Source organism: Chelonia mydas, chromosome 4 (genome assembly GCF_015237465.2).
Source record: "Chelonia mydas isolate rCheMyd1 chromosome 4, rCheMyd1.pri.v2, whole genome shotgun sequence".
NCBI classification, from domain to species: Eukaryota; Metazoa; Chordata; order Testudines; family Cheloniidae; genus Chelonia; species Chelonia mydas.
In genome coordinates, this window is record NC_057852.1 from 15,755,498 (window position 1) to 15,897,325 (window position 141,828).

At 42.6% G+C, this 141,828-nt stretch overlaps 3 protein-coding genes and 1 long non-coding RNA gene across 6 annotated transcripts; 2 read left to right on the forward strand and 2 right to left on the reverse strand.

Moving 5' to 3' along the window:
* The first annotated feature begins 4,776 nt into the window (after positions 1-4,776).
* CXCL13 (C-X-C motif chemokine ligand 13) lies at positions 4,777-11,171 on the forward strand. Its single transcript, XM_007066496.4, has 4 exons — positions 4,777-4,941; positions 5,756-5,888; positions 7,181-7,264; positions 8,916-11,171. Exons 1-4 carry the CDS (start codon positions 4,878-4,880, stop codon positions 8,947-8,949), a joined length of 315 nt encoding a protein of 104 aa, XP_007066558.2. The 5' UTR covers positions 4,777-4,877; the 3' UTR covers positions 8,950-11,171.
* Positions 11,172-20,606: 9,435 nt separating this feature from the next.
* Positions 20,607-37,847, reverse strand: LOC122465408. The gene is made up of 3 exons (XR_006290234.1): positions 37,634-37,847; positions 31,801-31,804; positions 20,607-20,632 (listed from the first exon to the last, which is right to left on the reverse strand). It is a non-coding gene; the product is annotated as an uncharacterized LOC122465408 (long non-coding RNA).
* LOC114021036 (C-X-C motif chemokine 13-like) lies at positions 31,434-42,964 on the forward strand. The gene is made up of 4 exons (XM_027828802.3): positions 31,434-31,697; positions 35,447-35,582; positions 39,133-39,216; positions 39,907-42,964. Exons 1-4 carry the CDS (start codon positions 31,634-31,636, stop codon positions 39,938-39,940), a joined length of 318 nt encoding a protein of 105 aa, XP_027684603.3. The 5' UTR covers positions 31,434-31,633; the 3' UTR covers positions 39,941-42,964.
* A 9,246-nt stretch (positions 42,965-52,210) lies between these two features.
* Positions 52,211-121,337, reverse strand: CNOT6L (CCR4-NOT transcription complex subunit 6 like). 3 transcript variants are annotated; one of them, XM_037896732.2, is made up of 12 exons: positions 121,162-121,337; positions 76,592-76,713; positions 75,069-75,255; positions 74,277-74,362; positions 72,071-72,160; positions 69,626-69,694; positions 67,721-67,878; positions 66,477-66,631; positions 65,150-65,301; positions 63,359-63,586; positions 62,320-62,522; positions 52,211-60,438 (listed from the first exon to the last, which is right to left on the reverse strand). In XM_037896732.2, the coding sequence occupies exons 2-12, from the start codon at positions 76,701-76,703 to the stop codon at positions 60,226-60,228; spliced, it is 1,653 nt and encodes a 550-aa protein (XP_037752660.1). In that variant the 5' UTR covers positions 76,704-76,713; positions 121,162-121,337; the 3' UTR covers positions 52,211-60,225. The 3 variants fall into 3 exon arrangements, with proteins under 3 accessions (XP_037752660.1, XP_037752662.1, XP_037752661.1); XM_037896734.2 differs by lacking the exon at positions 121,162-121,337 and adding an exon at positions 83,620-83,639; XM_037896733.2 differs by lacking the exon at positions 121,162-121,337 and adding an exon at positions 76,810-77,503.
* Between the last annotated feature and the right edge of the window lie 20,491 nt (positions 121,338-141,828).

The window sequence follows — 141,828 nt, forward strand, 5'->3', positions numbered from 1 at the left end:
TGATTTTAGTACAGTGATGTGATAACTTGCAGGAATCGGAGGCCTCCTCACGTGGTCCAACCACACCAGCCATTAACAGTCATCAAACATTTTAATAAGACTATTAGTCTGAAAATTCTCTGAGCAAGTGTTTGTGTTTTGTTCTGATTTTTGTCTCCATTTGAGTCCATCAATAGCTGGCCATTTAGCTGGGGCTGCCTTGAGTCTGCGTTCATCTTCTCAGACTTATGTCTGTGTAGATCTCAGTTAAATGGTGGACACTTAAATAATTCCCTGATGCTGAGTAAAAGTGGTGAGCAGTGACACACAGTTGTGAAAGGACAACTTTCTCTAGTGAAATGTACGGTGGGTTTGAATTTAAGTCCTCTGAGCTAAGATCACATTTTTAAAAGACCTATCAAAATGCTAACAAATACTATATTTCAATATTTAATTAAATATTTTTGGGAAACCCATTTTCCTATTTATTTTAGACAATAACATAAATTCTTCATTATCTAAAGTTTGGGTTCATTTTAAGGCTACTAATACAGCATAGTCATAATCTGATCAATGCTGACCTAGTCTTTTCATGAATCAGACTAATCTCCTCCATCTTGTGAATATTTCTTTGGTTATTCACTTTCATCACAACCAAGAAACCAAACACTTACTTATGCATTTGGGAATCTATACATCTACTGTGCACCATGTAGTGTTGTGTCACTTTCAGACCTGCATCCTCTTCTTTACTCCAAAACACATGAGCCACTGATTCCAGTGTGGGTGTTCCCAGTCTGATGAGGGAGATGATGACAATTCAGAACACTGTTTTGGGGTTACCCAGCTGTGAAATATGCTAACTGTAATCCAATCCTGTAGTTCTTGTGTAGACAGACCTCCAAATGGTAGGAGAGGGAAGTCCATCTGTGTAAGGATGACAAAAATCTGTTAGTTTTCAAACTTGGCCAACTGAGAGCTCTGTGATAGTTGATCAACGGTGTTGTAAGGATTTGTTAAAATCTAGTTTTGCTTTCTATTGTTTTATATCACTCGCACAGCTCTGCTTTGCTGTTCATTGAGACCGCTTTGCCATTAGCTCCCGATAGGCATGTAGCATGAAACAATGTAGTAGTGGCAGCATGATACACAGGTTGAAATCAGTATTAAAGCTTCCCCCCCTTTACCCCAAATTGTAGGGAATGAAAGACAGCTCTCAACATTTGCACAGTTAAAGCTGATTTTCTGGGATATTAGACAAGCAAGAAGGACGTAAAATAAAACAGACTATTTCAGGTTCTTCCAATAGTGGGTTAAGGGTCTACATCTGACTGCTATTAAAGATGGGCAAACACGAGAAACCCACCCACGTGGCAGAGACGAGAAGTTAATTATGTGTGCTCCTGCAGTAGAGAGATCATCCCTTATTTAGTCATGTTGCAAATTTTAAAGGTTCAAGGGAAACACTGAGGGATTCAGCAGGACCCATTCAAAACTGGACACGGCTGGCTAGGCATTTGTGCTTTTTCAACGCACCATTTTTAAGGCTTCAGTTGGCCAGCAAGGGATGCAGTGACAGTGGTAAGGAGTATTATAATCAGTGTCCTCAGAAACCTGCAGAGTTGGGCTCCTTTCCTGGAAACCTTGATATTTTTCTAGTTGATGGTCATGATGTATTAGCAGGTCCCTCCTCACGAAGTAGGGTGTGAAATGAACACTGTGCCACCACCAACACATACAATGACGCATCCCTGGAATTAGGAGGGTTACAAGCCATGTAGTTCCATATATAATATTTCCGTGTGTGTAAAATCGCATACTTTGTAATATATTTCCCAATGAGTGTTTTCCTTTCTCATCATTTTACCATAAATCCACAGGCTTCTGTTCAAAAACCAGCCTATTTCATTGGCATCCACAAGTCATTAGCATCTGGGTCTGCCTCCTGTAAGAAGTTCCTGGGAAGTTAGGTTCCTGGAGTATTTAAGCCCTAGCAGGTTCTGAAGTGAGTTGATAGCTTGTGATGTGCACACCTCTACACAAGGAACTAGACTGAGCCCACCATCAGTTGGCATAAATTGGCCGCTATGATGAGTTCGAGCGTTTGACCCCATCCTGCCAAGTCCGCCACTTTTCCTGGCACCCTGCTGGCTTAAGGTTCTTTGCTCAAGCTGTTGCTATGCTTCCTGCACATTGAAATAGCACGAGTTGCCCCCCACCATCCCAACCAGATCATGAACCTGGCTTAAAATTAACATTCTGCAATGTATCTCTGGGGTTTTTTTATTGGCCTCCTGGTTTGAGAGTTGAGGGGTCACTTTTCAAACTTTTCTCCAAGAAATCATGAGGGGCTAGAAACTTTTTAAAGAAAAGTAAGCTGACAAAAGATGGCCCAGTGGTTAGAGGAGGAGCCTACTACCAGTGAGATGGGGGTTCAAATCCCTGCTGTGCCTGAGTGATATTGGACATGCCACTCGGTCTCTCTCCGTCTCCATTCTGTATCACTGCAATGGGGACAATAGGATGTCCCTCCATCATGGGGGTATTGTGAGGGCAAAACCATTAAGGACAGAGGCACTCAGATACTACAGCAAGGGACTCACACAAGTAACTTTCTGAATCTAATCTAAGGCCAGAAGGAACCATCAGCTCATTTAGTCTGACCTCCTATGTCACAGGTCACTAAATACCGCCAAACGCAACCACCAGAATTAGACCGAAGTATTACAGCTCTCAGGGGACTGTGTTACAGGCAGAGAACAGGAAGGACTAACATGCATCAATGCCCCAGGCAGGAAACCGATTTAGTGGGATACCCAAACAAGTGACCCATGCCCCACACGGCAATGGAAGGCAAAAAAATCCCCAGGCTTCTGCGAATCTGACCTGGGGAAAGATTCCTTCCTGATCCCAAATGCGATGATCAGTTAGACCCTGAGCAAGTGAGAAAGACCTACCAAGCCGGCAGACTGAATTCTCAGTTACCACCTGACAGCACTAGCCCAGCCTATACATAGTCCCACCTCCAGCTGTAGCTATCTTTTGATGCATCAGAGGACAAACCCACGAACACATTGGAGTGGGGGCAGTGGAGAAGAAGTTTTCCTTCCTGACCCTTATAGATGACTGTCTGAAGCCCTGAAGGATGAAATTTTAGGAACATAAGGTGAACTAGGAGGGACACCTTGGCTGCCGAGTCCTGCCCTTCACCACGTGACTCCAGGAGGTGGGGCTTTGAGAAGGATCCCAAATAGGAGACGCATACAACTGAATATTAATGTTAGTCACATTCCAGAGGTTACTGAATAGATTTTAGGGCTAAAAGAGACCATTAGATCAAGTCTGACCTCCTGAACCCCTCAGCCATTAAGTTTCACCCAATTATCCCTATACAGACTCAATAACTTATGTGCCCTTCCTTCCAGGAGGGCACCCAGTCTGAACCTGAAGACATCAGGAGGTGGAGAAACCACCACTTCCCTTGGCAGTGTGTTCCAATGCTTCATCATCCTCACGGTTACTTTTTTTGCCTTATTGCTCATTTGAATGTGTCTAGCTTCAGCTCCCAGCCTTTGGTGGTGGTTACATTTCTCTGCGAGATTCTCGAGCCCTTCAGTACCCAGTATTCTCACCTCACGAAGGGACCTACCAAGCCACCTCTTAGTTCTTACAGTGTACCAGGTAAACAGCTGGAGCTCTTTAAATCTCTTTGCAGGGTGTTTTCTCCCATCCTCCGTTTATTTTTGTGGCTCGTTTCTGCACCCTCTATTTTTTTCAACCTCTTTCTAAACCATGGCACCCAAAGTGGTTGCGTCATTCCAACGTCTGCCGCCAGCATTGTGTACGGAGGTGAAATCGCCTTCCCGCTCACCGGTCCCCTGATTCGACATCCATGGCTTACATCAGCTTCCTGCCACAGCATTACACGGGGAGCTCCCATTCAGCTGCTTGGCCACTTTGACCCCTAACACCTTTTTGGAGTCACCACGTTCCAACGTACAGTCTCCCGGTCAGTAGGTCTGGCCTGCCCTGATTGTTCCTAGGTGCATAACTTTTACATTTGGCTATATTTATACGCACTTTGTGTGACCCCAAGTCACTAAGCAAGCCAGATCACTCTGACTACCCTCATTGTTATACACCATGCCACCAGTCTGTCATCCGCAAATTTTATCAGCAGTGGCTTTATATTGACTTCCAGATCATAGATAATGGTGAATAGCAGCAGGACGAACCCTGCAGAATTCTGCTAGAAACACCACCATTTAGGGATGATTCCCCATTAACTGTGAGATAGGCCAGTTAGCCATTTTTTAATCCATTGAATGTGTGCTTCACCAGTTCTACATAGTGCGAATTGTAATGTCTGAGTCTGACTAGAAGGACTTCAGGACAGGAGATGTCTGTCAGCATTTTGCTTGGTACTGTAAAATACAGAGAAGTAGACAAGATATTTATTGTAGAGTTATAAAATACTTAAGCATGTGGAGACACTATTACATAAAACCGATAAAGATTATTAGGTGTAAACACTGGGGTGAAATATTACCAAGAATATCTCATGTAAGGAAAGTCATTTGGGTTTTCTTCCATTATGCAATGTTTTCCTCTACTGTTTAGCTGATTCTAAAATCAGCAAAATGTGTATTCTTTCCTTCTGCTGATTTGTATCAACAATATTGCAAATTCAGCAATTAGTCTCAGGGGAATGCCTGGGTAGCAGCCCGTGAAAAACGATGATGCCATTTCTCGGCTTTGATTTCTAAAAATAGAATCCTGCTGATCTTGCCACACTGTGAACCTCCCAAATAAATAGGAACCTTTTCTCCACCAAAAGCCTCAGACAAACTTTGAGATTGAACTTGCTGCTGAGAGGTCAACTGACAACTCTAGCCAGAATGAGATCCCGCACTGCTCTTCTGCTGGTCTCTCTGCTGGTGATCTGTCACTCGGTTTATGCAGGTAAGTACTTTCATTTCTTGACGGGGCAGGAGGAGTTACAGTCACTCCTCTTGAAAGAGTAAGGTAATCATTAAAAATGGTTTTCTCTCATCAGATTTGCAGTGTGTGGTCCAGCAGACCAGGCACTGCTCTAGGAGTCTGGAGACCTGGGTTCTGTTCCCAGCTCTGACACCTATTGTGTGACCTTGGGCAAGTCACTTCACCTCCCTGTGCTTCTCTGCCTCAAAAACTTACAAGCCACATAAACAACAAGAGAAGGGGAAGAGACTGTCTGTTATGCGTATGTACAGCACCTAGCGCAATGGGAACCTGCTCTCGGTTGAGACCTCTAGGCACTAGTGTAACACTAATTAAAAGATGCACCTAAAGATGCAGAAAGGCACCTAGTGGATTTTTCAAAAGCACCAAATTCCCATTGAAATTAATATTATCATTAAATACTTTTAAAAATCTGGCCTTACTCATGTTGCATAGTACCTTACTCCTCCAATTACCTCATTTGCTTTAATAAGGCTACAACAGATGCTAACCCTCTGTGCCTCAATTTCCCATGTGCAAAATAGGGATAATACCACCTACCTTACGGGAGTACTGCAAGGACTAATGCATTAGTCAGTACAGTGCATTGAGATCCTCCGATGGAAGGGGCTTTAGAAATACAAGGGATAATAATTATTTCCATTAGTTGTGGCTAAAACTCCATTAATAACGTACTAGACAGCAAGGATTTCTCTGTCTCACTAGCTAAGTGTAAGATACCTACTCTATTGCTATCCCTGAATTATACCTAATTCGATGAATTTTTGCTTCACAGCTATCCTAGAAACCAACGGTTCCTATAAGAGCTGCAGATGCACAAAGCAGACTTCAGACTTTATAGCGCCAAGAAGATATGAAAGTATTGAGATCATTCCTTTTGGGGGTGCCTGCCGAACCACAGAAATTATGTAAGTGGCATAAATTGCTTTTAACTTTTAACTAGCCTCGATGCACCAAGACTCTACTTTAGTTATGAAGAGGGCAGCAATTACGCTTACAATTAGATACACTGATGCAGCATAGACCTTTACATTTCAGCTTCCATCTAACAACCTAGCTATATGCTGGGTCGCTTTTTGTATTTATACAACAATATACAAAGAGTAGGTTTTAATGCCCAAAGTCACAGGATTGACTTACCACTCAGGGGAAAATCAAGTATAAAGTCGTCTTGGCTTAACTACATCCTTGAACTTTTTTTTTTTTTTCCCAGCTGGGCGAACGGGTTCCAGCGTAGTAAGGATAGATTCAAATCAAACACGTGTTAAATGCTGAAATGTTTTAATTTTGTTGTTTTTAACTTCATGTGCTTCTGCACTTCCTGTTCTTTGGCCCAGACTGGAAGTGGAAGAACCAAAATACCACAAGGAATTACACTTGTGCTATTCTCAGCCTATATGGATCAAGGAAGTACTGGAAATTTCCCCAAACAGCTTGAGGTCACTTGATTTCTAGCCCACTTCTGAGACCATAGAACTATGGGTACACTTTAGAGTGGAGATGAGAATGAGTGACTAGGATTTGGTTTGGAAAGAGCTTCTTGATCAGGTGTTGGTTTTGTCAGACTAATAACAGGGAGCCAGGTCCCATTTTCTCTGAGACAAAGTTTGAGACTGAGGACTAGAGAAAGTATTTGTTTGGTCCCTTCTGTTTTCTAGAGAAACACCTACAGCTTTGTGTGCTGCTCCTGTGTGACCAAAGCATCCAACACTTTTAAAATGTGCTCCTAGCTAGTTATTTCAAAGGAGTGGGATTTATTTTATTTGTAGAAATACATGTGCTAGAACTTGCATCAGTCCAGTGATCTCCCTCCTTCAATCACACAAATGATCTTGATTGCCCAGTTATGTGTTATGTTTAAAAATCCCTACTTTGGGCCCTGATAAGGCATGTGTGAATTTATACATGTGTAACTGCAAGTTGTCTCATTGACTTTGCAGAGTCGGGGCTTTAAAAGAGGTGTCTACTGATCACATGTGCTACGAGTTAAATCTGAAATTTTGTTTTGCTTTGAACAATTGAAAACTTGTACTCGTCCTCCTGTGATGCAGAATTACTTCTATTTGCCCATTCCTCCACATTCTCAGTATTTTGAAGTCTGCTCCATAAGTTGGCTGTTTGAGGGATGGCTATTGCTGCTAATAATGATTTGAAGAAAGCACAGTATTTAATGAAAGCTTAAACTCCGCTTGTTTTTCAGACTCAAACTAAAAACAGGGCAGAAACTGTGTGTGCATCCCAAGGCCCCCTGGATGCAGAAATTTCTGACTAAGTTACATAACCAGTAAGTCTCATTTATATTATTTGCCTGTAATAGGACCCATTCCTACAACCGTTACTCATGCGTAGTCTGACATCAATGGTACTATGTGCATGAGTAAGAACTACTCATGCAGTTAAAGTTTGCCGAACTGCCCCCTGAGTTGTAGCAGATCAGACTAAAGAGACCTGATCTTGAAGCCTGACTGTATGAAGCTGCCTCATTTAAGTTAATGCTTTGTTATACAACAGTTTGAGTGCACAAGCTCTAGTTATGGTTATATTTGAATTTTTATTCTAACCCTCTGTCTTACCATGCTCATACTTCTCTGAAAAATGCCCCTTCCTGCCTGCAGTCCACTGCTTGGTCTCAGCCAGTAAAGAAATTATCCTGGAAAGTTTGAGGAAGATTCATCTGGTCATTTTTAATTAATAGAACAGCAAAAATAATATCCCCACTTAAACTTCAAGAAACTTATTTGCCCAACTCTACAAATCAAGCTTTCTGGTTGGCTATTCTCTCTGGATATTTCCATGTCCCTATCAGTGTGATATCTGAGTGCTCAGGAACATCAGATTAATTTAACTTTACTACATCCTGTAAAGTAAGGAAGTACTAGTTTCGCAGCTGTAACCAGGTTAGAACATTGACTCATGAAAGCCCTTTATCTCATTGTGTGTGACCTTTGTTAAATTGCATAAGCAACTATATAGTAGAACCAGGATTTGGAGTCCCAGGTGAGTGCTCTAACCACAAAACCATCTGTCTACACTGAGGACTACACTCATTCTTTTATTATTAGAAAAATAAATTAAAATGGTAACTTTGGGGAAGTCAGAACAACCGCTTGTAAACTGCATATTAATACTTAATTGGCTTTGCAACCAGTTAGGTTTTTAAGCTCAAAGCTAAGAGCTGTGAATTTTTCCTTTAAAAAAAATTGACTTATGAACTTTTTTCCAGTGGGAGCAGATTTAAGCCAATGCTGAAGGCTTTTGAAAACCCAGCCCTTAATGATCTAACATTTAACAGGGATATTTCCCTTCCTGATTTTTGTGCATTTACTTTTGGATCTTTAAAATGTTATGGCTTTTGTTCAGTATAAAATCTAGAAGATGTACAACATGGTTAAGATAAAGGATACTGTGAGTATAATTCTCAGTTCCTGACTCTTGAGTATTAAAATACAAAGCATTACACCAGTAACGTAAACTCTCACATTTAATGACGAAAATTGTCAGGCAGAGTCTGCTGAAACAATGTTATCTAATCGATTGGGCCATTTTAGGACAAAGTTGATCGTTAGTGATAAAGCTGAACAAAGTCCAGTCAGGAAAGGGACTGTCTATTTTCAAATGAGAGATGTTACTCTTTTTTCCCTTAGCCCTTGTACAATTATCTAGCTCTAACTGCAGGCTTGTCCCATTTCTTGTTTATATCCAATCAATGGATAGCCATGGATGAAAAGCTCTGTGTGCATGATAATTATCACAATTACTTGGTTTGTGTTTTCACATAATTAAGACAGGTCCTAAATAAAGTTTGAGACCATCTTTATTCCCCCATCTGGAAAACAAGGCACAGAGATTAAGCGATTTTTCACGAGGTCAAGCAGTATAGTTGTAACAGCCCACGCATTTTCTCTGCATTTACTTTTCTTGTTTTCCCCTTACAGAAAGGAACAAACAGCTTCCTCACTCAAAGAATAGAAGATTAAACAACTTTAGGAGGAAAAAGGATGGAGGGCACAGACCTGATTGTTTCCTAATTTTGCTTTTGCTTCCTCTTACCTTTGTCTTGCTCAGCCCACAGAATTATTCTTTCTAAACAAGCAGCAACTGTTGCTAGCGACTGCTTCCCTCTCGAGCTGGTTTTCCATTAGTCAGATTTCTTGTTCAGTGTTTCAATGTGCTGCCTCATGCATCATGAGTCATGGAAGAGTAATATCAAATCAAACCAACTACAAGAATACCACTTCGGTTTCTTGAAATAAATGGACTAACGTTTACCAAGTATTATGGCATCTGCCATAAGAATGTGTAGTGAGCCATTTTGTAATGATCATGCCTTTGATTCCTCAGTGTCCTTTTTCCGTGATACATCTTCAAAACTTCCCAAACATTAATCCCTGCCTTGTTCTTTGCTTGCTAGTAAATTTTAAATATCTTAAAGGGCCCTTTCCACCATTGTTGGAATAAATGTGAAGCACTTTCAGTGCAAAGTATTTTTTGAACAGATTGTAATCTTTTAACTTTTTATCATGTACTCTTCGTGTGTGTGCTATGAAGCAAGTGCAATTCAATTAAAGCTCATGGTTTACAATAATTGCATCATCCTTTTAATCTAGTTCTGATGAGTCGCTGGAGTTTTGGCAAAGTCCTCTGCAATTCGTACAGCGCCTTGCACAATGAGGTCCTGGTCCATGGCTGAGGGTGCTAGGTGCTATTCCAGTACAAATAATAAATAACCACAGGGTGGTGAAAATGTGACTTTTAAAGTGAACTGTAAACCTAAAGCAGCACATAGTGAAATTCCAGGGTCGATCAGGCCAGTAGCAAGAGTCCTGCCTCTCCAAAATAAATTGGTACCATATACATCATGTGTGGCTGACAGCGAGGATGCATGGATTCTTAATTGCACAGCTTGCTTGTTCTAAGCCAGGGGTAGGCAAACTACAGCCCTTGGGCACAGACTTCCCCACTGCTTGGTGGGTGCTCGACCCCCCCACCCCGCCGCTGACCCCGCCTCTTCCTGCCCCTGCACCGCCCTTACCCCTTCCCCCAAGTCCCCGCCCCTGCCCTGCCTCTTCTCTGCCTCCTCCCCTGAGCGCGCCGCGTCCCTGCTCCTCCCTCTCCCTCCCAGAAAGTCCTAAGCACCGCCAAACAGCTGTTAGGCAGCAGGGGGCAGGAAGTGCTGGGGAGGAGGAGGAGGAGCAGGGACACTGCACTTACGGGGTGGATCTGGCCCATCAGGGCTTTGGATCTGGCCCGTGGGATTGCCAGCCCCACGCTGCCGGCACTGTGGTCCCTGCGAAGAGGCAGAGGGCTCCATGCGCAGCCCTTACCCCACAGCTCCCATTGGCCAGGAATGGGGAACCGTGGCCAATGGGAGCTTCGGGGGAGGTACCCAGCCTCCCCCAGGGGCCTCGGGGACATGGTGCTGGCCTCTTCTGGGAGCAGCACGGGGCCAGGGCAGGCAGGGAGTCTGCCTTAGCCTCGCTGTGCACCGCTACCACCCCGGAGCAGTGCCCGGTAAGCAGCGAGCCCCTGCTGCACCCCTTCCTGCACCCCAACCCCTTGCCCTGAGCCCCTTCCTGCACATCGCACTCCCTCCTGCACCCCGGCCCTCCATTCATGGCCCTGCATACAATTTCCCCACCCAGATGTGGCCCTGCAGCCAAAAAGTTTGCCCACCCCTGTTCTAAGCTTTCTGTTATATTTTGGATAAGACACAAGAGCCTGAAAAAGCTAATTTGCTGAAACTGATGTACAAGCTTGTATTACACTAATCCAATTCTATGAGATGTTTCTTTCTTGACATGACTTTTCTGGGAAGCTATTGCTCTGTTAAAGGACTGAGGATACTGTACAAAAAGCCTTGTTTGTCTTATTTAATAAGCCTAATAATGGAAATGTAAAATGTCGGTATTTCACTGCTGATATTTTGGCAGAAACAGGCAATAGCTTAAGAGTTAATATTCACCTACCCTGGGACATTGATTAGCATTGGGGAAGGGACTGGGCCATATAGTATTTCCACCCATGATGCTAATCTGATCCATCTCTTAACTCCCATTCCACTTTCCATTGTCTCTTCAATTGATAGCATGAAGCAGTTTAGCCAATTCGTGCATTATAAAAGAGGGGCATCCTTTCCATTTGAGAACTGATGGATTAAAACTGAATCCCTGTATGGCTTTTCTATCTCAGTCAGACACTGCCACCCATTGGTCAGTTTTCACCTTATTAGGGAACCAGAACAAGGAAAGGTGCCAGCAGGTGACCCCCAGGGCTAGTGGCATCTGCCAGCTCAGCAGAACACAGGAACTGCAGACTGAAATCATAGGTGGAGTTTGCGGGGGCGGGCATAGGAGGGCGTTCCCCCCTCTCCCCCCCCCGCAAACTGCAAGCCTCAGGCAGGCAGCCTGAGCGTGTAATGTAATGAGTTCTGCAGAGGAGACTGGAGGCTGCTCCCAGCTTGCGCCCCGAGACAGGGAGTCAGAATTTTGTTTATAAACAGAGTGATTAGTGTCGATTAAGATAAGAAAGGGCTGTTAGGATAAGCTTGGTGAACTGCCAAAAGTAAGTAGCCTAAAATAACAAAGTTACTAATAGCTTTCTTTGAGAAGATGACTGATTTTTAGGCAAAGGAAATGCAGTAGATCTCATCTACCTGGCTGCCAGTGAGGCAGCTGATACAGTTCCAAACGAGAAATTATTAGTTAAAGGGGAGAAGATGGGGATTAATAGGAGAACTGAAAAGTGGATAAGGAATTAGTTAAAGGGGAGACTACAACCTGTCATACTGGAGGGAGGTTACTAGTGGAGTTCCTCAGGGATCAGTCTCAGGGGGCCAACCTTATTTACCATTTTTATTACTGACCTTGGCACAAAAAGTGTGAATGCACTAATAAAATTTGCAGATGCCACAAAGTTGGGAGGTATTGCCAACACCGAAGAGGGCCGGAATATAATACAAGAAGATCTGGATGACCTTGTAAACTGGAGTAATAGAAATGGGATGAGATTTAATAGTGCAAAGTGCAAGGTCATGCATTTAGGGACTAACAACAAGAAGTCTTGCTATAAGCTAAAAGAAAAGGAGTACTTGTGGCACCTTAGAGACTAACCAATAAATTGGTTAGTCTCTAAGGTGCCACAAGTACTCCTTTTCTTTTTGCGAATATAGACTAACACGGCTGCTACTCTGAAACTTGCTATAAGCTGGGAATTTATCATTTGGAAGCGACAGGAGGAGGAGGAGAAAGACCTGGGTGTATTGAGTGATCACAGGATGCCTATGAGCCGTCAATGTGATGCGCTCGTGAAAAAAGCTAATGCAGTCCTAGGTATTTCCAGGCGAGGTATTTCCAGTAGAGACAGGCCAGTGTAGTACCATTATACAAGGCGCTGGTGAGACCTTGTCTGGAGTATTGTGTGCAATTCTGGACTCCCATGTTTAAGAAAGATGAATTCAAACTGGAACATGTGCAGAGACGGGCTACTAGGTTTTCCATTCCTCAGATCATCCTATCTTCTGAGACGATACTCAAAGAATGTGGCTTGTTTAGTCTAACCAATAGAAGGCTGAGGAGAGAGAGATGATTGCTCTCTATAAATACATCAGAGTGCTAAATACCAGGGAGGGAGAGGAGTTACTTAAATTAAGCATCAATGTAGGCCCCAGAACGAATATATATAAACTGGCCATCAACAAGTTTAGGCTTGAAATTAGATGAATGTTTCTAAACCATTGGAGGAGTGAAATTCTGGAACAGCCTCCCAAGGGGAGCAGTGGGGGCAAAAAACCTAACTGGCTTCAAGACAGAGCTTGATAAGTTTATGGAGGGGCCGGTATGACAGGACTGCCTACAATGGTGTGTGGACCATTGGCAACTGCCTGCAGCAAATATCTCAAATGGCTGGAGCTGGGACACTAGATAGGGAGTTACTACAGAGAATTCTTTCCTAGGTATCTGCCTGATGGGTCTTGCCCACATGCTCAGGGTCTAACTGATCTTTATATTTGGGTTCAGAAAGGAATTTTCCCCCAGGTCAGATTGGCAGAGACCATGGAGGTTTTAAACTAGTGTAAATGGTGGATTCTCTGTAATTTGAAGTCTTTAACCCATGATTTGAGGACGTCAGTAACTCAGCCAGAGGCTAGGGGTCGATTATAGGAGTGGGTGGAGGAGGTTCTGTGGCCTGCAAGGTGCAGGAGGTCAGACTAGATGATCACGCTGGTCCCTTCTGACTTCAGTAAGCGTATCTGAGTAAGAATAGACATTACAATTTTAAACCTAACCAGTGTCCCATAAGTGACTTGCTACAAGATGTCAGCCCATGCTAGTATTAGAGCTGAGGGGGTCTAATCTTTATTTAATTTTCTTTGTTGAGATAAGAATTCGATACCATCCTCCTGTCAGAGATTTGTAAGTTATCTGCAAAAACACTAGAGTTTGCAGTTGCCTAAGTAGCCCCTGGAATCATGGTGAAAGTTGTGCCCCTCCCCCACACCCCAAAATATGAAATGGCCCCCTTGTGGGCAGGCATGGAATTGTTCCCCCACCCCAACACACACACACAGCCCCATAGGCCTGACTGGAGCAGCCCCGCCTAGGGTGACCAGATGTCCCGATTTTATAGGGACAGTCCTGATATTCGGGGCTTTTTCTTATATAGGTGCCTATTACCCCCCACCCCCATTTTTCACACTTGTTATCTGGTCACCCTAGCCCCACCCCAAATATAAAAGTCAAACTACGCCTATGACTAAACTCCCCCTCAGACAAGCACCAGCGGGCACTTCATCTGTCCATTAGGGGAGGCAGAAAGATCGTTATGGAAGGGTAGGGGCAAACAGAAGCAGTCAGTGGCTCTGACTGGTATGCCAGAGTTACATGTTCCTGCCATAAAGAGCAGGGAAATTAATGATTACTGAAGTGCATCAAAATAAAACTGCCATATGCCCACAGAAGTCGTGTGTGTGAATAAGGAGTCTTTCTCTGCACGTCACTCCTAATGGTGCGGCAGAGGGATGAAGTCCACACCACAAATTAGTTCCATAACATGGAGCACGCACAGCGCTAACGGGAAGTGCAGTGACATGTTTCATGGGTGCCATTATTGGATTGACAGGGCTTCTGTTTTTCAGGGTATAGTTTTAAGCAACTTGTGAGTTTTATGTAGGTGTCCAAAAATCAGGATTTTGCTCTTTGTATATACTGTCCTGAGTAAGCTCTATTCCAGACATTACAGTGTATAGCACAGTCATGAGTAATCTCTGTAGTGCTCCCTATTGCACTGTAACATAGCACTGTTTCAAACAGCACTACGTTAACCCACACGAGGCAATCTGTAGTGCGCACCAGCAGGGTCTACACAGACCAATTAATTATATTAGTGCATATTACACACCACGGACACTCCCCGTAGTCCACATTACGGCTCTGTGTAGACAAGCCCTTAGCTGCAAGTCACCATTTCTGGGGTTTATTGAACAAACGCTGATTTCATTTTTTTAATTGGAGGTGTTTTATCGGCTAAAACTAAAACTCCAAAGCCCAATGTATTGTTGATGTCACCCCTTCTGGAAAAGGCCCCTAGGCTTTAATTGGGAAGAAATCAACAGGCTTCTATAGAAGCTGTTAAATGTGGTGGTTGTGTATGTTCTCGTTAGCAGACACCGCTACCCTGGGGCGGGGAGAGGAGCTGCTCCAAAGGATGACCGGGGCGGATGATTTCTCAAAGCCGCCCATGCCCTGCATGGGCTGTGACCTGCCTGCCGTTTGGCTGCTGTCACCGAAGCTGCCCCACGTCCCCCCTTGCACCCAAATAGTCACTGGCTTACCCCAGGCTGCACTGAGCTGGCCTCACGGCGCTGCCAGCAGCTGCCATAAGCCCGCTTTCTTTTCCTACTCCCCCTAGGTATCGGCCTCATCACCCAAAGTTGTGGCCAGATCACCTGAACCCCTACAACACTTTCTCTGTTGCCAACAGGAGCAGCACCTGCATCCTAACGACAGTGCTCAGACATTCTGAACATTGTATGTCCCATCTGAAACCCTGCCTTGCTACAGGACCAGTAATCAGCCTGTTAGACCTCCTCTTCTGGGCCACGGCCAGGCCCTCCCCTCAGCCAGCAACCCCTGCCCCACGGCCACCTCAGCCGCTCTCACTGTGCCCTGGACAGTAACAAACACATCATCCTCAGACGTATCTTCCCTTCCCTTCTGCATCAGCATCGCTCACATGCGTCTGTCCCCTTGTATCTTTCTAGCCTGCTTCCTGTTGGGTAGCTGCAGGGCCCACAAAGTGGCGTGAAACGGCAAACAGCCTGCTCCCAAAGCCTCTAGCACTGCCCAGGGAGTTGATGAAATGGGATTTTTTAAAAAACACTGATCGTTCCCCCATTATACCTGTTACATGCCCCACCCCATGATCATCTCTCATGCACCATCAAAAGGTCAACTCCCACCTTTGGTCTATTACTCCAGCTTCCATCACCCACCTGTTCAGTTATCCAACAAGCACTGGCGTGCTCTCTTATGCTGTCCCTCATGGTTGGAAGAAGCTCCCCGTAAACTTCTGCAAAGCTACCTCATTACCCTCCTTCAAATCCACCCCTCCCTAAAACTCTCCTTTGATGGGGTGCCTTCAAAAAGCCACTGGGGTGTTGAGACCACACAGTCTGTTATGCTGACCAATATTGTCTCATGGTTTCCCTGTTCTCCCTCATCCGTCTGTATTCATTTATGGTGTCTTGTTTTATACTTCTATTGTCAACTCTTTGGGGGCAGGGCCTGGCTTTTTGTTTTGTGTTTGTACCGTGCCTGGCACAATGAAGTCCTTGTCCCCGATGGATTCCTAGGTACTATGGTAATACAAATAATTGATGATGATAATAATAATAATCTAACTGCGTAGACTGTCGGTCCTTCATCAATTGAGACTGAGCCGATCACAACACGTCTTCCAATCTTCTCTCGCTCTGGCCATCCTTCGCCATGCTTGTCCATATCTCCTTGTTAGGAAATTATCCCACCTCTTTGAAGGCTGACCGTGTGGCCATTTCTGTTCTCGCAGATACCACTCAGATATAGCAATGGTCCATCTAACATTAATAGAACCCCCCACCCCGAGATATTCGTATGTGTGTCAAGAATAGAAGAAGGATAAGCATCCAAAGACATTTTTAAAAGACACAGGATCGGATTCCTCATCTTCAGAGTCAACTAGAAACACTAAAGAGTGTTTTCTACAACTAGTTTGAAAAATCCTAAGCTATTGAGGAAGATCATTTCTCCTCCAACCTATGCAGAAGAGAAGCAGGGTGGGAAGTCTAGATACAACTAATTGCTCCAGCACCGATCAAGACACTGAGTTTGCTTTCCCTGAATACTCTAGGGCACAATGTATCAATTTTGCAGTGTCTATTCTGGAGTATTCACTCAAAATCCATTGTTTACGCACTTTCATAATTGCAAGTTTTCCCATTGGAATAGCTGAACAGAAATAAGGGAACAGAAACGCACCCTGTGGCTCATCTGTCTGATAATCACGCATGAAATCTGAGCTGTTTTGATCAACAGCTGAAGGTGTGCTCACAGTGAAATAACTAATGTCCTTGGCAAACTAGGCTCAGCTCCTCAGCCAAATATCTCCAGCAACAAACACTCAGGGACTTGTTCACAGGCAATACGCAAACAGAAAACAAGGGCTACATAAAGTGAATACAAAATAATTTGTCCAATTCTGAGTCTCTGCACTTAGCAGCAAACATTTGTATGGAAGTACAAGCATTCCAGTCCCACACCCATTCAATTGTTAACAACACTTCGGTGCTGCGTCCTCTTTAGGGAAAGTAATGGGAGCATGAGCACTTTGGACTACCTCCAGAGAACGTAAATGCTGTTAAATAATGCACTGCCTCAATCCAGAGTAGAGAACTGAAGCTCCGGCTAGATATGATTTGGACCAGTAGGGTATGTATCTGCCTATATAGTGAAATACTGTGGTTAAGCAGTGTCATTGCAAAGTCAGCTGAAGGCAGTGGCCTGCTGCTCCAGACCATTGTCTGGCTGGGATCTTTACGCTCGCACTGAGGAGGAGCACCTCACCACAGTACTGGTGTGTGGAAAAAATTGTGAAGTCATGTATGGATTAGAATCTTGTAAACCTTTCTCTGACCATTAAAAAATAGCGAGGCCTTCGTGCACTGAGGGACACCTTTACCATCTCACAGGCACATGATTAATGACGTTCTACCTGAAGACAGTCCACATGTCTGACAAGGCCTTTGTAGGTTTCAGAGTAACAGCCGTGTTAGTCTGTATTCGCAAAAAGAAAAGGAGTACTTGTGGCACCTTAGAGACTAACCAATTTATTTGAGCATAAGCTTTCGTGAGCTACAGCTCACTTCATCGGATGCATACTGTGGAAAATACAGAAGATGTTTGTTTTTATACACACAAATCATGAAAAAATGGGTGTTTATCACTACAAAAGGCTTTCTCTCCCCCCACCCCACTCTCCTGTTCGTAATAGCTTATCTAAAGTGATCACTATAAGATAAGCTATTACGAGCAGGAGAGTGGGGTGGGGGGAGAGAAAACCTTTTGTAGTGATAAACACCCATTTTTTCATGATTTGTGTGTATAAAAACAAACATCTTCTGTATTTTCCACAGTATGCATCCGATGAAGTGAGCTGTAGCTCACGAAAGCTTATGCTCAAATTGGTTAGTCTCTAAGGTGCCACAAGTACTCCTTTTCTTTTTGCGAAGGCCTTTGTAGTTGCCAATATCTTGTCTAGACACCTTTGCATGGGACTGATGTGGGAGCAATGCCAATTTTAAGGCTTGATGAATTCTTGCGTCAGCCTAAGTGACTAATGCTGTTACAATAAATTAGGCCCTTACCAAAAACTGGAATTCCAGACAACATTCTTACTCATAGAATCATAGAATTATAGAATATCAGGGTTGGAAGGGACCTCAGGAGGTCATCTAGTCCAACCCCCTGCTCAAAGCAGGATCGATCCCCAATTAAATCATCCCAGCCAGAGCTTTGTCAAGCCTGACCTTAAAAACTTCTAAGGAAGGAGATTCCACCACCTCCCTAGGTAACGCATTCCAGTGTTTCACCACCCTCCTAGTGAAAAAGTTTTTCCCAATATCCAACCTAAACCTCCCCCACTGCAACTTGAGACCATTACTCCTTGTTCTGTCATCTGCCACCACTGAGAACAGTCTAGATCCATCCTCTTTGGAACCCCCTTTCAGGTAGCTGAAAGCAGCTATCAAATCCCCCCCTCATTCTTCTCTTCCGTAGACTAAACATCCCCAGTTCCCTCAGCCTCTCCTCATAACTCATGTGTTCCAGTCCCCTAATCATTTTTGTTGCCCTCCGCTGGACTCTTTCCAATTTTTCCACATCCTTCTTGTAGTGTGGGGCCCAAAACTGGACACAGTACTCCAGATGAGGCCTCACCAGTGTCGAATAGAGGGGAACAATCACGTCCCTCGATCTGCTGGCAATGCCCCTACTTATACATCCCAAAATGCCATTGGCCTTCTTGGCAACAAGGGCACACTGTTGACTCATATCCAGCTTCTCGTCCACTGTAACCCCTAGGTTCTCTTCTGCAGAACTGCTGCCTAGCCATTCGGTCCCTAGTCTGTAGCGGTGCATTGGATTCTTCCGTCCTAAGTGCAGGACTCTGCACTTGTCCTTGTTGAATCTCATGCGTGGCTGGGCAGAAGCGTTAGGCAAGCACACTTAGTAGCATTTGAGCATTTCTTCCTGGAGAGAAGCGACTGTAGCCAGCAGAAATTTGGCAAAATACCCATCAGATTACCTAACTGTCCTATTCTCCAGAAGTGATATGCCATTCAAATCTCATAGGGCTATTTTCTTGTTGACTAAAATATAGTAATGACTAAAGACTTGAATACCTTCCCCTATTGCTAGCACACACAAATATCTGTTGCCAGCTATTATTTTTGTCAAGAAACCAAGCTTACTCAGCATGAAGTTAGTTGTATACAGAAAGAAATACTTCACAGAAATCAAACTACTCACTCATTATATTTCCCTTTTTTGATGTACGAGAGGAAACGTATAGGAGCACTACCTCAGGACGTGACAGACTGGGGTTCAAGCCCCGATTCCAATGACTACACAAAGTGGAACACTCCAAGAGAGGAGTTTGAGAGAGACCCACCCCAGAATACCCCATAGCTCAATGCATTCACCTAGGGAGGTGGGAGATCTGGAGTCACATTAGGCAGAGAGGAGATCTGAACCCAGGTCTCCCACATCCTGGGTGAGAACTCTAACCATTAGGATAAAGGTTTGACATGGGGACAGTGCCACCCCCACAGGCTGCTTTGGGTAATGCCCAATCTGGTGGGCCTCATAGGTGAAATAGGTGGGGGAATACGAGGGAGTTTGGTGCTGAAATACATTTAGAAATTTGGCCCTAGGTGTCAGGACTTAAGCGGCTTTGTGCATGCCCACTGGAAGAAAGGTAGGCACCAGGGGAAATGTAGGTACCTAGGTGAGGTGGTGGCAGCTGAGCAGGAATTTTGATCTAATTTTAGGTTTGGGCACCTAATGTGGCAGGTTGAGCCAGAGCCACAAAGGAATTTAGGCACCTGACAGTTTAGTCCGGGATGTCAGAAAATTTAACCCATCCCATTAACAGCTTCAGCCACCTCCCTACAAACAGTGAAAGAGCCTTGCAAGCAGTGCCCTGATGTAGCTATACTTCCATGGCAAACAGGCTCCCCCGTTCCCCACAGGCTTTCCTCTCCAAATGCCCTTTCTGTCCTCAGGGCCCTGCATTGCCTTGGCTCGCTGCGATTTAGCCAGTGCAGTTTCCTGAAGGCTTCTATCTCCGTGTGGTCCAGCATAGGTATTTATCTCATAGCCACCACCTCCCTGTGTTATCCCTGCCAAATGAGGTCACTGCTTTCCTATAGTTGCCAGGCCTATATTTTGCCCTTCGTACTCCACTGACCTTTGTCGGTAACACGCATCACCATGCACTTCTCCTGTCTTCCCAGCACAAGCATATTTGCTAATAGGATTGCTGCCCCCACCACCAACTGCAATAAACTCCCTAGAAGTTAGAGATACAATTACTTCCTTTGTTGCTTTGTTCAGACTTTGGCTGGCAAGCGATTGTTCTTCCTCCTGTTTCCTCTTTAAAGAGAAGTTTTCTGTGCAGTGCTGGGCATCACGCAGCACAGCTGTTGTTTTGGCTTTCCCCCTCCCCCGCAGCACAGAGATTTCTGGTTTGAGAAAAACCAAGGTACGTTCCACTGCTTCACCAAAGGGGTTTGTCCAGCTCCCAGGAACAGGGGAGAGAACAAAGTCCCAGCGCGTCGGAATGCCTGAAAAGGCCAGTCTGCTTTTGCTGCAACAGCAGATCATAGAACGGACTTCACAGAGATGGCCCTGATCTGAGACGTTGGATGTCAAAGTAAATCAGCATTCCAGCATGGGCCTGGGCACATGGGCATCAAACGCCAAACCAGAGTTAGCCAATATATATGTGTTAGGCGTAGTACACAACACATTAACAGTTATGTGCATGGTATTAATATAATATTGATATTCTATGGGTGTTGGGAATTTATGTTAACTGAATGTTCCCACTGCTCTTCCCACTAGTCTGTTCACCCACATCAGGTATCCCACAACACTTTGAAGTCAGTTCTGGAATTAGAAAATAGGAAACTTGTCAAAGCAAGGCTGTATGAATACTTTGTTAGGTTGGATCATATTAAAGAAGCTCTGTATTAAAATCACAAATGAGTTTGATTCCCCATAGTTTAAATTCCAGGGTATTACTAATTAAGAGGTCTCTTGGTTTTTGGCCTCTTATTTTTACTGTTCCTCTCCCTCTCTGTGTGAAACTTGAAAGCTTCTAATTGTGTTAGTACATCCTAAGACAGAGTCTGTTCTCAAAGCAATACTTCGTAACAACAACTACTCACACAGAGAGAGACTCAAAGCGATACTTTGTAACAACAGAAACAGCACCCAGAGACTCCCCGCCCTTTTGTTGTATTCATCTTGCTTTGTTAACAATTGTGATTAAAATAGAGATGGAGGATATATGTGGATGGATGCTTGGTGTGGATAATAACTGAATGATCAGGGAGGTGCCAGCCTAAGAATCCAGTGTCCATCGTCTGAAGAAGGCGTCAAGTGGAAACAACCAAAGGACCCCCAGAGGTCAACTGGAATCCACCCAACAGCCTCAAGGATGGGAGAACCGAAGAACAAGATAACATCTGGCAGCACGGAGCAGTCAGGAATGTGCCATCTGCTGATTAATTCAGCAACAGCACGATGAAGCAATTCCCATAGACTGGCATAGGAATAAATTTCCTATAAAAATGGACTCTAGAAAGTGAGAACTTTGGAGTCTGACTCTGCAAACCAACTTCCAGAAGCATCAGATGAGCATCTGACAAGGCCCTGCTCCCTCCTCGTGTCCAGGCCACCTGGCCAGTGGCTTGGCACGAGCAACTCTAAGGCTGGTAACTATTATGATAACCTTGCAGAACCTCTGTGTGTGTGTGTGTGTGTATGAATGAATGTGTGAATAAATATGAAATTGAAAGGAATGTTATACCTATAACTAACTACTTACTATGATTCTTTCTGTATTCACAATAAATGTGGCATTTTGCCTTATTCCCTTTAATAAGATCCTGCTGGTTTTTATTTTATTGGTATAACAACTTTGTACCAAGTACAGTCAGAGGAGTACTTTCATGGCTCATTGTTAGGGGGCTTATTCCTTCACCCACTTACTTCCCTGGTCCTTCTTGCATGAACAGAGAGCAACAATACCCGAAGTCCAATGGTGCAAACAATTCGATGTTTATTGGGGTGAACTTCCAGGGAGCATGATTCCAGTTTCCTTCCTTAGTGTCCCCCTTCCCAGCTCTGACACCACAGAGCCTTACACCTGTGTCCTTGTTCCCATTCCTGCCCTTAGCCAAACACGATTCCAGTTTCCTTACCCCCATTCCCTGTTCCCATTTCCCCCTTTAACAAAACATGATTCCAATTTCCTTACCCCCATTCCCTGTTCCCATTTCCCCCCGCTACACCCACTTCCTGATTGACTGCAAACTATATTGTAAAACTTGCTTTGCTATACCTTAGCCAATCATTTTCCTGAAATTTAACTAACCAATCCTAACATATTGTAACATGATTATGTAACCAATTATATCCCACCACCTTAATTAGTTTACACCCAGCAAAATTAATTATACAGCAGACAGGAACAATCATAGAACCAGACAGAGATTATACAGACAAAAAATAGCAAAGTGGGAACTATAATGACAAAACAATACAGAAGTGAGGATTTCACATCCCAGCTATTGATAAGCGAGTTCTTGCCAGACAGGATGCTATCAAACTAAGTTTCCTTTTACATTTTCTAGGCACTTCCGTTTCTCTGGAGGTGATAGGCACTATCAGGACAGGATTGTATTCCTAACAGCCCAATAGCACCTTATTTCAATGTGACTAGTTTGGAATGTGAGGATGTGACCGGTCGCTTCCCAGCTTATGGCTGCCTCTGCTGCTTAGCCAAAGGCCTTAGCCTAAGAACAGGGCCTCAGACTGTCACGGTAAGAGAAGGACCTTACACTGGCAGACAGTGATTTTGATTCTTTCTTTTATACCTCTATAACTAGCCAAGTGATAAGAATACACCTAAATTCTTAGAGTATAGGCCTTTACAGACAGGCCTGAATATCTATATCCTAACACTCATCACCACTTGGAATGTAGTATTAAAAGCAAGATACAGGAAAGTATAGAGCAGTACCATCACAGCCCAGAACCGGGAATGCTAGTATCCAAAACTAAGATAAGGAAGGTACAGAGTAACAAGTTAAGGAACTGGTATAAACTGGTGGGTTGGATTTTAGTGATGTACAAAAAGTTTCAGAACTTGTAAAATCATACTATAAGTAGTTGAAATGGGTAGCTTTGAATCACACCTTCTGTGTAAGGTGAACACACTGAGAATTTGCTTCCCAAAGGAGGGTGTGTATGTGTCCTTTTCATAGCGTACTGCTTTGTCTTTAGACAATCACTTCGGCTGAGTTCAGTTATTTGGTCTCTTGAACGTTGTTAAGAATGAACTGGGAGCATTCAAACAAATAGCTACACCTTTGAGTCAATTCCCGGGAGTTGCCAAAAGGGATCTGTTCACTCTTTTATCTTTCCAGCAATCTATGAGGCATTCTCATCAAGCTGGTTTTAATGACCTGAATATTTGTACTATAGAGAGACCCATTGTATGGTACAACGTGGGAAATTTTCCTCAGCCACATGATGGTGATAGGGCAGCTATTGTGAAGTTAAGTGGGGTGTGGGGAAAAAAACCCTTTTGGTCACTGATTTAAGAAGCACGAAACAAAATAGTGAAAGAATGTCACCATAAGGCCATGTAATATGCTGCAGGGAAAACTACTTCTTGAAGCCCCATGTGGGTTTCACACCGTTTGATGGAGATGGGAGGTATGTAGAGCTCATTCTCATACCTCCCATGAGGAGGAGGAGGAGGAGATGGCACATTTAACTCTGCCACAAGGGTGCTGGAGAGGAGTTATCATAGAATAGAATAATAGAATATTAGGGTTGGAAGAGACTTCAGGAGGTCGTCTAGTCCAATCCCCTGCTCGAAGCAGGACCAACACCTGCTAAGTCATCCCAGCCAGGGTTTTGTCAAGCTGGGCCTTAAAAACCTCAAAGGATGGAGATTCTACCACCTCCCTAGGGATCCCATTCCAGTGCTTCACCACCCTCCAAGTGAAATAGTGTTTCCTAATATCCAACCTAGACCTCCCCCACTGCAACTTGAGACCATTACTCCTTGTTCTGTCATCTGCCACCACTGAGAACAGCCGAGCTCCATCCTCTTTGGAACCCCCCTTCAGGTAGTTGAAGGCTGCTATCAAATCCCCCCTCACTCCTCTCCTCTGCAGACTAAACAATCCCAGTTCCCTTAAGCCTCTCCTCGTGCCCCAGCCCCCTAATTATTTTCATTGCCCTCTGCTGGACTCTCTCCAATTTGTCCACATCCTTTCTGTAGTGGGGGGCCCAAAACTGGATGCAATACACCGGATATGGCCTCACCAGTGCCGAATAGAGGGGAATAATCACTTCCCTCGATCTGCTAGCAATGCTTCTGCTAATGCAGCCTAATATGCTGTTGGCCTTCTTGACACATTGCTGACTCATATCCAGCTTCTTGTCCATTGTAATCCTCAGTCATCTGTCCAAATTTCCACTTCCTGTAAGCTTCCTTAAGCTTACCAAAGATTTCTCTGTTAAGCCAAGCTGGTCGGCTGCCATATTTTCTATTCTTTCTGCACATTGGGATGGTTTGTTCCTGCGCCCTCAATAAGGCTTCTTTAAAATACAGCCAGCTCTCCTGGACTCCTTTCCCCCTCATATTAGCCTCCCAGGGGATCCTGCCCATTAGTTCCCTAAAGGAGTCTAAGTCTGCTTTTCTGAAGTCCAGGGTCAATATTTTGCTTCTTCCTTTCTTCCTTTTGTCAGGATCCTGAAGTCGACCATCTCATGGTCACTGCTGCCTAGGTTGCCACCCACTTCTACTTCCCCTACCAATTCTTCCCTGTTTGTGAGCAGCAGGTCAAGAGGAGCATGACCCCTAGTTGGTTCCTCCAGCACTTGTACCAGGAAGTTGTCCCCAACACTCTCCAGAAACTTCCTGGATTGTCTGTGCATTGCTGTATTGCTCTTCCAGCAGGTGCCAGGGTGATTGAAGTCCCCCATGAGAAACAGGGCCTGTGATCTGGAAACTTCAGTTAGTTGTCCGAAGAAAGCCTCGTCTACCTCCTCCTTCTGATCCAGCGGTCTATAGCACACGCCCACCAGGACATCACCCTTGTTGCTCTCGCCTCTAAAGTTAACCCAAAGACTCTCAACAAGCTTTTCTCCAGTTTCATACTGGAGCTCTGAACAATCATACCGCTCTCTTACATACAGTGCAATTTCCTCCCATACCTGTCCTTCCTGAACAGTTTATACCCATCCATGACAGTGCTCCAGTCAGGTGAACTGCCCCACCAAGTTTCTGTTTTTCCAATCACATCATAGTTCCTTGATTGTGCCAGGACTTCCAATTCTTCCTGCTTGTTTCCCAGGCTTCTCGCGTTCATGTACACGCTCCTAAGATAACTAGTTATGGAAGGTGACATGGTTGCAGGTCATCTTCAGGCTCCTTTTCTTAATGTAGGAGTAAGCTGAGACTCTTGAGAAGACCCGCTGTGTATTGTTAGGTTTGGGTGATGCAAGTTTCTATGCAGAGCTGGGTTGAGAGCTTTTGCTCTGCCTTAGGCTTGGTTTAGTCCATTCTTGAGGCAGGGTGGGTTTTTGACAACCAGGCATTGGTATTGGGTTGAGTTTCCTGGGGAAAGGGATTGACCTGGCTGCTGTTTGACCCTCTCATTTCGGGACTGATGTACATGTGTACATAAAGCAAGCTATGCCTAGAATGCACCCAGCCTCCGCGTCCCAATTTCTCTGGACTCGGAAGCCAACCTGCAAGGCCCAGCACATCTACCACTTCTTGGCAGAGGGACGACACTGGTGTCAAAAGAAGGGGCAACTGTACCCGTGCTTGCAATGAGTATGGAATGCTGACAGAAACGTTTTTCCCCAAAGGGAGCTAGCCATATATTTCCCACCTTAAGGTTTGGTGTGGGCTTGCTGTGCTTCACTTTTTTGCATGGCTCTGTGTTTCCTGGCTTCAGCTGAACGCAGAAGGGGAAGTAACAAAATACGCTGAGACAATCTGTTGTGGGTGGGAGTGTGGGGCGGGGGGTGTATGTGTCAGCAGAAATCAGCTGTTGCTGGAAATCTCAGAAAGAAATCTTGATCACAGGCTGTGAATGACGGCAATAAGCCTCCAGATTTGTAGACGTTAATCCCAACCCGGACTCCAAAGCTCTTGAGGCTCACTGGCTGTGGCCAGCAAGCTGCTGCCAGCAAGCTGCCAGCAACTATCAAGATTGCCAGGTCAAGTGCCACAGTGTAGTTGTTACAGGTATGGGAAGGAAGAGGCAAGGGAAGTGGGGAAAACAACATCCCTGAATGAAGACACCTGACTCCAGCCGGAACCAGCTCTGATCATGAAATTTGTAAAGAGAGAGATGGAAATTGCTAATTAGATGGTTGGGGCAGCCACATATGGGGAAACCCAAAACATCACAAAGCCAACTTTAAAAAAAAAAAAAAAGGGACACTCAAGGCCTTCAGCCTATAAATTTCAAAGGCAAAAGTCCCGCAAACATCGGTGTCATAGGTATCCCTTCCTGGCTGTTTGCACAGCTCAGGATTCTGCAGGCTACGGTAAAGTCCTTGTTCTGTAGCTAAATGGAGGAATATTCCAAATCAGGAGAAGGAATTGCATGTGAATTGACTGCTTGAGGCAACATCAAGACAGAAACGCCCACATTTCTCACTTCTCTAGGATTGCATCTAGGTATAATTTGGTGGGTACAAATTAGAGGCCTCATATGACCTTCTTCAAAAACTTTGAGATTTGTTGTTGCCGCATTAGTGCCTGCAAATGTATCTCGCAGAAGAAAGGATGGGGTGAATGTCCAAGAAAGGAGCAGGGAAGATACAGAAAGAGCCAAAAAGTGTATATGCTGCAGATATTCCCCTCTCCAAAGAGTTTTGAAGTCTTGGGAAATCTGTTGCTATTAGCATTAAGGCAGCTTGTGGGCTGTGTAAAATTAGAACTCACACAACAGCTGTGCATAGTCCAAGGTTAATGGGACATATGCCCAGGTCATGTTTTCACTTGGGTGATTAGCAGCAGTGCAGACGGAGGTTCTCTTGCCTTAAGCTATTTTGGGAAAACTGAGGGAACTTTTCCCAGCATGAGCATAGGATGAATGGAAGTACTTAATTTTTAAAAAGTAGTGCTTTTCCTCGTAACAGAAAAATGATCATAAACTTCCAAACATTTTGCTGCCCCCCCTTCCAACCAACACTCCTTTTTACAACATAATTTTTAAAGTACTCCTTTTCTTTTAAAAAAACAAAACACTATTTCTGATTTCAGTGCCCAGCAGCTTGCTCCCTTCTGCTCACCCTGACTCGCAACCTATTCCACTGTCAAAGGCAGATGTGCTCCAAGGTAGAGTCACAAGAGCCTCCAGCTCCAAATTCTGATTGCTGTTTGCGTAAAACACATAGGACAGCTGCACAGAGCTAGTCCATGTACAGTGGCACCCCTTTGCCCAGTCATGTGATGTTCAGAAGGCTGCAGCACTGGGAAGCACCTACCAGGGCTGGGCAGTTCAACTTCTGTGTGAACTTGAGGGAGTTGCCAGCCCAAATATCTTGCCTGGAAGAGGGGCTGGCAACAACTGTGAGATCCACGTAGGGCTGAGAGCCACACATTCCCTCCCTGGATTTTCTGATCACAAGGAAACCTTAAAGGAAGGGAGTAGAGATAATTGACAGCTGGTGCACCTCTAAGGGCTTACAATATTGCTCAGACTGGTACTGCTGCAATAGGCAAGTGTGGACTCACACAACTTGGTCATGGTTATCCTTCCACAAGACATCCTTCTCAGCAATGCTAACACTTGACAGCTATTAGGGGACACTAAGTAGTAAACAAAGACATGTGCCTTGAGCCCCCGCTGAAATAAACTTAAGTAAAATAGCCCTGAGCTCCCATTAGCTTCTTTAGTTATTGATCTGTATCCAGGGTATCTTTCCAAGTGGTGTTTCAGCGTGAGGTATAACTAAACACGATACAGGGATCAGGAATTACATTTACAATATTTGTAATTGTTCCAATTTCTTCAGCCTTGCCTTAAATGAGAAGGTAAACTAGCCCCCCGCAGATTGCACCCATTAGGTCTTTTCATATGATTTTAAAATCTCTATTTCCCATTGACACAAGACTATAACTAGTAATAAGTCAAAGACCTTCACATTCTGATTATGGAGAGCAGCTGGGAACATAAAAGGAGAGGTTAAATGAGATAAACTGACACCATTTAAGTCCTTAAGGGACAGACTTTCAAAGCAAAGCATATGCAATTATATGCATCAGTTAGGAATGCAGTACTTATAAGTACTTCGTGGGTATTTGGCCAAATTGAGTATATAACTAGCTGTGTAAATACCTTGATCAAAATTGGCACTCATGCTTTAACCATGTATTTGCAACTGTTGGGTCAGCTTCACTTTGAAAATCTGGTGCTAAAACGTAAGTAGACAGAATAAGTAAGCAGACAGGGTTCAAAAAAGAACTAGATACATTCATGGAGGATAGGTCCATCAATGGCTATTAGCCAGGATGGGAAGGGATGGTGTCCCTAGCCTCGGTTTGCCAGAAGCTGGGAATGGGCAACAGAGGATAGATCACTTGATGATAACCCTGTTCTGTTCATTCCCTGGCATTGGTCACTGTCAGAAGACAGGACACTGGGCTAGATGGACCTTTGGTCTGACTCAGTATGACCGCTCTTATGTTCTTATTGTTTTCTCTTCCTGTTTAAAATCAATGGGGAAAACGAAAAGGGGAATTTATTTTACATATTTAATATAGACATTGCTCATTTGCATAATTGTGCCACTTTCCCCCTTCATCTGCTCTTTAGTACAACCTTTAAAAAGATGGGAGAGTAAAAGGGATTTGTAAATAGGTTATTGTATTATAAAATGAAAAAAATTCCCATTACTTCTCCTATGTATCAGTAAGCAAGCAAGCATGTGTTTAGCATCCAGAAGGTGGAACTCCCCTGCTGGGTTGCAGTACAAACAGGTCACTTTCTGTAGTGCAATATTTAACCTGGAAAGAAAGGGGCATCTTTTTGCTTAAAAAGAAAAGGATCAGTTCTAACAAACCCCAGCATATTCTTTACAAAAAGTCATAATACTGCCTCTCCCACGCAAAGTTCATGAAGTACCTTAAAAATATCAACTAGTTGAGCTTCTCAGCCCAGCTGTAAGATAAAAATTGTCCCTATTTTACAGTATAAGTGCCTAGGGATTAGGAAACCTAGGTTCTAACTCTCATAGGTTTGCGTGTTAACAGTTAGATGATATTTTCTCTCTCCTCTTAGGGCTAAAGAGACTCAATGAGCAATCAATACATTGGTCATTCACCTCTGGAGTCCTGGATTCAAATCCTGCCTTTGGTCAAAAATGAAGATGAGTTTGCTGCACACAGTCTAGTCCTTATGGATTTGTCTACATCATGTAACCATGGAGAGTCTCATAGCAACCAAGGACCCCAATGCTACTCCCATTGAATTTAATACATGCTTTGTCACTGAATTCAAAAGGGAGCAGAGTTGGACAGTGCTGCAGCCAGGATCACGTGTGGGTAGCTCACAGGGCATCTGACCCTAGCCCATTTATTCCATCAAAATTAATACAAACAGCACTGCTTGGAAAATCTGAAGCAGCTTTACATAAGATTAAATAATAAAAATCAATAATATAGGGGCTACTGCGCTGGTTGTATGGTTTCTATTTAATGCAATGAACCGTTCTCCATTTTTAGCTGCCTCTTTATTTTCAATATGCCAATACATTTTGCACTGACAGCACAGAACTGCACCATAAAAATTTCATGGAACAAAGCTGGAGATGTTACAGCCGTGTAGGACACAACTGGGACTTTTACAACCGGAGAAGTTGTTGGAGGCAGCTTGAGATAAGCACGTTAGCTAGATGTTTCTGCCAAAATCAGGCCAATAGTCAGTAGAAAAACCACTTGCCTCAAAAGTAATAGTTTCCACTGAGAAACTACACAAGCAAATAATGATAGAGAAATATTAAGTATAAAATAAGGTTTTGAATTTGAGTTTACGCAATAAGTCGGGCTTCCTGCTGAGCCACGGCCTGGCTTGTTGCCAATCAGCAGATGATCATCTGCCCTTGTTCAGGGTGTGATGATTAAAATTAAAATGTTTGCTTATTAAAATAGTGTCTCTCTTTAAAAAAAAAAGAAAGGAATGGGTCAAAGGAAGTCACAGCTTTCTGAGATTTACTCAGAACAAAGCTCTGACAAAATCCAGGACTTATGAACAAATGCTAAGTGAGTAAGTGCAATAACAGACATAGAGACATCATACCTAACAACAATTGCCAAGACCCCGGTAACTACTGCTGAGTAGTCGTATCCCCATTTTACAGCTTGGGTTGGCTGCTCGAAGGATAGGCCCTGTTGTTACTGGTTATTTCTGAATCTGTCCATCAGAATTTTAAGCAGCAAACCCTGTTTTTCCAGATCCAATCTCCGTGGCTGGCTATTCACATCCTATCCTCATGCTCTTGCATCTGTAGGCTATCCCGCCTCAGTCTCCCCTGTAACCCACAAGTGAGTTCTTCTCACGCTTTCTTCCTCCACAGCTTGTCAACGGGCTCCAGTGCTGACCCCTCTTGTTCCGCTTCCACGGAGTACAATGGTGGAAGCACCGAGGTGGAACTTCCCCGGTACAGGACTTTTCTGCATCTGTAGGAGGCCAGCAGATGGCACAGAGGAAGAGAAATAGAGTGCAGCTGGAATGCACAGAGTTACCTTCTGGTCTATCATATCACAGCTCTGCAGCCACCACGTGCCCAGACATAAGACACGGAACTTCTGTGGTTCAGCTACCTTGAAGCACTCTTAACGCCTTTCTGCATGTGAATAGTCCCAAGACTGAGGCCTAATTCTCTTTTGTCTTATCTGGTTCACTGCACCACGCTAGCTCCCTCACAGTAAAAAATACACCTAATTCCTGTGACAAAGTTGGGGTGGGCAGCTGCAGGAGGGTCGGGAAAACAGGTGTGTTAGCCCTAGAATGCTCAAGGCCCTTTTTCCTACAAGCTGGGAAGGGGTTACTTCAGGTCAATTAGGGACACCTGAGTCCAGTTAAGGGCTGCCTGAAGCCTGTTAAAACCTCTCTCCTGGTGGGGTAAGGGGGGGACGGACACAAACTGCTGCAAGGCTGGAGGCAGCTGGGAGATAGGCTTCTCCAATGTGAGAGACTTGCACCCCTCCCCATAGGGGAGACACCCAAACCCAGCACCTGTTTAGGGGAAGGACTGACAACCCAGGGCCAGCGACAGGACAACACCTGCCCCAGTGGGGGGCCAGGGAAAGGTATTCCCTTTTTTCGGTATGTTATAGACTTTGTTTGGCAGAGGAGCACTTCTCAGGCCTGCCCCAAGGCCTACCGGGAAGGTTCTGAGAAACAAAGCCTGAAGAAGGAAGACAGACACGCTCCAGAGTGAGGCTGATTTACCCCAGGCCCTGTCCCTGCCAGAGGAGGGAGCGCTAGGTCTAACAAGGCAGAAGGGGTGCCATGCCACATTCCCAATTCCAAATTTGCATATGCTCTTGTGGTACTATAACCCCTCATGCCCAGAACATTTACCTCTTAAGAGGAAGGAATCAGAGAAGTCCAGGAAAGAAACTTTTAAAAAAAAAAAAAAAAAGGAGAAGAATTTGTTTCCGTATACTACAGGACTCTGAACAGAAAATTCCATTGTAAAGGCTAATCTCCTGCAAGTTCCCCTTTTTGGGTGGAAATAAAAAGAAGAGTCATTCAAGCTGCATTCAGTGACCTTGTCTAAGAGAGGCCAAGATGAAGAACCTGGCAGTAGTCCTGGCAATAGCCCTGATGGTAACTGATCTCCCTACACTGACTGGTGAGTAACTTTTCCCCTTAGAACTTCACTCTCTTGTACAATTTGCTTTTAAAAGGATGTAATGTTCACCATGAACCTGTCAATAAGCCCTATAAGCTATGACTCTCCTTTTGGCTTGGGCGCTATTCCTACCCCTCGATTAGTAAGACCCTGATTCAGAACGTTGAACTGCATAGGCAGATTCTCATACCCATGCACAGATCCAGAGAGTTCCACCTGTCACGCCACGGACAGCTCCATTTCAGTGTGTTGGGGTATGCAGGACTGGAGCCTATACTTGTATTCCTCTTTACGTTATATTGTGTTATAGTGGAGTATACAAACCAGTAAATAGAACTATCTACACACACACTATTTATAGTGCTTTATAGTCCAAACCCATGTACAGTACTCCCTCTTTTGCTTTTCTCCTTATAACATCCAAATCAAACATCTTTGAAAATATGAATGCAACACTGCAAATGAGGCTGAGCATGCTGTATTTTTTAATTCACCAGTTTTAAATGTTAGTTACAATGAAACTATGTTAGATTATGATTTCTTTAAATGGCTGAGAAATTAAGCTGTGCTGAATAGAATGAATATTCCTGTCCTTAAGTGTCTTTTTGTAACTTAAGGTTTTGCCTAGAGGGATTCTCTACGTTTTGAATCTAATTACCCTGTAAGGTATTTACCATCCTGATTTTACAGAGGTGATTCTTTTTTACTTTTTACTTCTATTAAAATCCTTCTTTTCAGAAACTGAATGCTTTTTCATTGTTCTTAAGATCCAAGGGTTTGGGTCTGTGGTCACCTATACAAATTGGTGAGGATTTTTTTACCAAACCTTCCCCAGGAAGTGGGGTGCAGGGGTTGGGAGGATTTTGGGGGGAAAGACGTTTCCAAACAACACTTTCCTAATAAATAAACCCAGATAAACGTTGGGTGGTGGCAGTGGAAGTCCAAGGGCAAAGGGTAAAATAGTTTGTACCTTGGGGAAGTTTTAACCTAAGCTGGTAAAAGTAAGCTTAGGAGGTTTTCATGCAGGTCCCCACATCTGTACCCGAGAGTTCAGAGCAGGGAAGGAACCTCACGCATCCGATGAAGTGAGCTGTAGCTCATGAAAGCTAATGCTCAAATAAATTGGTTAGTTTCTAAGGTGCCACAAGTACTCCTTTTCTTTTCGCGAATACAGACTAAGACGGCTGCTACTCTGAAAAATGAAACTATAGTTTGACGTAACTTGGCAAAAGGCTTGTGATTTCTCATATGGGGAGTAAATTAATATTTATCTCTCGTGCCTCTTATAGTAATTCTTCCTCTCTACAACTCTAGGCAGGGAGAGATTATTGGTTCATTTTGGTTCACCAGTACTGCCACATGTTTTTTACCCTCTTGACTGGGTAAAACGAGATTAAGAATGTTCCACCCAGCCCCTTTAAAATTCCACAATTCTGTTTCTGATCAAATTTGTCTTAACCATTTTTTGCTAGTGACTTTGAATAAGAAACTTAATATGACCATTTATTAATTACATGTAGCAGTCTGGAAGTCAGCTGGCAACTCAAATCATTTTACTGGTGAAACAGATGTCAAAACATTCAGTTTTAATATCTACTGTGTAGCATCACCACAGAAACTGTGGCCCTTGATGTTTGGTTTTCTTACCTGGAGCTGTAAAGTAAGAGTTGGGGATTGATACCTGTTACTACTAAAGCCAATTGGAGTTTTGCCATTGAGTCCTATGTGAGCACGATTGGACCTGTAATGATATTGGAAAAATTAACCTACTGCATGCTAAGCAGGGGTACCTAATTAGTCAAAGAAAATATCAAGGCATCAGTAAAATTGACCCTGATCCTGCAAAAACTTAAACACATGCCTATCTTTATGCACTGTGAGTCGTAGACTTCATTGAAGTCAATGGCACTGCTAACAGTATGTTAAGTTAAGCATGTGCATATACCTTTGCAGGATTGGCACTGTTGACACTACTTTAAATCCCCAAACGCTGACTCCCCCTGCCCCCCTTCTCCTTTCTTGACGTTGTGTTTTACACTCTGTCACTTCACTGCAATAACATTGCAAAAGGAATTATTACTGTAACAATTATTCTTTTATTATACTTTTTAAGGTACCAATCACTTATTTTGTACATAATGGTAGAACTAACGGACTGTGTAAAACATTGGGTAAATTTTCAAAAGTGACTTAAGTACTTGAGAGACTAGTTCCCATTGAGTTTCATCTCCTAATTGCCTAATTCGTTAAAAATGGGCCTTAGCTTCTGAAATAAAAACCCTTACTACTGAAAATTAAAATGAACATTTAAAGTAATATTACATGGAAGGTTATTATGTCTTGGTTAAACTTAACACAATTTAACTCAAACGTGGAAAAGTCTATTAGAACAAAACCAATGATTTTTTGGCTGAACCAAAAGGCAAACATTTTCATTATAAAAAGAATCCAACTCCCTAGAACAGAAGGAAAAAGTTAGAGCCTGTTTATTTTGGGGAGAGCAGGATAGTGGGTAAAATTTTCAAGAGTCCCTTTTTCAGAAGCAGCTTAAGAACTTAGAAGACTAATTTCCACTTAAATAGGTCTGGTCTATACTTAAAATTTAGATCAACCTAGCTACAAAAAACTCACACTCCTGAATGCCATACTTATGGCAATCTAACCCCCAATGAGATGCGGCTAGGGCAATGGAAAAATGTTTCTGTTGACCTTTCTACTGCCGTTCACAGAGATGGATTACCTACGTTGACAGAAAACCCCGTTTGTCAACGTAGGAAGCATCGATGCGATGGCATGATACCAGCATAATTGCAGCACTGCAGCTGCAGGGTAGATGCCTTTAGGCTCCACATTTCAGCATCTATCTCCAATTTTAACGTTCTTCCAAACTAGTTACCTCCAACGATATCTCACTTCTGTAATTACAGTACAGTGTAATAGACGGGCTTGAAGGAAACCTTCACTGCTTCTTCCACCTTTTAACGTCTTTGTCCCCAGTCCTGTAAGTTACTCCCTGCAGGCAGACTCCTGTACCCATGTGGAGTCACTCACAGGATCGGGGCATTTGTTAGTTTACATCTGAACTGAACAGGTCAGATCCTGAAACTGATTGCACGTGGGTTGGCTACTGGGCCTCTGTGAAACCCCGCTGATGTCCATGGAGCTCCATGAGCCCCAGCAGTCCTTCCACACAGCCCTGTAATGGGCATAGAATAAATGTATTATTCCATGGGCATAGAATAAGTGTATTATTAATTACTTGTATTGTGGTAGAGTCTAGAAGTCAGGGCACCAATGTGCTAGGCACTGTACAAGCAAAGAGCTAGATTATGAACTTTTCAGGGCAGGGACTAAGTTTAAGACTGTAGACAACAGATAAATACAAACAAACCAACCTGCGGCATAAGGAAATGATGAAATGACATTAGTGAGCATGATAAATGGTGTTCATAGCATATGAGTTGCCTAATCATTGTAAAGTGTTCTGCAGGTATCACAAAAGAGAGAGAGTTTGAAGGAGGGCAAAAACATATCCTTAATTCCCATTCCGCTTTCCCTCACACGGCTATGGCTCATAGTCAAAAAGACAGTGATGTAAATTCAACAGTTATTTTCATTAGTGTTTATTCGTTTTGAGGCTAGGTTATTTTTGATGTGCTCTCTGTAGTAGCTTAGAATGGGTTTGGGCCTTGGCAATTTTTGGCTAACAGAGACAAATAGATTGTTTTGTTCAACGCTTCCTGTTGCAGGTCTACCAATGGAAAGCCTTCTACTCAACCGGAGATGCAGATGCCGCAAGCAAACCTCAGAGGTTATCAGTGCTTGGAAGATTAGTTTTATTGAGGTGATTCCTCAGGGGATTCAGTGTAGAAGAAAGGAGATTATGTAAGTGGGAACTCCAATGACCCTCAATTTATGCAATTTCTTTTGTCATTCATTTACTGAGTAGTTTGCGTGATCAGTTTTCTATCCAGGGGTTGTTTATACATGTCCTGGCTCAGCTCTTGAGATCCTACCAGACCTCTTGCAGATTAACTAACAGATTCCACTGAATCTGAGACCTCCATGCAAGAAGAGGCAAGAATTGCCCCTAGCAAGGATGTGAAATGCCTCTATTCACTTTAATGGGGTGTGACCTCTGAATCCTCACTGGCCTCGTCTAAACTAAGGAAAGGTGCATTTTAAAATGTGTTAGGTCTCGTTTCTGTGACATCTGCCATCTTGGCCAACGTACCAGATACTGAACTGGGGACCTCCAGAGGTAAACACATGAGTCTCTACAGCATGAGCTAAAATGCCAGATTTTGTAGCTAGGGGCCATAATGAACTCGCACTGACCACTGGATTACATCTACAGACACAAGTTGCACTGGTTTCACTAAAATAGTGTAAGCCTGATAAATCCAGTGCAAGTCTGTGTGTACTTTTACAAGACACACTTATAATCGATTTAAAACTGGTTATACCAGTATGACTCAGCTGTAAATGTACTGAGGTAAGTTAAGCTGACGAGCCATATGTACATCCAGTTATCCACAGAGCGGTTTGCATCAGTTTAAAATCACACTAGGGTTGCCACCTTTTGAAATGCAAAAAACCCAGCACCTATCCGCCCCCATAAGGCAAGCCTGCCACAACCACAAAGCAACTCCACAACCCACCCCCAACCTCTTCTCACCCTTGTGTGACTCTCGTTCTCTCTCACACACATGTGCCGTGCACTCGCATGTTGGTGGGCAAACAGCTGTTGTAGTTCAATAGTTTTGATCTGTTATCTCCAAGTGCGGAAGTGGGAACACTGCAGAATCTTTAGCTGGCCACAGAAACTCTTATCAATCGATATCCCAGTGCATTGTGGTGATAATGCAGATCTTTAGACTCATGTAAAAAAACAAAAACAAAAAACAAACCCGGGAGATGACTTTATTTTTCTGGCAACTGTCAAATCCATTTAAAAAACAGCCCCAATCCTGTGAGTTACTCCATGCGGGTACAGGAGTCAAATAACCAACCTCTGCCCTGTGTTCAGGGGACCTGGGGCCCGGCTCCATAGCTCAGGGGGTGAGGTAACCCTAAATTGCATCTTTAGTTAAACTGGCACAGTGTGGGCCTGGTACACCCTCGAGAGTTGTAACAGATACAGCTATTTCAGTTAAGGGGTGTGATTTATATTTTTTTTAACTGAAATAGTTTTACCAGTACAAGCCCTCGTATGCGTCAGCCATAGCAGTATAAAGGTGCCTCAGACCAGTATGGGCTATTCCCCTTCCTTGTACAGGAATAGCTAGACCCGTATAAAGCACCTCTACACCAGTATAACCCACCTGGGTAGGTTGTACTTTACCTCTGACTATACAAGTAAAGTTGCACAACTTCATAGACAAGGCCTCGGTGTGTTAGGTCAGACTTTAGCTACCAAGTTTCAATTAAGTGCTCTTTCACATTTAGCAGTGAGAGTGGACAAGTTTTAACACTTTAAAAAGAGAGGAGAGCCCAGGGTTGAAGATGGCCAGCTCACTTCCCCCCTCCCTTTTTTTTTCTTAAGAGAACTTAATTAGAACTTGTTAGCTGCCACACAAGGAACCCACAGATGCTTTTTCCTAGTCTAGACAAAGTCGGTGTCTCAGGGCTTGCCTGCACAAGAAATGTTTCCAGTTATATCTGAGGAGTTAAACTTCTATAGCCATACTGGGATAACTCCCCGCACAGACACTTTTAATCCAGAATAAGAGTAGCTTTCTCCAGTTTAGTTTGAACTCCTTCCAAAAGTGACATAAACTAAACCAGAAAAAGCTGCTCCTATTCCAATTAGTGTCCATGCAGGGAGTTATATCATTAAAACTTTTAATGTTTTAAATTCACATTTTAGCTTAATGGTATAAATTTCCTGTGTAGACAAGCCCTGGTGCAAACCCCTCGGTGGACACTATGTTAACTTGATGTAAACATGGCTCTTGTCAGTTTAATATAGGCCATATTTGCACTCAGGAGTAGCCCTGACTGAGCACGCAGGATACTTGCCCCTCTGCTCCCCCCTAAGTGTTTGTGGCCCCATTGGAACTCAACTTAATTAGTTGCCAGTTAATTCAAGTTAGCTAGCACCTTTGTAAATGCTAATTTAGACACTGCACAAATTTTTGTGGTTTACTGTAGGGCTCTGCCTGGGGTACATCACAGCTGTGTGTGTCCTGGAACAAACATTTGCAGAGAGTATCTAAACTGGCATTTACAGAGGAGTTGGCTAAAATGAGTTAATTGCCAATTGTTACTTGAGTTACAACACAGCCATAAACTCCTCTCGCTACATACCCTAAGTGTAAACAAAGATATTCAGAGATTTGCACCAATTTTGCTAGTCAGGATTTAACCTTGCTTAAAATAAGGTAAACCCTGCTTCGCTGAAAGCCCCTGGCACGTGTTTGTCAACACTTAGCCTATATCTTCACTGCGGAGCGAGCTGGGGTGAATAGCAACTGAATCAGCCATGCGCAGGTGTAAGCAGCCACACTGCAAAATCACACCAAAATCTACTACATCCTCACTGGGCCTGTGCTCCCCAGTGTGTCGCACAGACCTCTGGGGGCATATCCCGTGGTTCCTTGTGCTGCAGTAAGAACTGTGTTCTTTGAGCTGCTCTAGGAATCTTTCCTAATGAATTGTGGGAGAAGTTGTCTGTCCTTCTGGGCACCGAGAGCGAAATGTGAGAACTTTGAGCGAAATTAAGGACTATCCGTGCTTGAGTGGTTTAGCCTGCACCTTGGCTGCAATGTGGGTGTGTTACTGGCATGAGTGAAGGCAACACCTGAGATTTAACCCACACCCCCAGCCATGCCAGCTAGCCCAGGTTTAGAACACCACCATCAAACCTGGGTCAGAGCTTTTTGTGTGGGCAGCAGGAGGGTTGGGGCAGCATGCATGTAAGAACCCAAGTTAACTCTGACATGCCGTGAAGGGTCAGCACCGGTGCACTGCACTGAATGCTGAAATTGCCAGTTCCACACACCCAAACCCAGCTCCCACTTCAACACTGCAGAATTACTCATCTGCAGGGGTGGATTAGCCACTGGCCAATGGGACCCGTGCCCGGGGGACCCAGCCAATTGGGTGGTCCTGGAAAATTGCGTGCCCCCACACCCCGACCTGCTCCGCTGGTGCTTCTGTGCCGGGGAGCGGGGGAAGCCCCTGTGCCCTGATCCCACTCCCCAGCAGCAGTGCCGGGCAGGCAGGACAAGTCCCCGTTCCCTGGCAGGAGTACCAGGTAGGGTGGGGGGTGGAGGGACTGCAGGCTAAAGGGGTGGGGAGGGGGCCCCCACTTGCTTTGGCCCAGGGCCCCACAAAACCGTAATCTGCCTCGGCTCTTCTCGCTAGGTGACCACCTGGAAGATGTCCCAAGATTGATATTATGAGACGCTAAAATGACCCCATTATTTTTCAGACTTACCCTGAAGAATAAACAGAGAGCCTGCGTGTATCCCAATGCACCATGGATCCAGATATTGCTTCATAAGCTGATGCAGAGGTACTGTATATGCAGTAGCTAGTCGCCACCTTCCAGTGGGCACCTTGAGAAAGAGGTGCAAGACTACACAGCAAAATAGTTTTGTTTTTCTGGCTCACCAGTTCATACTGAGAAACAGCCAGGGGTCTACAGGAGAGAGGGTGAGGAGTCTAATCATACGCAAGTCACTTTTGCTGCCACTCGACATTCAGAAGAATCTAGCAATGTGTTATATTCTGCCACTTCAAATTCCCTTCCCCTGCAGAGACCAGCCCCTAGTGCTATTCTGCACCATTAACCCGCTGCTACGTTCTACACTTGGGGGAGCAGTATTTCGGGGGGGGGGGGGAGGCTTGGAGGAGAAATAGCATTATGCAAACGCTCGGCATCACCCAAGAGATGATTCATTTCAGAGAAGCTTGGAAATGGGGGCGTAAGACGTTTCGTTCCCGAACATCTAGGCATCAGAAACAGGTGCCTGGGTAATTAACCTACATTCCCCCCCTATCACCACTGGCATTCAAACATCACAGGCCCCACAGTAGCAGGAACAGAGCGTGAACAGCCCCCCCGTTCAGAGACACTGTGAATTGCCATTTGCAATTTGCCATAATTGATGCCTGGTTTGGATACTTTTAAGTAACTAAAAACAGTTGCTACCTTATTTTCAAAAAAACAAAAACAACTTTTTTTTCTCCCCTCTCAAACCAGTAACAGCATCAGTGCAGTGCAAGTCCTGGACTGACTTTTCCCAGCAAAGGGAACCGAACAGAAGCCGGCTGACTGAGGGACTGAAATTCCTTTCCTGGAGTGCAACGGTTCACTGATTTCCCAACTACTATTACAACTTGCTATACTATTTTTTACTCTACTACGCATGTTTAAGGGCTGCAGTTTGAAACTCTATAGTTACTTGTGATTGCCCTCGTCAACCTCAGGGGAAAGAGTGCGGATTTGCGCCGATTTTGATCGGAACAGTAAACATGAACGCTGCCTTGTGAATGCTTAATGTTACTATTGAGACACATACTGTGAAGAGCTTAGCTCCAAATATGTTGCGGGGAGGATACGAGTGGACCCTCCCTATTCCTGCATAAGTTAACTATTGAATAATTAGTAAAGTGTACTACTCTACCCTACAGCATAGGGTAAAACTCCTCTTCTTCAGCTGTCAGTAAAAGCGCATCGCTTCCCTCCTGCTAGCTCGCACGCTGCTACTTGGCACCTCCTTTCAAGCTCTATGTAACTCTGTCCCCTGACCGCCTCTAATTATAGACCCTCAACTCCACCAGTGCTTCCACCCATTTGTCAACGTCTTGAACAACTGCCTCTGTGTCGTCTTCCACATGGCCCCCCAGGCATGGTATGACCTCTGAGCGTCCATCCGCCAGGCTGTAAGGATAAGGCCTGGGTCTGCAGCCATGTAAAAAGAGCAGCAGCCTTTAGCTGAGAAGCAGGAAGTCGCATCCTCACAGTCCATCTAAATTACATTAAAAAAAGGTAATATCAGGTTGTTAAGGAGGAGAGTGTGTCCTAATGGCCCCCACTATCACCAGAAAAAGAAACAGATCTTAGGATGGTTAAAGAAAACTTAGTTTGATGGCCTTATCAATAGCGCTGGTGGTGAAATCCTCTTTTCTTTCTTGTTTTGTCATTATGGTCCTCACTTCCCTATTGTTTGTCTGTATGACCTCTGTCCCGTTCTTTAATTGTTTCTGTCTGTTACATCATTAATTTTGCTAGGTGTAAATTAATCAAGGTGGTGGGGTAGGATTGGTTAGAAAATTTTGTTAGGATTGTTTAGAAAAACTTTAGTTAAATAAGTGGTTAAGGTATAGCTAAGCAGGGCTCAAGTTTCACTGTATAAACTGGGTCCAAAAGGAAGTTCTTTGGGAACAAACTCCAGGACACGGCCCCAAGAACAGAGCTGCCAGACCTCAACACTCTGCCAGTGACACCATGCAGAAACTGGAGTCCCCACATGGACCTGATCCTGACTGGCCCTCAAGTTCATCTGCCTGGCTGGGAGTGGTGAGCACTACACGTGTAGAGTGTGGATTCTGTTTTCGGTGCTTGCTCATAAATAGAGGATAAGGCTTTTTCACTGGTAAAAGGTCTTGCAAACCCACAGAAAATTACACCCTGAACCCTAGGAATTGGGTGAGGGTGGGTACTTCAATTGACAGGGTTACGCCCGAGCCCTAGGAATGGGGTAAGGGTGGGTGCCCTAGAGTGTGCGAGTAACAGAGAATTTTGTGCAGGTAACAGGCCCCAGCCTCTCTGCTTTTCAGTCCCTCTTAACTCACTTCTGCCATGCTGTCTATAGTGAATGTTGTAGATTTGTACAGAAACCCCCCCCCATCCCCACCCCAAATCCTTCCCTAATCTCTGTCAACCTGCCTCTTCTTAGACTGCATCTCCTTAGGACAGGGGCTATACCTTCTTGTAGCTCTAGAAAGAGCCTAAGGTATTGAGGCTACTACTGCAAACAATGGAGTATTGAGTGTCTTATTCAAGCGGTCACCCTGACCCACTTGAGTGTTAGTAAAACTCAAGGTAGACTAGCATTTCCACTACAGAACCCATTTTTCCAGATGACATGATTTGACTGTGTAAACCTTCTATGTGTAACAAACCCTGCTTCCACAGCCCTCATGTATGTTTCTGGTCTTTTCTGGCTCACACATAGATTAGTTACCTAAGTACAGGACGCAGCAGGGTAGAGGAGAGAAACCGAGGAGGCACCTCCTCTGATTGATCTTTGTCTGTGGTCCAGGAACTTTAGTTTCACCTGTGGGGTTAGTGCGGAAGGACTATTACCCTAGGCCAAGGATTCTCCCACTTTTCATTTTGTGGGCCACCTTGTAAGAGAGACTCTTATGGACCAATGGCCCTTTCCCCCCACAAGTTGGTTCTGAGAACATCCTCTGGTGCCCAGCCAGGGAGGACTCCATGAATCACATCTGTGAGGCCCTGTTTTAAGGAGTAAGTATATGGTCAAGTGCTACTCCCTACCTTGCTCATACATGCCAGATGGCAGCAACAGGCTTTATTAAAAGGTAATACTCTTCATGAAGTAACTCTGCTTTCCCCCATTGCAAGTTTGAGCTCTCATTATTAGATCTCTGATTTACAGCAGGTTCCAACCAAGATCCCCATTGTGCTAAGTGTGATACAAAACACAGAGTAAGACACAGTCCCTGTGTGCCCCAAGCAGTTTACAAAACAGAGGCATGGAGAGGGGAGTCACTGCTGGTCAGTGGCAGCATAGAGAACAGCACCAGGTGTCCTGACTCCCAGGCCCAGCGGCCTATCCACGTTCTCGCTCCTGTGAATATTTATGTTCCATTCATTACCATGCTATTTGAGTCACCTGTCTGGGTAAGCAGAAACATATGTAGGATGCTGATCTGGATCATTGCATTTCACTTCACAAAAGTCATTAGTGGTGGTCCAGACTGCTATGCGATTACAACTCTGCTGTTACCAGATACAAAACTAGACTGGCTTCTCTTTTCCTAGGGTTGCCATTTCTGTTCTGACTGCACTTTAATTGTACTGTACATTATGCAATACAATCATTTATGCACTTGGTGGTTTCAGATTTGAGAACTGGTTCCATTGGGATTTCAAATGAAAACTTTGAAGAAAAACAAACATGCAGGTGAAGTTTCATTAGGTAAAATTGCCTAAGGCAGCCACCTCATTCCAATGCAATTATTACTCCATAAGATGTAGTTCTAAATAAAAGCTCCCTATTTTATGAAAACAGCTGGGTTACATGATCCTGCAAAACACACATTCCTTCCTCCCTCCCTCCCATTCAGCGAGAGTTTGTATTAAATCCTTTATCCATTACCTTGCTCAGCTGTATGTAGTAGATAACCCTAGTCCTACAGTTTTCTGAGGTCTAATCAAGGAGCTCTACATTTAATTAAGTCCTCTTTTTAAATTGTTTTTTCCATTCATAACTCAAAAGTGACCGGCCACAAAAACTTCAATGTATATTTTAAACTCTCAGTCAACAACCATTAGGCTTCTATGTGAATTATTTCTCTTTCCTCCCCTTAAAAAAGAGGATCACACCACAGGTTATTCTGTGGTTTTAAAGGAAACCTTTAAAGGAAACCCAGAACTTGGCCAAGATTTAACAAAAAAATATTTTGGATACGTAACCCGAGACACTTTAAAGGGGTCTGATTTTCAAGACATGCTGCCCCCTGTGAAGAAAATCAAACCCTTTTAATATGTCTCAAGTTGAGCACCTAAAATCACCCATCACTTTTGAAAACCTTGATCAAGAGCGGGACTGGCTGCTATCCCAAGCCTTTGGCTATTCACGCTGTTGTTCCTTGTTGCTGGTATCTTAGACTTTCCCAGCCTTTGATTGAAGGTGGCAGGAACGGCCACAATCTTCACTTTCTAGTTACTCAGGACCAGCTCTGGGCACCAGCAAAGCAAGCACGGGCTCGGGGCGGCACAATTCCAGGGGAAGCATTCCGGCCCCCCCTTTTTTCTTTTCTTTTTTTTTTTTTTTGCTTGGGCAGTTGCGCTCTCGGAGCTTGGGGCGGCAAAAAACCTAGAGCCGGCCCTACAGTTACTCCCCTCTGATCCCTGCTTTTTACAAGAGATCACCCAGCAGCACCACCACCAGGAAAGTATAATTTGGCAGGCCAAAAAAGAACTTGAAGAGCAACTAGCAAAAGACTCAAAAACCAACAGCCTAAAAAAAAATTTAAGTTCATCAGAAGCAGGAAGTCTGCGAAACCATCAGTGGGACCCTGGATGATTGAGGTGCTAAAGGAGCACTCAAGGAAGACAAGGCTGTTGTGATGAATTCTTTGCATTGGTCTTCACTGCAGAAGACGTAAGGGACATTTCCACACCTGAGCCATTCTTTTTAGGTGACAAATCTAAGGAACTGTCCTGGATTGCTGTGTCAGTAGAGGTGGTTTTGGAACAGATTGATAAAATAAACAGCAATAAGTCACCAGGAACAGATGGTATTCAGCCAAGAGTTCTGAAGGAATTCAGATATAAAATTGGAGAACTACTAACTGTGGTATGTAACCTATCGCTTAAATCAGTTTCTCTATCAGATGACTGGAGGATAGCTAATGTGACTCCCAGTTTTTAACAAATGCTCCAAAGGTGATCCTCGCAATCACAGGCTGGTAAGCCTAACTTCTGTACCAGGCAAATTGTTTGAAACTATAGTAAAGAACAGAATTATCAAACACATCGATGAACACAGTATGTTAGGGAAGAGTACACACAGCTTTTGTACAGGGAAATCATGCCTCATCAATGGATTAGAATTCTCTGAGGGGAGGTCGAAAAGCATTTGGAGAAGGGTGATCCAGGGGATCTAGTGTACTTAGACTTTCAGAAAGCCTTTGACAAGGGCCTTCACCAACGCTCTTAAGTAAACTAAGCAGTCATGGGGTAAGAGGGAAGGTCCTCTCATAGATCAGTAACTGGTTAAATGACAGGAAACAAAAGGTAGGAATAAATGGTCAGTTTTCAGAATGGAGAGACAAACCACAATGTCCCCAGGGATCTACAGTGGGACCAGTGCTGTTCAATATATTCATAAATTATCTGGAAAAAGGGGTAAACAGTGAGGTAGCAAAGTTTGCAGATGAAACAAAATTACTCAACATTGCAGGCAGTTTTGGACTTAACTAAGTTACAAGGCTCACTAAACTGGGTGACTGGGAAACAAAATTGCAGATGAAAATCAATGCTGATAAATGTGAAGTGATGCATATTGGAAACCATAATCCCAACTACATATAGAAAATGATGGGGTCTAAATTAGCTGTTATCACCCAAACATCTTGGAGTCATCATGGATACTTCTCCGAAAATATCTGCTCAGTGTACTGCTATACCAATAAAATAAAAACCAGCAGGATCTTATTAAAGGGGAAAAGGCAAAATGCCACATTTATTGTGAATACAGAAAAAATCATAGTAAGTAGTTAGTTATAGCTATAACATTCCATTCAATTTCATATTTTTTCACACATTCATTCATACACACACAGAGGTTCTGCAAGGTTATCATCATAGTTACCAGCCTTAGAGTTGCTCATGCCAAGCCACTGGCCAGGTGGCCTGGACACGAGGAGGGAACAGGGCCTTGTCAGATGCTCATCTGATGCTCCTGGAAGTTGGTTTGCAGAGTCAGAACCCAAAGTTCTCACTTTCTAGAGTCCATTTTTATAGGAATTTATTCCTATGCCAGTCTATGGGAATTGCTTCATCGTGCTGTTGCTGAATCAATCAGCAGATGGCACATTCCTGACGGCTCCGTGCTGCCAGATGTTATCTTGTTCTTTGGTTCTCCCATCCTTGAGGCTGTTGGGTGGATTCCAGTCTGCCCTCCGGGGGTCCTCTGGTTGTTTCCACTTGACGCCTTCTTCAGCCAATGGACACTGGATTCTTAGACTGGCACCTCCCTGATCATTCAGTTATTACCCACACCAAGCATCCATCCACATACAAGCTCTATCTCTATTTTAATCACAATTGTTAACAAAGCGAGATGAATACAACAAAAGGGCAGGGAGCCTCTGGGTGCTGTTTCTGTTATTACAGAGTATTGCTTTGAGTCTCTCTCTGTGTGAGTAGTAGTTGTTACAAAGAATTGCTTTGAGAACAGACTCGGTCTTAGAATATACTAACACAATTAGCAGATTGCAAGTTTCACACATAGAGGGAGAGAAACAGTACCAAAAACCAAGAGACCTCTTAATTAGTAATACCCTGGAATTTAAACTATGGGGAATCAAACTCATTTGTGATTTTAACACAGAACTTCTTTAATATTATCCAACAGTACAGCAACAGTCAAAAACGCTAACAGAATGTTAGGAACCATTAGGAAAGGGACAAATAATAAGACAGTAAATATCATAATGGCACCATACAATAATCCATGGTACACCCACACCTTGAATACTGCATGTAGTTCTGGTCGCCCCATCTCATAAAAGATATATTAGAAATAGAAAGGGTACATTATAGAGATCTATAAAATCACGAATAATGTGGAGAAAGTGAATAAGGAAGTGTTATTTATCCTTTCACAGAACACAAGAACCAGGGATCACCCAATGGAAGTAGTAGGCGACAGGTTAAAAACAAACATAAGGAAGTACTTTATACAACACACAGTCAACCTGCAGAACTCATTGACATGGGATGTTGTGAAGGCCTGAAGTACAGATGGGTTCAAAGTTCATGGCAGATAGGTCCATCAATGGCTATTAGCCAAGATGATCAGGGACAACTCCATGCTCTGGGTATCCCAAAGCCTGTGACCACCAGATGCCAGGATGGATAACAGGGATGCATCACTTGATAATTGTCCTGTTCTGTTTATTCCCTTTGAAGTATCTGGTGTTGGCCACTGTCGGAAGACAGGGAACTCGGCTAGATGGACCATTGGTTTGACCCAATAGGGCCATTCTTATGTTCTCATGTAGAATTGTCCATGTCACCCGCTGGCCCAAACGCCATGAGCTAGCAGGGCTCCTACCTCAAGTCAGATAGATGGAGTCTGAGTGAGGTGGGAGTGAGAGGAGGGGAGAAGGAAGGGACTCTGCCCCGCAGGTACCTCTGTACCTGCTCACTGAGGAGGCTGCAGGAAGACAGGCCTGTGTGCATGGCAGGGAGAGCCCACCACGCACCTTTATTTCCCATCTCTCCCTACGATAGATCTGCCTTCTGAATTCCACCAACCAGCCTTGTCTGCAGCAAGCCTGGCTTTCACCCTGTCCCAAGCATGCCTGCCATTCGTTTCATACAGCCTGCCCCTGTTCTAATATTGCGGAACACGTTTAAAGGACAGACTGATCATTTTTCACCAAACCCTACATCATCTTAGCCTTCAGTCCAGGCTCCTCTAACTAACCCCCTCCCATGCCACACTGTCTCTGGGCACTGATAAACCCTATTGTACCCTGAAACATCCTCACTGCTTTTCTCCAGCCTTTGCAAACCGAGTCATTTCACGATGATGAGCTGACCCAGACGCAACCCCACCTGTGCAGCTAGCACTGCTCGCAGTGTGATTTCCTCCATGGGTCTCCAGTTTCCTGGGCTGAATATAGAATAGACGCCAAGCAGAGAGCAGCGCTGGGCCTGGCTCCTTATTGCACATGGGCCCACTCAATCTCAAAGGCAGTGGCAGGAGCACCAGGGTGCCAATTTCTCACAGCCTACCAGGTTTAGACACAGCGGCCCAGGTTCCGTGGTGCAGACTGTGTGCGCCAGGCTGTCGGGGTAAAGCAGCCCTCATGCCAGCAGAGGGAAATCCTGCTGTGGCATAGCAACACCCACTGTCACCCTCGTCCTTCTTGCAGCTGCCCCAAGGAGCTTGGCCTGGGGGGAAAGGGAAGGATCCCCTATGTGCATATCAACCCCTTGGGACTACTGGAAGCTGGCACGAGTTAGAACAGCCTTTAAGTTGCTCGAGCTTGTGCGGCGGAGCGTCCTGGATCAGGCGAGTGCAACAAGAGGGGTTTAAGGTCACCTTTGCTCATCCTCTCCTGGCTCCTTAGCTGCAACTGAGCGTCTGGGTCAGTGAATGTACTGTGAAAAACAAACCAGATGCTTATAAGGCTTAGACGGAAAGTAGAAGCAGCTATAAACGTTTTATACATCTCTCCCTTTAGCATGTTGACTGGTGGGTTTTTAGCTCATTTGTGCGACAAGAGGAAAGAGGCGTTGACTAAGCCCATCTTGGTTCTGTGATGACTTTTCACTCACCTGTCAATTTCCTAGTTTAAAGCACAGCTGCAGCAACCTTAACAGGTGGATCCCTCTATCCTGTGGCAGCCCTGGAACAACCGCAGCACCACACGGTAGGTGGCATTGAGGGGAAGCCGCTCTGTAGAAAACTCCGAAAGAAACATTAAGTCCAAAGCCAGGTAGACACAAAGTCAGATTCCCTACCCAAATGTAAGTGAAGAGCAGGAGCTAACACGAGGAGGGGAAGGGAAAGAGATTGGACAAAGGAAAGGATAAGATGATGTTGTGGTCAGATGGGAAGTCAGGACACACATGGAGGTATAAAGCCATGACTGATTACCAATTGGTTTGCAGGGTGTTCCCTGCTGGAGGATATGCCCTGTACCTTGTTCTTTACAATTCACAACTGACACTTCCACTCAGACCTGCCACGGGGGGGAAAGAGGGCAATTGCCCAGGGGCCCGGGCGATTTAAAAGGGCCCGGCAGCCAGGAGCCCCGGGCCCTTTTAAAAGCACCGGGGTGGTACTGGCGGTGGCGAAGGCAGCTGGGTGGGCACGTGGCTGTGCCAGAAAGGCGCGCCCAGCAGTGCAGCCGGCAGCAGCTCACAGGGCACCAGCCAGCGTGGGCACAGCACCGCCCCAACGTCCAGTGTGCGTGCACCAGCCGCCGCATGTGGTCCAACACCGCGCCCGTGCGGCGACACCATGCCGGGCCAGCCGCAGCGTGGGGCCCGGTTCCATCCCACCTGCATGAACCAAACCTCAGCCCTCCCTTTCTAGGGGGCCCACTGACAGTTCCGCCCTGTGGCCCGGAACGGCAGTCGGCGGGCCTGCTTCCGTTCTCCCAGAACTATTTTCACAAAGGATGTATTTTAAAATAAACCAGGATTCTGCTTCACAGTGAACTGTGAACTCTTCCATCTTTAGAGCTAAGCACACCAGCAATCTCACATAACTTCCACAGTCAGTCTATTCACCTTGCTGCAGGATAGCTCTGGAATTCCTTTAACCTCAATAGCATCCTTCGCAGAGCGAGCTGTCAGGTGTAACTCTTGAGGATTAGCCATTCCCTTCTTGGATATGCTGGGTATTTAGCCTACTGCAGGAAGCACCTGTTATCTGTGTACTTTCTGGATGTTTCTTCCTTCTGTCCAAAATGTGCTAACCAATTCTAAGTACTATTATAAGCATCAACTAAAGAGCACTGTATAACTCATAACACTTTACAACTCCCAAGCCTGAGGCAAAAGTCAATATGAGGAAATTCAATTTAATTTCTACCCTTACCAATCTAAGTTTAGTGTAGTTTTATGTTCTCATTCTTCACACACAATTTGTGGCCCATGGTATGTTGAAACAGTTAATCCTCACACCCATCAGAGGCAGGTACAGCAAGCATTATTCCCCCTTTTACAGCTGGGAGCCATTAATATCCCCCAGAATTTCTCTTATTAGACTTACCAAGTTTGTTCTAAGACTTGAGTTGTGCTCTAATGAAGATGCACCCAACGAACGATCAGTGGGGCCAGGATTTCATCCATACCTATTGCGGTATTGCAGCACATGAAATGAAAACAAAGCCCATGTACAAGAAAATTTGCTTTGCCTTTATCTAGGTGACACTACACATTGTTCAGTTCCTCCTGGGATCCCAAAGAGGGAAGGCAGCACTAGCTTGTGGACTAACAAAACTCCCTCCAGAGCTGTCTGCATTGGGACAATTGGCTAAAGCACCCTTCGCACTGCTGTTTCATCTGCTGGGCATCTGTTGTGGTTTAAAATGCCACAAAAGAGGCAGTGAGCAATTGAATGAGCCCCAAAAGGACGAGCTGCATTTCTCAATCCTACTGATAAACAATCATGAGAAATGCAGGTCTGTTGAGAGAGTTCTTTCAAGAACAACTTTCTACAGGGCTTTTCTAAATCATATCAAAAAGTGTTAGACATAGCTTCCTCAGCAAGGCTTTATCTGGATACATACAGGGGAGGAACAGAGACAAATAGCCATTGACCAAATACCACCATGCCTACATTCACTTAATATAAAGGCGATCTCTCCTAGGTGCCCCACTACCTCCTGAGTTCCTAAATCACTTAGATTAAAATTTTCAGAAAAAAAAGAGTCAGACCCATTTTTAGAAGTGATTTAGAAAGCTTTCACGTAAATCACGGATATATTTTCCTACACACAATTTACTCTTAATCCTAGAAATTTATCATGGGTAAAGTTTTCCAAACATGACTTATTACCATAAGTCTCACTGAAAGTTGTCTTCCTCCTCCTCCTTCTGAGCCGGGTCGGAATCAGAGAGCTGACCCGGGTCAAAGAGGAGTGTTGGGATTTATGCTGCTGGTGGGAAACACTTGGTGCTTTGCACCTCTGAAGATGAAGGGGATCTGGGGGATCCCTGAGAGACGAGAAGGACAATTTAAAAAAACAAGCACTCGTCAAACAATTAATTACAGCATGACAGTGCAAAATTCATTGGTCCCAGTGAAGGAAAATCAGTGTATAAACAGGGTGCCTTGCCATGAAACTTTGGGTTTGTCTTGCCAAGCCTTCCCCGAAGCATCATGTCGTGACCGACAGAACTTGGCTCCTACCTACCGTGTGTGTGTGTGAATACATATGCTAATTGTTGTATTTCCAATAAATGTGGCATATTGCCTTTGCCCCTGAAAAAGATCCCGTGTGCTTCTTATAAGCATAACACAAGGTCTGATACCACAGGAGCCATCAGGTTGAGAAACAAATGCTTGATATCCCTGGAAAGTTGCGACTCTAATCCCAGCAGGTTGTGAGACATCAGACCTTAAGAAAAAAAAAAGTCACCACCTAAAATTAAAAGTTACATTGACACTTTAAATAGTAAAGTTTTCTCTCCTGGTGCTCCTTAGTCACCACATTAATAGCTAATCTCTCAAACAGGCAGGATATCACAAGGTGACTACTGGGTCAAAAATGAAGCAGGAAAAGCCCAGCAGCAATCAAAATGATGCATTTATAAAAAGTCTGCTATCTAGTTACAGGCCAAGGCCAGAAAGTTAAAGCACTGGACTGGGACTCCAGGCTCCCTGTGACATCTGGGAAAAGTCACTTATGCCCTGCGCCGCCATTCACCTAGTTGTTGAAACGGGGACCATATTGCCCTCCACAGCTTGCAGTCTAAGTAGAAGAAACACTCCATCTCCATGTGCATGTTCCCCCCGTCCATGTACCACTGACCTCATTTCAGGCCTCAAGGATCTACTGTAATACAAATAGTCAAAATGCTTGTGCTGGTAGGTGCTACTGCTTCTAGACCCTGTAAACTTTCACAAGCACTGAACCTGCTCGCACAGCGGCATCACTGTTGAGGACAATAAGCCACCCTTCCCTCTAGCACTGAGCAGACGCTACAGAACAGTAACAAGAGATACTTCCGACTCCTAGCCTCTGATGTACACATGCTGGACAGAAGCAGTATACTGGACTGGTACTCTTCACAGTGGAAAGGGGAGGGACACACTTCACCTTTTAGCACCAAGAAACAGGATTTCTTGACAGAAGGAAGATAAACTGAAGACTTGCACTTGGGAGTGAGCCGCTGTGGCCTGCCAAGCGTGGTAGCGTGCTTTAAGAAAAAGGCACCTTTGCAGATCTACTGCACGTGTGCATCACAGTAGTATCTGCTTGTGTCACTTTGTAACACTCACATGTGCGTTAGTTTAGTATTTTACCCTGTCAGCACCACACAGCCAAACCAGCAACAACGGACCGAGCCGGATGCTCATCCTGTGTGTTGCCATAGAAATATCTAGTAAATCCCAATTCCAGGGCTAATCATTCACACCCACAGATACTCAACAACTTGCATCCGTAAAGGTTAACCATTAAAGGTTCTGCAAGAACTGGATGTGGCTTTTGTATTAAAACCCAATTATGTGAACGTCTAGCCTTTAATAATTACACCTCTTACCTTTCATTAAGCATATAACAGTCCTGATCCAAAACCCACTGAATTCAATGGAGAAACTCTCACGGACTACAACAGGTTTTGGATCAGACTCAGTTATCTGGGCAGTCTCTCCTACCCACCCACAGCGTGACCAGAAGCGGCCACTTAATTGTAAACACCAAGATGTACAATTTGATGCAGAGCAGAAAGTAGCATCAGTAAGGGCCATGTGCCAACATCCAGCTCCTCGCCTCCCAACTACTTTTGTGATATATACAACAATGCTCAAGAGTAGAAACAAAGACAGGACAGAAAATGCAGTTGCAAAATGGCCGTTTATTGCCTACAGAGGGAAATAAAAGTACACAGGTGCAAAGAAACAAACAAGCAGATATTTAGCCCTATACACATCATGTGTGATCAGTACCCAATCTGTGTAATGGGAAAAAACAAAGGATTTTGTCATTTGATCTGACAATAATAGTTCAAGGTTTTCAGCACCTCCCTTCTGAGCTGCCATAAGATTAAAAAGGCAAGACCGCTTAGTACTGTTACTATCTTCATTTTGTATTGTTCACATTTTTTTTGGTAAAAGTAAAACCTCTATCTCTTGCATGTACATGTTGTACAGTATATATTGCGCAAAATACCTCAACTGAGCTGTGTAAGAGTTCCCACCTCATTGACTGGTAAACTAACAAACAAAACAAAGAGCTGGTGATTTCTGTCCGACAGTCTCATGATAAAAAGTAGAATTATGAATGACGTGGAATTCAATGGATTGGTTCAGTGAAGTCAGTTGAAGCTACAATTGCATGGCACTTCGTTTCTTTTAAAGAAAAACTTTATTTAAAATAAAAGATCATTTGCATTTTTAAAAATTACTTAAATTTGGAAAGAACGGATTGTTTTGGAGGAAGGCCAATCGTTCTGCAATTATTCTGTGGGAAAAGCTGAATAAGCTTTTTTGCTCAGGTCTAAAATCGACTGCTTTGCTTTTCAACCATTAGATGAAGATGTTTATACACCCTCATGGAGTTTCAATGAGACACCTGAACTGTATATGAAACAAGGCTTTCAGAATTTAAAGGTTAGAGGAGAATATTTTTCTTATGAAAATGTAATTGGCAGGATTCACAGTAAAGCAAATCTCCCTACAGATTCCCTCAGTTGGCACTTATTTATGATTATATGGTTAAGCAGGTTATATTTGAGGCAAGAGGCCCATTTAACCTATGGCTCTGTGTATTACCAGAAAGGAGAAAAACCAGAATCCAGTGGTGCATTTTTTGAAAACTTTTCCAGAATCCAAGAATTTTGCTGCATTAGGACAACTGTACAGAATCTCAAAAGTGCACTCCTAGAAGCTGGTGTTTTAAGAAATTTGCAGTTCAATGCAGACTGTGAGCCTGACCTGGTTCCCATTGCAGTCAAGGCGAAACTCAAATAAGACCTCAACAGGAGCAGGATTAGCACTTAATTCATTTTTCCTATGTGCAGTAATGGAGCTGTTCAAATGCAGAGCTGAGTCAGGAATCGGGAAAAGTTTGCTTCGTTCGAATTTTCATAAAATGGGAAAACTGTATTTTAACAGATTTGTACAGAAAAATTATAGCGCAGTTTCCGATTACCCAGACACAGTTGATGTACCTAGGAGCATTATACTCCCACTGTCTAGTTCATAAAAAAAGAAAAAGAAAAAAAGGAAAAAAGTAAAGCCTGGGCTCATATCACCACCGATCCAGTCAAACGTATGGGTTTAGTGAATTACAGGCAAAAAGTTTGATAACATGGTGCACACAACACTTTAATTGCTTGGAAAAACCATACTACACAATAATTAACAATGGAAAACAAAGCCAAAATAATATTAACAATGTCACTTGTAAAGAGAGCCACCATGATTCTTTATTTTAAAACAAAAACAAATACAGAGACAAATAAGAACTTGGTAAATGTCTTACTCTTGGAAACAGTTTAACAAAAGGATGAGACCAAGTAATACCAGAATCACTCCACCTCTCACTACTAAAACAGTGAAGGACTTTGCAAGCTAAACACACTGTACTATGCTGAAAAGAGTCATATCACTTGGCATGTTTTGCCATCAAAACTGTTCAAATACATTATATTAAAATACAAATTGTATTTCCCCAACTTCACTTATTTTAGAATCTACATCAAGAACAGGAGTCCCTGAAGTATTCTATCTTCCAGCCAAACAAATCCAGCCAAGTTTACTCTGTTTACCATGTTTTAAGATTAGCTAAGATGTTAGTCACTTTTCTAATCGCTTTCAAAGACAACCTCCTCAACTTTATCATTTTTTCTCCCGGTGATTTTAAAAGTAAATAAAGTCTGGTAAATATCAGTACAAAATGTCTTCACTACTACACAGGATAAAGATGCACCAGTTTAGAGTTCAGCATTTTAACCCCACCCCCACCCCCCAAATCAGTTATAACAGTGCTTGGGGTATATATGTAAAACTCATTTTAAAGTGTTTATATACTTATGAAAGTTATTTCTCTGCTGACACTTGGCATAAAGACTCAAGAAATGTTTTGGGTTTTTTAAAGCTGTTAATGTATAAAACTTATTTTATTTTTACAGTATTCTTGCAAAATATTTACAAATCTAACATGAAATGACTTTCACATTATGAATTTAGCAGGCCCAGACCTTAACAATGCACTTTTCGCTGTTGCCAGCGTTCAGCTAACTTATTCAGCTATTTTTAATAATCTCTTTAATGTCCCCCCTGTCAGGTACTAGCAAATTGAGTCATCTGTACAAGTAGTGGTGATTAAAGCTTCCCTCTGTTGCTCTGCCAAGACATCTCAATGCTGTTCTGGAGAGACCACCTCTACAGGAAAGAGGAAGTTGCATGTGTTCAACCAATGATATTTCAGACTGTCAATCCAGATGTTAAATTTTTAGCAAGGGTGGTGGTTTTATAACCTGGACAATTGCGGTAAAATCCTTCCCCTACTGCAGTCAATATCAAAACTCCCATTGTCTTCAGTGGGGCCAGCACTTCTCCCTTGGTGTCACTTCTCCTCCTAGCAGGCAACTCATTTGATGAATATTGTGTAAAAGCAATCACATCTGAAATGATAATACAGGTAAACAGCTCGCTATCCCATTACCAATCTCTCAAACTATGCTGTCCGGCTCCATGTTTTCAAAAGGACTGATTTTAGCTTAATGGCTTCCTACTGCAGACTGATAAAACAGATCAAGTACTTGATGGACCATTCAGGTTCCTAAGTGTATATTTACACAATACTATACACATATTGAGTCATTCATAAAATTCTAGGAGAGTTTTCGATTGTATTAAAACTTCAAAGGATCAAATCACAAAAAGAATACAGAGAGCACTGAAGCTCATAAGAGTAAGGCAATTTAAACTTTAACACAAGCAGGACACGTCACTTTCCTCGCTTAGTTATGCTTAGACATCTCATAACAGTGAGACATGCTCCAAGTACGTATGTTTCAATCTGTCCTCTCCCAATATAGAAGATGAAGTGTCATTCCAGAAGGTAATTTTAAAGTGTAACATTTGCTTGTTTTTGTGAAGCTAGATCTTTGTAAATAAAGAAGAATATCTACATGGCAGTACAAAATAACTGATACAAGATTAACCATGTAAATATGTACAATACTCAAGCCATTAAAAAAACATTTCTTATTTGAAGATTAATGACTACTACAACTTCCTTTTTAAATGGATATGAATTTCAGGCTATATCAAACTAATCCTTTGTGATATTTAAATAGCAATCTAATCAATATTGTTTGATAATTAGTATTAAAAAACCTCTTCCACTCCTAAATCTTGTATGCCAAGTATCTTGCCAAACCAAGTTTTGATGCCGAAAGCCAAGAATTATAATAGAAATGTTGTCACTTCAGTTGCTGGGTTTAAATCTGATCTTTGATATTAACTGCCCACACCTTCCTCTTCTCAGTTTAACAGATTATGGAAAGAGTATTACTAATGCACTAGTGATTTAGAAATCTTTGAACAGATGTAAATGCCCAAAGTTACCCACCATATTTTCCTCGTATATTTTGTGCTACCAAATCAGAGTAACCTTGAATTTAAACCAGCTTTTATAGCTGGTCTCCTCTCTATACTCCACACCTGCGATCCCCTCACCAAACTTAATCCCTGTGGAATCAAGTGATATGAGCCTTTAATATCATCTTTTAATTTACTCCCTTGTGATTTAGGTCAAAGTCTTCAGAAATAGGTGCTGAAAGTTAAGCTCCTAAAATCATGTTCAGACACCACAATGTAACGGGCCTGGATTTTCAGAAATTGTGAAGTAAATGGGAACTACAGGTGCTCAGCACCTTGGAAAAACAGGCCACTGTAATTCAGGCATCTGGTCGTGACCCTGGACAGAGGAGCTAACTCAAAAGCACCCAGGATGGGAGATTTTCCAGACTCTCTCAGCACTGGCCTGACTCTGTCCCCATTGAAGTCAATGGTGAAACCCTGGGAACAGAGTTAGGCCAACCCTGGGGTAGGTACTTTTGAAGATTTTAAGGGACTGAAGATTTTGGCTATGGTTTATAAACATAGGATAACAAGGAGTAGTCGGAACCAACAAGAAAAAGGGTTTTATATTTCTGCCGACTAGAAACAAGAGTGGCTTCAAACACATAGTAAGCTTACTGCTAAAATGAAGTATTTTCTTGATGAATGCTAGAAACAGAAAGAAAGGAAAAAAAGTTTTGAACAAGGCAAATGGGAAGAAAAGCTGGTCTCAGAACCCATTGTGCCATACCTGACTTCAACGTGTGGTACACAAAATGTTCACACTCCTTACATCAAAATAATGAAACAAAAATATTCAGCTACATTGTACAAAAATTTTTTATATACACACAAAACCCCATATCTAACAGATTTACCATATCGAATTTTAAAAAGTTGCCTGTAGAATGGTGTTCGGTTTTTTTCTCTGCTTCCTTTAGGCAGTGCTGTTGCTTAAAAGTTGACACCAGGCACAATATTTTTAAAACAAAACCAACTAAGCAAGGAGCAGTACATGAATTTGAACTTTTTTTCCCTGTGACCAGTCCTGAGGATGCTGCAGTGTTCCCAATGTTTAAAGCTATGAGACAAGCATCAGTGATGAAGAGAGAGAATAATTGTGTGTATTTTGTTGTCCATTTATCTATAGTGAAATTAGTGATACCACTTTCCCAAATTCCTCTCCCCTGCCTGCTCCCCCTCCCAAGACAAATACACACATACACACCTTATAGGTACTGAGTTTTCAGTTTTCACAATCAGAAGAACCACAACTGCAGAAAATATAGACTTTGCATGTGTAGGTTTTCGACTTAAAGCCATGAGTTTCCACTCTAGACACATATGGTAATGTATGTCGACTTCTGGATAATGCGCACCCGTGCTTTTTTTTTTACCTAAAGGTGGCATTAAACTTAAGTTTATCATTGACCGAGTTCCAGATTTTCTGTATTTTAAACAAAAACACTAAGGACAGCAGCATTTCTGATCACCTGAAATGGAAGCTCAATACAGATACTGCCCCTTCTGTTTAAAAAAAGAAAAGGGGGGGGGCCCCAAAAAAAGGCAATACAGCGGGAGGGTGGGGGGGAAGGAGAGAACCACACACATGAAATTTGGGTAAACATGTTCAGGTGTGTGGGCCAACAAAAACAAACAATACCCATTTCAACATAAAAGCTTTTGTGCAATGTCAATTACATTTTTTAACAAAATTACAGGATAACAGATATTTTGAAGAATGCATTTTGAAGCAGAGAAAACCCAATTAAACACCTTCCTGCAACAGAGTGCCTCAAATTAATTATGAATCAGAAGAAAATAAAACTTAAGCTGTTTCTGTTGCCCAATTTTTTTATTTTCCCCCAACACTACAAAAGATTGTGTTGCTTTTTTTAAATCGATTTATAAACAGGCTCCTCTGCAGTTCATATACAATCATAGGTGAACTTGAAATTCCATTTTATACAAACATCTCAAAAATATTGGGAGTGAAGTATGGTAGGAAATATTGCTCACATTGCTAGTTAACATGCGTGTATGAAAGGAGGAAAATGGTTTGTTAGTGCATATCTCCAGAGCAGAGAACCCATCCCTCCAAAAGAAAAACAAAAAAAGAATACAGTAGCTGATTACAAAAAGGTAATGTCCACAAAATTAAGTTTTTCATGCTATTCTACTTTCCAGTACTATACACTACTTACTTTTTCAATTTATATGCATGCCTAGGCCTTGAACACTTGAGGTATATAAAAAGAGATACCTGCACCTAGAGGGAAATCTTTAAAAGGGCTTTTTTTTTATTTTTTAATTTTTTTTTGGATTGATTGTTTGGTTGGGTTTTCTTGTGCTGCACAAAATTTTTTATTTTTATTAAATTTCACTCAACTACAATAACTTCCAATTTTATATTGGACGACGGATGATGCCTCCATTTCAAGGCACTTTTTTGAAAGGGAGTTGTGATTTCATTGAACCAACTGCTGCATCCCATCCCACCCCCGAACAAATACAGGGAACATTTTCTACTAGAGCCTAATTTTCTATGAATACAATAAAGAAGGAAATGTATAATTAAAGAATGGTGGAACAGGCTAAAGTATTAGTTTTGCAAGGCAGAAGATTGCTTCTTAGTATTTAAAACTAATTTAACAATTTAAATGTGACCGTTTTTAAATCTATGAATGAGACATAAATATAGGCTATTTATCTGTTTAAAAATTTCATTCACATACATGGAAAAATTCTTTTTTATTAAAAATATCACATTTTGAGACTAGAAACAGTAAAGTGCATGAAAAGTTTAAAATATAAATTCAAGAAAATCTTATAGCAGCAAAAAAGCAGAATAAAGAAAAACTTAAAAACACAGACACAACCTTTTCCTATTACGGTGCCATATATATATATTTTAAACATTAAGCAGCCAACCAATTTCTTTCAGAAAATTGCATTATGTTTACTGCCTTTTGAGGCACAACGTTTTGAACTGGCGCCCCCTAGCGTGCAAAAAGAAAGATTTCCAACACAGCTAAAGAGCGTTAACCGTTGGGAATGAACCAGCAGCTTTTTAATTCAACCTTGAAGGAAAACAGAAACAAAAGTATTAAAAGCATACGATGGCTATTTGGCAACTAGGGTCAGGAAAAATAATCCAAGGAATGATTATGGCTACCACTCTCTCCCCCACACAAAAAAGCACCTAGAGAGCTATCTAACCTTCACTTTGGAGATATAAGTAAGATCATTTCCAGAGGGTTTTTTTTTCCTGTACCCTTAGCTTAACCAGTACCTCCAATCCAAAGTTTATCATTTTTGCAATTTAACATTAGAAACAGGAAAGCTACAGATTGAGTTGGAACGTATTTGCTCTTCCAGAACTCACCAATAAGAAAACTTGCAGCTGAATTTTTAAGTGCAAGTTCTTAATTTTATGTTTCTAAATCTTGTTCCCATCACGGATTGTCAAAGTAGGGAGAGTTCTCTGTTAGACCTCTCAAAACAGCCCATCAGTTTAAATTCCTGAATTTTCTAACCAGAAAGAGCTCCAAGAACGTTACCACCATGTTGTCTGCCAACCAAGAGTTCTATGTGGCATTAAATGCTCAGGTCCAAATTCTCTCATGGCATAATTCCATTGTAGTCAATGGAGTTGCACCAGGAGATAATTTAGTCTTTCAATAAGTAAATGCAGCCCATTTTTGGTTTTCCAGTATCAGCTAGTGGGGGGGGACACGACTATACTGTTAATAATTTACAGTTAAATATTAAGTGCTTTGCTAACGTGCAAAATTAATATTGGATGCAGAATCCAGATCTCCATTTTGAGTTCAGTAAAATAGTATTTCTAATTATTCTCCCTTACAACTGAAACAGATTGAAGTGTTGTATTTATCAGTTCGTTTTTGTTTTTTTTTTAAAAAGGAGGAGGATTTGTTGTGCTGTGATTTGGAGGAAAGCATTAATTTTAAATAGATTATGATGCAAGTTTTGAATCTGATTTGCCCATTTTATAAACACAGCTTTCTAATGAAACAGTAAGCTTACCAGTTTAAAAATTAAATTAAAATCCTGGAAAGGGAATAATACTTTGGTTCCAGCCCTAGTGCCAAATGATACCAACATGCACCAAAATGTGCAAAATCTCATATCAAAACACACAATGAAAGGAGCTTGAAGAAGCAGCTTAAGGTTGGCCATACTTCACTCCTACATACTTTGATTTACAACTGTACAGGTCCATAACAACAGGTCCCAGCCCTCAAAGGGGCAGGGCTCCACTACCTCCTGTTAGGTAAGTGTACACCGTTGACAAGAGGCAGGAGCGGAGGATGGAGTTCGAGCTGTGTTAACAGTGAGAAGTGGTCTGAAGGGATGTGAGGGTGTGGACACCCAGTGATGTTGTTCTCAACCAGCCACTGAGGATCTAAAGGCCCCAGGACACCAAGCACGTTCATATGAGTGTTGGAATAGAAAATGTAGTCAATCACACCCTAAAGGGAGAGAGAAACATTCTGTTAAAACGAGGACAGGTCACAAGTGATAGTTTAACACTTTCCTAAGATATATTTGGCACAGTTGTACACACTTGCTAGCTCCCCCTCCTTGATGTTAAGAGCATGTTTTTTCAATTCACAGGATGTGCAAGGTGGCCAAATTAGTGCTGTCTTTCTAAATATCTTTACTTTATTTTAACTGTGCATTACCAGTCAATGAACATATTTTACATTTAATTTACTTTAAAATATATTATCTGTGCATAATTTTAGTATTTAAATAGTTCCTCACTGGACGTGAACAGACAAATTTCCCTTTTTGTGGCTGCTACTGTTCGGCTGGAGACAGTTTTCTGGCAGCTGCACACTTGGCTACATTTTCATGACTGTAACTTTGCAAAGTTATCGATAAGATGAAGTAACTCAATGTGAAGCTTTTTACACGTGTTTAGAATTTCCAGAATATCGCAAAATGGAGCAAACACTGACTAGACATCCTGTAGAACAGTTTTTCCTGTCCGTAATAAGGCATATTTTTGGGGAAAGCGTTTGGCATTCATTGTTCAGACATCATCACACCACCAGCTAATATGACCACCTTAACTCCTGCAGCCATGAGGTTGGCTCTAGAGGAAGTATTCCATCTTCCTCATCACAAAAACATGGAGCATAAGTTATAGTCAAATTCTTAGATGCCAACTCTGCATGTTAAGAAGCAATTTTTTCAATCCTCTAGAAACATACACTCCCTCCATCTTCTTTGTACTGTTTCTTAATGGAGATACCTCAACAGTTCACAAAAGAAGTCAATTCAAGTATTAAGAGCTGAGTCATCAAATAATCGTGACCACAATATAATTAAATTCAACAATCTAAGGGGAAGGAAGGTACCAAAAAGCAAACAAAACACAGTGACACTAAACTTTTGAAAAGAGAGAAGGCAATAAAATGAGGGAACTAGTCAAAAAAGCTGCAAAAATCAAAAGTAAAGAAAACAAAATCCTTAGATTTGTTCTGAATGTTACCTAAGGATAGAACAATCTCAAAAGGCACACACAGTGCTGAACAAGAAGAGAAGCAGAAAGGTGAGCGGTAAGCCAGTATGGCTCGATAGCAAGGTCCAAGAGATTATTCAAGACAAGTAGATGTCCTTCAAAATTTGGAAACCTACACCTAGTAAAGGATTAAAAGAAGCATAACTACAGTAGGCAAGAAGGAAATTCAGAGGGATTAGATGGAATTCAAAGACAAATAGTTAAAAGGTGTAACAAAAAATTCTCTAAAAATATCAGGAGCAGGAAGCCTGTGAAACAATCAATCAATCAAAGGTTGCTGGATCACCAGATTAGAGAGTGCAATTAAAGAAGATAAGGAAATCAGTGAGAAGCTAAAATGATTTTTTTCATACAACAAGAACAAGCAAACTTTCAATGAAATTAAAAAGTGGCAAATTCAAAGCCTCTAAAATAAAGTACTTTTTCACACAACATGTAATTATACTGTTAAACTAACTGCCCACAGAATGTCATTGAGGTCAGTAACTTGGCTTGATTCAGGAAAAGATTGGACATTTATATGGATAACAAGAACATCCAAAGTTATAATAGTTAATGCTAAAAAATAAATTCTGGAAGAGGTATTTAGACTCATCCTTCAGGGGTTAAGCCCACCTTTAAAATATTTTAGATCAGGATAACACCTAATGTTGGAGGGGCAAATTATCCCACATCTGCCTGCTACAAGGTTCCTACACCTTCCTCTGAAGCATCTAGTGCTGGCCACTCTCAGACAGGACAGAGGACTAGATGGACCTTGAGTCTGATAGAGCATGGCAATTCCCACAGTAAGAGAAATTAAATTCAGTAGATCATCCCTTACTTTGAAATCAAAGGTGTAATTGGTGTAAGGCATCAAGTTGTTTTCATAGGCGCTCTTGAGCTGGAAGCCATGCGTGATTCTTCCTTCAGAAGCCCCATTTTTTCCACTGCCGCTGAAGTTCATGAGACACTCATTGTAACGCAGCTCTTTGAAGTCCTTATGGTTGTCAGCTACTATGCCATTGCTTAAGTACTCCACAACACCTGTTTGCAAAACAATGATGCAATTAGTTGTTTTAATTAATTATTGAAATACAACATGTATCATATTTAAATACCTTAGGTTAAGAGCCATGTTGAAAGACCATGGTCTCCAAATAAGTGCATATATATCAGCCAGTTTTTTCTTTAAGTCTCCTTTAGTGAGGTCTGACTTCCTGAGTGCATCTATATAATGAAGGGGCTCACCACCATCTTTGACAGCATAAGCATTTCAAAACCCTGAGCACAGTAAGAATACTAACCGTACTGTGGCAGCCAGCACTAAGAGGAAGTTTTCTTGTATATTTCTCCTCGATTAGAGTTAAATATCAGAAGTACTACAGTATATCCATCTCAAGTTTCTGCCCTCATTTTATTTTGTCAGCTTTTCACCCAGAGTGCAATAAACCATGAACTCCGAATTCCTAAATATTACCACTCCTCAAGCTCTTAGTCCAAAACAGGCATACCACACTTCTGATACATAATAATTGTTACTACTGTATCAAACTTGAGTTGAAATATATCAACCCTAGATCTTTTTATGCTTTTTTTTATTATACTCAATATTTACCAAATCTTGCACATGACCAATACTTAAAGTGCTAACAACATACTGAAAGGTATTTGATATCTACTCAAATAGAGGAGTTATATTAACTGGTTTGGGAATTTTGAACCACAAATGGATTTTACTAAGAAAGCTTTCCACAATAATAATAATAATGGATATACTGGCATACCATGCAAATGTCGGCTGGAAAGTGGACTCAAATATTCTAATAAAAATCAAAAGTGAAAAAAGACAATAGTAAAAGTGATGAACCATTTCTAAATACCTGAATCGGGCAGTGAGTTAAGATCCGCACACAGCACCAGAGGGATAGAATTAGGATCTGCTGTTGGACTGCCAGGCCTGACGGAGGCTTTCTCAAGGACATTTTTCAGTTCTGAGACAAACATCATAGTCTGAATGAGTTTTACATCTGAGTATTCAGGGTCCCAATGCATGTGGGCATTTGCCACAATAAGCAACTGTTTGTCCACAGCATGAAGCGGCTTCATACCTGGATTAAAAGAAGTTTTTAATAAAAAGTCAATTAGGTGAATGTATTAAATTCCACCTCGTTACAGATGATAATGCAAAATTACTGCCACTCCTGTATCAGCTAGAAATGTAGATCAATTGAAAAGAAATACTCCTACTTTCACAACTGGAAAAAAAGGTACGTCTCACAACAAATTAAATAAAGCTCTATCCCACACTAACAATACATTTTGTTTCACATTAACTTTATTTGGTTACAAGTCTCATAATATGAACTTTTGAATATATGAGGCAAATGGTGACTGGAAAGACTATTAACTGTCTAATCTGAGAGAATTAGAACAACTCCTTCTAAGTGTACTAAAGAAAGGATATTAAATTGTCAACTATAATTCATGCTATATCTTCAAAACACTGGTACAATTATGTGAATTACTCACAGCACCAGATAAAAGCTCAAACAACAACAGTGACAAAATTACTTACCCATTTAGCAGTGCAATAAGCACTGCTGTGTTGTATACCACCACTTCAGCGAGAGCACAGACCGTCTTTGGAATACACTGCTTGGAAATTCTGCACCCTTGGCAACTCACCCATTGCTATCATCATAACTTGCGCCTCCCCCTCAACGGGATAATTTTTCAGGGTAACAGTAGGTCTGACAATTTATCAATCCCCAGCTACTAGAGGGGAACCACCTGAATTTTGGGTTCTCTTAATAGAATAAAATTAAAGCAGAGAAAGCCACCTGAAATTCCTCACCATTCAGTGTTTTAATATAGGAACGCAGAAGTTTTTCAGACTGGTTCTTACCTATTGGTATAGCAATTTGTTCGCTAAGAAAAGGCCAAGCTCTTGGTTAGGGTCTACTGCTGAAACAGTACAGCTAGGGCTTTTACTTTCCTAAGAACTGAGAGACTACAGACTAGATAGGAGATGAAGTTACAGAAAAAGACTCTTCCTGTATTGCAATTAGAGACTGTCTATTAATTTCAGGGCTATATAAAAAAGGCCACAAAATTGGAAGGTGACAAAAAAGAGTCATGTGATTCTTTGAATGACATTTGTGAGACATCACTAATTAATCATCCTTTATTAAAAAACTGTTTGATAGCCAGTTAGGAACATCAGCACTGCCACAGAGACGCCGTGAAGGATTAAATAAAGAGGAAAGAGACATCATTAACAGCTATTGGGAGAGAGAGAGGTCTGTACTCCTGTCTGGGAAAAAGTGAAGTAAAATCAACGTAGGAAAGACTGAGAGTCTTGAGTAGAATACTAAATGCCTGATGCTCCTCTTAAAACTTCTTGATATGAAACAGTGAAAATATATTTTTCAAAACAACTTGTGTCATACCTAATCTCAGAGTGACCAAGAAATTTTCCATTTTATAAGAGCTTTCATCAAAGTAATCTACTGAACAGTGCTCCCTTGCAAATGTTTGGCCAAGGGTCTTATATGCAGTAATATCTTACACAACTAGCCTACAGAGGAGCAATTCACTTAAAAAAAAAATATACATCTAAACAAATACTGCCCATTATCAATACATAGGATAGCAGTGGTGGTTATACTGACCTGCTCCAAATAATTCTTTGTGCACCTCTAACACCACAGCAACTCCAATGTTGTCCTTTGTCATCACTCGGTTTAACATAGCTTCTGAACCTTCAGAGTTCGCCATTGCCACCTGGTTAAACTCCACTGTGTGCTTCTGCACCAATGTAAATCTGAGTAAAGACAAAACACACAGCAACTTGTACAGCATTATCCATAAGTAGGCAGTTGCATTAAAAACATTTTAAAGTTTACCATAAACATCCAATTTATTATTCTCTGTATAGTTCCCAAAGCCGCCAAATGAGGGGCCTATTGTCACTCACTCTCAGACACTCTAAAAGGCTGTCCTGCCCCTAAACGCACACAACCTAAAAAAGACCAGGGAAAATGAAGGATGGATAAGGTAAAATATATGCAATCTATTTTCAGAGGTTTGGTTTGTTTTAACTATAGCAAGGAAAGTTGGCTACACGTAGGGTCAGATAGACAATTATATGATGTCTCGGATTTCTTATAGGTGTCATGGTAAAGATGAGTGTTGAGGTTTGTTCTTAGTGTCTCTGTGCATCCATCTCTAACAGACAACCCTTATCCAAAACTACCTGAGCCATTCCAAACATGGAACATTTCAACCCAAAAAGACAAACTTTTTTTTTTTTTTTTTTTTTTAAAGGTATGAATTGTAGTTACAATGGAAGCATCACATAACCTTAAATTACGGCAGGTTATAGCCACCAACACACTATAAATCAGGGAGAATAAAGTCTCACTGATGCAAGATGTGCAAAATCTCATGAATCATTTGCCAAAAGAGGAAAAGGATTATGTGTAGCGCTGCTTTCCCCACCCGACCTACAGTTTCTGGTATTTACAGCACAAAACTATAGCTCTCTTCACAAAACAGAGATTACAAAAGAGTACCCACTTTATAGTCAGAATACAGACGGTGGGCCTATGCCTGCAACAAACCTCTAGATGTAAAACTATACAGGCAAAGACAGAGATTATGCAGATGTTAGAAATTTAGTATCAATACAGTGAAGCTATTCCATTAATTCAGTTCATATCCCTTTCTTGGAGGGGAATATTTTGTGTATAATCTGAAAGGTACCATTGTAAGTACACCACTAACAGAAGCACAGTTCTGTAGTCTGACAATGAAAGAAATGTACTTCACATTAATTTCAATTTTTAGCTTTAAAGCATACTAATTTGGTTGCCACCCATTGCAGCAAACTGATAGTTTCATTAATTTTTTTTCAGACCTAAGGAAAAATGTTTCCAGTGGCTGCAGTTTGTTTCTTTACATTCATAAAAAAAGAAGGTCTCTGAAGCTGCCCCTTACTTTTCAGTTTTGAAGAATATTGCACAGCCGTCCACATGCTTTCTCTCCTGCTCAGACATGATTTTGGCACGTGACTTTGGAGAAAAAAATCCATCATACCCACGCTCTTTTAATGCTGGCAGAAAGAGGGTGAAGTATTGCTCTGTTTCCACTTCCTGGAATTGAATACAGTTAACATGACAAAGAAGAAGAAAATTAGTGACGGGTTAGTAAAATAAGTAAATGCTCCCACCACTCTATGTACACAACCAATACAAGCATATGTTGCCAAATAACTTATTGCCCAAACCATACATTTATGTTGCTTACACAGAACATTTTAGACTAGTTCTCTGATGTATGATAAATAGATTGGGATTCCTGGACATCAAAATTAAAAGGAAGTTTTAAGAAGGAAAAGTGGCAGGTGTATTTTGAGAAGTTGTCCTGAACATCAACAGGAAACCACACCAGTTATTTTTGACAGCTAAAAAGTGGATTCTCTCCTAGGTTAAAAAGTCTTATTATGCAGAAGCCATTAGTGTTTGGCTTGGTGAGCTCTCTTTTACTGAAGGGTTCTCCCCATTCTAGAAAAATGTAATTTCTTGGAGACCAAACACCACTACTACTCAGCTTGTGTCAGCTTTTTAATTCAAGCGGCTATTCTCTTCTTCCTGTGTGATGGTTTTTATTCTTATAATACACTGTATCTTGTTTAAAAACAAAAACCAGATAATCTTTAAAGCCAGCACCACTTAACTGTACTCAATGCTTAGGATAAACTCCTATCAACATGATAGCAACCTAATATGTCCCAATTCAGCAAATCACGGCTTAACTTTTAAGCGTGTGCGTAGTCCTCTTTGATTTCAACTGGACTGCTCACATGCTTGAAGTTAAGCATATACACAAGTGCTACGCTGGATAGGAGTCACAGCAGGGGATTGGAGGAAACAGCTTTTTGGTTAAAATACAATTTCTTCTTTTACTCAGTAAAGCCTGTTGATGTATAACAACCCAAGTAGTAAAATATTTAGGAGCCTTATAGATAATAAGTAGAAATTCTAATGCAAGATATGTATTAGTTTAGCTAGTTTTCTATCATTTTAAAATGACAACAAGGTAACTATGCACACATTCTGTAACGACCACTTTGAGGTTCACATTAACAGTTAGGATAAAAAGCTTTGAACAGAATATTGGCTCAAAAGGTATTCTTCTGTTTTCAGATAAAAGCCAAAAAAGTGTTGTTTTGTTACTGTTACCTGAAGACTAATGATATCTGCATCCCAGTTCACGATTTCTTCCATGATTCCCTTTTTTCTATACTCCCAATTTAATGCCCAGGACGGGCAGTAGCCATATAGCTGCCGGGTGGCATATTTATCACATAACACATTGTAACACATCACTGTGAATGAAGCTAGAAGGAAACATACGGGGGATTACTTATGAATATAGATAAAACATAGTATCTTTTCTTAAGATACCTATTATTGTATGTTACATCCCCTATGTTGGGGAGTAAGTCAATATCTAAATAAGAGCACTGGGTTTTCCCCCCCTAAGAGTTTAATTAACTGGAGTCATAGAATCAACAACTGGCATACAAGGCTAAACTCTGGGAAAAACCTCTCACTTGCATGTGCAAAATATGCATCTGTTTGTGCAAAAGGTAATTGTTCACAGAGTTCTTAGTTGCTTAGCCTAAGTTTGCACTATTATCCATTTTGGGCATACTGAAGCCTGGAAACAACTACTGTTAAAATAAAGTACAGTGGTCAGTGCATACATGCATCTCCCACTGACATCAATGGGAATTGCAAACAAAACAGATACGTCAATCAGGTCCCTATTTTAGGGTTTGTTTTGCACTTTTGTGACTCAGCACGAATCCGGAGGAGCCAATGGGTCTCTACAGGATTTTTGTTTGGGAAAAGCAAGGAATATAGCAGAAATAATTGCTAACTGAGCCGAGAGCTAATATCTATTGCTTTAGCTACTTTAAGGAGGCAGGAGATTAATTTAAAAACAAACAAAAGGTTAAACAGCACAGGAAGTTGATGTATGCATGCCCAGCAGAAGGCTAAGTATAGCAGAAATGTCATGAATAACCTTTTTGGACAAAACACTGACAATGTTCTATCCATAGTACGGAGAATTACAACTATAAACCTGTTAAAAAAAGAAACCTTAACAGAGTCACTGGCAGCCTTAATTATTCGCTCCACTAATGGCATAGTTGCGATACCGTGCATCTGAAGCCCCCACATTCTCTGAAGACCCTATCGTGTTATCACTAAAGTAATGCATTTCGGTTTGAACAGAAAGAAGTATTCGTGTTCTAAAACAAGCAATTTTATTAACAAGAAAAAAAGAAGGAGAGAGAGGAACTTGTACTGGGCCAAGGAAAGCCGTTCCATTTTTAAATTTTTTTTTTCTTTAAGTGGATGTTTGCAGTTCAGTACAAACAGCAGCAGAGGGCACCAAACTAACTTCAGTACCAGGCATTCCTGTGCTTCTCCTATTGCAGATGAACCCAAGGGAGCAGAGAGAAGGAAAGGGAAAAAAACACACACGCAGATCCAAGGGCTTCTGGAACTACATTTAGTTGCAGTCTAGAGGCATTGCCTGTGGTTATTTGTGTGCAGTTATTTTATGATTTTCGCTATTTCTCTGAAATGGCCATTAAAGTTTCCTTGGTTTAAGTCAAACTGAGTTTGGTATCTGCCTTATCAGGGCAGTCACCGGCTGTACACCTAGGACACACTGAACTCTGACCTTGGAAAGGTAACTGCTTTTGCACCAAGTGAAAAGCACAGGCTAGGCTGTGGTATTCTTCTCAACCAGTGTCACAAAACACCTAGAGGGGGCCACTGTGGGCACAGGGAAGAACCCAAGACAGCAATATACGTTCACAGCTTTTTTTTAAACTTAAATGCTCTGTATGATTTAGAGATTGCTGCAGTCAGTTAGCAATAATCTAAATAGATCTTGGCCACAGAATAAATTGTAGAAAGTTTAAAAATATATTGTTATTTTTAGACTGACCCAAATTTTAAAAACAAGACTTATGCTTAATACTTTCAGTGAAGTACAAACATTTGAAGTGTTTTTCAAATGTCAGCAAAGCATTGACGGAAAAGGAGGGAGAAAGGCCACAAAATTACCTGAGGGCAGAATTTGGTCTCGTTCTTTTAAAGTAATCCACGGCCTTGAAGGCAGCTGCTCTGGATGAACTGAAATTACAAGAGTGATTAATTTAATTTAGGGTTTATAAATATCTATGGAAGTCACTATCTTAACTTACAATCAAGCTGATGGCTCAGCAGCATTGCTCCATACTGTGCTAGACAAACCCAGGGAGGAGATATGCCCCATCACATGAAATTCCAAAGGCTGTTTAGGCTCAAGGAAACAAAGAGGGGTATGAAAAGTCATACAAAGGCCTAAAAATTGTAAGTGCAATAAAATAGCAAATTCAGCAATCACATAGCTTCTCCATGGTTTCTCAGCACCTGAGAATCCTCCGTTGCTCTTAATATATCACAAGGCAGTCACTGAAACCCTTCTGCCCCACTGCGAAGTTGCCATTTGACCAAATTTTCTCATCTGGTATTGTTACTGAAATCCCTCTCCCCAGGGACCTTATTTACAACATAGTCAGTTTGCATGTACTGCATGGGTGGCAGTAAAACTACAAAGGACTTTATCCAAGAAAAAATCCTTTTTTTAAAATGGTATTGAGGGAATTGTGTTTAACAATTTTACAACACATACCACTCAAGTCCAGGTGCGATGGATTGACTTTTCTCTACTCAATTTGCATATAAACTGCAGTTTCTAACAAACTGCACTAAAGAAAAGTTATGGAGTCATTAATGTTTAAAAAATGTCCTTCCAAAAGTACCCCATAAATCTTACTAAGGTTTGTATTCAACCCTTCTTCAAAAAGACAAAGTCTTTTTGTAGACAGGACTACAAAGTAAATCTCTCAAATACACCAAATACTTTAAAAAAACAAAACAACCTCTATTTCAGTTTATGTCCAAATATTTGGAGGAGGGAGAACGGGGGAAACTGGACACAAGCTAAAATATTCAGCAGTGAATTAAGAGTGGCTAAGTTATAACCCCATAAGGACAGGATTTAAAACAAATGTGTGAGATTCTTACTCACAGTGGTATTTCTGGACTGAAGTTTATGAGCACTTGAAATCATGCTGGTTGCCATCTGAATATAATAAGAGTGAAAAGTACCAAAATAGGAAACTGAAGCCCTCTGTTTACTAATAAGATCTAATGCAGGGGTGGGCAAACTATGGTCCGCGAGCCACATCGGGCCCATCAGACCATTTAATCCGGCCCTCTGCTCCAGCCAGGGAAAAGGGTCGGGGGCTTGCCCCGCTCTGTGTGGCTCCCAGGAGCAGTCGGTATGACTCCCCGTTCCAGCTCCTATGTAGTACACGGAGGCATGGCCAGGTGGCTCTGCACGCTGCCCTGTCTGCAGGTGCCGCCCCTGTAGCTCCCATTGGTCGCAGTTCCCGGCCAATGGGAGCTGCAGGGGTGGCGCCTGCAGACGGGGCAGCACGCAGAGCCACCTGGCTGCACCTGGAAGCCAGAGGAGGCACATGCTTCCGGGAGCTGCTTGCAGTATGTTCCGCCCGGAGCCTCTGAGCCCCGCCTGTGGCTCAGCAGCCTGCTCCATCCCTGATCCCCATCCCGCCCTCCAAACCCCTCGGTCCCAGCCTGGAGCACCCTCCTGCATCCCAAACCCCTCGTCCCTGGCCCCACCCCAGAGCCTGCACACCCCAGCCCCACCCCAATCCCCCTCCCGCCCTACAAACCCCTCGGTCTCAGCCTGGAGCCCCGTCCTGCACCCCAAAACCTTCACACACCCCACACCGCAACACAGAGTCCCCCCCACACACACCCTGAATGCATCATTTCTGGCCCCACCCCAGAGCCCTAGCCCATCCTGCCCTACCGTCAATTTCGTGAGCATTCATGGCCCGCCATACAATTTCCATACCCCAATGTGGCCCTCAGGCCAAAAAGTTTGCCCACCCCGGTCTAAAACAAGGACAGTGACCGTGAAAGCCTTTCCCACGTCACCCAGCAAATGTACCTCAACCTCTCCGGATGAAAGGACAGTTTGGTTCCTTGTCAAATTAATCCTTGTCTCTACTGAGACTGACAACAATTATGCCAGTGTTTATTGATTTAGGAGACAGTGATGCTCACCAACTTCTTTTGGATGTGCAGATCCCTTCAGGAAGAGCTTTAGGAAAGCCAAAACCTTTTGTCATTACTGATCAGTTCTGGACTCAAACCAGTGATCTAGAGCTAAAGGGCACCATACTCCATATGCTAAACCCGAGCCATCCAGCTACCTAGGAAGTTAGATTTCTTCATGCTCTACTGCAGGTTACATCTGTTACAATATACTACATCCATTTTCTTATTTTAGTGGCGGGAGTCCCTGGACTCGATAGTAACATAAAAGCAGCTGGAAGTGATTCAGAAACTCAGACCCTCAATTTAATGCTATCAAATACAAGTGGAAGTGTTTGGCAGTTAGTTATGTATATCAAACTAAACTTTTGGCTGTGTTACCTGCTAGATTGTCAAGCATGTAGTTTAGTAGCTTTCGTGTTCCATCTGGGTCCTGGTACAGGCTGAGAATATCCTGTGATAAAGGATTGCCTGAAAGAGATTCAGAACAAAAATGGGATAATTAGCTACCCGAATCAAAACTTGCACTGCAACTGGACTTTCCTAAAAGGGAATAGCTCCCCCAGGAGGGGATGGACAAGATGATCCAGTAAGTCTTTTCCATTTCCAATTTCTATTATCATAATGATGGATGATCAAGAAATAGCTAGCAAAGATAATAGTATACTTTCCTTTCATTTCAACTCAGCAGTAACTTAAGTGGTTTAGTTTTTACTTCAAACTCGCTAAAAATATTCATTTTCAGATTCGGAAATTATGCACTTAATTATTGCATAAAAACATTTTTTTTTTAAGTAGTGAGGGAAGGACAAAATGGGCAGTTTGAGGACACAAATAAGCTTCTTGTACCAAAATGTGCAGTGCCACTATGTCATGACATGTACACTCAAACTGCACCATTAAACACATGCACAGGTGGGTGGGCACTGCTCCAGGGCAAATGTTAAGTCTCGCTGAGGCAAATGCTTGATACCATTCTCAAGCTTTCCCAGGCTGCATGCATTCCATATTAGAAAGCCCAAAAGCTTCAAAAATCTGAACTGAAGGTAAGAGCCAGCAATTATACTTTCCAACAATTTCTGGGTAAAATAGAGAGGCTTCAGGAGAAACAGCCTCACAATGCACTTCCTAACTGTGCATGCATGCAGAATGCATCTCTTCCCAAGAGCACCCAGACTGAAGGATTTTGAAACTTTGTATAGAGCATGCACAGTGCATAGTTTAACAGTTATGTCAAACTGAAAGTCCGAACTGATTTTTCCTTAAACCCAGAGAATGCTCTTCTGCCCAGCGTGGAGTATTTTACTTGCAGAGTTTCAACTTTCAAAGTTCAGTCTTTTACTACTGTCCTATAGGAGCCTTCATTCATCCTTGCTTATCTCAAATATGGCTGAAAGCATTTTGTTTAATTTTCCAAATTAGCAAACTTTGGACACAGACCAAGTTTTAAACAAAAAGTTTAACAAAACAAAACACCAAAAAATAAATTTATGAATAGGGTTACTAGAAAGCTGCAGGACATTTTGCCAAATTCAGAAAGTTTTGGGAATTTTTCCCCTAAAAATGCACGTCCTCAAACTACAAACCCTAATGTAATGAATACTCTCTTTATCAGGGAAGTATATCTATTTTTACTTAATTAGTCAGCCAGTTTTTGCTCATCTAAAACAAACTCCACTGCCCTGAAGTATCATCTACTCTCCCCTTCCAAAAGCATTCATAATCCCTCTAGAAGTTTCTTTCTTGCCATCTCAGCCTCCCGTACGTTGAAGGCCAAATATATTGGTTTTTTGAAGAATGCAGAATTATTTTCATATGGTGAACCTGAAATATCCTTCCAGTGGAACATGTGCAGGAGAATATTTTTTTAAAGTAAAAATGTAAATCACATTATTGGACTAAGGCAGGGTGCTAGCAGAACACGATGCAATACTATTTTGCTAGAAAAGGGAAATTTCCACAACTTGGTTCTTGTCCAGATCTGTTCCCTGCAACGCCTGCTTTTTGTTCTATATATCCTCCCAAAAAGTTATACATCTTTTAAGGAAATATTGATTTTTATTAGAAGACTAGAATTCAGACTAAATTGTTATTAACTTACAATCAGAACCTTCTTAATAACCCCTCTACATTCCTCACAGGTAGTCTGTCATACCTATTATTGTGAATTCCTCACTCTTGCTCAGTGCATAGGATGGGAACAAGAATATCCAGATTCATGAAGACTGATTTGGTAGCCTTTCTATAATTTAATTGTTCTGTTTCAAGTTAAGTGTTAAAATAATATTCCCTCCAAGAACAACAGAGTCATCTAAATAAAGCGGTTAGTAGATTTGATGTGCATAAGGCATTTTTATTATAAAATAATGTTTCAGTTTGATTTACACAGTTCTATTTATTAGGTATAATTTTGTTCGGGGGGGGGGGGGGGGGTGGGGGGGAAGGTCTCTGGAGCAAATACAGCAGAAGCAGCCACGCATGCCACAAATTTAGATGATGACTTGCTTTGGAAGGGAGTTTTAAAATACCATGGAAAGCTACAGAACCCAAAAATATCAATCAGGAGAATTATTAGAAGTGCACTTACCTTTCAAACCTAAGGTTTGTAGCTGGAAGAGCCGTCCAAGTTCATAAGGCAAAACCCGTAACAGATTGTTATTTAAAAGCAATTCCCTGCAATAGATGAAAAAGTAGTTTATTAGCATCATTTTAGGAGGATCATTCTCATGACATTATATGCTGTGATACTCTTGAGGGAAGCGTACTTTGGTTTTAAAATGGTTATACTTTCTATAAATAAGATTACAGTATTTTACATCTCTAAGTTCAAAGATAAGGAACTAAATACCAAAATACATCAGAGAAAGGAGACCGCATACATGCACAAGGTCTCAAGTTTAGGAAGCATGAAACTACATTAATTTTTGTACTGACCTCTGAAGGTCATGTAAATGGGATAAGGAAAAAAAAATCTTTTTTTACACTGAGTAAGCATTTTACTTGGAAAGGAAGAAGTGCTACTTGTGGCTAGTTGAAAGGGTTTTCTTTATTGGCAAGCCGGCTAAAAGCCAGCATTGAACATTTGTAGCAATGGACCTTAGCTCAATGTAATTAGTGAATTATTCATGTAAAACATTAGCCAGTCATATGGGGAATACTTTAAAACAAAAGTAAAACATTCAGGGTTTTGGAGGTTTAATGCTAAAGAGGATCCCTTAAAAATAAAAATAATTTGCCTTGCGTGTCTATATTAATGTAAGTCTTAAGAGTTTTTCAGAAAAATTTATTCAACAAGTTCAAGGACAAAGTTCAGGTTCACTTGTTCAAAAATGCATCGTTGACAGACTCTTGGGAAGTTAACCAGGGCAACGCTTCTCACCTGAGAGATACCATGTTTCCTAGTTCTGCTGGTAAACTTCTGAGTTTGTTGGATGATAGATCCAGGTAAACCAGATTATGGAGCTTGGCAATATCAGGTGGAATGCGAGCAAGATTATTGTCATTGAGGTGTAGAGCAGTCAAGTGAGTCAGTGACCAAAGTGACGTACTTAAGCACCGCACTCTACCTAAAAGAGAAAATGTAAAGAACTAGGTCTTCAAACAGCATTTTATTACGTCAAGACAATAGGCACAAGTCATTGGGGAATGGAGGGGCACTTTTAATGTGCTACATGGAAAAATCAGATGTGGAAATCCCATGTCTGGTAACAGAATGGAATTTTGATTTCTTACTCTAAATACTGTATATACTCAACCATAAGCTGGTTCGTTTATAAGCCGACCTCCCAAATGGAAAAGTAAAAAATGGAAATTTTTTATGACCCATTCATAAACCGACCCTATAATTCAGGGGTTGGCAAACTTTGGCTCCTGGGCCATCAGGATATGCCACTGGCAGGCAGAGACGGTTTGTTTACCTCGAGCAACTGCAGGCACGGAGGTAAACCTAAGTAAACAAACTGTCCCGACCCGCCAGCTGCTTACCCTGATGGGCCAGGACAGCAACTGGTGGGGACATTTTTGGGGGAGAAGCTAAGGGTCAGGGGAGTAACCCCTGTGACCACCCCCCACATGACCTACCCCGGGACCCCCACAGACTTTCCCCATCCCACCTTATCTGGGGAGGGCCAGGGGTGGATGTCTCTGGCCTGACCGGAGCTGCTCCAGCAGGTGGATGGCGCGGCTGCAGCATGTTCTGATGGGCTGGGCAGCACAGCTGCAGCCTGCTCCGGAGGCACGGCCACAGCCTGCTCTGGCGTCTGGGGCCGAGCGTGGCACAGCTGCAACCTGCCAGCCCCGGAGCTGCAGCTGCTTTGGAGGCTGGGGGGAGAGCAGCATGGCCAGAAGCGGAAAGACACTGGCCATGCCGGCTCTCCTTGCCCTCTCTGTTGTGGGGAGGGGCTGTGTCCCACCTCTCCCGCTCTCTATACCTGTTCATAAGCCGACCCCCTTCTCTGATGCTTCCCTTTTTTACGAAAAAAATTCGGCGTATGAACGAGTATATACAGTAAGTGCTGAAACATACCCTAGGAGGAAGAACTGAACTCACTCATCAGAATCTATCTGTAACTTTTCATCACTAACAGGTTTTAAATGACCATCCAACACTAATTTTGAGTAAGAAGGAGAAATGGAAAGAAAGAAAAAAAGCAGAAGCAAATCTGCTTTTTGCAAGTTAGTTTTTAACCAAATCTATTCACACTCAAAACTTGACAGTGTTTTGAGGCTAAACTGGAAATTCTCTTGAGTGATCCTAGAAGTCAGGTGTTTTTCTTTAATTATGTTCTCTCCCTTCTCCGAAACAGAGCACCTTTATAAGAGAAGAGTTCATATCAGTATTACTATACATTAGAGCTATTCCTAATCAGCAATTTAGCCATGCCAAGATTTGAAAAAACTCACCCGAGATTTCTAATTCTGCCCATTGAGACTTCTTCCCATTGGCTACCTCCTCTGCTGACATGATGGTGTAAATTCTGCGAGGATCTGGAGGATCATATTTTTCCTTTGGCATCCCTGTTAGTCTGAAAGATTGCCATGACTATTACATTACATAGGTGAAACAACAGATTTTCATTTTAAAACCAAGCCATCTGACAGATTACACTCCATCAACTTACATCTGCAAAAATGTTTGTACTTCAATGGTACTTCTCACAGTGCATAAATAAAGTTAAGCATGTGCTCATGTCTTTGCAGAATCAGGGCCAAAGTTGGAAGGGGGAGTTTCTTCCATGGAAGTTTGGTTTCTAAAGTCAGAATAATTGCATTACTGTATACTGATCGACTAGCAGAATTTCAAGAGTATTCCAGAATATCCATCTCACTACCCCAGATCTACTAACCCATACCATTGCATTGCTATTGGACGCATCATCATGAAGTAGTTAAGACAACTACTCCTTCCTACAGAAAACAAGAATACGAACAAGGAAAAGTCTTCAGATTAGTGTATGTAATTCACAGCAATTTAATTTCCAGGTATACAAATCCTTTTTTCAAGTTTCAGATTCAACGTTCTTTGTAATTTGAATCTGTGTAGGTGCATTAAACACATTTTTGCTTTCTATAAATCCTCAAGCTTTTCTTCTGCTTTGTGCCTGCCAATGTCTAAATCAAGAGTCTCTTACACTACCTAGGATTGGTGAAATTGAAAGGTTGAAAGTAAATTTCCATTAGCATTATTATTTAATTACAGGGTTAGAGTCAATCCAGCAATTACATTTTCCGATTATCTCACATGCTTTATAGTCTTTTAAAACTGAGCTTGCGTTTACCTTGAATGGTGCCTTAGAATGTGTGCTAACTGCTTATGCTAAACTATCTGTTTAACCTTGTATTTAGCTGTGACAATCTGAGTACATTTCCCAGACCTGAGAAAGAGCTCTATGCAGTTCAAAAGCTTGTTGCTTTCACCAACAGAAGTTGGTCCAATAAAAGATATTACCTCACCCACTTTGTCTCTCTAAGTTCAAATGATGTAAGTTTTCAGCAGAGTGGAGAGCTCTGAAATTCCATTCCAGTAAAAAAGAATAATATATTTTTACGTATCATGTGGTGAGAAGTGGTTCTCTCGATACACTCTTTCAGACTGTGCTGAACAACAAAATAAAGGCTTTTGATTCATAATTATAATCTGTGGAATTGCTTTTACACACAACACATGTATACCTTGATTTCCTGGAATTTTTAGCAAAGTGATATACTGAACGCATGTTTTCCTTAGTAATTATGCTTCTAGTATATTTGAAAATGTTAAAGTAATTGTAACTTCTTTGGTTTGCTGAAATGACAAATCAAAAAACCTATGAAGAATTTGAGGAAGCTAGTTCAAATTATTTCAGCCAGTCCAATCAACAAGCGTTATCCATCTCCGATTCATCAGCTAATTGATCATTCACTATTGAGAAGCTATTCTTCCAAATTCAGGGCTTCCATCTGTAGAACAGACAAAACAGAACTTTAGAGCGATACGGTGGGTGAGGTATAAAGCTCGTCTCTCTCACCAGTAGAAGCTGGTCCAATAAAAGATATTACCTCACCCACCTTGTGTCTCTAATATCCTGGGACCGACACGGCTACAACAGTGCATACGAAACAGAACTTTGGCATTTTAAATGGAAAGGCCTGAGTTATCAAAGCTTTCCTTTGAGCAACCGTCTCAGTCATTAGACAGAAAACAAACCTTCTTATGATAAACTGACAGTAAAATTTCATTTAACAGGAATCTGAACAAAGGTTTCAAATATCTTCAAAGCACACAGCGGTATGCAAACCAAAGTGCTAATGACAGTGAACTTCCACTGACAGACGAAGTTGTATTGCAATAGAAGGGCTATGCTAAGAGGACTCTATACTCATGCTGCTCATGTGCAGCAATTTCATTCATCCATGAACTGAAGAGCCTAAGCAAGGACACAGCATTGGTCATGAGTAAATCAGATCCTGGTTTCAGAGTCTGAATATTAGGATTTTGCTAATGACTGATTCCAGGTTACAGATTTCGCTGTTGTACTGCTAAGTCTCCAAAACCATTCATGTAATATAGCAGTGCACTGCCCCAGTTCCAATAAAGAGATTCCTCCAGTCCCATCTGGGACTCCAAAAAGAAGCTCTTCTTTCCACAATATTTACAAGGTTCCTTGCTTTCAGACACGCACCAGGCTAACTTACATTACAGCGAGTCTATAGCGCCTTCTGTATTTTACTAGCACCACTCAAGCACACCAGAGAGATTCTACAAAGTAATGAGGCACTAGCAGCACCAGGGTCCAAGTCCTCTGTATGTGGCAGGCTCTCAGACTCACAGGCTTCGCCAGCCTTGGAGTGCAAGACCCAGATTCTAGTCCCTGCTGGGAGGGGCACTGCAATACCACCAACCCCAATATGTAATAGTTCAAGATCAGGGCTCGACTGCATTAGATGCTGTACAAACACACAGTAAGACAGTCCATGCCTTGAAGAGCTGTAGGTTAGTACTGTAGCGAGTAATGTTGTAATGTGTTACCATTATTTGAAGTTGATCCCTTAACAGGAAATGAAACTTTATAACCTAGAAATATTTTATTTGGACTTATGTACATCTCTGCAGGGAGACAACATAAGATCAGTTGGGATGCCAGTAAGTGATGAAGAATTTATGGTAGAGGGGCACTATTTGGATCCCTTAACTGTTCTTTTTCAGACATTTTAATAGGATTTTGTTAAGTACGGATTTTTAATAAAGAAAGTATTAATACTGGTTTTGAGTGTTTACTGAAAAATTTAATGTTTCTGTGGAGCCCAAAGACTTTAAACACAGTAAAGTCAATCCATTCTGGCTCCAAATGGACATGAAGTATTCCATGTCACTTCCTGTAAGACGGGTGGTCCTGCTGTTTGCCAAAACTTCCCCATCTCTTTTAATGTACAATTACTCTAGTTAGTTGGCTGCTACTCTTCACTCCATAAGCCCTGTATTTTGCTGCTGCTGCTGCATCAGGGTCCAGTGGTTCTTATATTTATTTAAAACTTAGCATACCATGCTTAAAACTGAATATTCAGTGCATCATATTCATAATTTAAATCAGTGTAGCTGCAACCCTGGTTTTGAGACTAATGCTATATATGAAACCAACCCATGTTCAACTTGGTTATGGCCTGCGCACCAGTTTGAGGACCACTACTGTACTCTAAGACACCTCTGCCTCAGGACCTTTATCCTATGTCTGTTAGATTGGGGGAGCAAAGCTCCTACGATCTGGCTATGTGGAAGCAGGTAGATGTACATTCTGGTCCTCAGCAAGAATTCTGAACTATTATAAAATGGTAACTACAGTAGCTGGAGCCGAATGCTCAGTGAGATGGACTATGTTCAAGAGGTCTTTTCCAGCTCGAATTTCTAGAACAGGGTAATGTTACAGAATTAGATTCACGCAGTTTAAGTTTATACTAAGTTTCTGTATATATAAAGACACACACGGTTAGGGGAAAAAGGTTGGCAACACTTTCCTGTTGCTTCTCGAAACATATTTTTCAATTAAAAGCAAACACAAAAAAATCATACTTCAAAATTATTTAGGTTTGTGATTTTGTTGTTTCATCAGAAGTCAAGCTGTGAGCCATCTGTCAAGGAACGTTAAGCTCAAATGTCCATCTTTTTATTAAATGCACCTCAAATGGAAACTTTCATAGAAGCAAAAGTTACCATTTTATAATTGTTCAGAATTCTTGCTGAGAACCAGAATATACATCAATGTGCTTCCACCCAGCTAAACCCTAGAAACTTAACAAACATTGGATACAGGTCCCCAGGCACAGGTGTCTCTTTTACTGTAACGTTCTCTTTAATCAGAGGCAAATTCCAAATAAAGAGTCTGGTCTTAGTTAAAATTTTAGTTAGAGGTCAAGGTGATTAAATAATCTTGGTCCCGTGCACCCATTTACACCTGCCTACATGGAAGGGCTGCATTGGCCACATGACACCAAGAACTACAAAGTTTCAGGTGACCTCTTCTATTTAAATTGGCAGCTTTCTCTTTGGGGGAAAAAACCAGGTGAGATTTGCTGAGGTATCATTCTGCATTGTAAAAGTTTCTCTGCCAGTAAGTGGAGGGCCTCAGCTGCTACAAAACACTTCAGTTAATTTCACTTCTTCTATTCACTGAATCAGACCCTGAAATGCAAATTATAAGACTTGCTCACTTGCTACAAAGATCTTAAGCTATCATCCACAATACTACTCAAAAGAAGCATTAGAGAGTCAAACACCAGCATAACTCCTGAAATTATGAATACTTAAAATGAAACCTAAAATTAAACATATTATTTGATTTCTACGTTATAGCAGCTTGTTATTCAACACAGAGATTATATCAAATGACCATTTGCTATAGAGTGGCAAACCCACCTCCTAAAAGTTCAAAGTGGCCTTTAGGCAAGAACACTTAACTCGTGCCACTTTCCTACATGACTGTACTTGTTTGTTTTCACTGTCCATTTGTATGTAACCACAACAAAAATAACCCTTACAGTATACATGTCCAAGGTTACCCTGGGAAAGCTGCAAGTTACCAGAACAGTCACATTACAGTAAAAAGAGAACATAAAAAAAACAACCTTCTGCTAACTGCATTCTCAAACAATATTTATGACCATATTCTATACATTGAAAACTCTATTTGTATTAAAGTACAGAAAATCCTCAAATGCACAGAAAGACTACTTCACCTCTAAAGATCTCTTTTTAACAAGAAACCTATCAGTCTATAGAACCAAAAATCTTTGCATGCATAGAAATATAAGTATATGCTTGCCAATTGCGAGAGGCACATACAAAGAATTCTAACAGTTCTTCAGGGTCACTTAAAGACGAATTGTTAGAAACATACTACAACTGAAATCAAGATGATAGAGTAACCGCGCTCAGCTCAGGAGCCCCACACATAGCTGCAGTTATTCTCAAATAGCTCTTGCTCAGGTGTATACAAAGGTTAGCCCAGCAATACTCCTGTATTCCAATGCTGGAATTAGTGCAACCGGGAGCAGCCTTTCAGTACTCCCTCTTGACATGAAACTGCATCTGTTGGATTGGCTGTAAGATGAAGCTATCAACTAAAGCAAAAAGAAAGAGTCTGAAGATGCAACTTAAACTGAAGATGTGAAAAATGCAGCCTGTCAAACAAGGAAGCGTTGAGCCATTAGACCATACTGGTGGATTGTAAGTAGCCTCAGACACTCAGAAATACTGACTTTCAGAAAGCCAACCAAAAAAGGGAATGATCTTCTGTTTTCCACTTACTTATCCTACATCTTTATAAGTGATGTTGGTATGGATAATAAGGGATCTTCAGGATAAATCTGGCAGCAGTACTATAAACTCACTGAAATTTTGCCAAGAGGAAATTAGAGGCAGTCATATAGATCATATCAGTGTATTCCACGAAAGTGATAAAATAGTCTGGTTTACCAACCACAGTCTACCTTCTTGAGAAAAATGTTTTCTATGTTTCTAAAAGAGGCCATGATTTTCTTCACACTGTTTTAAACAGAAATGCAACTGGTTATAATCACTCTGCATGGCAGCAGTGAGACCTCGGCTGGAGTGCTCTGTCCAACTCTGGGTACCACACTTGAAGAAAGATGTGGACAAATTGGAGAGAACCCAGACCTGACCTAGGAGGTTAGAAAAACTGGACAAGTTTAGTCACGAGAAAAGAATACTGGGGGGCGAGAAAGGGGAAACCTGATAGCCCTTAACATATTTGAAGACTGTTGTTATAAAGACGTTGGTGATCAACTGTACTCCATATCACTGGAGACAGGACAAGAAGTAATGGGCTTAAATCTGCAACAAGGATGATTTAGGTTAGATATTAGGACAAACTTTGTACCTCTAACGGTAGTTAAGCTCTGGAATAGACTTTCAGAGGAGACTGTGGAATCCCCATCACTGGAGGTTAAGAACCAGTTGGACAAACACTTGTCAGTGATGGTCTAGATTTACTTGGTCCTGCCTCAGTGCAGGGGGCTAGACTTGACCTCTCAAAGTCCCTTCCAGCCCTACATTTCTATGATAATTGTTTTAAGTTGCCAGTGTGGAGTAAACCCACAACCCCAAATTCTCCTGAGTCACTGTTTCAAATTTATTTATGATCATGGGACTAAAAGTTTATCTTAAACTATCAACATTTTTTAAAAGTTAGATGTCTTTTTCAGAAGAGCTTAGAAGGAAACCAGCAAAGCATCCCTCACCAACTAGGAAGAAGATAAATTTACTAATTTGTGTTTGGGGGAGGGAGAAGAAAGAAGAGTCAACGTGCTTCTGCCTAAAGTTATTATTTAATGTCTGTATTGCAGTAGCATCTAGAGACCAGCTATGCACTGTATAAACATAAGTGATAGTCCCTTCCCCCAAAATGCTTACGATCTAATAGAAATCCATCTTATTGAGTCATTATGGCATATATTGTTCAGTCTTAGTTCTTTCATGCCCGAACAGAGGCTTGAACACACAAATGCATTTTCTCTTTTTTAATGAGGAAGGAAGCAGGAAGCTATGTAGAACTGCAATGAGATGTAAAAGTTATTCATAAACACGTTGGCACAATTCAAAACCTCCTTCTAGGCCTAAAGCACATTGACATTTTCATGATCTTTCAAAGTCTTGGTAAAACTCCAAGCGTTTTTTGAACGTTCTCCAGCAAATAGCCTGAATAATTTCTCCCTCCCCTGTAAAGTAAAACAGTCTAATGCCCATCAACTCCATTTAATGCTCGCCAAATGGGATTAAAACGACACTTGCTTAAGAAGATAGGAGTGTTTATCATTACATTTGTTTTCACCTCTGGAGACCTGGATCACAAAATATGAAAAAGAGATCCATTAAAATATACTGTAAGCAAGAGTAAATAATTCCCAGAAGTACTAAAATTATTCTATTTAACACTTACTTGCACTGCCCTATGTCAGAGATGTCAGTGTTTCTTCGCGCTTTTGATTTTCCTTGAAGTGAAGGGAAGTTTTCCCCACCACCAAACACATCCAATTCCCAACATGAATGTAGAGAATGAAGTCAGAATAACTTCAGAAACACTTTGTAAGACAAAAATTCAAACAAAAGTGGGGTGCTACATTGTTTTTCTTTTAAAAACACCAAACAATATGTAAATAAAGATTAACAAATGTCTGAGGATGCTTAATTGTAATAGTAATACAATTATGTTAATATAAAGGTATGAAGTAGAACCATGCTCCTAACATGACGTAGGGAGTGATCAAGACAAAAATAAAAGTTTCTGAATTGATTATTAATTAGTTTTAGTTTAATCATTAAGTACTAGCAAACAAGCATGCAGTCCTTCTCTCTGAAGCTGTGAGAAACTAAAAGAAAAAAGAAAAAACCTGAGAGGAAGATTAGTTTGTCAAAATATATTTACTCGGATTTATACAATGAAAACAGTCACTTATCCAAGGCTTTTGGTGCCCCTTCCACAAGTTACAAATAGTTTACCCTTGACAGCCAGCAGAACTTAATCCCCAATAAAAAACACAAAATTGGTTGTTCCATCTACTGTAGTACTCCTTATTACAACCAGAAATTTTCACAGGCAAAAACCTCATGTGACAGATATTGCAATCCCATGCAGTATCTTTGGGGATCATAATCTATTAATCATAGAATGAGAATAGCAGGGTTGGAAGGGACCTCAGGAGGTCATCTAGTCCAACCCCCTGCTCAAAGCAGGACCAATCCCCAACTCAATCATCCCAGCCAGGGCTTTGTCAAGCCTGATCTTAAAAACCTCAAAAGGAAGGAGATTCCACCACCTCCCTAGGTAACCCATTCCAGTGCTTCACCACCCTCCTAGTGAAAAAGTTTTTCCCAATATCCAACCTAAACCTCCCCCACTGCAACTTGAGACCATTACTCCTTGTTCTGTCATCTGCCACCACTGAGAACAATCTAGATCCATCCTCTTTGGAACCCCCTTTCAGGTAGTTGAAAGCAGCTATCAAATCCCCCCTCATTCTTCTCTTCTGCAGACTAAACAATCCCAGTTCCCTCAGCCTCTCCTCATAAATCATGTGTTCCAGTCCCCTAATCATTTTTGTTGCCCTCTGCTGAACACTTTCCAATTTTTCCACATCCTTCCTGTAGTGTGGGGCCCAAAACTGGACACAGCACTCCAGATGAGGCCTCACCAATGTTGAATAGAGGGGAACGATCACATCCCTCGATCTCCTGGCAATGCCCCTCCTTATACAGCCCAAAATGCTGTTAGCTTTCTTGGCAACAAGAGCACACTTAACTCATACCCAACTTCTCATCCACTGTAACCCCTAGGTTCTTTTCTGCAGAACTGCTACCTAGCCATTCGGTCCCTAGTCTGTACCGGTGCATGGGATTCTTCCGTCCTAAGTGCAGGACTCTGCACTTGTCCTTTTTGAACCTCATCAGATTTCTTTTGGCCCAATCTTCTAATTTGTCTAGGGCCCTCTGTAACCTCTCTCTACCCTCCAGCGTATCTACCATTCCTCCCAGTTCAGTGTCATCTGCAAACTAGCTGCAGTCCACGCCATCCTCCAGATCATTAATGAAGATATTGAACAAAACCGGCCCCAGGTCCGACTCTTGGGGCACTCCGCTTGATACCGGCTGCCAACTAGACATGGAGCCATTGATCACTACCCATTGAGCCCGACGATCTAGCCAACTTTCTATCCACCTTATAGTCCATTCATCCAGCCCATACTTCTTTAACTTGCTGGCAAGAATACTGTGGGAGACCGTATCAAAAGCTTTGCTAAACTCAAGGAATAACATGTCCACTGCTTTCCCCTCATCCACAGAGCCAGTTATCTCAACATAGAAGGCAACTAGATTAGTCAGGCATGACTTGCCCTTGGTGAATCCATGCTGACTGTCTGTGATCACTTTCCTCTCCTCTAAGTGCTTCAGAATTGATTCTTTGAGGACCTGCTTCATGATTTTTCCAGGGATTGAGGTGAGGCCCATCTTTTTTAAAGATGGGCACTACATTAGCCTTTTTCCAGTCGTCCGGGACCTCCCCTGATCACCATGAGTTTTCAAAGATAATGGCCGATGGCTCTGCAATCGCATCTGCCAACTCCTTTAGCACTCTCGGATGCAGCGCATCTGGCCCCATGGACTTCTGCTCATCCAGCTTTTCTAAATAGTCCTGAACCACTTCTTTCTCCAGAGGGCTGGTCACCTCCTCCCCATGCTGTGCTGCCCAGTGCAGTAGTCTGGGAGCTGACCTTGTTTGTGAAGACAGAGGCAAAAAAAATATTGTGTACGTTAGCTTTTTCCACATCCTCGGTCAGTAGGTTGCCTCCCTCATTTAGTAAGGGTCTCACACTTTCCTTGACTTTCTTCTTGTTGCTAACGTACCTGAAGAAACCTTTCTTGTTACTCTTAACATCTCTTACTAGCTGCAACTCCAAGTGGAATTTGGCCTTCCTGATTTCACTCCTGCATGCCCAAGCAATATTTTTATACTCCTCCCTGGTCACTTGTCCAGTCTTCCACTTCTTGTAAGCTTCTTTTGTGTGTTTAAGATCAGCAAGGATTTCACTGTTAAGACAAGCTGGTCGCCTGCCGTATTTAATATTCTTTCTACACATTGGGATGGTTTGTTCCTGTAACCTCAATAAGGAGGTTTGGCCTTTAAAATACAGCCACCTCTCCTGGACTCCTTTCCCCCTCATGTTATTCTCCTAGGGGATCCTGCCCATCAGTTCCCTGAGAGTGTCAGTCTGCTTTTCTGAAGTCCAGGGTCCGTATTCTGCTGCTCTTCTTTCTTCTTTGTCTCAGGATCCTGAACTCGACCATCTCATGGTCACTGCCTCCCACATTCCCCTCACTTTTGCTTCTCCTTCTAATTTTTCCCAGTTTGTGAGCAGCAGGTCAAGAAGAGCTCTGCCCCTAGTTGGTTCCTCCAGCACTTGCACCAGGAAATTGTCCCCTACACTTTCCAAAAACTTCTTGGATTGTCTGTGCACCATTGTATTGCTCTCCCAGCAGATATCAGGGTGGTATGTATCACTGTGGGCCAGAAACTGTGTGCAATTCCAGGGGGTAAGATTACTACAATTGTTCCAGGAACAAAATTGGTAGGGGCATGATTAAACTGAATCTTCTAGGTGGTAAACACCTCCAGAGAAGTACCACCTCCTGGGGAGGCTTGCATATACTGATTCAAACTGGGTTTTCCACAGACCAACAGACAAAGGATGGGCTTTTGGCACAAAAATGCTGCCTTTAAATTTACTCAGGGCCTTCTTTCTGACCCAGCAAATGGACAGGACCTCCTGTCTGAAGGGGACTCCCCCATCCCAGTATGCAGAAGGGTTGTGAAGTCTTTGGCCTAGTAGGGCCCCATAGGACTGATGGGTGACCTCTGGTGAGCTTTTAGCATGCATATAGGAATTTTTAATCATTTTTATAATGCTTTTGGCCTTAACAATAAAGATGCTTGCTTAGAAAGAGCTGTGTAGTAACTTGTAAGTGATGGTATACACTGTTCTTAGCCCTGGAGAGAAAGTAGCACAGCCATGCTGGCCTTTAGACAGACTGGTTTGCTGGGGATATCACAGTGTAAGGCAGGGAACTGTGCAGCCTTAAACCCATGGTCAGAAGGGAGTGGGACACGGGTTCCTGTCCAGAGATCAGGAACACCTAGAGTGGATCACAGAGGAGGGAATACACATGCAGTTACCTGGAAACTGACACTCACCACAATATAGCTAATTAAATTTCATGTATTTGTACCAATCCCTCGGTATATTGGCTGTTTTCAATGGCAAGAAGTTCTTGCTTGTTTGGTTATGGATATGAGTAATGCTGTAATGTCTAGAGGCTCTGGAAGGCATACAATCTAAATATGCAGGATAGCCGCAGGGTGGAAGAAAAGAGGAACCGCCATCCTGCTTTTACATATAGGGAGTTGAGGCACAGGGACACTAAGTACCTTGCCCAGGCTCACAAAAACTGTGGCCAGAAGCTGAACCCAATTCGCTCAAGTCCCAGGCCAGTGCCATAACCACAAGACCAACTTCCCTCTAACTGCAGCAACAACATTGCACAGAGACACACACCCCCACAACTAACTTGACCACTTAGTCTACCACCAAAAACATTCAATTAATATTGTAGCCCAATTCTATTTTTAATTATGGCTCATGGACCAGAGTATAATAAACTCAGGACAACAAACTAACCTCAGTCCATCTCCACAACACATCTTCCATGGGCATAAATGGAAGCTGCATGCAAAGATCAAGGATAAGAGATTATTCTTATGAAGCTGCTAAACTTTTCATTTCTACTAATGTCTGCACTTAGTTTCACTCCTCCTTCTCTGAAGGTAGGAAAGCAGGAGAGTGAATTCCCAGTTCCAGGGTGTAGAGACAGCCCCTCCTGCTGTGCTTCTTCTCCTAATCCTTTTTTTTTTATTCAGTGGTCTAAAAAAGGAAGCGAGCGGCTCCACTGGACACTTTCCCCAGATTCCCATTGTCCCCTGGTCCATCACTGTGCTTGAGAGCAGGACCACCATAATAGTAGGAGACAGGATACACAACCAATCATCCCCACAAGAGCTGACTATACGTGCTGTCAAATGCACAAACTGAAAAGGGAGGGTTTTTGCTAACTTTTCTGTTACAAGCAGCTCCTAAGATTACTGTAATAGCAGCAGGTATAAAAGTCGAGACAGATGTCAATTTTCAAGTTCATTGTATCACTTTAAAACCGTCTGTGCTGAAATCCCTGAAGAGCGGCTTGACAGTGCTTTTCTTTCCTTCAGTTACTGCACAACTGTGCATACATGACAGCAGTTACACTTTAGCCCAGGAGATCTGTGATTGTCCAATGGCCAACACCAGAAACTGATCCTGGGACCTCCAGACCTAAAACCATGAGTATCTAAAGCCTGAGCTAGAGAGCCAGGTTCTGAAGCAGAGAGCTTCCAGAGACCTGTATCTTACGTAGTTTGGGCGCAGAAGAGCAAATATAATACACAATAACCAGTATGTTACAACTGCATCCTGGTAGAACAATGGGGAAAATGCAGAATCAAAACAAAACAGTGAAACACTCCAGTACTTTAGGGGTGAATTTATTAATTTAAAAAGTATTCTAGGAACATGTTTCCCCCCCACAGCTGAACTTTTTCACTGCAGGCATTAGTAATTAGCTATATTTTTGGACGCTTACTTTCACAGTATGACTTATATTTGTGCCATCTCATTAATTAGCCAAACATTTTAAGATTTGAGCATAAAACCTAGCCATGGTAAATGTAATTTTGCTTTTATTTATTATGGAGCAGCATAGTTTCCATTGAAAGCTACTAATTTTGGTCCTTTATCGAACGTCCATATCTGCTTCAAAGACTGGTAGGCTAGCTCTAGTGAGAAGTAGGATTTTTCTTCTGAATGCAAGCTTAACATACTTTACTTTTAAATCTCTTTCTGCCCCCCCCTTTTTTTGCGGTGGGGGGGACGGGGGGAAGGATGCAACACAGGAAAAAGTAAAAAAGAACCTAGTTGAATGGAGGCCCAAATTGGCTTGTTGGAGGCCAGATGAGCCCACATTACTAAAATGTTACTTTTTTGGCTAGCATCAGATCTTTCACTTTGTAACTAACCTTCTAAGCAGCTAATTCCTAACCTGTACCTGGTCCTCAATGCTGCACGTTATTACTATCACAGTGAAGGGAACAGGTTAACCCATCATGTTTGGCTAGCAAATTAAAATAACGGATTTGTAGGATATGCTTGTGGGAACTTGTAATGAATTTCAACTACACGGAAAGAGCTAATAAAACAGGTAACTAGTTAAGTGGCAAGTTTAATTGTTCTTTCACATTTATTTGACAAACATTTTAAATTTACTAGAAAAAACAAAACAAACAAGTCTATTCAGCAGGTTTCTCTCTTCATGGGGAAAACAGGATTAGCCGTTTAAGCAAAACAATACAAAACAAAACCTATTTCCAGCACCAAGGTAAATTATCAGTAGCAAGAGTAGGATGCCCACACTAAGGCTACACAGCTAGATGTTCATACAAACAAAAAACAGCAAATAAGCTAGGAAGAGGGCACGTGTCCCTTTAAATTTCAGTGTATTAAAGGGCCAAAAAAAACCCACTTTCGTATGGAAAAATTAGGACAAAATTACATAGTGAAAAAAGTCTTCCAATTATTTCTGAACATAAGTACAATAAAATAGAGCTTTAACAAGTTCAAATCACAAGGACAAGATCCACAGATGCTGGCTATCTGAGTGCAAGTGCCAGTCAATCACAAGCTAGCTGCATTACTTGCAAGACAGACAGACTAAGCCTTGCCCTTTTCTCTCCCCTACTGCTGAAATGAAAGGCAAAATATAGATACACATTATTAGCAGCACTGACAGGAACAGGGAAAAGATTGTATACATTTAAAAAACTTGTAAATATATTCTCTCTGAAGCAACATCCACTCAGACTCATGTACAGACAATCTTTATATATAGAAACAGTTGGGATATTTTTGGAGTAGTGTTTGCTGGCTCCAAGTGTAAATGCTTGTTTTTGTCAGGTCTTCATTTCTGCCATAGCAAAACTGCCTACTAAATTAAGCAAGCATGCCAAACCACAGATAAATGAAGTCCCAGAATCTTCAAGTACCCCTGGATGCAGCTGACAAACCAAACAGAAGGGTGCAGTACTGCTAGCATATGGCTTGATATGAAATTCCTGTGTCCTGATCTTACTGGGATGCTTAGGCATTCTTCAGAGGTTCTACAGATATTAAAAATCCCTTTGTGAAAATCATTAGCGTGGATGCCAGAAATTCAAGGTTCGGAATTAGGGAGCCTCTTAAATGAGAACTGCTTCAGTCTCTCTCAATTTCTTCAGAAAGTTAGAATAAATATAATCCAGATAACTATTCTTGTTCAAGTGAATTTTCTATGGATCTTATTCATAATAAATGCAAATACTACAGTTTACATTGGTGTTTCTCTGGTTTTCTTAAAATGGATGCTAGATACAGAACATGCAGGGACTTCTTTTGGCTCTACTGTACCCAAATCCTGTCATCGCCAGAATCTGTTTGAGGATTTTTTCCTCTTCTATTCCTCCAAGAGTAACTTCAGCTATTCCCCTAGTTGATGTTCATATTGCAAAAAAAATTAATAGGCACATTGTGGTTTTGTCAACAACAGAAGTGCTGAGTCCTTTCTGGCCTCATCTTCACTTACTTTTGCATCCAATGAAGTGAGCTGTAGCTCACGAAAGCTTATGCTCAAATAAATTTGTTAGTCTCTAAGGTGCCACAAGTACTCCTTTTCTTTTTGCGAATACGGACTAACACGGCTGCTACTCTGAAACCTTTTTTATTCTAGTAATTCTGCTGAAACTAGATTATTAACGAAGTAAATAAAGGAAACACCTATGTTTGCAGCTTTTGCTGAGAGCAGGGAATGCTTATTCTTTTGTGCAGCCACTGTTATTGCTATTATGAAATATTTAAAATGCAGATACCTCTTTAAGTTAAATCACAAGTACAAATACAAAAAAGACTGCTTATCACACCTTAACTCAAACAGATATTCACCAGCTAATAGAAGGCGAATAAAATAATAAACAGTATGCTTCAAATGATATTAGCAGAGATCAGTTCTACATGAATATTCACCTCCCAGGAACAAGTGAATTTGAACACTAAGTCTGATATCATGGATCTAGCCACAAATTTCAGAGTCTGTGGATACATCTATAACAAAGGATTACGTGAAGAAAGCCTGGTTAGTTTTTCTTTATACTATCCATCTATTGTCCCATTCTCTGAGAATGTTGCCAGAGATATTCTGACCCTGCGGCAATGTTTCTCCTAAGTGAGCAGAATGTGAGGGTAGGTCTAAATTACCTCACTATCTCCTTTTCTCTAGCAAGAAGAGACTATTAAATAGAGAGACTCAATCATAAGCTAAACATTAAAGAGAACTTCAGAAGTGTAGTACATTAAAGGTCACTTCCTTCTATCTCCTTTCAAGTCTGTTCAAACAGTACATCACCTAAGCCCCTACAGGAACCTGTTGGCAGACTCTATTCTTATTTTGCTCTTTTGAAGTGGTACTCAAGTTGTATAGAAGCATAGGGCCCAACAATATAGAGCTGTAGCTATGCTTATGCTCAAACAAATGTGTTAGTCTCTAAGGTGCCACAAGCACTCCGCATTCTTTTTGCTGATACAGACTAACACCGCTACCACTCTGAAACCTGTAGCAATTGGAATGCATCCGATGAAGTGAGCTGTAGCTAACGAAAGCTTAGGCTCAAATAAATTTGTTAGTCTCTAAGGTGCCACAAGTACTCCTTTTCTTGTAGCTATACTGTATCACCTTGTAATACGCCTGTGACTTAAAGCAGAAGTTTATCTACCATTTTAGAAGCTTAATATACCTGAATATAGTCTGACTTAAGCAACAGCTAGAAATACTGTCACTATACATTCAATATTTAAAAGCTTCTTAGAAAGAGACTGAATTTATCCACAGTGACAAGCTACCATCTATATTCTCCTAAAGAAACAGATGCCTTAATGATCATGACAGAGTTCAGAGACGCTCCACATTTTAGGGAAGTAGTCAGTTTATGTGAAAATGGGTTGATATGTACATGTGAAGAGAAGGGGGGTCGGGGGGAACAAAACAAACAAACAAAACCTTCCTGTAATGTTTATCCTGATGTACAATTCATTTATAGAATGTCTGGTAGTGAACAACTTAGTTAAGTTTCAGAGTAGCAGCCATGTTAGTCTGTATTCGCAAAAAGTTAAGGTTACAGTAAGGCAATTTAAAAAAAATTTTCACAGTGAAATCAGTTCACCTACTTTCAAGTTACACAGGAGTTGGAAAAAAACAGACTTTATATCAGGGGTGGGCAAACGACGGCCCACGGGCTGCATCAGACCTTTTAATCTGGCCCTCGAGCTCTTGCTGGGGAGCGGGGTTGGAGGTTTGCCCCTCTCCTCGTGTGCTGTGGCTCTGCACAGCTCCCGGAAGCAGCAGCATGTCCCCCCTCCGACTCCTAAACGTAGGGGAAGCCACGGGGCTCTGCACGCTGCACCCACCCCAAGTGCTGGTTCTGCAGCTCCCATTGGCTGGGAGCCATGGCCAATGGGAGCTGCAGGAGCAGCGCCTGCGGACTGGACAGTGCACAGAACCACCTGGCTGGCATCATGCCTCCGCAGAGGAGCCGGAGAGGGGACATGCCGCTGCTTCTGGGAGCTGCCTGAGGTAAGTGCCACCCAGAGCCTGCACCCCTGACCTCCTCCTGCGCCCCAACCTCCTGCCCCAGCCCTGATCTCCCTCCCGCCCTCCAAACCCCTTGGTCCCAGCCCAAACCACCCTCCTGTACCCCAGACTCCTCATCCCCAGCCCAACCCCAGAGCCCATACCTCCAACCAGAGCCCTCAACCCCTCCCACACCCCAACCCCCTGTCCAAGCCCGAAGCCCCCTCCCGCACCCTGAACTCCTCATTTCTGGCCCCACCCCAGAGCCTGCACCCCCAGCCGGAGCCATCACCCCCTCTTGCACTCCAACCCAATTTTGTGAGCATTCATGGCCCGGCATACAATTTCTATTCCCATATGCGGCCCTCAGGCCAAAAAGTTTACACGCCCCTGCTTTATATAGTAAAAAATATATTACAACACCTTTGTTCATGCATAATTCTAGTGCCCAAATTTCTAAACTTGAAACCTTCCAGGTATGATCCTCGGTTTTGAATACACCTAGCAGAAACGTTTGCTAACATTCCTCGCTATGCTATTATCTGCATGACTAAAATAATACTGCAGCTAATAGCCATACAGAAAAGTCTTTCAACATAGAACCAGTTTAAGTACCTGAAAACTGTGTTCAAATGCTTCGGAACACAGTTTAGGCAGGTTAAGCAGCTCTTGTAAGCTGTATGTATTACAAAGCCTACTCTTGCAGAACTGGCACAATGACTGAAGTACAGTTTAAGACTTATAATAACGGGTTCTCAGTGCTGAGGGAGAGTGGAGGGATGCTCCACTACCTGCGACCTGTGGATGGGCCTGCTTACTCTCAGCAACCTAGGTAGAGGTCCCTAGCACTAATGTATTAACAGAACATTCAACCTACAAGAAAGCGATGCGGAGTTGGGGGGACTGCACAACCCCTTTCATGGGGAAACCAAGCCCAGGAAACAAAGGTAATCTAGTCATAGGAGGAGAGATGCCTTTATCTTCCCTCTCTCCCCCTTTTAGAAATAGGTGCTCTGCCAGAGAATGATCTGCAAAACCTGTCTTGTAGCTGACAAGGCAGAACACAACCACTGAAGTCTCCAGGTTTGGCATCTCCTCCCCTGCTGGGTTTGGTTCTGCCTGATGAGTCATGAACAGGCTGAAGATCTTCCTGTAACTATCAGAGGACCTTCCTGAACAGAAGAATGTTAAAGTACCTATATTTTACACCCAAGACAGGAAGTTAGAGAGTTCAGTTTCTCGTGGTAACCTTAAATAGCCATGCTGCACATATGTAGTAAATTTAATACATTTGTTATCCTTTCTAGCAGGCCAATACCGAAAAGTCAGAAGCTTCTTTTACATGCATCTACAATTTAACTGAGATCTGCACAAACCTTCAGGTTGTTGACAGCACAATATGAACTGCACTACATGTTACTACAGAGCTGTAAAAACACCACCTAGAAGTATGCCATGTGCTCTTAAAGGTATAGCATCCCTGTTTCTTTTTAAATATGTACCTTAGCATTTGTCCTTACATGTATGCAGCAAAATAGCACACACCCCATAACAGAGATCTTGACCTTTCTTCCAATTGCTAAGCATTTAATATAACCTTCGTTTCTTAGTCATTTTTTTCTTTTTCTTTTGTGTGTATTTTTATATATACAAAGAAGTGAGATCAGTCATTTAGTAACTTTTTGGCCACCACCTTCATCACAAAATGAAATGAGAATGTTAATCTCTCTTGTGGTTTGCTGTAATATCACATTCCCTTCAGCACAAGAACTCAAACAACTGTTTCCCCTATTTCAAGAAGCTCCTAAATATTTAAACAGTTTTACAGGCAGTGTAATATTTTCATAAACTGTATTCCTGATCAATGTCTCCCTTCCTTCCATGCCCATCTATAGCGTTTGTGATTTTACCAGACGCTCAGTAAGGAGATGACTAGACACACTAGCTATAGAAAAATATGAAAGGGTTTTCCTTGGAGGGGAAAGGAGGGAGATGGGGGAAGAAATCACCAACAACCATCTCCCCATTGCTCAGAAAGAGGAAGGGATTCCTACAAAGGTGCTGTCACAGTGCTTCCATGGTTTGCAACTGCCTCCAGTTCAGAGGGGTCTGATAAATTTGAATCCCAACCTGCAATCCTTCTCCTCTTCTGACAGAAAGGAGACTCACCATTCTGTGTTCTCCTACTTCCACCTCAGAGCCTTCTGGCTGCTGTGAGAAAGAGGTCTCTGCCACTCTAACCTTCCCTCAGCCTCCATTTTTGGTTCCGCTCCAGTGAATAGTCCCAGGTCTTACTGCTCCATTTTCCAAAAGTAACAGCAGAATGAAACTGACTCAATTCTCACCACCTCCACAGCGGCCCACTAGCCTCTGAATAACAGCAGTAAAAGCTGACCAGACTGTGGTCAGTTTTCACTCTACTGCAACTTAACAAAGCTATAAGCAGTAGCAGAAAGACATTAGCACTAGCTGTCTGCATACATGGGAAGACAGTCCTCATCATATTAAGATCTGTTCCAATTTGGAAGATTTTGCACCTCCTACGAGGATGGTAGTTTTCCTGACTACAACCAGCTGTACAAGAGTCCATGCTAGTCCAAGACACATCTAGGCCAGAAATGCTACATCACTCCCCCAAAGAAAACAGGAGAGAATTTCCTATCAAAATCATCTCACTTGGACGAACATCAACTTCATGTAAGTTTAGATAAGATCCTCCGCAGGGAGGATTCTGGGATTTAGAATCTCCTAAATTTAGGAGGAAATTTAGTGTCACTATACTCTTCTCTAGGAAATGCTTCCAGATTACAATTTAGTGTCTTCAGAAGAAAAATTTCACTTTCTTCATACTTATCCCCATGGAGATCCAGCTGGGAAAACACTAAGATACTACACACCACAGCTCCAAGCTGCCACAAAATATCTATTCCTCTTTAACTCAAGTTTTGGCCTTTGCTTTCAACAACTAGTAAACAGAACTGTGACAAAGTGAGGAATTTTGGTAATTTTGTTGATTCCTATGCATGTCACAGTTTCTCTCTGTGCTTTACATTGCATTGCTATGCACTGAGTGTAAAGGGAAAGAGACAGGTGGTGGCTGTGTCACATAACTCTCTGGGGTGATATGAATGGGTTGTTCAGCTGGCTAGAGCCAGTTCATATCAATCGACGATCCAGAAAGACAATAGGAACCCCATTGTTCAGGTCATTTACAAATAGCAACCAACAGCCAAGGAGAAGGAGACTTTCTCCGCTCCTCTGCAGAGAAGCAGAGCAAAGGCCCCAAGCTGGAGAACAGGGGAGAGGCGTCAGATGTCTGTGTTAAGACTTCCTGATGCGGTGTCCCACTTGACTAATAAATCCTTCTCTGTTTTGAAAAGACTACCTGGCGCCACTGCAAATACTTGCTAAGATTCACTGATCCCTGAAGAAGGCAAAAAGTCTCTAGCGGAGCTCCTGTATGGTGTGCAACACGAGTGCTGGAGCCTGTAGGCTCGGTCCTGGAGGCACCGGGGCCCCATGGCCTACCCGTAAGGCAGAGTGGGGCTTCTTAGGGGCTATTTCAAAGCTGGGATATAGCAGCGAACCTGTAGATCGGTGACAAGAACTAGCATACCTCAGCCAGGATCTATATTGGCAAGGGAAAACCAAAGAGCAGGCTGCTGAGATGTGATTTGCCACCATGGAGGAAGGGAGAACATCAGCTACACAGGCTTGGCTGTCTCTCCCAGCTCCTTTGTCTGAAAAGCACAGGCTCTTCTGCTCCTCCCACACATCTCAGCCACCAGAACTCTCTAGAGGGACTGGGGAGGAGAAAGAAGGTAAGTTGTGTAAAGAGAAGGAAAATGGCACTTGAATTTAAGATGATGCTTGGTCCTCTCCATCTCCAGAGGAGGCGGTGTGCTGCCATGTACAAGGAAACTGCTGCATACCTCAGAAAGTGGAGGTCACTGGGGAGAAGATCCACCTGCAGGACAGAAAGCCTGTGCCATCAGGTGCAGCTTTTCCACTGCCTAAAGTAAAGACAGGGACACCCAAAGACCAACAATGGACAAGCATATACAGGACTTGTGTCCTCAACACAGAGTTTTTTCCTGTCTCCATCTGCTGGAAGGGGGGTATAAACTCAATGACTGGGCTATCTTAGGAAGGCCCGCGTGGTCTTTCTCTCTCTTTCACGCACCCACACCCTCCACCCATATTCAAAGCACTAAGACTGAATTTAAAACCTATCTGCCTTCATGTAATTTCCATTGATACTTTGCAGTGCAGGCATTACGCCCATTATTTCTATCATGGAGAAAATAAGACAACTCCAAGAGTCTTAAAAAAATTCTGTCGGGCCAATATACAGTCACCATTACCATAACAGTAAACAAACAAAAGTAGACAAGAGAAAGTCACCTCTGCGTAGCTAAATCCAAAATTTTGGAGTGGGTTTGTGTTCACCTGCTCGAGGTGACTATCATGAACGTCTTTGATCAGTGCTGATGTGGAAAGGGCAAGTTAGTTTTCAACAAACAGCAATAAAATGCATATCCTATTCATGTTTCATTGCAGAGCGTGAACATGTAGGACACAGATGAACCTCTTCTCCCTAATCTAAATGAAAATTCTGTTTGTGTGTTAAAGTAACATGCTTCACATCCTGCCAAACTCTGTGGAGCTGTTCATTAGAAATGTGCAACACCATCTTAGTTTCCTATCTGGTAAAGTGGAATAGTTCGGAAACAAACAACAAGACTGCTTTAAAATGACACAGTTAGCTTCCTTTCTAATACCAAGCTGAACAGACCTAGTAGTCTAGGTTTATAATGCTGCCTCTGTTTGGTGTGGAGACGAGAGCATATTGTCAAACCTCTATAATGTAAAAAGAAGCAAAACGTACAGCTAGGTGCAACAACGTTCAGCAACCACATCCTCTGGGGCTCCCCAACCCTCCTCCCCCTTACTTTAGGGGTGTTTTTCTTGACATATGGTGCAAACCTAAGTGTAGTGAAATTCTATCACCAGGAAATCATGAAACATCAGGGTTTCTGGGAATCTGCAGCTGACAGTAACTTTTATATTGGTGGAATTCCAAAGGACTTCATGTTATCACTCCAACAAAGCTCACAAAAAGTACACTACAGAAACCAATCCTGAAGAAAAGTTGCAAAAACCCAAAGGGATCTATTCTCTTAGCTTTTGGGCCAACCTGCAATTACATTTAGTGGAAATGCATAATTCTTCCACTGTATCACACCAGGTTTTTTTCCCTGCCTTTAAATGAATAGCAATAACGATCAATTCTTTTGTAAACCATCCCTGGTACTACAGTAAAGCCAGCTTGCTTTTTATTTCTCACCCTCCCATTTTTTGTTTCCTCCATCACTTCTTCCAATCAGCATTTTTACAAGAAATATTAAAATATTTACTGCATGGAAATACCAGATACGATTTGAAATACTTACATTTTTTCAGTTTTTATACTTAGTTTTACTAAGTCCTTACATGCAGATTTTTATTTTTATTTGTATAGTAAGTAAAGCAGAAGTGAGTTTCTGCCATTATCCTGACAGTCTGCATGATCTGTCTTAAATGAGAGATATAAGAGTTTGTCGTGTTTATTCTCTTCCACTGGGACAATAACTACAACAATGAAGAATGTAGTACATGCAAGTTTTTTTTCTTAATTGAAAATTAGTAAGTAAGTTCCTAGAAGATTATAAATGTAGAGAGAGGTAGAAGTCTTGTCAAATGCAAAATTCTAGTTTCATCATCTAAATGCTTAGGAGCCTGAATGTTTGTGACTTTTTGAGCAAGAAGAAATGGTGTTCCACCAATCACACTGTAAATTAACAAACCCCATGAGGAAGAGCCAGTGTAAATAAGACTCCTGTTCACATAAGGATTCAAAAGTATCCTGGATTGTCCAATGAAACAGCTAGTTTGGAGACCCCACCCTTCCCAAGAAGCGGGCATTACTAGTGGCCTTATATTAGATATAACAAGGACATCAGAGTGGCCTAAAAGAGTTAGACCTGCAGTCATGAAGCACTTAGAGAAAGAAGTCAGGAGCAACTGAGGGGCAGCTGGAGTACTCCTGTGACTAACAGCAACCACCACCAGGAACAAATTTGCTCTTGGGCCATGGGGGTGGAGTAAGTGTGACAGTCCATAGTCCTAATGTAAGACAGCACATTTGTGGTTCCCAATTGACGATGGTAGTACCCGAATAGAAAGCTTTTCTCTTTGGGAAGATCCAGAGTGAAGAAGGGAGCTCTGTTTCCAAGTAAACTGCAGGCCTGCAGTAGAGGGAAGGTTTTTACTGACAGACCTGCCACTATATCAGAGTTCAGTAGGTACAGTATTCTAAACCTAAAAAGAGAGTCACTGATCAAGCTGTCTTGAGCGATGGCCTTGGTGTACCTGACGAGGCCAGTAACAGGCTGAGTCCCAGGGGTTGAAATAGAAATCCATATTCTGTGAGCAAATTTTTCAGAATTCACACACACCCTGATAGCAATTCTAAAAAAAAAAAAAAAAAAAAAAAAAAAAAAAGTTCTATACCTTACAGAAAGAAAGAAATGTTTAAAGTCCATCTAATGATCAAGTCAAATAATCAGTGACATTTCATCCCTCAAAGAAAATTTGCGCTTGCGGGAAAGAGGAGAAAGGAGATTATTCCCCAGGCTGTACAGCTGTCTTTACTCTTGATGCTGTACGGTGCCAAGACTAATAAAACAAGTGAAGCCCAGCAGCACTACAGCTCACACTCATTCTACCACAGAAAGATAATGGCCAGCTTCCTCTCTCTCTCCATCAGTTCTTTGCAGCAATGATTAACTACGTGGAATGAAGCCACCCAAAAAACAAAAACAAAACTAAAACCAAAAAAACAAAAATAAAAAAAAAAATTTATTTCACACAGCTTAAAAGTTCCAATGCTTTCCCAAAAAGATCCAGCTGTCGGTAAATAAAGTTAGATTAGTCAAAGCTTGATACTAAAATGAATTGTGTTTTGCAATCATTGGCACAATAGCCAGTCTTTTTTAGGTTTCAGAGTAACAGCCGTGTTAGTCGGTATTCGCAAAAAGAAAAGGAGTATTTGTGGCACCTTAGAGACTAACCAATTTATTTGAGCATAAGCTTTCGTGAGCTACAGCTCACTTCATCGGATGTCTTTTTTAGTTAGACAAAGTGACATTACAGAACAGTCATAACAGATCACACTATCCCACAGCAATGTTTAAGCCACCCAGAGCTTGGGGTGTTTGCAGGGAGAGGACGAGCAGAAAGGGGAGGTAGAAGACGAGAAATAGAAAGAACAGTGTTACAAGTGACAAATCCCTCCCAGAGGATATATTTAAAAGGAGGAAATCTTTGCTATTTTATCAGGGAAGTCAACAATGCTCACCTGGTCTAGCTTGAAATCTTACTTTTTATATCCAGAAAGTTAGATACACGCAACTCAGCCTCTCTCACGTATTCATCGCCCTGCACATCTGTATTAATGCAAGGCTATAACTCTATAGAACACCAGGTTTCCATACTTATTTAATTGTCTTTTCACAAAACTGATTTGGATGGTGAGCTGTAGCTCACGAAAGCTCATGCTCAAATAAACTGGTTAGTCTCTAAGGTGCCACAAGTACTCCTTTTCTTTTTACGAATACAGACTAACACGGCTGTTACTCTGAAAACTGATTTGATAGCTATCAGCATGCATTCTTATAGTCCTAACTAACCTGCAATATGACACTGAGAAAACTGAAATACTTTAACTGCCTTGGGTATAATGTAACAATCTTTGCCAGAAGTGGGAACCATGAGTCTAAAATATGCAAAAGAGCTCTTTAAAATCTCATTTACAACATTATCATAAGCATCCAGAGTACACAACAGTGCTGATCCAGTAAATACAACATCAGAAAGCTACTATGTAATTATAACAAGTATTCTAGTCTCCAAATCAAATGAAATTCAGTACCAGGCTAATACTAGTAACACTACTCTTAGCCTAACAGAACAGAGTAGATCAACAAACATGAGTAAGCCTTAAACTATACAGCAGCTGGAGAGAAGCATAAGCAGAAACCTATTTCTGTATTTTTTGTCAAACTAAGTTTGGTTTAATAGACTGCCTCCTCTAATTGTCATTTGGAGGACTTGGTTATTAAAAAATATGTTTAATTTGCTAGTCAGAAGACACATTTAGCTTGTTATTCCTTTAACAGGTCAGTTTTTTTAAATTATTATTTTATGTTGTGATGCACTGGATGTTAGTTAAATAGTTTACTTCATGTCTTCATTTTGAAAAGCTTCATTGTAGATTTTTTGTATGTTCAGTATGGGCCACTGTTATTTGCTGTTGAGTTACATAAACCACCAACCACTGAGAGCAGTGGCACTGACTCAAAGTTATTTCTATTGTGGTAGCACTCCAAGAATGCAATCAGTTCCCCACTGCACTAGATGCTGTATAAACACATAAAAAGCATGTGTCCCAAAGAATTTGCAATCCAAGGCCCCAGTCTTGCAATGCAACACAAACATGTGGGCACGCACAGATACCGGGATCGAAGCACTGCATGATCAGAGCCTAAAACAGCAAACACAACACAAAGGGTGAAGGAGTGGGAGAAAAGTCAACGTACACTTTTGGTTGTTTTGGGGTTTTGTTTTTAAACACACCTAGTTTTGTTTTCTAGCTAGATAAATAAATGCTAGTGAACTATACCCAGTTACCCCTCAGCCTATCCATAATTAGTTGGCTTATAACTTGTATGTGTCATGGAAAAAGTACATCTCTGTTTGGGAAGAGAGCAGTTCCATTTTTATAATTACGAAACAACTAAACTTGACAGTGACTATGAATTACTTCCCTGACTATCCCAAGCTGAGAAACTTTGTACACTGACTTATTCACTGCACAATGCTCAAAATAGAGTCAGCGGCTCTTAATCCAAAACACATCTATGGAACAAAATGGATTCCTTTGGTGGCCACAATACCCGCTCTAAGTTCTTACATACAGCTGTAAAGGCTGCGTAGCCTAGAAGATAAATGCTTTGGTATATGAAGCCTTCTCTTAGGCCTGGGCTACACTGGGGGTGGGGTGGCGGAGCTGAAGTTGAAGTATCTTAGTTCGACTTACCTGGCCGTCCTCATGGCGGCAAGTCAACCGCAGCAGCTACTCCGTCGACTCTGCTTACTCCTCCTGCCAAGGTGGAGTACAGGCGTTGATTCGGGGATCGATTTATCGCATCTAGACGAGACGTGATAAATCGATCCTCGGGTAGTGAGGACGTACCCTTAGTCCAAGGCATTTCAGGGAGGTCTTTGTGCTAAAGTTCCCTTCTCTAGCAACAGCCATGAAATACTCAAAGCTATCCTGAAGAAGTGCACTTATCTCCCCAACTGAATGTTGATAATTTTATCTGACAATCCTAGCTTCTTCTGACTCTTCCACTCAAGAGCAGGGCAAACACAATGAGTAGGAAGAGGGTCAAAGTACAGGCACGTAACTTTGTCCAGATACATAGTGAATCTTAACGGCAGGGCCTGGACACTTCGGAGAAAATATACAAGCCAAGAGCCAGAGCCACAGATGCCGAAAGTCCAGCACGACTCCATTGATGTCAGCTGACCATCTGAACCCAGATCTTCCTGGCACTTCTGACTATATTCCAGTACTTGAGAAGTTGTCTTGCCCTGTTTTCCCTTCCGTAAAGCTTTCCAAAACAAAAAGGGATTACAGGAAAGGCGTTCGCAACTGGAAATTTCTGCTGGGAGGAGAATTCAATCTGTGCTAGCTCTCCTATTTCCAGGGCAGATTACAAAAATCATACATTAGGACAAATACAAATGAAAACAAACATTTAGGGATATGAAATAACTAGAAAACAATTATTCCACAATCTCCTTTAACTGCCACATGTCCAGGTGGATTCTCCCACCCACCCACCTTGCCAGGTTCCATTATCCCAGAATGTGATGAGCTGTGATTTGGGAGGAGCAGGGGAGGGGAGTGTTTTTGACAATCTGAAGAGAATAGTTTATCAGAGGAGGACTTTGTTTTTCCTGGCTCTTGCCAGTTAACAGATCACAGTTGTCACTTGCACATTTACTGTCTGTTCTCAGAAGGATGGAGTTTTGATAAGCCTCTTTTCACTTGTGTAAGAAGAGCCTGCATTCAGTGCACACGGAGAAGGGGTCAACTAGAAAAAGTGAACAAGCCTTTCTCCAAGACTCCAGGAACAGCTGGACCTAAGACTAGCCACAGTTGCTCTCTTCAGTTCTCCTGAATAACTCCCCAGCGAAGACTGGGGAGGACAACTTCACATTCTCATAAGAAGGTTTCAGTTCCACTCCAACTCAGAGACACAATGAAGTGTCTGGGGCAAAGGATCTTCCCCAAGCTTGGAATCCCCTACCACAGAAGGAGGATTTAAAAGGCTAGATGAATAATTAATTTGCTGAGACCGCCTGAGATAAACCACTTATTAATTTTAGCTGCATTTGGTTATCTAACAAGCTAAATAGACTGGTGAGACACAGAAGCCCCTTGGCAAAGGGTCCCCTATTCTTTGCAAACAACTCTCATCTCAGACCTGACAAACTCACTACCAAACACATGTCTTGCACAGTGTTTATCCATAAAGAGTAACAGATAAGGTATCCGCAGAAAGCTCACAATTATCAAGACTCAATCACTGTGAGATGTCTGTCCAGGTAATATTTAAGAAATAATGTTGCTATGTTGAAAATATGCTTTATGGATTTGGAGTAAAAGTTAGTCACCAAGGGAGAATATGTCTTGGTGATGGCCTGTTCAAGTAGGAGGGAGTTGTCATTCTTCCTGGTTAGCCAGTGAGCTAACGCAAGGCTCAATTGTCTAGCCTTGCTCCACCCCAAGACTATCAATGGAAAACCACGAGACACAACGGCAAACAATCAAAACCACTTGGAGAAAACATCTTGTGGAGCGGGGGTGTTTTCATGCAAGTTTGGATCGTGATTCTGGGCAAGCCAGCCAGCTCTGCAACAGACTGAACTTTGGGGAGAAACCTAGTTTATTAGATAGGAAAAGTAACTCTCTGTAATTGTAGACCCTAGTTCACGTTTTATGATTTTGTTTTGTATGTAATCATAGACTCTCAGACTTTAAGGTCAGAAGGGACCATTATGATCATCTACACAGGCCACAGAATCTCACCCACCCACTCCTATAACAAAACCCTGACCTATGTCTGAGCTACTGAAGTCCTCAAATTGTGGTTTAAAGACTTCAAGGTGCAGAGAATTCTCCAGCAAGTGACCCGTGCCCCACGCTGCAGAGGAAGGTGAAAAAACCCCAAGGCCTCTGCCAATCTGCCCTGGAGGAAAATTCCTTCCCGACCCCAAATATGGCGATCAGCTAAACCCTGAGCATGTGGGCAAGACTCACCAGCCAGACACCCAGGAAAGAATTCTCTGTAGTAACACAGATCCCACTGTGACAGGTTGGATCACAGAAACCCCCTTGGGGCTGCCAACTGATGTGCCAAGACTACTTCTGCCCCTGCTTTCCCTGCCAGCTTGGGACTCCAGCACCCTGTCTTGTTGAGCCAGACACACCAGTCTGCTCCAACACAGACCCAGGATCTGAACCACGTGCCCCAAAGCAGCAGACTTAACTGAAAGCAACTTAAGAAGTGTTCCTGTCTTTAACACTCAGATGCCTAACTCCCAGTGGGGTCCAAACCCCAAATAAACCCATTTTACCTTGTATAAAGCTTATACAGGGTAAACTGATAAATTGTTCGCCCTCTATAACACTGATAGAGAGATATGCACAGCTGTTTGCCCCCCCCCCCAAGTATTAATACATACTCTGGGTTAATTAATAAGTAAAAAGTGATTTTATTAAATACAGACAGTAGGATTTAAGTGGTTCCAAGTAGTAACAGACGGAACAAAGTGAATTACCAAGAAAAATAAAATAAAACACGCAAGTCTAAGTCTAGTACAGTAATAAAACTGAATACAGATAAAATCTCACCCTCAGAGATTTCAATAAGTCTCTTTCACAGACTGGATGCCTTCCTAGTCTGGGCACAATCCTTTCCCCTGGTACAGCCTTTGTTCCAGCTCAGGTAGTAGCTAGGGGATTTCTCATGATGGCCGCCCGTTTTGTTCCACCCCCTTATATATCTTTTGCATAAGGCGGGAATCCTTTGTCCCTCTGGGTTCCCACCCCTCCTTCTCAATGGAAAAGCACCAGGTTATAGATGGATTCCAATTCAGGTGACATGATCACATGTCACCGTAAGACTTCCTGTATACCTGTGGGCTGGCAAGCGGGTAATGAAGACTTACAAGTAAAAAAGAAAAGGAGTACTTGTAGCACATTAGAGACTAACCAATTTATTAGAGCATAAGCTTTCGTGAGCTAGAGCTCACTTCACTGGATGCATAAAGCTTATGCTCAAATAAATTGGTTAGTCTCTAAGGTGCCACAAGTACTCCTTTTCTTTTTGAGGATACAGACTAACATGGCTGCTACTCTGAAACCTGTCATTATGCAAGGCAAGTAAAACAAAGCCATCTACAGATAATTGTCCTGGTTAATGGGAGCCATTAAGATTCCAAACCACCATTAATGGCCCACACTTTGCATAACTATAATAGGACCTCAGAGTTATATTTCATATTTCTAGTTTCAGATACAAGAGTGATACATTTATACAAATAGGATGACCACACTCAGTGGATTAGAAGCTTTGTAATGATACCTTACAAGAGACCTTTTGCATGAAGCATAGTCCAGTTACATTATATGACTTTATAAAAATATGCTAATGAGTATGAATATAGAATGCAACGTCACACCCACCCTATCTAGCATCCCATCACAGGCCATTGGGCATATTTACCGCTAATAGTCAAAGATTAATTAATTGCCAAAATTAGACTATCCCATCATACCATTCCCTCCATAAACTTATCAAGCTTAGTCATGAAACCAGATATGTCTTTCGCCTTCTAAGGGGAGCAGTGGAGGCAATTTCAGAACTTCACTCCTCCGATGGTTAGAAACCTTAGTCTAATTTCAAGTCTAAACTTCCCGATGGCAAGTTTATATCCATTTGTTCTCGTGTTCTTGAAGCTGGAATAGAGTTGTAATCAACCGAAATGAAAACTGGAGAAGTTGAAGGTTTTCTCAACCTAGCTGTATAAAGAACATAAGATCCCACTACCAACGCACATGAAGTGCTTCCAAATTAGAAGATTTTCTTCCCCTTCAGCCTAGTAGATTATTTCACCTACAATATGAAAAGCAAGCATTAAGAACAAAAGCTGCCCAAGAAAGATTAAGTCCCCAAAATATCGTTTTCACACAGAGATTTTTGTTGGACTTTGCAGAGGCAGAAAGTGAAATTAGCCTGTGATAAGAAAAGCAGTTACACTGATTAAAAGGCACAGAAATGCTTTGCTACTGTTGGTTACCATCTTCCATAAAAGGGGTAACAACACATTGGTCGGTCTGAAGCCACATCACAAAGAGAGCTCCGCTTAAATGGTCATGTTTAGGGCCCTACCAAATTCCCAGCCATGAAAAACGTGTTATGAACTGTGAAATCTGATTTCCCCTGTGAAATCTGGCATGCAGCCAGAGATTACTACCCTGCACAGGGGCTCCAGCTGCCGGGATGGGGACGGAGGAGACTTCCTCTTCCCCTGCAGGCGCTGCTCCCTGAGCTGGTCAGACCCACCTTTAGGATCTCCCCCGGCTGCAGGAAGCTTAGTGGCTCCAGTTGTCAGCCCCCCACTAAGGTGGGAGACTACCAGGAAAATTGGACATATGGTAACCCATCCTCTCCATACCCTGCGACCCTCATTTCTATGCTGTTGCTGGCAGTGGAGCTGGCTTTAGAGCTGGGCACCTGGCCAGCAGCCTTCCCCTCTGGCTGTCCAGCTCCGAAGGCAGCACCCTTGCCATAGGAGGGCAGAAGAAAGGGTGGCAATCGCATGAACCCCCCCCCCCCCCAACCCTTACTGCCTTTTGGGTTGGGACCCCCACAGTTCCAACACCATGAAATTTCAGATGTAAACATCTGAAAACAACTTTTAAAACCCCTGGCCACGAAATGGACTGTGAATTTGGTAGGGCCCTCATCAAGTTTAACAAGAGAAAGCTTAGTTTGTCTGGCCTTCCCACACATCCCCAAATTCAGAGTGTGTGCACACAGTTTACAAACCTTTGAAGGAGAAAAGTGAAACAAGATACAATCAGGACAGGTACATACACTCTGTAATTTTTACATTAAGATATCTTTACTTAGAATCTTTTAGTAACTGGCTGTTTTACTTGTGAAATTCACTAGACTAAACCAAATACATTAGCCAGACCTTGAAACTGAAAATTCCACTTTACACTCCTCTCACGTTCCCTAGCTCACTCTACACTCCTCCCACGTTCCCTATCTCCCCGCCCCCCTGATAAAAAATGTCTCTTTAAAAAATAAAAATAGCAGCAGCAGAGCTAAGACTAAAGCAGCAGTAGGCAGGAGTGGCACAGAGAAGAACAGGAAAGGCTGAGCATTTCTGGTTTCGTATCTGCCCAAACATCCATTCTTATCCTCATCAACAGGGTAGCAAAACAAAACGTAATTGTTTTCTTAAAGGTTTTTTTTTTTTTTTATTTTAGTCAATTTTTAAAAGATTCTAGTTGACAGCATCCATTTAAGTACCGAGAAAACTCCCACTCCACCACTACAGTTCTCTGACTTTATATTGCTTATTTCTAAGGATACAACACAGGAGACTTAATTTTCAGGCCTTCATTATTGCTACAATAGCAAATAAAAGGCTCAAATGCATTTTCCTCCTTTGGCAGGTCTCTTTAAAAAGTGATGCCCTCCCCCCCTCCGCCTGCCAGCAACACAAATTTTGCAAAATCACCACACCATTCTCCAATCTACATTGTTTAGTTAACCCAACCAACGAAACTTGCTCCCTCTGAAGATCATTTAAAAATACTGTGCCTTAATTTTCTTTCTGAAAAGTAAGAACTATCCAGTCCCTTTCATGTACCTCCAATAGTATTTGTGAAAGGATTAATGGTCTTGTGGTTAGTGCAAAAGACTAGGAGTAAGGAAGTGAGTTTTTTTTATTCATCTCTCTGCCACAGGTTTCCTGTGTGACCCTGAATATTAGAAAGTCAAGGTGGGTGAGGTAGTATCTTTTATTGGTTCAATAAAACCAATAAAAGATATTATCTCACCCACCATGTCTCTCTAATATCCTGGGACCAACACAGCTACAACACCACTGCATGTGACCTCAAATACGTCACTTATGACCAGACTGTGACAAAGAATGTGTTGTGAAGACTCTCTCTGCAGGGGCAAGTATGGCTGCTGTATATTTCTCAACTCTTTTGTAGACTGCTGTGTCCCTGTACTCCCTGATTGTAAAGACTCCCATTATTCACAACCCACGTACAGATGTCATAGAATTGTAGGGTCAGAAGGGACCTCAGGAGGTCATCTAGTCCAACCCCCTGCTCAAAGCAGGACCAAGCCCCAATTTTTGCCCCAGATCCCTAAATGGCCCCCTCAAGGATTGAACTCACAACCCTGGGTTTAGCAGGCCAATGCTCAAACCACTGAGCTATGAGGAACGGGGCATATATGTTTCTCCTTTGTGTGTTCATACAGGGCAGTGAACAATATTATTTGCTTCAGTTTCCCTATCTGTAAAATGGTGATAATCACAGGGGTGGGCATGAAGGATTAATTCATAATTTACTTTGTAGATTCTCACATGGAAGATGACCAAACTGTTGCTCCTGTATACAAACCAGAAACTATTTTAAGGGTGAACACCTTAGGGGTCCAGAAGGAACATTCTCCTACTTAAAACACTACTCAAGCACCACATACACCATTATTCCCACATCACCACCCCATACTTTCCATTGGAGAGACTTGCACTGGCCATTGTAGGCAGGATAGCAAACAAGATGGGACTGACAGTGTAATATAGCCATTCCATGACCCTACTTAAAGTGAAGCCAGATATGGAATTTCTATAGAAGCATTGTTCTCAATTTAGTTAAAATTGGCAGAATCAGAAATAGCTATCGGGTCATAAACATGCCCGATCTTGCTTTAGACTGTGCCAGCATTCAAGGCACTATACAACACTCTACTCTTCTCTCTCTACAGACATTACTACACCAATTTTCTCAGAGGGGGAGGAATCAGTATTTTCCCTATTTTGATTTTTTTGGGGGGCGGGGGTGGGAGGGGAGAGAGAAGAGATTAAGAAATGAAATATACAGTTCCTGGATTTTCCCCTTCCCTCTTTCCCTCCTGTCCTCATTAATCCATTGACATCACACTGCACGATGTACCAATGTTATAAATTGGTGCCACTTGTGCATATAATACACTAAAAAAAAAACCCCCACAGACCAAATGCACATATAGTTGGTTTGAGCCTAATTTAAGCACTTGCACCATACATCCTTTCTTAATTCCCTTAGGGATCCAAAGACTAAGTCCCATAGAGTTTTATAGCCATGTTCTGCAGATTCCTCAGTATGGAGGAAAAAATATAATTAGGAAACTTCTTAGACAAGAAAACAGTGAAATATCCAGCAGTAAACCATTTAGCCAAACAGTAAATTTATACTTAACTGCCACATTAAATGAAAAAAAAAGTTTAAAATTCAAAATGACCTGGACAAATTGGAAGAGTTGGGGGGAGCCCACCATTTGGCCAGCAAGTCAGTCCCATGAGTGGCTGTGGCAGAGTCTGCACCCAGTTTCAAAGGGATGCTGAAAGCCTCTATTATACCCTCTTTGGCTTGAGCAGTCTTAGAATTCCAGTCCTTGCAAATGTTTAAAGCAGAGCAATTGCCATTTTCTTTGGTGCTTTTTCTCCTCACTGGGTGACTACTCTAGGAAGGATGATGATCCTGTGGCTTTCTAAAGGCAACCCTGTGCCAACATGAGACTTTCCCTTGGTTGTAAAAGCAGCAAAAACCCCTTTCAATGGAATTTGCAGAGCAGAGGAACAGGACACGCATTTCTCACCCCTGGTCTTTTTACTGAGGGATCCACCATTTTTGAGTCTGCCTGCCCCCTTAGGAAAGCTGCAGCAGCACCTCAGTGAAAAAAACAACTACCCACAATCAGAATTTGGAGCCAAATTAATCAGACACTGCTCAAAATTGGGCTGTAGGCAAAGAAAAGAAATTTTGAAGGGAGGAGGCAAGATTTCCCTGTGCTAAGGGAAGGTCTGCTACCTCCTTTGCTAGTCTGGAGGGAGAGAGAACCATCTGGCTTTTCACTGGAAGGAAATCAGCCTTTTCCTAGCGTTAACATGTCTCCTCCTGCAAAGCTGCCAGAGTGACTGAAGGCCTACTGTTAGAATCTGTGGGACTGCATCATAAAAATATTTAAGACAACAAACCAAAACGCTCAGGACAAATTCATGGAAGAGCATTGTACAGCTGGTCCATAAATTAACAATAAGTGAAGTCAACAACTCAGATTGCATCATGCTCTATTAACTAAACACTTCCTTAAGCTCAACTCTAAACAAGTCTACTACTTTGCTACTCATTACAAAAATTCTAATTGACTGCAGTAGTACTGGGGCAGGGTTAAGTTTGTGATTATGGTTGCACCACAAATGGTTTGCTTGGGAGTGCAATCTTAACATTATATTTTTTATTTTAAAAAACACTACCGTATAAAGTTAGCTAATAGCACAGATTTACTTGCAACCTAGATTTCATTAAGGTAAAGTTTTATACAAGGCCTAGAGCGAGAAATAAACATCTACAAGTTTCAACAACTAGCACCTTCAGTAACTTCCTTAGGATAGAGAGAAGGAAAATAATGAAAGGGCCAGGACTACGATTTAAGGGAGAGTTAGACAACGCCTGTGGAAGACACCAGCAACTGGCGTTCCTCAAAACCCTGAATAAAAAGACCACCCTTGCTTTACTGCTCCAGTGACAAACTCCAATTATATGCTGCTTTTTGTGACTGTTGCAATTTGGTGTGTAGGATGACAAACTTGGATGAATGAGCAGTTCTTGGATTTGCCTTCAGTTTACACAGAATTCTTTGGAATAAAGGAAGTCCTGAAAACCAAATGAGTTGTCATGAAGTAAAATAAATGGATGTTAGGCCAGCTGCATCTCAATCTGGCAGACTGGCTGGTCTAGTCTAAGTAACAAATAGATGAGTGAGACTCCACAGTACATATCAGATCCACAGAAACAGAAATTTAAATATACATCTTTATGGCTATGGCAAAGATAGCAGGAGTTTTCTGTTAAACCGAAAAGCAGGTTATAAGAGCACTTGAAGTCCTGTCATATGCAATTACTGTATCTAAAGAGTCACAGAATTTTAAGAGGGAAGAAAAGCATATGAGTAAGAATTCATGCTCCCATAGGAGTAAAATCCACTAGTAAACCTGGACTAGAGCCAACAGGCCTGCACATATATACAGGTTTAAACTTATTTTACAATGTTTTCTACAGCACCTTCCTTTCCCTCACACCCAAACTGCTCAACTTCATTGATATGATTGCCTCTCCAGTGTTTTGCTAAACAGACTACATGCAATACACCCCACAAGCCTTTTTTGTTTTTAAAAGCCTATTCAAACAAACTTACAAAAGCCACTGATACACAATCTAAGAATCCTGCATTTTAAAAAAATATAATTAAAATAAAAAGTCATGGCCAACAAACTCAAGTCATCAAAGTAGTATAGTTTTCTGTCCAAACAAATCTGAGTTTATGGTGGTATAATTTAAAGTTTGACTACAAGTTTTCCGTCATGAAGTAGTACTGCAATAATTTAAATTGCTCCGTATTTTCATATGTAATAAAAGCAGATAAAAATATATCCTTGGAGGTCAAATAAGCACTTCCATTGTCAAACCACCTCTTTCAGTGAGTGAAAGGGCCTAGCCAAGCACACTTGGGCATGATATAAAAATCCAGGAGCATCATCCATAAAATGGTTCCTCCCACAGGAAAAATTAGCAAACACAAATCTGACACAGAAAGATTTCAGACGTATGGAGAACAATGCACGTTAGAAATGGTCAGTTTTTTGTTCAGGTTTTAAAAATGAGTATTTCACTTGTTCTCTAGGGTACAGTTAGAATCCAATATTTTTAGTAACACATGAGATTGCTTTTGCTGAACTGCAGATACACAATGAGAAAAATAAATCTTGCTAGATAGTTATCTTCGTAAGAGCTCTGACAGTTCAAACAAATTCCATCCACAGTTGGGATGTCAAGGTGCCTACATTCTAAGAGGAATAAACAAAACAAAAAAGTAGCGAAGTTTAAGGTTGCAAAGTCAAGCTCTCAAGTCAGGAAATGCCAGAAGTAAGGTTGCCCATGCAATCTTAATTCTGTCCCCTTGTGCATATGCATGATGACAGCCCAGTTACATGCACACACAATACTCCTCCCAAACTTGTCAGACCCCTGCCTCATTTTAGTGCTTGTCAAGGATGCCAGACTGACAACCCTGAATAAAGTAGTTCTGTAGGTAAGCAGACAAGTTCTGGCTAAGCAAGCTTCCCCACGCTTACGTGTCAGTGCACCTCAATCCTTATGGGGAGGGGTGACCTGCTCTATCAGTAAAAGGGTAGTTCAGTGTCCTTGTCATTTCCATCTTTAATACTGCAATCTGCTTTTATTTTCTTTAGTAACTATCTCTGACCTTTTGTGCCTACCACTTATAATCACTTAAAATCTATCTTTCTGTAATTAATAAATCTGTTTTACATTTTACCTAAAACAGTGTGTTCTGGTTGAAATGCTTGGGAAATCTCAGTTCAGTTTACAAAGGGTCTCTCCACTCCACACTGAGGAAGGGGAGGACTGAGTAATGAACTTATACTGATCAGGCTTCTGACCAGGGTAAGACGATATATTCTGGGGGTGCAAAGGTGGGGGCTTGGAAGATTTGCTGGTGCCTTTCTCTGTGTGATTCGTGAGCAGCTCAGGGAGCATTCACACAATGTATATAGGTGTGGGGCTCCACGTGCTATTGTGCTAAGTGATAACGGCACCTGGAGGGGTTTGCTGCTTGTCACTAGGTAAAGCACAGAGAGACAGACCACGCTGGAGAGTTAAGGGGGCACAGCGGTACCCCAGTTTCAGGTTGTACCCCAGGGAGCCCGTCGCAGTCTGTTTTGGAGTAAAACAAATTACTAATGCCAGAGTGCAAATGAAACATTTTCTCCAATGTTTCTCCTTCAGTTTAACAGAAGACTCCATCTCCAGCTTGGTTTTAGGATTAAAATTCAAAATGATCTGGACAAACTGACGAAATGGTCTGAAGTAAAAAGGATGAAATTTAATAAGGACAAACGTAAAGTACTCCACTTAGGAAGGAACAATCAGTTGCACACATACAAAATGGGAAATGACTGCCTAGGAAGGAGTACTGCAGAAAGGGATCTGGGGGTCATAGTGTATCACAAGCTAAATATGAGACAACAGTGTAACACTGGTGCGAAAAAAGCAAACATCATTCTGGGATGTATTAGCAAGAGTATTATAAGCAAGACACAATAAGTAATTCTTCCGCTCTACTCTGTGCTGATTAGGCCTCAACTGCAGTATTGTATCCAGTTCTGGGTGCCACATTTCAGGAAAGATGTGGACAAATTGGAGAAAGTCCAGGGAAGAGCAACAAAAATGATTAAAGGTCTAGAAAACATGACCTATGAAGGAAGATTGAAGAAATTGGGTTTGTTTAGTCTGGAGAAGAGATGACGGAGAGGGGACATGATAACAGTTTCCAAGTACATAAAAGGTTGTTACAAGGAGGAGGGAGAAGAATTGTTGTTCTTAACCTCTGAGGATAGGACAAGCAGCAGTGGGCTTAAATTGCAGCAAGGGCGGTTTATGGTGGACATTAGGAAAAACTTCCTGTCAGAGTAGTTAAGCACTGGAATAAATTGCCTAGGGAGGTTGTGGAATCTCCATCATTGGGAATTTTTAATAGCAGGTTGGACAAACACCAGTCAGGGATGGTCTAGATAATACTTAGTCCTGCCTTGAGTGCAGGTGACTGGACTAGATGACCTCTCAAGGTCCCTTCCAGTTCTATGATTCTAGTTCCTGTTACTACTCAGAGAAAACTCCGCTTTATTTTTTAAAAAGAGGTGTGAATTTAATGTTAATGTTGAAGTTACTACAGTGCTGGGCTAGGCAAACTTAAGCAAATTCATTATCTTTAACTATTAATTTTTCTATCATAATCTTTATAATGAAAAACCAGGGTGGATAAAAATCAATGTTTTTTTTAAAAACAATTTAAAAATCAGATTTTTTTATTTAAATGGGATTTTTTTGATAAAATGCTTTTTGAGGAGAAAACCTATCTAAAGATCGTTTTAATTAAGATACATTATAGCTCAAAGATATCTCATCATGGAATAGGGATTATAAATTCTAATTCTATAGTATGAGACAATAAATTCATGTAAGGTTTACGAAAAGTTTTCTAAATGAGTTCCAATAGTTCATGGATTAGAGACTCAATCTTATGGGGTTCCACAGGCTTCTGTAGAGATTATTTAGGTTAATCTTTCTATCTACCCAATGGGACTCAGTGCTCAGTCACCATCAGAAATGCTTAGTTTTGCAGTTCTCAAACTGTGGATTTGTGTCTCCAGAGGTAACATCCTTGTTAACAGCAAAAATGTTTTTACATAAATAAATAATATACAGAGGTGAGAAATAACAGACCTCAACTCTATTGTATTGTCCCTCTGCAAATTTGTATACACAGAGTCAATCCCTTACCTCTTTCTAAAAGTGCAAAGTTTCAAAAAGTTCAATTAATAGAAAATTGTTGGGGATGGAATATATCTGGACAAGGAAAAGAAGTCTGGAGATAAATGTGAGATGCAAGGGACATATGCTTGTTTTGTTAAAATATTATGTTTGCTGTTAAAGAAAAAAATCCAGAATACTTAACATTGTTGTTTTAGTTAAATAAAACAATTTAAATGTCTGTCTGGTGATGTTCTCCTCCTAATACAGCAAGAAAATAATGGCAAGAAAATCCTCCAAATATTAATGATTAACCTGTTGTACTGGAGATAGTTCACCTCCCAATGACTTCATAAATATCTGCTTCAATTACCTTTGGTAAATGAAATAACCAAACAACCATTCATTTTCTGATACAGCTGTAAAACTAATTTGAAAAGTTTTCAAATTAAATCACTGTTTAAAAATGTACAGTATGTACCTTCTAAAAATGAAACCTACATCTATCGCTGAGTTGTAAAGAGTATATATTAAGGTTATAACAACCAACAAGAATGCACTTTTATGTAGAAAACCACGATTAAATCGAGTCTCCCTGACCAGTGATTTAAATCCACCCTGGGAAAAATTATATGACACAAAGGAAATAAAATCACTGTCAACACCCAAAATAAGCAGAAGTTTTATAATATCTCCCACTTCAGCTATTAGCACCCAACAAAATTGTGCAAGCCTAAAATTAACAAGTTTCCATTTACAGTGGAAGGGGTTGAGGATCCAAATGACAAACTAACCTATCACTTCCTTCAAGTAAATAAAGTAAAATTTTAGTCTACATTAAAACTTGAGGTTTCAACCAGAAGCTGTAAAGCTTCACACTCTCACAACAACAGAAAAGCTATGCCATCACCAAACGTGCCTCACATCTAACAACTAGATGACTAATATTTACACTCATATCTTACCATGGTAGAGCCTTAGTACTCAAGGACAGAGGCACGGTAAACATAGTTGAAGATTCTCAAGATACCTATTATCTATTCACATTGTCCTTCAGAGTTTCAGATTAAATTCTGCAAAACTAAACTAAAAGGAAACATTCCTGACAGACGAAAAACAAAAAGAAAACTGAAGAAATGGAGATGCAACTATATTGGGGCTCCCCAAGCAAAGAGGACCATTACAATCCAGTTGTGAAGAGGACAAAATGATCTCTGTGTAAACGAATTACAAACCCCAGTACACCCTCACTAGAATGCCCTTCATAATAACGAACCTTCTGCTATAATGAACCCCATCCCCGGATCCCACCTTGAGCCCCGCAGTTGAGACTGGAGGAGTTGTCAGCAGCCCCCACACCGGTGGGGCTCTTTCACTATACCAAACCCCTGGATATAATGAACAAATGGCTTGGATCCCGACACGGTTGTTATAGAAAGGGTGTACAGTACATTAGATAGGCATTGGTCAATACAGCTTTGCAAAACTGCCTTGAACACCCAAACAGAATGTCATTACTTTATTCTTGTCTTCAATCACCTTGAAAGATAATGGGCATGTAGATCTTATGCCTGAGCTGAGCTGAGTTTTGTTAGGATGAATCAGACTCAACACGAAAGTCCAGGTCATGCATATGGTGGAGTCATCTCTATGAAAGCAGTGAAGGGCAGTAAGTCATAGAAGTATCCATTTTGATCTATTCTGGATCAATACCACCAAAACCACAGAAGTAAATAAATTTCTGCTCCACTCAACAGAGAAGATTTAAGGGTGACCATTTACAATACCAGGGTTCTTAATGAGTTGGTTTCACTGAATAATTATTGAATCAAATGTATGAAGTGTAATATACCATGCAAGTGGGAAATGCTAAGAACAGGAAATCAGATCAGGTTGCTGTACATGTTTTCATCACAAAGTAGGCCATAAATATAAGTGAAACCTCGTGTTTCAGCGTTTAAATTACCTTTTGTAAAGTACTGCTGTCATAATAATTTATCACGGTAAAATAATTAAACCAAGACAAACATTAGTTGAATTTTATCAGATTCACATTTTACTGTGAACTTAAGAATTTCACTATCAATGCATATTTTTAAGGAACAGAATGGAAAAGTGAAACCCACTGTCATAGTAGTATCTGTGTGTGGCCACATTTCATGCTTACTGAGACACTGTCCATTTCCCAACCCTCCAAATTAGAAACTAACTTAAAAACAAAACAAAACAAAAAAAAAACAACTCTCTGTCACTAGTAGCAACTTCATTATTAAAAACAGTAAAAAACAGCTTTACTTTTTGCCATTTATGCCATGCAGGCATAATCCCCCTGCGTGGACACACTTGTTCTGGTAAAAGAGTAGCTTTTTTCAATTTAGCTTTATGATGCTTGGGAATAAATTTAAGATCAACCAAAAATGTAATACTATACAGAAGTAAGAGTGTCTGTACAGGGCAGGGTTAAACCAAAAATGTTTTTGCATGTAGACAAGGCCTTTGTCAATTTAACATTCAAGCTCTCATGCACAAGAACACTGTTTGGAACCATAGTACCCTGCAGCAAACGCTTAGACAGTCAACTCAAATTTTTAAAAACTTTGTGATGGTAAATAAAATATTCTCAGGCAAATAACATTTAAGATAACTGTAACTAAAAGCTTAGATTAAAAATTGGCTCATTTCAGTTTCTTTATGTTTTACATCATTATTGTCTTCCTGTTCATGTGGGCCTTCCAACCAGCCATGTGGAAGATGTGGTTATAAAGCACAAAAACTGTCAGAGGAACTCAGAAGCAGTGTAGTACCTAAGCTATGCTTAACTTTAAAAAAAAAAAAAAAAACCACCTGAAGTTATATCTCTTTACATAGAAGAGTCTTCACTGAATTAAAAATGTGAAAATATTTCTATTCATATTAGGTTTTGCAACATTTTATTTACAAAATCTAAGTTTTGAGCCTGAAGTCTAGGTCAGTGGTTTTTCATTTGCAGACCCTTAAAAGAATTTAATTGGAGGTGCAGACCCCTTTGGAAATCTACTGTCTGTATATATAGCTGAATTCTGTTCAGTTTTCAGTCTAAGCCTTTCGTGGACCCCTTCGACATAGTCCGCAGACCCCCAAAGGTCCATGGACCACAGGTTGAGAAAACACTGGTCTAGTTGATGGTGTTCTTCTAGTCATTTAAAGGTGATGCTAATTCCTTCTACTGGGCTGCTCTGGAGAATCGGATAAATGAGAGAATCCACCTCTCTAATATGAAAGATGTTAACTAGCAAAGGCCCCTATCCTGCTAATATTTATTCACATGATTAACTTCATGCAGACTTCAATGAGTCTCACACATGCTTAAGCATTTGCAAGATCAGGACTCAAGTATGTATGCCACTATGTTACAGAAAAACTTTCTTCAACACAGCTATATGTATTTGCTCTCTTCTGACTGCTGAAATAATATGTCTTATCTAGGCCCTCTATATCACAACTTCATACTCCAGTCTCTTCTTCTGTAGCCTCTAGACTACTGCAACTTTGCCATCCTCAAGTCAATTAAAATGCTGCTGCCAAAGTCTTCACACTTCACTCATATCATACACCCATTTGTCGGTTCACTAGATTCCTCCCTCCCTATAGCATCAAATATGTGCTCATTATCTTGACCTTAAGGGCTATTCATAGTTGACCCCAGCCGTACTTACCAGAGCCACTATCTTACCTCACCACCTCTGCCAGTCTTTATGAACTATGGACTTCCAAGACATTCCCACGCCTGGCACAAATTCCCGCTACAAATTTGAAGAGTGGCTAATTTAGCCTCCACCAAATCTCTCCTTAAGACTCAATTTTAACCACGATGTCTGCAGAACAGTGCCTACAAAAACACTACAAGCTGATGACAGGTAGGCAAGTGGCAAGCTAATCTAAGGCCATGTCTATACATACAGCACCGCAGCTGTACCAATACAGCCGCGCCACTGCAGTGTGTCTGGTGAAAACATTCTATGCCGACAGGAGCTCTCCCATCGGCATAATAAAGTCATCTCCGCCAGCTGCAGAAGCTATGTCAGTGGGAGAAGTTCTCCCACCAACATAGCCCTGTACACACAAGTGCTTATGTCAGTGTAACTTATGTCACTCAGGGAGGTGGTTTTTTCACACACCTGAGAGACATAAGTTATGCCCATATAGGCTTTGTCTACACTCCAACCTAAGTGAAAACGTACTTCCATTGCCACCTTGTCCTCGCACCTGTTTGTCTCATCTGCCATATTGAGTTGTCATTACCTCAATGGTAAGCTCTATAGGGCAGGACCTGTGTTTTTACCACATATTTCTACAGTGCCTAACCTCTAGCTCAGGGGTCCCCAACGGGGTGCCTGGGGGTGCAATGGCACCCACAAGGGCAGTTGTGTGCGCCCGCAGGACACCGAGCCGACGAAATGCCACAGCCAAGGGCGGCCACCGGAGAACTGCCCGCCAAACTGCCAAGAAGCATTGCTGTTTCTCAGCAGCATTTCGGCGGCAAAGCTTCTTGCCGCTGCCGCTTCTCGGCGGCATTTCAGCGGTGGGGTGTCTGGCGCCCTCCACAGTCTTCTGGGAACAGGAATATGCTATTCCCACAGAAAGGCTGGGGACCACTGCTCTAGCTGCTATTGTAACATAAGAACGGCCATATTGGGTCAGACTAAAGGTCCATCTAGCCCAGTATCCTGTCTTCCAACAGCAGCCGTCATGTGCCCAGAGGGAATGAAGAGAACAGGTAATCATCAAGGGATCCATTCCCTGTTGCCCATTCCCAGCTCCTGGCAAAACAGAGGCTAGGGACACCATTCCTGCCCATCCTGGCTAATAGCCATTGATGGACCTATCCTCCATGAATTTATCTAGTTCTTTTTTGAACCGTGGTATACTCTTAGCCTTCACAACATCCTCTGGCAAGGAGTTCCAGAGGTTGACTGTGTATTGTGTGAAAAAAATACATCCTTTTGTTTGTTTTAAACCTACTGCCTATTAATTTCATTTGGTGACCCCTAGTTCTTATGTTATGAGAAGAAGTAAATAACACTTCCTTATTTACTTTCTCCACACCAGTCATGGTTTTATATATCTCTATCATATCCCCCCCTTAGTCGTCTCTCTTCCAACCTGAAAAGTCCCAATCTTATTAATCTCTCCTCATATGGCAGCCATTCCATACCCCAATAATTTTTGTTGCCCTTTTCTGAACCTTCTCCAATTCTAGTATACCTTTTTTGAGATGGGGTGACCACATCTGCACTCAGTATTCAAGATGTGGGTGTACCATGGATTTAAATAGAAGCAATATGATATTTTTGGTCTTATTATCTATCCCTTTCTTAATGATGCCCAACATGCCCCTGCACACTGAGTGGATGTTTTCAGAGAACTATCCACAATGACTCCAAGATCTCTTTCTTGAGTGGCAACAGCTACTTTAGACCCCCATCATTTTATAGGTATACTTGGGATTATGTTTTCCAATGTGCATTACCTCGCATTTATCAACACAAATACACCATTTAAAAATGAGATTTTAAAAACTTTCTACACTAAGGAACCAAGAAAACCCGTATTACCAGTTACGATGAAGACCTCTATGAGGTTTAGTGTCACAAAACAAGCCTGAAGATTAAATAAGTGTCAGAAGTCTCACTGGAAACAGTTGTAGGGATAACAACTGACCGTGTGTCAGCTACTGGAAAGTTACATTTCCGAGGGGACGGAGGCGCGGGACGAAGAGCCTCCAGCTAAAGTACAAGCTTTCCGTCGAAAGACCCAGGGTTAAATGACAACCTTTACAGCCCTGGGACTTGATCCCAAAAGCTCCTGAGCCCCTGACACTCGCCCCCCAGGGGAGGGCTCTCAGCAGCTTTCAGGACCAAGCCGTGGATGGGGCAGTGCGGGGAAAGCCAACCTTTCTACCCCCCCCCCCCCCGAAGAAACAACAGGCCCCCACGCAGGAGCGAGCGCTGACGACTCCCCAAGTCTCCCCCCACCCCCAGGCCCGTTGGCGGGAACCCCACAACACCCGGGGCCGAGCGTTGGGCTCGGGCCACGTGTTACCCAACAGGCGCAGCGCCATAGGGGCAGCCGCGGGCGGGGGGGCCGCGATGGCCGCGCGGTGCCGAGGCCCTGGCGCCCGGCTCGCGGGCCGCGCGCACACACACACACGCCAATGGCCGCGCTGCCCCGCCCCCGGGAGACCCTTCATGAGCGCGGGACGGCGGGCGGCCTCCCCCTCCCGGGCAGGCCCGGCCCCGCGCGGCCGCCCGGCGCCTCCCCGCGCGCGCCCCCCCCCTGCCCGGGGCGCCGGGCCGGTTAGGCCGCGCTGGTCCCCCCCGACTCCCGCAGGCCCCCGGCCCAGCTCACCTGCATCCGGCGCGCCGGGCTGGCGAGGGCGGCGGGGCTGGGCGGCGGCGCGGAGGGCAGCAAATACATGCAGGCAGCGGCCCGCCGGGGCGGGGCGGGGGCCCGGGCGCGGGGGATCAGCCGGCGGGCGGGGGGCCGGAGGCGCCTGCTGCCGGATAAATATTGGGATTATTCCGGGGGGAGGCGGGCGGGAGCGACGGGGCGGGGCTCGGGGCCCTGTCTCCGCCTCCTCCCGGGCGGGCCGGCCTGGCCTGCCTTCCCGCGCCGCGGCCCCCGGGAGCCCGCGCCGCGCCCGGGGCAGGTTGGGCCTCTGTGTGTGTGTGTGTGTGTGTGTGCGCGCGCGCGCGCGCGCTGGGGGGAGGGGATACCACACCGTGTGTGTGTGTGTGTGTGTGTGTGTGTGCTGGGGGGAGGGGATACCACACCGTGTGTGTGTGTGTGCTGGGGGGAGGGGATACCACACCGTGTGTGTGTGTGTGCGTGTGTGCTGGGGGGAGGGGATACCACACCGTGTGTGTGTGCTGGGGGGAGGGGATACCACACCGTGTGTGTGTGTGTGTGCGCGCGCGCGCTGGGGGGAGGGGATACCACACCGTGTGTGTGTGTGCTGGGGGGGAGGGGATACCATACCGTGTGTGTGCGTGTGTGCGCTGGAGGGAGGGGATACCACACCGTGTGTGTGTGTGTGTGTGTGTGCTGGGGGGAGGGGATACCACACCGTGTATGTGTGTGTGTGTGTGCTGGGGGGAGGGGATACCACACCGTGTGTGTGTGTGTGTGTGTGTGCTGGGGGGAGGGGATACCACACCGTGTATATGTGTGTGTGTGTGTGCTGGGGGGAGGGGATACCACACCGTGTGTGTGTGTGTGTGTGTGCTGGGGGGAGGGGATACCACACCGTGTGTGTGTGTGTGTGTGCTGGGGGGGAGGGGATACCACACCGTGTGTGTGTGTGTGTGTGTGCTGGGTGGAGAGGATACCACACCATGTGTGTGTGCGCACGCGTGCTGGGGGGAGGGGATACCACACCGTGTGTGTGTGTGTGTGTGTGTGCTGGGGGGAGGGGATACCACACCGTGTGTGTGTGTGTGTGTGCTGGGGGGAGGGGATACCACACCGTGTGTGTGTGCGTGTGTGCTGGGGGGAGGGGATACCACACCGTGTGTGTGTGTGTGTGCTGGGGGGAGAGGATACCACACCATGTGTGTGTGCGCACGCGTGCTGGGGGGAGGGGATACCACACCGTGTGTGTGTGTGTGTGTGCTGGGGGGAGGGGATACCACACCGTGTGTGTGTGCGTGTGTGCTGGGGGGAGGGGATACCACACCGTGTGTGTGTGTGTGCTGGGGGGAGGGGATACCACACCTTGTGTTTGTGTGTGTGTGTGCGCGCGCGCTGGGGGGAGGGGATACCACACTGTGTGTGTGCGTGTGTGTGCTGGGGGGAGGGGATACCACACCGTGTATGTATGCGTGTGTGTGTGTGCTGGGGGGAGGGGATACCACACCGTGTGTGTGTGTGTGCTGGGGGAGGGGATACCACACCATGTGTGTGGTGTGTGTGTGTGTGCTGGGGGGAGGGGATACCACACCGTGCGTGTGTGTGTGTTTGTGCTGGGGGGAGGGGATACCACACTGTGTGTGTGTGTGCGTGCGTGCACTGGGGGGAGGGGATACCACACTGTTTGTGTGCGTGTGCATGCACTGGGGGGAGGGGATACCACACTGTGTGTGTGTGTGCATGTGTGTGCGCGCTGGGGGGAGGGGATACCACACCGTGTGTGTATGTGTGCACATGTCCTGGAGGGGAGGGGATACCACACCGTGTGTGTGTGTGCGTGTGTGCGCCTGCTGGGGGAGGGGATACAAGACCGTGTGGGTGTGTGCGCATGCGCTGGGGGGAGGGGATACCACACCGTGTGTGTGTGTGTGCACGCGTGCTGGGGGGAGGGGATACCACACCGTGTGTGTGTGTGTGCGTGTGCGCGCGCGTGCTGGGGGGAGGGGATACCACACCGTCCCGTGTGCAAGCATGCGCTGGGGCAGGTGGTACTGCACGCTGTGTGTGTATGCTGGGGAGAGGAGGTATCCCTCCCTGTGTGTCTGTGTGTGTGTGCTTGGGGGAGTGGGTGTCGCACCCTGTGTGTGCGCACATGTGCTGGGAAGAGTGGGTGTCACACCCTGTGTGTGTGCGTGTGCACGCGCGCGCTGAGGATATCACATCTTGTGTGTGTGCGCGTGCGTGCTGAGGATATCACACCCTATGTGCGTGCAGGAAAGGTGTATCCTACTGGGTTCTGTTCCTGTCCCTCCCCCAGACTCTCCCTGGGAGCAATGAATCCTTGCTCTTCCAGTTAGTGTGGTCAGTTACCTCTGTGCAAAGCCCTTATGGGAAAAACAAAACACACTGCAAATCAGCATGGCAATATTTTATACTCGGCTTACACCAGTGACAATGGCAACACACAGCTCATAGCCGTGGCAATCAGGCCTTCTGTGACAGCAATCTTAAGTAAGTCACTGTTCTGGGCCTCCATTTTTCCATATGTAAAATGGGGATAATGAGCGACAACGTGGACTTGAAATTTAGTCAATTACATATATATTTTATAAAATGTCAGAATCTGCCCCTGCCCTGAAGTTGCAAGGTCAGTTGTGGACTTTACAATAATATTTTCCTTTTTTCTGAAGTGCTTTTTTTCTTCCCTGGCACTATCTGAAAGGCCTGCACAAACAACTGTGGTAGTACAGGCCAAAGCATGAAAGAGAGGGAAGTATTGTCCAAATGTACAAACTCAACAGAAATAGAGGGGAAATTGCTATCCTTTATAATGATCTTAGATGTTTTTTGTAACTATAGCAGGTCAAAATTTTCAGACAGAAGTGCGATATTTAAATTGTGCCTTTTTAGTACTGTAAAGCACTTTGAATAATTACAGCCTCTAAAAGTAGAACTATTGTTATTAAGATTTAAGGTGAGTTATTGATGGTGAGGAGAGTGTTTGGTTTTTTCCCCCAGTTGTGGTATATACAGTGCATTGTTATAATGGGACCAAGAGGAGACCAAATAATTGTTATAAAAACACAAGTTTGATGTTCTCCAACCCCTCACCCCCTTGTTAGGACAGACCACAAGTCTGTTGACCTTCAAAGCACATCTGTTTTTCCAGGCTTTTGACCGAGGGGATGGCAAAAAGCATCTGGGCCTGGGTGTAAAGAGACACCTATTTAATCCTGCTCTTTTGAAATCTATACACACAAGGCCAGTTTGTTTAATTGGAACATGGCCAACCTGTTCTTCATGTGCTGACAGTTTCCCAAGTTTCCAAAAACTGACGAGGTATAGACAGCAGCACAGGGAAGGCAGGAGAAAGTCTGTTGCAGAAGGGTGATTGGGGAATGGAGGTGATTGAGGGAGATTTTAAAAGTGTCTAGGAAGGAAGGGAGGGAGGGTGTTGAAAAACAATGAGGGGGCAGAAGTGTGGGCAGAGAGCTCTGGTATACGGAATTGTTACTCATCAACATCCACTGAGATTATTTAGATTTACTGGACTGAATGAATAGAATCAAGTAGCAGATGGGTAGTTTTGAGGGGGAATGGAAGGAGACAAACCACCTTATTTAAGGAGAATACTAACTAGAATGTATTTTTTTACATGCTGGATAACACCCTTTTCTCCCCCACTACACATCTTCAAATGCTGGTGAAATCCCATCTACATTTTTACTTGCTAGCTTCATTGGCAGGGATTCATTTAATAAGCACAGTTGTTGTTTTTCTCTATTTAAAAAAAGTCCAAAAATTCTATTAAGTATACTGTACTCAGCTCTACAGACCCAAGTATTCGTGTGCTAATTTGGTGATTTAGAAGTGTGAATATGCTAAGAAAATAAAGACTGCAAAAATCATGAGATCACATCAGAATTTTAAAAGTACTACATTTTATTAACTAGTATGTGAAAACTACAAATCCTAAGATTATGAAGTATTCTGAAAAGTGTGTTCTACTGACCTACATTAAACATTTTCAAGCAAATTGCTTATTCAAAGCAATTTTGGGGGTAATCATTAGAGTATGTCAAAATAAGGTTTGCTATGGAGCTCTCAGTGCATACTTAACTATGTAGTCACTAGCATGGTTTTGCTATTACAGGCAGGATGCAAAAGAATATTATAAGTTAATGTTGCCCAACACTGTCTATTACAAGCAGCTGAAAATGGGTTATAGCTATGGCAAACTAACTGTTCCAGCTGAAATTTTCCATGCTTGATCTCTTCCTCAAGTTAATTTAAAAAAACAAAATCTGAGCCAAAACAGTTCAGCCTCTTCTCAGATTGAGGTTAGTGAAAAATACGTAGTTTTGACAATATTAAAATTGTTTCCAGCCATTTGTTTTTGAACTCTAGCCTATCATGGATTTGGAGCAGGGGGATAGTCTTGGGACAAGATAGGTGTCATTTGCTGTCTCCATGAACAGCTATGCAGATTTGGCAGCGTTAATGTCCTTTAAAAAATCACCATTTGCATACAATTCAATAGAACTTTTTTTACCCCTGTTCTTCAACTGTCTGGATGTTCCATTTGCACTGAGCATGCTCCTAAATCCTACTGAGCTCCCTCATCAAAGTACCCTTTAGCCTAAGGGAAGTGTGCTAAACTGGAAGCCAGGAGACCATGTGCGGTAATCTCTTTTCTTCCACTGACTTGTGTTCAGGGCTTAAATTCTCATAGAGTATTTCCTGGAACCCTGTTTGCCTCTGTCCCCAACATGCTATAAAAACTCCATAGGGGTTGAAAATATTTACTGGAGCTCTGCTCCGGACAGCTCTGACAGCTCTTAAAGCTCATTTAAGCCTTGCTTGTGTTAATAATTCTGTACATTTCTCAGGCCTTATTACAGACCACGGCCTCCTGACTACCTCATAAGGTAGAAGGAAGTGATAATTAACACACTTCTTAAAGAAAAGGTAAATGAGAATCAGAGTTCAGAGCAGTTGCACAAAATCACTTCTGGCAGAGCTGTCTCCAAGAGATCCCAAGTCTTTTTTTTTATTTGACAGTCGGTAGTCTTATTTGCTTAGCCACACTGCCTCGTAGAATAGAGGTGGCAAATCTATGTTCTTGGCTATTCTGTGTACAAGAAGAGGTTACTCCTGCCTATCCACCTTCAAAAAGCTGTTTCACATACAGATGAATGAGCATGTAAATTGGCAAATGAGCCCTGAGAAAATACTCCATTCCCAGAGCCAGGAATAGAATCCAGGATTCCTGATTGCCAGCATTTCACTGTGGTCTGGAAAATAGTCATGTAGGCACAGATCCAAAGGTATTTAGGCTCCCTTACTTCCATTGAAATCAGTGGAAGTTAAGATCCTAAATACTTTTGAGGATCTGGATTGTAACTCACTTACACAGTGTGGGTCGTGTTCCCTTCTAGTGACTGGTCCACAGAGGTTAACAGACTACTACTGTTATTACCAGTTACTTCTTTAGCTCAAATAGTGGAGGTCTGTACTACAGATATGAAGATTTCAGGGTCAAACTCAGTTGATACCCCATGCAAGGAGGACATTGCAGTTGCATGTGCTGGAATTTTTTTTTTTTTCAGTTCTCTTTTTAAAATGTTGCCACCCCCATACTGGAAATTCTATTTTAAAAAGCTATTAAAATAATTAAGATTGCAAAGTTTAGTACTAAAAAGACAAAAAATTCCAGCATTAAAGTTACCATTGCAATCTAAATTGGATATGTCTTATAGTACAGTCTTTCATTACATAAGCAGATATTTGTAATTTAAATTAAAATAGGTTTTCTATACCCAAAAAATTCATACTTTTAAGGTCCAGTAGTATCTCAGGACTAGAAACAGATTGCTGTATCCTGGCTGAAAACAGGGATTCTCACACTTTTCAGTGATAAAAGTTTCTGTTTCTAGCCCAGTCAAGATGCATGTTATTACGCCATGCACCAATCACTGGTCCAGGACTGAATGTTACCTGGCCTGGGCCTCAGACCAGCGTAATTCTTGGGGGAGGAAAGGGTTTGTTTGTGGCTTCTTTTTTAAGGCGTTGTTTGAGGCTGCTTTTAGATTTGGAAGGTTAGTAGTAGTTCCAGGGGAGATGGCTTAATGGGCACAGAGGGCAGGTCAAAATTTTATCACTTGGTTCTGCAGTTTATCACACTGTCTCTCACCACCACCTACTGTGATGTGTGTGACTGGAGTAGGCGCTCGTGTTTAAAAAAAAAAATCACATGCTTTGCAGCGGTATTTTACATCTGTGAATTTTTTTCTTGTCATCAATTCCTGTGTTTTCTTCACGAGCAAGCTATTATTTTCCCACACATCTTAATCCTTGTTTAGGATAAGGAACAAATAATTTGATTGGATGGATACAATTTTCTTACTGCCTCTTTACATACATGAATCAATGTGTTAAATTAGCCTCATTTAAGATGAAGTTCAGTTCCAGTTCAGAGATTTGTTATTAAAGCTCCTCTTCTTTAATTCCAAAGTACAGCAGCAAGCAATAGACAAGAAAATAAACAAACCTTTGGGACAAACAAGCTCCACCACCGATCATATCGTACTTTCAGAGGTCACACAGTTCCTGTAATGGCAGGATTCCAGCTTACCCTTTGGCTCTTGCATCAGATCACTACAAAAGTTTTTTTCTCCTGCTGATAATAGCTCATCTTAATTAATTAGGCTCTTACAGTTGGTATGGCTACTTCCACCTTTTCATGTTCTCTGTATGTATATATATATATCTTCTAACTACATGTTCCATTCTATGCATCCGATGAAGTGGGCTGAAGCCCACGAAAGCTCATGCTCAAATAAATTGGTTAGTCTCTAAGGTGCCACAAGTACTCCTTTTCTTTTTGTGGATACAGACTAACACGGCTGCTACTCTGAAACAGAACTTAGATGGCACTCATCAGGATTTAAAATGTTTTGGTCTCTGCTGGAGGTCATCAAATGCAAAGCCACTGAAGAAACAAAGGGATTGCTGGCCCTGTTAGACCAGGCAGCATAAAGTGTCGTGGGGGAAAAAATTAAAATTGGTGACAATATCAGTCAGCAAGAGATGCGGACGCCACCATTAATTTTCCTTCATAGTCTTGCTGCTCACGTGAAAACCTGTGAGATCTTACTTACTCTAATCCTGCAATTTATACCAAATGCATGGACTGCTGCACTGGCATGGAGCCCTTGTCCTCAACAGAAAACTGTTCAGGTGCAGAAGCCCGCCTGTGCTCAAATCAGTTGCAGGGTTCAATTCCTAAAATGAGGAACTCAGTGGTAAACACACCGAGCACCACTTGAAATAAATTTGGCTGCAGCTGCCACAGGATTCTTCCACCCAACGCCTAAGGAGTGCAAAGCTAGGGTTAGTAACTTGCTCCCGTAAGCAAGGAGGACCAACGAATAAAACCGATTAATAATGAAGGGCCAGAACCATTGGAAGGATACCTGTAATAGATGTAAGCTCTTTGTGGGAGGGACTGTCATGATGTTCTGTGTTTGTACAGTGCCTAGCACAATGGGGTCCTGGTACATGACTGGGGCTCCTAGGCACTATGGTAACACAAATAATAAATAATATCACACTAATAGAAAGCCCCCCACATGTATTTGTGACAAGAACATGGCAAGGGCAAGTATCCAAGAAGAACAAAGACATTTCAAAAGACTTTTCTTCCGTGTCAACTAGAGCCACTAAGAAGTGTTTAAAAAATAGTTTGAAAAATCCTTTGCTGTTGACAAATATTATTTCCCTGCCACTCTATGCAGAAGTGGGGTGGGAAATCAGAGTGTTTTAATAGAAGGCTATGGAGAGCTGATAAACTGGGTAACCCTCCACTTCAGAAAGAGAAAGGACCCAGAGTCTCCAACAGAATATTCTCAATCCAGAGAATATTCCGCACCCCACTCTATCAGAATGAACCCTCAAAAGATAGCAATAACATCCTCCAGACAAAAGCAGATGAGGGTGGATGTTCATGGCACATCCTATCAACAATAGTGGATTTATCAATAGACTCCTGAAGGCTTACTCAAGAGGACAGTCAGGGACTTCAATTAAATGATAGAGTGGGTCCTTAAATCCTGCAATGATTCATTTCTAGACACCACTGACCCTCTATCAAATATGTTTGAAATGGAATGAGACTCACTTGAGCCAGGAGACACCAATCTTCTGTAGCTCCAGAAATGGGTTGAAAGGACTATTTGGTTGCTTAAATTGGTTAAACCAATAAGGTCTTGGTTTTAAAGAGAAAAAAATAGCATTAACAAAAACTTAAAATTGGATATATTGGTTTTAATAGATCATACAACAAAGTACTGAGAGCTTCGAAATGAAGACACTAAGGGCCAGAGGTTGTTGATGTAACAACAGATGGAACTTTTGTCATTTTTTAGGATTAGGTTCTAGGAGTCTGACTAGGTGAAAGATACCGTCTTGAGGTAATCAAGTTCCAGACTCATCGGCTGAGGGAGTTTGAATGTAAATGCAGCTGAAGTATGAAGCAGTTAGTTTGTATTTGATGCTTGCTGCTTTGAGTTAATGAAACATAAGAATGGTCATACTGGGTCAGACCAATGGTCCTGTCTTCTGACAATAGCCAATGCCAGATATTCCAGAGGGAATTAATAGAACAGGTAATAATCGAGTGATCCATCCCCTGTAGCCCATTCCCAGCTTTTGGCAATCAGAGGTTTAGGGATGCCCAGAGCAGGGGGTTGCCTCCCTGACCAGCTTGCTTCATACCCATTGATGGACCTATTGTCCATGAACTTACCTAGTTCTTTTTTGAACGCAGCTATACTTTTGGCTTTCACACAACATCCATTGGCAATGAGTTCCACAGGTTGACTGTGCATTATGTGAAGAAGTACTTCCTTATGTTCATTTTGAACCTGCTGCTTATTAATTGGGTGACCTCGGGTTCTTTTGTTATGTAAAGGGGTAAATAACGCATCTCTGTTCATTTTCTCTACAACATTCATGATTTTATAGATCTCTAGCCTATCCCTCCATTGTCATTTCTTTTCTAAGATGAACAGTCCCAGTCTTTTTACTTTCTCTTCAGGGGAAGTTGTTCCATACCCCTGATAATTTTTGTTGCCCTTCTCCACGTTTCCCAATTCTAGTATATCTTTTTTGAGATGGGGCTACTAGAACTACATTAAATGAAGTGTTCACAGAATCAGACCCCTGGATATTAGAGACTGAAGTGTTAGTTACCTAAGGGAGTTACAATTATGGGAGAGCTGACAAGTGGTAGGACCTCTACTCCCCCTATTCTAAATTTCTGGTGGGGGAAAAACACATCCCCACTCTTTTTATTGCCAAGATAGCCTTTCAAATGTAAAAATATCACCATGCTGGAGTTTTTCCTTTAAAATAAAAACACCACAAGTTATAAATGATTATTTTGAGGTGGCAAGGAGAAGGAGTCAGTGCCTTCACACTGTGGCTCTTATCACCACCATCATAGTTGCTAGACACTGAGAATTACACTGAGTTCTTCGTAGTCAAGAGCCAGCATCAACAGCAGCTCAACTGGGGGATGGCTAGGGAACAGAAAAATCTTCATTCCATTCGCATCATTTTGCTGGACTCTCTCCTTAAGCAATTTTCACAGTAGTACCACATAGAGAAATTGACAGTAGCTCTTAGCCCTGGGTCTACACTAGGACCTTAGGTCAAATTTAGCAGTGTTAAATCGATGTAAACCTGCACCCGTCCACACGATGAAGCCTTTTATTTCGACTTAAAGGGCTCTTAAAATTGATTTCCTTACTCCACCCCTGACAAGTGGATTAGCGCTTAAATCGGCCTTGCCGGGTCGAATTTGGGGTACTGTGGACACAATTCGATGGTATTGGCCTCCGGGAGCTATCCCAGAGTGCTCCATTGTAACCGCTCTGGACAGCACTCTCAACTCAGATGCACTGGCCAGGTAGACAGGAAAAGAACCGCGAACTTTTGAATCTCATTTCGTGTTTGGCCAGCATGGCAAGCTGCAGGTGACCATGCAGAGCTCATCAGCAGAGTTGACCATGATGGAGTCCCAGAATCGCAAAAGAGCTCCAGCATGGACTGAACGGGTGGTACGGGATCTGATCGCTGTATGGGGAGAGGAATCCGTGCTATCAGAACTCCGTTCCAGTTTTCGAAATGCGAAAACCTTTGTCAAAATCTCCCAGGGCATGAAGGACAGAGGCCATAACAGGGACCCGAAGCAGTGCCGCGTGAAACTTAAGAAGCTGAGGCAAGCCTACCAGAAAACCAGAGAGGTGAATGGCCGCTCCGGGTCAGACCCCCAAACTTGCCGCTTCTATGATGAGCTGCATGCCATTTTAGGGGGTTCAGCCACCACTACCCCAGCCGTGTTGTTTGACTCCTTCAATGGAGATGGAGGCAACACGGAAGCAGGTTTTGGGGACGAAGAAGATGATGATGATGAGGAGGTTGTAGATAGCTCACAACAAACAAGCGGAGAAACCAGTTTTCCCGACAGCCAGGAACTGTTTCTCACCCTGGACTTGGAGCCAGTACCCCCCGAACCCACCCTCCTGGACCCGGCAGGCGGAGAAGGGACCTCCGGTGAGTGTACCTTTTAAAATACTATACATGGTTTAAAAGCAAGCATGTGAAAGGATTAATTTGCCCTGGCATTCGCGGCTCTCCTGGATGTACTCCCAAAGCCTTTGCAAAAGGTTTCTGGGGAGGGCAGCCTTATTGCGTCCTCCATGGTAGGACACTTTACCACTCCAGGCCAGTAACACGTACTCGGGAATCATTGTACAACAAAGCATTGCAGTGTATGTTTGCTGGCGTTCAAACAACATCCATTCTTTATCTCTCTGTGTTATCCTCAGGAGAGTGAGATATCATTCATGGTCACCTGGTTGAAATAGGGTGCTTTTCTTCAGGGGACACTCACAGGTGCCCGTTCCTGCTGGGCTGTTTGCCTGCGGCTGAACAGAAATGTTCCCCGCTGTTAGCCATGGGGAGGGGGGAGGGTTGAGGGGGTAGCCACGCGGTGGGGGGAGGCAAAATGCGACCTTGTAACGAAAGCACATGTGCTATGTATGTAATGTTAACAGCAAGGTTTACCCTGAAAGACTGTAGCCACTGTTTTATAAAATGTGTCTTTTTAAATACCGCTGTCCCTTTTTTTTTCTCCACCAGCTGCATGTGTTTCAATGATCACAGGATCTTCTCCTTCCCAGAGGCTAGTGAAGATTAGAAAGAAAAAAAAACGCACTCGAGATGAAATGTTCTCTGAGCTCATGCTGTCCTCCCACACTGACAGAGCACAGACGAATGCGTGGAGGCAAATAATGTCAGAGTGCAGGAAAGCACAAAATGACCGGGAGGAGAGGTGGCGGGCTGAAGAGAATAAGTGGCGGACTGAAGAGAGTAAGTGGCAGGCTAAAGACAGGGCTGAAGCTCAAATGTGGTGGCAGCGTGATGAGAGGAGGCAGGATTCAATGCTGAAGCTGCTGGAGGATCAAACCAGTATGCTCCAGAGTATGGTTGAGCTGCAGCAAAGGCAGCTGGAGCACAGACTGCCACTACAGCCCCTGTGTAACCAACCGCCCTCCTCCCCAAGTTCCATAGCCTCCACACCCAGATGCCCAAGAACTCGGTGGGGGGGCCTCCGGCCAACCAGCCACTCCACCACAGAGGATTGCCCAAAAAACAGAAGGCTGGCATTCAATAAATTTTAAAGTTGTAAACTTTTAAAGTGCTGTGTGGCATTTTCCTTCCCTCCTCCAGCACCCCTCCTGGGCTACCTTGGTAGTCATCCCCCTATTTGTGTGATGAATGAATAAAGAATGTATGAATGTGAAGCAACAATGACTTTATTGCCTCTGCGAGCGGTGATCGAAGGGAGGAGGGGAGGGTGGTTAGCTTACAGGGAAGTAGAGTGAACCAAGGGGCGGGGGGTTTCATCAAGGAGAAACAAACAGAACTTTCACACCGTAGCCTGGCCAGTCATGAAGCTGGTTTTCAAAGCTTCTCTGATGTGTACCGCGCCCTCCTGTGCTCTTCTAACCGCCCTGGTGTCTGGCTGCGCGTAACCAGCAGCCAGGCGATTTGCCTCAACCTCTCACCGCACCATAAACGTCTCCCCCTTACTCTCACAGATATTGTGGAGCGCACAGCAAGCAGTAATAACAGTGGGAATATTGGTTTCGCTGAGATCTAAGCGAGTCAGTAAACTGCGCCAGCGCGCCTTTAAATGTCCAAATGCACATTCTACCACCATTCTGCACTTGCTCAGCCTGTAGTTGAACAGCTCCTGACTACTGTCCAGGCTGCCTGTGTACGGCTTCATGAGCCATGGCATTAAGGAGTAGGCTGGGTCCCCAAGGATAACTATAGGCATTTCAACATCCCCAACAGTTATTTTCTGGTCTGGGAATAAAGTTCCTTCCTGCAGCTTTTGAAACAGACCAGAGTTCCTGAAGATGCGAGCATCATGTACCTTTTCCAGCCATCCCACGTGGATGTTGGTGAAACGTCCCTTGTGATCCACCAGAGCTTGCAGCACTATTGAAAAGTACCCCTTGCGGTTTATGTACTCGCCAGCTTGGTGCTCCGGTGCCAAGATAGGGATATGGGTTCCATCTATGGCCCCACCACAGTTAGGGAATCCCATTGCAGCAAAGCCATCCACTATGACCTGCACATTTCCCAGGGTCACTACCCTTGATATCAGCAGATCTTTGATTGCGTGGGCTACTTGCATCACAGCAGCCCCCACAGTAGATTTGCCCACTCCAAATTGATTCCCAACTGACCGGTGGCTGTCTGGCGTTGCAAGCTTCCACAGGGCTATCGCCACTCGCTTCTCAACTGTGAGGGCTGCTCTCATCTTGGTATTCATGCGCTTCAGGGCAGGGGAAAGCAAGTCACAAAGTTCCATGAAAGTGCCCTTACGCATGCAAAAGTTTCGCAGCCACTGGGAATCGTCCCAGACCTGCAACACTATGCGGTCCCACCAGTCTGTGCTTGTTGCCCAAGCCCAGAATCGGCGTTCCACAGCATGAACCTGCCCCATTAGCACCATGATGCATGCATTGGCAGGGCCCATGTTTTCAGAGAAATCTGTGTCCATATCCTGATCACTCACGTGACCACGCTGATGTCGCCTCCTCGCCCGGTATCGCTCTGCCAGGTTCTGGTGCTGCATATACTGCTGGATAATGCGTGTGGTGTTTAATGTGCTCCTAATTGCCAAAGTGAGCTGAGCGGCCTCCATGCTTGCCTTGGTATGGCGTCCGCACAGAAAAAAGGCGCGGAACGATTGTCTGCTGTTGCTCTGATGGAGGGAGGGGCAACTGACGACATGGCTTACAGGGTTGGCTTACAGGGAATTAAAATCAACAAAGGGGGTGGCTTTACATCAATGAGTATTTCAGGCAGGACTTCACGGAGGGTTCCAATAAGAAATGGTGCACCTAAGTAATTGTTCTTATTGGAACAAGCAGGTTGGTCTGGCCTCTGATTGATACATGGCTAGATTTACCTCGCTGCACCTTCTCTGTGAGTGACTGCAGTGTGACCTAGAGGAATGAGTCCCCTAGACGGGGGAGGGTGGGAAGGAAATGAGTACAAAACAAATCTGGTCTATTTCTTGTTTTGATCCACTCCATCTATCTTTTACATCTTTGGCTGGCAGCAGACGGTGCAGAAGGACTGCAAGCCATCCACATCTCATGGCTGCTTGGCAGAAGACGGTGCAGTAGGACTGCTAGCCATCCTCATCTCTTGCCTGCCTGGCAGAAGATGGTACAGTAGGACTGCTAGCAATCCGTATCGCCTGCCTGCTCACCATAAGATGGTTCAATAGGACTGACTGCAGGACTAAAGAGAATGACCTGGTCAAGTCACTCCAAATTTAGTCCCTGCGCCCATGTCTGCCCAGGCGCTCCTGGCCGACGTGGCCAGGAGCACCTCGGACATGACGATGACGACTACCAGTCGTACTGTACCATCTGCTGCCACAAGGCAATGGGTTGATGCTGCTGTGTAGCAATGCAGTACCACGTCTGCCAGCACCCAGGAGACATAGGGTGACGGTTACCTGAGCGGGCTCCATGCTTGCCGTGGTATGGCGTCTGCACAGGTAACTCAGGAAAAAAGGCGCGAAACGATTGTCTGCCTTTGCTTTCATGGAGGGAGGGAGGGAACGGGGGCCTGACGATATGTACCCAGAACCACCCGCAACAATGTTTTAGCCCCATCAGGCATTGGGATCTCAACCCAGAATTCCAATGGGCAGCGGAGACTGCGGGAACTGTGGGATAGCTACCCACAGTGCAACACTCCGGAAGTCGACTCTAGCCTCGGTACTGTGGAAGCACTCCGCCAAGTTAATGCACTTAATGCACTTAGAGCATTTTCTGTGGGGACACACACACTCGAATATATAAAACCGATTTCTAAAAAACCGACTTCTATAAATTCGACCTAATTTCGTAGTGTAGATATACCCTTAATCTACTAGTAGCACTGTTATTTCTCTCTATTGCTTCATGAGAAGATGAAATCCCTTTGTGTTTGAGGGATTAGGGAAAGGGAGAATTATTTCAGTAAACGACCCTGGGTGTTGAGTGATCCCTGGAAACATACTCCCTTTGTGTAACTAGGAGTATACGGATGGGAAGCCCCAAACTATGAACAACTGAAATCAAAGGCAAAGGTGGCTGCACAGTTGTAACTAAAGGTATAATTTGGCCTGGAGATCTTTAATTACTGGTGCTGCTGCACGAGAAGGAAAGAATCTATTTTAGCTTTCAGAGGGTAGGTAGTCTACAGAGATCGCAGTGACTTACCTTTTTATTTATAAACTGAGCAAATTTGCTATGGGAATTAGTGACACATGATAAATGTAAAACCTCACAATACCATTTTTACAGAGTCATTTCTCAGAGCAGAGTTACTTTTTAAAGTTGCTGGACAATATGAAAAGGAATGTTACAAACTGTTCGCTGTGATCTGGGCCAATCCTTGTCGGGGAAGGCTGATTAAAGTTTCCGGGCCACGTTAAATGAAAGGAGAATAGAGAGGGAATACTTGCATGGTTAGTTTACTTCAATAGCAACATGTGGAGAAGTTCTGTGATCATTGTTTGGCTAGATGCCAATATTGTAAAGAGTATTTAGGTATTTAGATTCCTAACTTTCATGGAAGCCTTCCTCTTCTTAATCCCATTTCTCTCCTATTCTCTTCCTATTTCCTTCCTCTTTACAACTTTTATTATTTGTTCTGGGTTTTCAAGTGGATCCTGCCTTAATCTTAACTTTTGAATGGTGCTTTGTTTGCACAGCATTAATTTGAGTTTGGGGCCTCAGCTCCATTCCCAAAATGTTCTGTAGAAGTGAGATTCCTTTTGTAGCAAGCAACTTCTGGAATGCAGCTATCAGCATTTTAAAAAGTGCCAACTATACCATACTGTTTTATACCTATCCCATTTTAAGCTCAGAGAACAGATGGTTGCAGAGGCTAAGACTGCTGAAATTAAAGCTTTAGTTAATATACAGCATGTGAAAATTCTCCTGTTCCACAGCCATTGTATAGTTTGAGGTGCAATTATCCATAGTTCCTTAATTTTCACATGCTTTATTATTCATTGTGGCATAACATCATCACAAAATACTTCTTTGTGTTAGTTGTGTTTGCTCCCTGGGTTTCCTTTTGGTTGCAATGAAAACTAGATCACTTCTGTAATTATAAAATCTCGTATGCTATTAAAAAATTACCTAAAATGTCAACTATATCTTTTTATCAATTCTTGCAATGGTTTATGGAGTTTAATCCTCAGTAGGAGGTTTCTGGGGGGAAGTAGGGAGAGGTTGCATTCTAAACAGAATTTGATTTGTGAGGAACATTGCTTATTGCCTGGTTCCACATGTGTTTAACTTTACTACTGTAATACCATTGAAATCAATGGGACTACTCATGCTAGTAAAGCTAAGCGTGTAAACATCTGTCGTATCCGGGCCTAGGTCTAGTGGTTAAAACATAGGACTGTGATTCACGTGATCTGGTTTCCGTACCGAGCTCTGCCACAGACTGAGGGGCCTTGGGCAAGTCACATGCAGCCAACTGTCTATGATGTTCCCTAATTGTGTGCCCCTCAGTTTCTGGGTGCCCAATTGGAGACACTTAGGGCCTAACTTTTAGAAGTACAGTGCATTCATAACTCCAGCTGACATCGGTGGTGTCCTTGACACCTCTGAAAAGTCAGGCAACAAGATATCTCAAGTTGGTTACCCCAAAACTGAAGAACACACAATTCGTGAACACATCCTGAAATTTTTAGCCTTGACTGTTCTCCCCCTCAGTGTCCTTATATGAAAATGTGGCTAATTGTACATCCTTTTGTCCCAGGGGACTTGTGAGACTTAATTAAAGTTTGTAATGTTCTTTGAGTCCTTGGATAGGATATTTTTCAAGCTGTGAGCATCCCAATATGACATACAATGTGTGTGGCAAATATTCAAATTGAGGGACAAACGAAAGTTATTAGTGCTGGAAAGTTAAAATTCCTTCCTGTGGTGTAGATAACCTTTTCTGTAACCTCAGTTTCATGATTCTTTATTTTCAACAATTCAAGTTAGTGGATGCCATATTGGTGTTGAACTTGTATGTCTCTCAAAATGAGATACAGTTGAGAGTTATGGCAAGAAGATACTATATAAGTGCAAAGACTTGTTGCTATTTTTGAAATGTTTTAAATAGTGAATGTAGTCCTTCTCAACAACTGACATGACACAAAGAAATTAAGAGAGTATGTTTCAAAACAGGTTACACATTATATGGAAAAATAGTTAACATATTTTGTAAGACTCAAAATATTCTTACAAAATGTTCTTCATGGAATGTATCAACCTTAACAGTAAAAAATTAAAGCAAACATCATTTTTTTCAAAATATTTTTGTCAGGTTTACACAATGTATAACCCCCCCCCATAAATGTTTAACTCCTTTTAAAAAACAAGGATGGATGTTCCTATCAGCTTTTTATTAATCATTATTATTATTATTAATTAAAAAGAGCTATATACAACTGTAATATAACTTTCTTAAAACATCCATATATTTACTTGGTGATATGCAACTAAATTCTACATAAACCCAAATAAACACAAAGAACGGATATCAAAAAATATAACCATTTCTTCTTCATTTTCTGATCTTTTTTCTATCCAAGGGGTAGGCAACCTATGGCACGCGTGCCAAAGGTGGCATAGGAGCTGATTTTCAGTGGCACTCACACTGCCCGGGTGCTGGCCACCGGTCCGGGGGGCTCTGCATTTTAATTTAATTTTAAATGAAGCTTCTTAAACATTTTAAAAACCTTATTTACTTTACATACAACAATAGTTTAGTTATCTATTATAGACTTATAGAAAGAGACCTTCTAAAAACGTTTCAATGTATTACTGGCACGCGAAACCTTAAATTTGAGTGAATAAATGAAGACTCGGCCACCACTTCTGAAAGGTTGCCGACCCCTGTTCTATCCCATAGGGCAGCTAACATTACTGTACTTAAATGAGGAACTAAATGTTCCTGCGAATGATAGACTACTAATCTCTACCTCAATACTGGGGAAATAATGAGGGAAATCATTAGAGACAGAAGTTTTACATGCTGAGATGAGTAAAGCATAAGAGGAACCAACCAGAAAAGTGCTTATAAGAGTAAATCACACAGCTAACTTTTTAGAATTCTTTAGAAGTACCGGTTTCAGAGTGGCAGCTGTGTTAGTCTATATCTGCAAAAAGAAAAGGAGTACTTGTGGCACCTTAGAGACTAACCAATTTATTTGAGCATAAGCTTTCGTGAGCTACAGCTCACTTCATCGGATGCATGCAGTGGAAAATACAGTGGGGAGATTTATATACACAGAGAACATGAAACAATGGGTGTATGGTAACACCCATTGTTTCATGTGTATGGTAACACCCATTGTTTCATGTTCTCTGTGTATATAAATCTCCCCACTGTATTTTCCACTGCATGCATCCGATGAAGTGAGCTATAGCTCACGAAAGCTTATGCTCAAATAAATTTGATAGTCTCTAAGGTGCCACAAGTACTCCTTTTTTGGAAGTACCATGATTTATACAAACGATTTTTTTAAGCTTTCAAAAATCTTTTGTTGCAGAAGCTACTCTGCAACACTGATAACCACAGCGTGAGTGTAAGAACTGTCATGGAGTAAGAACTATAGTCAATCAAAGAATTGGAAGAAATGTTATAGAAATAGCATCTTTCTATTTTTTGTCAAAATTTTGAAAAATTTCAACCAGCTCTAATAATATCTGATGACTTGAGAGGAATGGGGTAAGCGTTGCGGCGGCTCTGGTCAGCACTGCTGACCGGGACGTTAAAAGTCCAGTCGGTGATGCTGCCCGGCTAAGGCAGGCTAGTCTCTACCTGTTCTCACACCGCGGTGTGCCCCAGAAGCAGCCAGGAGCAGGTCTGGCTCCTAGGCGGGGGGGCCATGGGCCTCCGCGTGCTGCTTCTGCCCCTGGTTCTCGGCCAATGGAAGTTGGGGGAGGTGGTGTCTGAGGGCAAGAGCCGCACAGAGCCACTGGCGCGCCTCCACCTAGGAGCTGGACCTGCTGCTGGCTGCTTCCGGGGCACAACGCGGTCCGAGGTGCCAGGACAGGCAGGAAGCCTGCCTTAGCACCCCCACTGTCTTGCTGACCAGGAGTTGCTCGAAGTAACCCCACACTCCAATCCCTTGCCCCAGCCCTGAGCCCCCCCACAAACCCAGAGCCCCTTCCTGCACCCCAAACCCCTCGTCCCTGGCCCCACCCCAGCGCCTGCATCCCCAGCACAGAGCCCTGACCCCCTCCCGCACCCCAACCCTCTGCCCCAGCCCTGAGCCCCCCCAAATCCAGAGCCCCCTCCTGCACCCCAAACCCCTCATCCCTGGTCCCACCCCGCAGCCCTCACCCCTGCACCACAACCCTGTTCCTCAGCCCTGAGCCCCTCCCACACCGAGGGGATGGGGAGCAGATTGTGGGCAGAAGGCCGGGAGCAGGGCATAGGCACAGGAAGCACCCCCAGGTTTTATGCTCAGAGCCAGCAGCTGAGGAGCGGGGCCAGTGGCCCCACATAAAACCTGGGGGTGCTGCAAGCATTATCATTTGTAATAAAAGTTTTGCAGGCCAAAATATGCCATTAGTGACATCTGTTCAGTCCCACTTGCTTTCCTGATTGGAACCCAGTAAAAAGTTCTATTGATGATGCACAAGAAAAAACAGAAATCATCTCATTCTCTTTTAGCTGAGTTGGCTCTACAGCGCTAAGGAGCAAAAGGTAATAACCGCTGAGGCCCTGTTTCTGCAAATGTGTCAGAACCTGAGTAACTTTACACAGAGCAGCAGTCTTTGCAGGATCATTATCACAATTTTTATCACTAAAGTCAGCAGATGTGCCTGAATGCACACAAGGAATAGATCACTGAGTAAGAGGAAGCCACTTTTGCTAGTTATTTTTCAAGGAAGACCTGTACTTTAAGATGCGAAATTGTTGACAGTTTAAAAGACAGCAAGTTATCTCAATATAATGAAAATATCCCCACTTAAAAGTAAATAGAAATGAGCCCAGCTCCATTTGAAGCATCCTCATCTAATTTTGGCATATCCCTCATTTTGCATTCAGTTGTTTATTTGTGATCTAACTGGTAAGGAGGCACATGAAGGGCTCATAGTTGAAGACCAAGGTAAAGAGCATGCAATCATAATATATTTAAAGAATAATGAAAATCACAGCAAAAATAAGGATGGATAAAAACATATTCCAAAGGAATTTATTGAATGTTTAAGGCCAGTGACTCTGCTTCACATACTGTAAATTGCACAATATAAATACAAATATCACTGGAAAGTCTGAGTGGTACTCTTATGTTATGAGTGACTAATGATATTTACGCATGAGTTTCCATTAGTATAAAAGAAATCATTTAAAAAATTCAAACTGAGACTCTAACTCTGAGCTCCACGCACACAGAGCTAATTGAAGGATTGAGGCCTGGTATGCTCATCATTTGTGTAACTTTCATTTTAAACTCAAACTACTACTATTAGCCAGAGTAGGGGACAAGGGATTCTACTCTACTATGAAGAATTAGGCTGTATCTGTAATACAAAATAGTCCACTAGGAAAGCAATTTTAAATATAACCTTTAAAATGGTTTCAGCCAACACAGCTGTACCCAGAGGGTGCATAGAATATAATTGCCCCATTTGTGTTATATCTTTTATCGTGTTTAAGCAGCAAGGTACAGCTCAGGACCGGAGCACATCTCCTTAATGTGGTTATTATTTATATTAAAATAGTACCTAGATGTCCGAAGCAGGGACATCGCATGATTCTGTTCTTACAAGCAAGAACAGTGTCAGATCAGCTATGATGGAAAAGTGTGAAGCCTGAGATTGTCCTCGGGGTTGACTCATCCCCTCTGCTCATGGCTGGGTTTCTCTATCTAGATAATTACCTGATCCTATGGGCGCGGTAGCTGAGCAGTACACAAACATCCATGAACTTGTCCTCATACCAGCCCTGTGAGCCCAGAAAGTATTAGCTCCAGTTTACAGCTGGGAAACCAAGGCACAGAGA

Excerpts from the sequence above, each read along its gene's own strand:
- CXCL13 (XM_007066496.4), top strand. The coding sequence starts at position 4,878 with ATGAGATCCCGCACTGCTCTTCTGCTGGTCTCTCTGCTGGTGATCTGT. Across the intron at positions 5,889-7,180 it reads TGCCGAACCACAGAAATTAT|ACTCAAACTAAAAACAGGGC; the intron begins GTAAGTGGCATA and ends CTTGTTTTTCAG. Across the intron at positions 7,265-8,915 it reads CTGACTAAGTTACATAACCA|AAAGGAACAAACAGCTTCCT; the intron begins GTAAGTCTCATT and ends TTCCCCTTACAG.
- LOC114021036 (XM_027828802.3), top strand. The coding sequence starts at position 31,634 with ATGAAGAACCTGGCAGTAGTCCTGGCAATAGCCCTGATGGTAACTGAT. Across the intron at positions 31,698-35,446 it reads TGATCTCCCTACACTGACTG|GTCTACCAATGGAAAGCCTT; the intron begins GTGAGTAACTTT and ends TTCCTGTTGCAG. Across the intron at positions 39,217-39,906 it reads CTTCATAAGCTGATGCAGAG|TAACAGCATCAGTGCAGTGC; the intron begins GTACTGTATATG and ends CTCTCAAACCAG.
- CNOT6L (XM_037896732.2), bottom strand. The coding sequence starts at position 76,703 with ATGCCAAAGGAAAAATATGATCCTCCAGATCCTCGCAGAATTTACACC. Across the intron at positions 65,302-66,476 it reads ATATTCTTCAAAACTGAAAA|ATTTACATTGGTGCAGAAGC; the intron begins GTAAGGGGCAGC and ends GTCTTTACTCAG. Across the intron at positions 63,587-65,149 it reads CAAAGAATTATTTGGAGCAG|GTATGAAGCCGCTTCATGCT; the intron begins GTCAGTATAACC and ends CTTTTAATCCAG.